Below are 144,179 nucleotides of genomic sequence, written 5' to 3'. Positions count from 1 at the left end.
CAATTCAATTTTTATAATCTAAGAATAACCAATGTTGAGGAAATGTTAAACATTAAACATAGAAATAGAGATTTTTCGTTGATTCATGCTTCATATGATTACCACAGAAAACAGATATACAGGCTCACATATCCATTGTGTGTAAAATTTGCTCCTTTAGCATGGCGAACACTTGCAGATGTCACCACAATCGACACTAGGTGCCACCACGATTCGGGTGCCGCATTCACATGAGACACAATTTTGGGTGCAACATTCTCCTCGCGTTAGATTTTTGTTTTGCTGTTGGTTAAATAGACAAGTTTGTTTTTGTTTTGTTCCGATCGAATTCTCGTGTGATTTATGCGACATGGAGAAAAGTAGTCTTTAACTCTGTCTGAAGGAAATCGTGTGATAACTGCTAAAATTTTTGTAGTTGGAATATTTCTTTAACAGGTAGGAGGATTTTGTTATCGTTCCGGAACGTAGTGGAACATTTGGAAAGATCGCGGCGAATAGTCGTATAGCAACTTTGAAATCTTCACTGGATTTTGAAGAGAACCTGTATATCTGTTATCTGTGTAATTACCAAAATCTAGACACAATACTGTCGTTTTCGCTGGACGTAGCTTTGGCGTCCTAGTTTCGATTCTAACTACTGTCAAAACGCTTGTTTGAGGTCAGTTTTGTGCCTAAATTTAACACCATTGCACTAATATTCGGATGAGCTTTGAACCTAGTTTTTATACCCATAATTGTTCGTTCGAAAAAACTAACCTATCTCTAGCAAAAACGACTAAAATATAGTTTCGGCTCAGTAATATCTCGATGGTAAATATTTGTGTTTTATTCTCATACATGTTGTTTTAAAATCAAAAACAATCACATCACTTATCTCACTCACAAAGAACACAAAAGTAAAACTGCGACATTTTCTGTGAAAAAATATATGTGTAAATAGTTAATTGGAAGAACTGGAAATGTGCAATTCTGGTTTGAAGCTTGTTGAAGTACTTTTCTGTTCAAACAACGAATAAAAACTTCTAGTTAAAGAAACGCATTTGAATTTTCTTGTTCGCTGTAAGTCAGTAACATCTTCAGAGCCAGATTCAGAAAACCCGCTCCTCTTACATCTAGTTTTCGAGCATTCAATCTTAAGTGAGTGTAGTAAGTTAGTATTTTGAAAAGCTTTTGTTCCTTAATTCCATTGTGAAGATAATTTCAAATATTTCTTGTGATAAGACTTTCTAGCCTTCAAGATAAATTGGGCCTTAATGATAGTGAAAGGTGATTTTTTACTGGTATCTTTTTGGTAACACTGTATTTGACGGACCACGCGTAAATCGTGTCTTGTGTCTTTATCAAACTTGTTTAGTTTGGTTTATAATTCAATCATGAATTGTCGTTTGGTATATAATTTAATCATGACAGCGCGCTGGAAAAGTTGGAGGAAGATCCATTTTTTATCAAAAAATTGTGTTCAGTGACGAAGTTCATTTCTGGTTGAATGGACACGTCAACAAGTAAAATTGCCGTATCTGCAGTGAACACCAGCCAGAAGCATTGCAAGAGCTACCAACACATCAAAAAAAGTTACTGTTTGGTGTGGATTATGGGCCGATGGCATTATTCGTGAAATACCGACCGATATTTTGGAGAGAGTGTGCCAAAATTGGGTCACCTAAAGCGGAACCGCGGCCAACATTTGAATGAAATCATCTTCAAACATTAAATAATATTGATCGTTCTATCGATTCCAATAAAAATTTCATCAATTTTCTCATTTTTTAAAGTTTTTTTTTTTGAAAATCAAATCAAATACCTCTTGAAAAATCACCCTTTAATAAAGAACCCAGAACATCAACTCAAATGTGTTATTTAGACCCATCGCCCAGGTAACCATAAATATTAGGTAATATTGCCTAACTTGTAACCTTAACATTGCGTTTAAGTCAAAGATTTAAAATGCAAATACATATGAGCACTTCAATTAGCTTGACACCACAGATGGTTTGATATGATTATATAGCGCAGATATAAAATTTGCAAGGATTATTAGTGATTTTATGGTGCAAATATTTATTTAGTGCTCGAATAGAACAAATAAAATGTTATTGTAATACCGATGTAATGCTGATATTTTTTTTCTGAACATCTTGACAGTTCAGTTTGCTCCAATTCATAATGATCAAAACATGACATGAACGTGAAAAAAACCGAATATGATCGAAGTGCAGCTTTCTATAATTCTAGCAGCTATAAAAGAATTGTACCATAGAATATGATGAATTGGAGAACACGAACTTTATGAAACATGATACACATATAGGTTTCCATACCTAGCTTAAGTTATTTGCAGTGACTAAGCGGAAAACTAGAGTGATAAAATGAATAAATGAAAAGTGTTTTATGGGACATATTAATAACTCCATCGAATTTCTGAAATTATATCTTCATTGCTCTGAAATATTCGGCTAATTCAACTCCACGAACAATTCAATGAAAGTAAAATAAAATTTGGAATCGAATAACCAACCAAGTAGTAGATCGATTAAACAGCACCGCTTTTATGAATTTGCTGAACAAACCAGCATGAGATTACATTTGCACATATTTCACTGTACTCAGATATATGCGGCACTTCAACGAAGAATGATGAGAGACGCATCAAAGCTAAAACAACAATCATTGGAGCTAAAAGTAGTAAAACGTGAAATTTATCGTCACATTACGGACAAACAATTACTGTTTTGAGCAGTAATTTTAATTTTTCATTTTTTTGACTATTCATATTAGTTTTTTTTAAATAATAATTCATAAAAAATGAATTCGGATGAAAGTTGTTTTCTGACAACATACTTCATATGTGCAATGGCATTAGCAAAGCTATTATAGGTAATTCTGTTTTGACCTTTCTGTATTATAATAACGTTGTTTATGCAGAAATCAAACCATTTCCGTCTAACTTATTATTGCTAAAATTTTCACCTTTCATGGTTTAATATAAGTTTCACAATAGTTTTTAGTAATGGTATTTCTATATCGGTATATAATGCAAATATACGATATCGTTTTAATTTAATCAGGATTCATGATACCCAAAATACATACTATCGAACTAAGAAAACGAATACACCAAACTGATATCAGATGCAGATAGAAAAGCATGCTTAATTTAGTTCAACAGTAACGAGACATTCCAATCGTATTTTTATTGTTCTCAATCAAAAATGTCAATCAATGAAAAAAATTAAACTATAAGCCAGATAAGAAATACTGACAGCTGCCGATAACTTTCTCAAAAGTGCAATATTAATGACATTTCATAACATGATATACAGCAATCAGCATTTTCAAGACTCAAACCAATATCATTTTTGAAAGTTATTATAAAGTACGGAAACAAAATTATTATAACATTCACAACTGCACATCAAAACAAAATCATGTAATGTTTCGTCGGAAAGTTTGCACGTAAACTAAGTTTGAAATGATGTGTAACATTTCATTACTCTAACGTTACATGAAAATGACGTCCATAATATGCAGCAAAACACGATTCATTAGCATATTTTTAGTTGGAATATTACACGAAATGGTTCCTGGAATTCTGTTTCTTCGACGTTACTATTTTAATACGTCTTTTCGCAGTAATTACGAATTTATTTGCCGTATAGCTGTCATCAAATTTGGCACAGTTCCTCTTAGAAGTGCATTGTTTACATACTGTGAATTGTGTAGTTTGTTGTAGCTAAGATGGAAGACAGTTTAGTGGAGAGGTCACTTCCGGTGAAACTCTCAACGGGTGAGCACGTTGTGTCGTGTTTGTCCGGAGAAAATTCGAGTATTTCGCAAGAAAGAATTTTTAACCGTACTTTGATGACTCGATGCATCCACGCAGCGAGATTTTCGCTTGTAGTCTAGTGAAAAAAAAGTCCATTGGACTATAAACGAAAATTAACTGGCAATATAGTTGCTAAGTTGCTGTGCCATCAAATCGGCCTCATCTCAAGGGAGGTGACGCCAACCAGAACTAGAAGAAGAATTAGAAGAAGTGGAGAGGTGTGACAAAATGTGGAGCTATCTCAAAGCATTTTGAGAAAAAACTTTCAAATCTACCATTCAGCCGTCTCAAGAATACTCCAAAAGTTCAAGGATCGGTTAACTTTTGATAACAAGTACGGGAAAAAAGAAAAAAAGGTTGAGACCAGCTTCACCCGACATCCCAACATTTCGAAACAAGATATTGCCAAATACTCCGGAGTTTCTCAAAGTTATGTCCGGAAGACAAAAACAAAAATAGTTGTCACGACCGTGGAAGCTAGGAAGCTAGCTAGGAAACAAAAAAAAAAACACTGGTGGCGTGGATTACTCTGATTTTGCACTTTCAAGTAGAAATCTCGATGAACATCCCAAGTGCAAATGACAGTTTCTCTTTGTTTACTTTACTTTCAATTATTACGGCATATTCTTATAGTTTCCAACAATTTCTTAACTACAGATCGAAAGTCGATGGGTTCAGTCGTTATTCTAAGTAAAGAGAGGGATTACCGATAGGACCGTAATAATCGAAAGAGAAAGTAAACAAAAAGAAACTCTCATTTGCACTTAGGACATTTTCTCGTGTTTGTCTTCAAATGGCAATGAAACGCCATTGGAATATTGCATTTTTGCTTGAATGTTCAAAACCACAGCAATCCCCGTCACCAGTGTTTTTCACCCACCAGATAATTGATTAAAGTTTAATAAATTAGTTTGAAAATTATACTCGATAATTGAATAATCGAGTAATTTGAAAAATCCGACATCCCTATTCTCACTGACAGCGCTATACACTCTTACCAGCCGCTGCCTAATTTTGGGTCGAAACCTCAATGTTTAGGTGAATGTAAGATTGTCCAAAGTGTTGTCATGCCAACTTTGGCAATGCTCGCTACCTATTTTTGTATGATCAAGTCAAGGTTTGAGTAGAGAACGATTCAGTTACTACCCAATATAAACTCCCTAATCGGTCATTGTAATTTACTCAAAATTTGAGTGGCAGTCAATTTTTTCTGACTAATTTTGGGTAGCTCATAGAAGAGCTCGAAAATGAGCGATTTCTTCTAAAAAAAAATAAACTCGATATTCAGTTATGCGAAATGCACAGGTATCTTTATAAATACACCTTAGGTGCATTTAAGCACCCATGTCTCCACAGAAGCTACAACTGGTCTCGCTGATAGCTCTGTTACATCATAATTACCAGAGCTAATAAAAGTCATTTTCATTGACTCAAAATAGATGAAAATGACGAGAAATTTATGTCACTCTCAGCTTCGCTTGCAAACTATGAGAACGAAATCCAAGTCCAGTCAATGACATAAGCGGAAAAGTAGTTTTTAAATTGTGTTCTTTCTTCTATTTACTCTTTCAGTCATTGGTGGTTTTCAGTGAAAATCCCATAGCATGCAGTATCGATATTCAACCGAAGCTTTGAGATTCGAAAATGACAGAAACAGGTTTCACAACGACTTTTACCTGTTGGTGCTCGTATCTGTAGTAGTTTTGGTTTTCGAAGAGGTTCTTGTCATATTTTAGTCAGTCTTTATAGCCAAGCGTTACAGATTTTCAATACATCGATGAAAGAATGGGAATTGAAATTCTGCTGATTCACAGAGAGTCATAGAGGAAAATGTGACGTTGGCAATTATACCACAGACTAACAGACAGGACACTCAAATTAGATTCTTCAATCATTTTAACGGTCATTTCGAATATTCCTTTATTTGGGACAGTACTCACATGTGTCATGATGGCGCCACATTACCCTATCAAAAACATCCTGTCTGTCATCTAGACTGTGTTTATTTTTTTCATTTACCAACAGAGTGGCCATTCATACAGAATTACCTGTAATGTATTGATTTGTATACGTCCATGCGAATTTCATGCAGGATACAGATTTAATACATATTGCCAAAACTATTTACATAATTGTGCCTACATCTCATCATCCAACGCAAGACATAATCGAACCCGTTTTGTTACATTATTTACTTGCTTCTGGTCTGCCGCCACTTAATTTCAATGAAAACTACCAACACAATAAAAAATAGTCTAGATGAACAACGTTGAGTCAAATAAATGGTTACCTTCCAACATCGCGAAAAAGTTAAATATATTATCAACGTAATCCAATAATTCATTGTGACGATTCATTTTCAAATATTTTGATGAAATCAGGCATCCCTGCAAGCAGCTGATCGGTGTTGACAAACGAGGGGAAACCAACTAGTAAAAAAACTTTTACATAACACAAGGGGTGTACAGATAGTAAATAGTTCGCGCAGTACAATATAGGTGGAGCTAGTGCATCACGAAAAATTTTTTTTATAAGAATTTACTCATACTGTCATGTCTGTTAGTCTGTGATTATACTCTCTCTTTTTTCAATAAGAAACGGAAAATGCTTCGCTTCTCTTCGTTTATTCTGGTGTCGGTCATTTACGAATGAGACTGTTGGATTAGATTCTTTCATTGAGAATGCGTGACAATTTTAAGCTCTGATTATTACACTCGGTTCTCTATGTTTATTTGCTTTCCTTTTATCTAAATTATTGGATAGTTGTAAACTAACCTCTATTAAAATTTCAGGACAGGAGTTTAACATCGGAAAAGATGAATTCTAAAAAAATCCGTTCATATTACCATTCTAACATGTAACGATTGGCTTGTTAGAACAACAACTTATGCCCTGAACCATAATCCTAGGTGGAATTGTCTCTCATTTTATTTGTTTTATTCTAAGGATCTGACAAACCATAGGAAAATTATTGAAGGTCAGTATGAATCCAATCGTAAAATTTTGAATTTACTTTTCTTTTTCGCTTTTTTTACTTTTTGCAAAAATGTTTAGCGCTTAGGTGACTTCTTCGATCCAATCGGATCTGCTGAAGTTTTCAAATAATCGGTTCAAATCAGACACACACCCATTTGTTGTTGAACACACCTTCAACCATAGAACGCTCTCGTGACTTCTTCTATTAGCAAACGATTTCATGGGGTGCATTTGAACCTCAGAATTGAAATTACTCTAAAATTACTAAATTCTAATGTATTATTTTCAAATAACCGGTACAGTTTCATTGCAAAACCTCTTGGAAAGAAGCTTATATAATAATATTCAAGCTTGGTCAATTTCACTATGAAATATTTATTTTTCATAAAATAAGTCTCTGAATTACTTTGAAATTTTCTTTTTTCTTTATTTTCTGGGGTACAGAGTATTCTAAGGTTATTACTCTGTATGACATTTCCACATGTTAAAAAAATTAAAAAAAAAACTTTAATATTAAGATTGTATGCTTGTTTTAAGATTGATTATTCTTCATCCATATTGGATAAGTTCAATTATATTATCATATAGGAAAAAACTTTTAAAATAGTATTAATGAAAAAAGTTGATACTAAGAGTTGGCGATGATGTAGACATATTGTAGCCTTGGCCAAGCTTGACTGTCTCATAATCAAAATTCGTAATTCAAGACTAGTGTAAAAATAACTATTTGAGGTGGAATATTTCCGACGGAAAATAACTCACGAAACTGTTCTCGAACTGGTGGCCTCGAGCTCAGAGTGGCTTGGGAAGCTAGAGTTCATTAGAACTCACAAACTATTTCTGATGCCAATTTTTCAATCATTAATTTAATAAAGATGCGGATGTGTTGGTTTCGCAATCCAGTGTCATTGACCCAATGACATAGACTTCATAAAAAGTCGGTAGGAATGAAAGTTCCGTTTGTATTTGTTTTATACGATTTTCGAACAAGTGAAAAAAGATAGTTTTGTGTATCTTTGTTGTTGTTACCTTCACTTCCGACATAAAATAAACTCAATCTATTATACGGCCTACACAACACTAACTGCATGTACAAAGTAGATGGCGTCATTTTCATGATTGAATAAACTGTCAGCACATGCATGCAAAGCGGTATTATCTACTTTCAATTAATGCACCAGGAAAAGCACACTTCTGAGCGGGAAAACGGGGATTTTGAAACAATCGTTTAGAAACTGAGTGTAACACCATAACAAATCGAACTTGCGAGATTAACGAGGTGTTCGTAACACTTACTCTCAACCGACCAGAACGAGAAGGCACAATGAATATCTGTTTCAATAGTACATATAATAATTATTCTTAGAATAGTAGTAATAGTACGGAGTAAACGAAATTGCAACTACGATAGTTTCATTGGCGAATGTTCTAAATGAGCATAATAATAAATGTTCGAATAGAGTACGTGAAATGCAAAACTATACAGATGAGACACTACAAGCACCATCAGTTTCAGTTTCAATGGAGACGCCCCGTAATCCAACCACCTAAGAACAACCATGCATCTGCTTAAATGAAAACAAAAGTCCCACAATAAAAATCGCAAATCAAGCCACCATCACTCACCTCTTCCTTTTCGCGCGCAATCGTAGTCATGGAATTTCGATAGATGTTCGGACAGGAGGACGCCTTCAGGCGGTAGCGGTGTGTATGCAGTAGGGCTCCTCGATAGTGAATCGAATTCTTGTGTACACGCATATCCTTCAAAAAATTGGAATACCTAGCATGGTGGTGTGAGTGCGTGTTCGAACGCTTCAGACCGCCGTTGTGTTTCGGTTCCAATCGTTTCTGTTTCGGCACTAGTAACGTGACGGCAGTATCGACATTAGGGTTGAAGATTTCGTTTTCGTACACCACATCCAGTGAGGTTTTGCGGACCGATCGACGGCTTACTTCGTCAACATCCTTTTTCGCTGGAACGGATTTCTCATCGAGTGACCACGAACTTAGACCAACCCGGGATTCTCGGAGTTCTTTCTGACGGTGTTCACTGAGATAAGCGTCTTCGAGCGAGGCCACACTCAGAGTTGCCATAGACGATCCATGATCCGGTTCACCGTTTTCAAGATAACTCGATAATTTCTCCTGAGAGTTCAATGTCTCAGAGCTAGCGAGTTTTGCATGAGCAGGTTGTTTGTCTTCGCATGGTGCCAGAACTTCCTCCAACTTTCGGAAGGTTTCTTTGGCCAGAATGGCTTGTCGAAGAGAACGGCGACTGCCAATCTGAGGATTTGGACGTGTGAGCTCGTGATCGAACTTCAAAAACGTGGGCAGTGTTAGCTCACTTGAATACTTTTTCGTCAGTGCCGGGTTGTCTGGAGCGATAACTTGGTTCGCTTCGGTATTCACGTTAGTCACCAGTGTATCCAGCAGGTGCTCTTTGGGAATGCCAGTTTCAATCATTTTCTTGATTTCATCCAGGCAAACACTAGAGTTGGAGAAGGTTTGCATACTCTGTGATCGACTTTCCAGTTTACTTTCCTCGATCATCCAGTCGGGATCACGCATGAGAGCGCCCATCACGCAAATGTTGAACAGGGTTCCGGCCAGGATCAATGTTGTGCCTCGCCAACCGAATATCTCGATCAACCACTGCGTAAACGGAGCGTACAGGAAGGTACCAATGCCTGTTCCGGAAGCACCGATTCCGGTCGCAAATGTTCGCCTTTTGTCGAACCAGAACGCGATCGCAACCACGGCCGTAACATATCCGAAACCTAGACCAATGCCAGCAAGGATACCGAACGTGAAGTACAGCTGTTCGACGGTTGTGCAGTATGCTGCAAGGACGAAACCGATCGTTGCGATGAAACCTCCCAGCATAGTCATCTTTCGGCAACCGTACCGATCCACTAGATTGGACATGATTGGTCCGGATAGCAGGGGAACGGAAATAAACAGCGAACCAACCCAAGCGGTTTTCGATTTGGACTCTCCGAAATAGTCCAACCATTCGGTGTACATCAGCCCGAAGGAAAACGAAACGCCATCCATGATCAGCGAGATCATCACCGACGAAAAGACCACCACCCAGCCATAACCTCCATCTGGAATTTTGGGTTTAGCTTTGACCGGTTCCTGGTAGGACGATAGAATCGAGTCGGCTTCCGAGTTGACGGAATTCAATCGCCTTTTCTTCTTGATATCGGCCACCGTCAGCTGAGACATCATTGGACGGTCATCCTTCTCATTATCGGACAGATCACAGAAGGTCACTTCATTGGAGTTGAGCAAGGTCGTTTTGAGTGCTTCCAGCTCCTCCTGACCGAATCGGGTATTGCCGTTGTAGTTGTTGTTATCACTAGTATAATTGTTATTACTATTATGTTGATTGTCGGTGTTGCTTCGAACCGTGACGATCTTATTGCTAGGATCGGTGATTTGAATTTCAACCACCATTTTGCTCGTTTGTGTGTGTTATTACTAGGTAATGAAATTGGTTTCGATGGGATGTGGTCCCACTAGTTGCGCGCATCAAAGGCGCTATGGTTTTCGCGGATAATTGGCGCTAACCGGAGTACCGGAGCAGTATTGTCACGTTTCGAACTAGTTTATTCAATCAATTTAAAATTCCAAACACCGGAATCCTGATGTGGAAGAGCTTCCAAATGTCGTTGGCAGTAGACGATGCACATTGATTAATTAGCTACGCACGTGATAAGATTGCAACACATAAAAAAATAGAGAGTAAGAGAGAATGATTCCGTACTGTATCGTCACAATCCTTCGCGGGAGAGATCTGTTTACATGTGCGTCTAGCGATGTGATAATAGAACTCAAAACTAATCGAACACGTCGTTCTCGGCTGGCGTGATCTACTGTGTAGCTGTTACGAGTAGCGTTAGAAAAACAACGCTGACTCGGCTAATGATCTTTCACTTTTGATATATGCGCTTACAGTAGGCTATGCTTTCGATCGGGACATACACAGATACACACACATATACCGTACTGTTTTATATGCTTTGAAGCTGTGTTCACCCGAGGGCAATCACTAATTGTTGTTGTTGTTGTGATGGGTGACTCTTTCAACTGGGCTGACGGGTGGCGATCTTATCCGGTCGTATTAACGTCGATGAAATAACTTGGCTGGATCTAAGGCGGGGATCCTTGGCGGTATAACGCTGACAATTGCTCACTGTGCTTGGAAAATCCCTGCTGCAATACATAGGTATCGCTATGAGTTGGTTCAATTCGGTTAGCACTGGTTTTCTTTTCATCAAGTCGGTTACGTTCCGGGCTGGTCAATCCTCGAAGCTGTTAATTTTATATCCTGCCGTGCTGGCGGTAAGTACGCGATAGCTCTCCTTGCCGGACAAGGAGACAAGAACAATCACTACGATTTTGTATAGCAGTTCACGATTTCACGAAACTAGTCGTGTCAGGCTTCTTTCGCCTTAGAAACGGCCCACATGGTTCTGGGATCAAACACTGGGATCGGGGATTGCTTTCAGTCGCAGCTCTGAACTGGCAATGGCAAATATTTTTTCGCTGATACTACACTTCTCGGAACGGAATACTTGTTTGATTTTGCTGCTTTCTTTTTTAAGAGAGAGAAAGAGGCAACCGATTAAGTAAGTCCCTTTTACACCTTTACGCAAGCGACGGTAGTCACGAGTGACGCGGGAGAAATCTTCGTTTCCTCTTGATTCTTGAAAGATTGTGTTTTAAACGAACGCTGTTTGCTTCCGTGCACAACAAAGCGACGAGAGCGCAAGTGTTTTGCGATGATGAGCGCGCCTGGTATTTTGTGACGTACTGCAAAATGTCTGAAAATAGAATTGAAGTAGAAAATGGAAAATCAGTCTCTAGTTTAGGTAAATTGTCGAAACCTGTATAGGAATAAAACAATTTTTTTTCAAACTGATGAAAAACATTCCATCCAGTGTCTAACCTTTCATTCATTGAGTTATTACTATGTAGTAATTTTGTGATTGAAGCGCACACTCAAAAATAATTCACGAAAAAGAAACATATGAAAACAGGATCATCGTTTGAGTATGGTTTATAAGTTCAAGATCAACAGAAGGTTGTAGAAAAAAGACATGCATGTATTGGAGACATACATAAAATTATTTGAAGTAAACAATGTGATGTATATTACAGGGGTGGAAATAAGCAAATTTTTTGATTCACAGTAAATAAAAATAGTCAGTATTATCTTTTCATATCACATATTTATTGGAGATTTTTTAAGAAATTTTGAAACAAATTATTTTTAATAAGATAAATTTTGGTTTTATTTAGAATGTAAAAATCGTTATCAGTATTACTGTCTGGTTCGGGATCAACATTTCAACAAAGTTAGGCTCGTTTTAATGCTACTCTGTGTTCATTAAACATGTTTGAAGTTAAAATACCTATCACTCCGATGGTATAATGGTATAAGTGACGTGAACGTCAAAGCTGAATATCACTCAATTTCATCGGATATGGATTATCCGGTATCAATAATTTTGGGCTCGTTGGGTAAGTTTATTTCGTCGGTCTCATCGAAATTCCATGCGTTGTGATGTATTTGAAATTTATTCAGCAATACCGTCGTAATGGAGTAATATCATCAATAAAACAGCTAATACATGCTGCGATGTATAATAATTATAATAATAAGAAAAACATATCCAATCGTTGTGCGTGCTATGCAGCTGATTAATATTACCCTATTTAGCTTGAATATCATACACAGAAGTAACAGGAGTGCAGGATTTCGCTACACCAATTCATACGCACCATTCAAACTTTGAATATAAGTTCTTGAAAATCAATGGATACCAGTTCCATTTTGGAAGTATAGCCCACTATAATTTTATTTTTTTTAATATTGATTCAAATGAGGGACAACAACAAAAAAGTTTTCTTCGGCCTAATACGCACAACATATTCAATTAACATGAATGGACATGAATGATACATTTAATTTTAAAGCTCTTTTAAAAAAAACCCTGTGTGTGATACTGTTTGAAACATAGCAGAGCGTTATATGAATAGCTAATAAGTGCAACATATCGTTAAAACCCTTCAAGTGTTTTTATATCGTGTATTAATACCCGGCTTTAACCTAATTTTGGTCGTTCACCGGATCGGCCCCTTTAAATAGTAAAAAACCGGGAAAAAACTTTGAATGGGATAACCGGATAAAATCCTAACCGGTACTTTCAGAGCAAATGTGTTGATTTTTGCATGGAAACTTTTTACGTGATTCCCTCGGCTGCGGGATTCATTGCACATTAAAATGTTATGTATTTTTTCTAACAGATTGCAACCCACTATTCAACCTACAAGTTGTTTGAGAACTAAAAGATTTTTGAATACTGGATATTGATGACGAATCTTTCATTTTTTTCTAATTGTATAAAAATTTAATATTTTTATTTTGACGAATTAAGATCGATAATATATATATATCTATTAAAATATTTTTCGGAATCAAAATTCATTCAAGTGTAAAAAATTACACCAATTATCGATATTATCAGGTTCGAAAAGTAGTTTAATATAATTAAAATTACTAACGAGATAACTATATTCAATTCTAGATAGTATTTGAATAGTTTTTATGTATGACCAGGCAAACAATTTTAAATGAATCTTAAGATGATGTTGAGATAAAAAAGCTTTAGAATGATTGAATAGTCACAGATACTTTTTCTTGCTTTTGAAAACCTAATTATTAACAATTGTGCCGTTCACCAAGGAAAGTAATTAAACAAGTTTCAGAAAACAGGGTTGGGTTTAATATTGCTACAAATTGTATAAATGTTATTAAACTGGAGCACTCGTACCTCGTTCTTGGCTAAATGCACCGAGAGCGAACGAAGCGTTGTACATTCATTTCTGCCGTGGTACACAAATGCGCGAACGAGTTTTTGTGAGAGCAGCTCTTCGTCTGCGCATGGTTGTCTTCTGAGAATGAGAACAAATTTGTCTCATTGCAATAAAAAGAGCGCATAAGGTCTGCTGCTACTCTGTGGAATAAACAATTCCCACAATTTAAAAATATAATCCCAATTTTAGTTTTGTTACCCAGTTTTTCAATTCACAGTGTTCGGTTTTTTGATTCACAATCAGAAATCTTGAATCACATTCTCGTGCGCAAAATGGGCTTATTTCCAGCTCTGGTATATTATATAATCCAATTTAATGTCAGTTGCCAGGAAATATCATGACACTATCCAATTTAATCATTGAATTTGGATCTTATATTTCTCACTTTTCACCGCATTGATCATTACCAAGGCTGCCGAAATTTCAAGTTTGTTGAAATTATTACGACCGAATGAGAAAGATCGAGCTGCCCTCGAAAAGTAATGTTGTTTTCGAATGCTTTATTCACTGACGCAAATTTCACACGATGTACAAACGTACGACCAAAGATGCTTTTACGAGGGCTACTGGTTATGTCCAGTTCATTCTGATGTTCATATGAAAATTGGGACAGGAACCAAATAAAATTATATTTTTAGTTTTAGCAAAAATACCGAGAAAATTGTGAAGGTCTTCATTGGCGATCTTATAATCTCGTTCTGTTTTATTTGTCGAAGGAGGAAGTGGCTATCTACATTTCGAGACACTCGGCGACATTGACCAGTTACTCAAGCATGCGCTGTTGGTACGTTGATGTCTCACTAGTTTGTATATTCGTTGAATTGAAGAAAGTGTTAAACAAGCACTGCAATGCAGCTTCCTATCTATGCATGAAAACAGTAAACAAAAACGTGCTTCATCTAGTATTGTTTTATTTTCAACCACAAATAACATCTTATCAATTCGTGCATGAATATTTCACATCACAGTAGGTGTGACGAGCAGACTATTTGTAACCGGTACGAAATTGAACAGTAAAAATTGTTTATACTGCAGTAGCATGTCATTATCGCATTTGCATCCTCGACCTCGAAAGTGAATCGTTTAACCTGACAGCTTTACTTGTAAAAATTCACACGTCAAATGAATCAAAAATCTATCTATGCAGTAGCATGTCATTATCGCATTTGCATCCTCGACCTCGAAAGTGAATCGTTTAACCTGACAGCTTTACTTGTAAAAATTCACACGTCAAATGAATCAAAAATCTATGAATATGTCTAACGAAATTTTTCAATTTTGTCTTCCAAATTACACATGATTAGTTAAATCTAGTATCATTTTATATCGAGTGTTAGTCATCGAAAGTACCACTTATTTTCATTTATGAAATCTTAACTAACTAACTTTTAAGTAAAAAAAATAAAAGAAACGAATACAGCTAATTTTTTATTCATTCGACTCTAAAAAACCATATTTCTGCATCGATCGATACAAGCGGCAGTCGAATGGCGCCCCTGCTGGACTACAAGGCGGATGAGGTAGAATTTCTCATCCATTATTTTTGTCACGATAATTGCTCGTGGTTAGAAATGAAGTTGCGCCAAATTTTAGTCAACAGTGACAGTTTATAATATACGATTACAATCATGCTCGCAAATATTTTCGCATTATATTTTCTCCCTAGATTTCAATCAGGAATGTTTCATTAGGAACATTACCAGCAAATTGAGTTTGAGAGTGGTTATATTATCGGTTTTAAATCAAAGCACCAGGCCAAGATAAAAGTCTCAAAATTGTAAGTGAAATGATGTAGCACAAGTTTTGAAAGTAAATAAAATAAAATTATGCAGTTAAAGCTGAACATCTCACAACAAAAACATCGACTATAGATCTGTTATCTGAATTCAATACGTCCCATCCTGGTTGCAACCAAGGTTAGCTTTTATCGTATCAAATAATGCTCTGTAGCAACTCTTCAAACGATTCAATCAGTGCCATCAAAGAGAGACGTATATCATCTCAGCAATAAAAAACCGGCACCCACCCTGGTTGCAACCAAGGTTAGCTTTTATCGTATCAAATAATGCTCTGTAGCAGGTTAGCTTTTATCGTATCAAATAATGCTCTGTAGCAACTCTTCAAACGATTCAATCAGTGCCATCAAAGAGAGACGTATATCATCTCAGCAATAAAAAACCGGTCCCACCCTGGTTGCAACCAAGGTTAGCTTTTATCGTATCAAATAATGCTCTGTAGCAACTCTTCAAACGATTCAATCAGTGCCATCAAAGAGAGACGTATATCATCTCAGCAATAAAAAACCCGGCATGGTTCATTAAAGGATCAAGAGTAAACCAAGTTAACTTGTGTAGGTAATTTGTATATTACGTACATTTTATTTGGTACGTATGTCATGGATCTATGTGTTCATATATGCAGTGCAACCAGTTTATCAAAGTGGCTTGAACGATTGACTTTCACACAATCTCTTTTAGAAATACTTTATTCTCAAATGAATGTTAAGCCTGACTTTTTGGATGAAATAACAGTTTTGATCAATTTTTCACCAACGTTTGATGGAAAATTGCTTACATTTTATGAATGTAGATTTTAATTCCCTTATAAAAAAGTCAGCAACACTGCTTCAATGCATTTGTATTAGATTGTGCTACACAAAATAAACAAAACTAAATATTTTCTTTTACAGAAGCAGTTTTCCGGAAAAATAAATAGTTTTACGACAACATTCCATATCCATTGCCTTTCGCGTGTTAAATTGAAAGTTCCTATTTTTCGGGTTTACTTATAGAATAAACGTAAATTTTTATATCGCAATAATTTCTGCAAGAGGAAATCCATATAGGAATGAGTTTGCTGCTAATCAAATGTGTTAGTGGAAGTAAGCTGAAACTGAAATAATTTTTCTCAAGCAGTTTTCAGAAGAACGGAAGATTTTTAGGCTAAGATTTTCGCTTTTCTTGAATGGAAATTTTAAGCCGAATGAACTGATTGGTTTATTTTTCAACCATATGGAAGATTTATTGATCAAAATCAGGAAAAAGAGCGCAGGAATTTGATTTTACGCACACATTGTTGACATAGCTCATACGCTTGCAAAGTGTCTTGCTCCTTAACATAGAATGGACATCAGTGCGAGAGCGAATTTCTCTCGATAACCCGTCTGAGCATCACGGGTTAGCACGCTACTGTGGGGATTCGCTCTGAAACAACAAACGAGAATGAGCGACTTCTTTTTGTGATCCTATACGGGCAGTAGATAATTGCGATAGGATCATTTTACTATTATCGCTTGTTCTAACTATGGTCATATAACTTTTCTATAAGTTGTGTGTATGAAAATGTCAGTGAATGTGCTACACAAAATAAACAAAACTAAATATTTTCTTTTACAGAAGCAGTTTTCCGGAAAAATAAATAGTTTTACGACAACATTCCATATCCATTGCCTTTCGCGTGTTAAATTGAAAGTTCCTATTTTTCGGGTTTACTTATAGAATAAACGTAAATTTTTATATCGCAATAATTTCTGCAAGAGGAAATCCATATAGGAATGAGTTTGCTGCTAATCAAATGTGTTAGTGGAAGTAAGCTGAAACTGAAATAATTTTTCTCAAGCAGTTTTCAGAAGAACGGAAGATTTTTAGGCTAAGATTTTCGCTTTTCTTGAATGGAAATTTTAAGCCGAATGAACTGATTGGTTTATTTTTCAACCATATGGAAGATTTATTGATCAAAATCAGGAAAAAGAGCGCAGGAATTTGATTTTACGCACACATTGTTGACATAGCTCATACGCTTGCAAAGTGTCTTGCTCCTTAACATAGAATGGACATCAGTGCGAGAGCGAATTTCTCTCGATAACCCGTCTGAGCATCACGGGTTAGCACGCTACTGTGGGGATTCGCTCTGAAACAACAAACGAGAATGAGCGACTTCTTTTTGTGATCCTATACGGGCAGTAGATAATTGCGATAGGATCATTTTACTATTATCGCTTGTTCTAACTATGGTCATATAACTTTTCTATAAGTTGTGTGTATGAAAATGTCAGTGAATGCTCCACACAAGGGTTTTGAAATACTGTAACCAAGTATGAGAATCATCAAGTCGAATCATCGATTCGATTTTCTGCGATAATTGTCAACTTGCGATTTTCTCTTGGTAAATTCCACCCAGCGCCGATCATTGCAAAACTGTATCAAAATGCACGATATTATCTACGTAAATATTTCGCTTTAGTATCAACTTGACTGACTAGTCCAACTTGTTGTCCATTTTGTTGAGTTTAGGATTATCGTAATGAACCCGTTTTCGAATATAATAATTTTCATCTCTTACGAGACTCTTATGGCCAATCCGAGAGTGATGCTGCTAGTGGAAATGGTGATTCCGATGTATCTTAGATTCCCCATCTGATCGCAAATCTAATAACGATAGTTACGAGTTTATTGTTTTACTAAAAATATGTACACTGGTGTGCATGTTAACAGATGTAACATTGTGTCATGACCAAAGAAATTGCGGCATACATAAATTTATGTTAAGCGTAAATTTTATTTTTTCTAAGAGTGCATGTATTGCGCACACTCCAAAAAAAATTGAATTTTACAAGTGACTTAATCCATCATACGATATAATTCATAAAGACCTAATTTGTCAAATGACGGATAATTTCATTTGTAATGACTTAATGTTAGATGAGCTTGAATTTTACTGGTTTCGAATGTAACTTGCGTTCTGCTAGCAGGTGCGACTGTATGAATTTAAATGCACCTTTTACCAGTCAAGCAGATGCATGCTTCTGTGGCTCAGTCGATTAACAGACGAACTTGCTATCCAATGATTCTTGGTTCAAGTCGCGGCGATTGCTATCAGTGTTCTTTTTTTGTCGTGAATACGACTTACTTTACTATGGGGTGCCTTTTCAAAATTTACCCTCTGAGAGAGTGATAAGTTTTTGATCGTGAATATCTCTTGTTGTATCTAACGAATCAACATAATTTTTGCTACATGCCATTGGAAATATGATCACAATTTTATGATAAAATTTTCAGTTGTGTGGCATAATCTCAAATAGTTCAAAATTCAACTTTTCTGAAATGTTTGGTATAAACGAGTATCAAAGAGGATAATTCATATGGCGCGTTTGCCTTTCTCGTATTTTGAAAGCTCATAGCTCAGTGATCTGTGGAAGGATTTATATAATCTAACTACCAATAGAATCGAAATTTTTCAACTTAAACGTGTATAGCAAAAGCATTGAAGTATTTCAATAGTACACTATTGAAAAACCTATCTCATTTGACCCATGTCAACACCAGCCAATCAGAACGCGTTCTGAGGAAGAGAACAAAATAGCTGCTGCTGTACAACAAATCGTCCGAGAAAAATGTTCCGAAAAGTGGTGAATATCGCAGTGAGTTCCTCAATTTGGTCCTTCTGAATGCTAGAAACGAATCCCTACAGCATATTGATAGTTTTTTTCAATAAATTATGCAAATCCGAAATGAAATAATCGACAATAAAATTCTGTATGCGGCCTTTTTTATAGCCGTTAGGACCGCCCATTAGTGAAAAAGCTACAACATAAAAGGAAATCTCTTAACAAAAATTGAATCAGTTTGGATTCTATCGCCACTGCGAGCAGATGTGTTTTGTGTCGTCTGCAAGCTTTCGACAAGAGCGATTACGTCACAGCTGCCAGTCATTAGCATTGGGAAAAAAACAACGGTGGAGAGCATTGCACAAGATCAGCCGTTCTAATGGCTCTAAAAGTTTTCTAAAGAACTATTAGGATTTGTTGTTTGCAAATCGTAGGGAAATATCCTCAGTTTACTGCAAATCAAGAACAGTTTGATTAGATTTGTGCACTTTTCGCTGTGTGAAATTCACAGTAATCGAGATCAAGTGAAGCTTTCTTTGTTTTTGCGAAAAATGTGAAAAAGGGGAATGCGTGCATAATTCATACAATTGATATTCGAAAGTGTTAAGGAACATGTCAGTTGTTTTCGTATTCACGGCATCCAGTTATGTCTCTGACATTACCCACCCGCCTTTTTTATTTCAATAAATTTTATGTCATGGAGTTTTGGACACAATATTAAATGTTCTTCCACGTAAATTTGCGTGAGCTGCGACGCTCCATTCATGTGCTTCTAATAAGATGTAAAATCAGAGGATTTTTTTTAAAGTTTGGAGCATTACCGATTAAAAAATCTTTGCTCCAAAGCACTATGATCGAAGGACATTAGTTGTGATTTCTTATAGATGATTCTGGGTTAAACAGTCTTTAATTTATCCTGTGGCAGCGCACTTAGTGAAAATTTAGTGGCAAATCCAGACGTACACTCTTAGAAAAAAATGAAACTTACACTTGACGTAACTTCAAGCATGCCGTAATTTCTTGAGTTATGACGGAATTAACATGTGAAAATTTATTAACATGTGAAAATTAATTTTGTGTCTGTTTCGATGTAAACTTCAGCTAAATTAGCTGTGAAGTCAATGATATGATACAGTTTTACATGCTTTGAATTGTAAAATTAAGTAAATTCTATAGATACGTGAATTTACACGATTTTTTCTAAATGTGTATATTTTCAGTAAAACAATAAATTCGTTACTATCGGTATGTTTGAGTTGTGAATTTACGTGGATTGCGACACTACTTTTATGTGCATCTATAGAGATGTAAATTTACCGGATTCTTTCTAAGTATGTAATCAATTACAAATTAATGCAGAACCGGTACCGAGCTCACAAAAGTGTAGCCTGAATGGTTCAAAGCAAACTTTGTGCTGGAACTTTGGATCTTAACAGGATCTACAGTTGAGCAATTGATTAGGATAAAGTACTGAGTGATGTTCATTGAGACATTAATTTCGTCGATTTATTATTTTTTAGTTCAGTTTTCGCAATGATTGGGTGGAAATATATATATTGGGAAACCAAATGAATGAGAAACTCACAGAAAAGATGTTTTTTTGGTAAAAGATACGCTCAGCGACAGGACTCGAACCTGCGTTCTTATGCAGCCCGTGCATACGCGTTTACCATTTCCGCCACCCTGAGCATGAGCGGAGAATAGGTATAGAGCGAGAAGACTAGTGTTTGTTGTCTGATGAACAAAGAAGATGTTTGGATATATGGTCGTGAGGTGGCAAGCATATGAACGGATTGCATAAGAATGTAGGTTCTATTCCTGTCTCTGAGCGTATCTTTTCCCGAAATATCATCTTTTCTGTGAGTTTCTCATTCATTTGGCTTTTCCAATACATGTTTCCACTTAGGCATTGTCAAAACTGATGGATTTTGTTTTTTTCCTAGGAAATTGACAAGCTTTTCATCACCAGCGAATCAATGGACTCGAAGCTGTATCAGAACGAGCGCCTGAAGAAATCGATACAAACTTTCTACATCTGGAAGAATGTGGTCACAATTCCACTTAACCTTAGTAAGTAATGAAGTTGTGAACAGATTCTTTTTCCACCGGGGTGGTATCGTGAAGATGAGGAGAAGGGCTACGTAGAAAACGGTATCTCTCCTAACCCGCAATTCGGCCGAGCATTTTATCGGCTTATTTGTGAAAAAAAGATAACAACTTTGCTACGTTTCACAATTCAGGGCGACAAAAACAAAGTTGCGAGAACGAGAACAACATTCTGATTATGCAAATTTTGTTGTGCTAGGGGATCTTCAATGTGCCATTTTCATCTCTGTATATTAATCGAACATCGCTATATGGAATATTTGTTTACATTCGTTCACTTAACATGTCTCGATGGATAAACCTAAACGATCCATGCGATCGTGAATTAAAACATCAACATTGAAATCAATCATCGGAAATCGGCTTATGGGCAAGAGCTTTCGCTTTTGATTGGATAAACATCCGCAGTTTATAGTCACTTGGGGATCCTTTCATAAGATTGACGTAGACCTCCCAGAAGTATATTAAAAGTGTTTTCAAATGCGTTCAATTTGGATAGCATACATTGTTGAGAAGTTGATTAGTTTGTAGCAATCCACGCACACATTTCTTACAAACTATCAGACCATACCCACATTATCGAAATGACGGAATGAGTAATGAATTCTTACTCGACTGCATGATTTTTCAATGCTCGATCGGTTCAGTGCTAGAATTTTTGCATGAATTAGGTTCTCGATTAACCTGATTGACAGTGACATTAGAAATGTCATTAAATATTCGCTCATTTTATGAATGTATTAGTGTAAAAGTTAGGCGACTTACGCCATTTTACTACACTCTAGCTAGAGAAATGGATGATGCTGATTAAAGTAGGCCTTTTAGTTAATTTCCACCGAATTTCAATAGTTTATGCTGGAATTATAAAAAGAACTGGTTATTTACTAGTTCTGTATATCCGAAAAACTTGAAGATTTATTTTATACTAGCGGACCCCTGCACACTTCGTAGCGCAATAATATTAGATAATATTAGATGTAGAAAATCAAAACTACTCAACAATTTTAATGATTATTGAAGAAAAATATTGTTATAATGCTCAATGATAGTGGCCCCAACCTTTTTATATCGCGGACAACAGGTATATATATAAAACTGATGGTTTACCGAAACGCAAACAGGCAGCGTACAATTTACCATCCGAAAAAAAACTCTAAATTCACGCTACAGACTCATAACGATTATTGACGATAATAGAAAAGTTAAACGGATGAGAAAATGACGTTCAAGTTCAAATGACACATCAGTGGGCATCATTGGAATGCGAGGAATGAAAACTTTCTCTTCTTCTAATTTGCCATTCATTTTACCCGTACCCGACCAAAAACCCGTCGGGTACGGGTATGGGTCGGGTTTCGGGTAAAATACCCGAGACCCGACCATCTCTTTATTTTATACTAGTATAAAACAGGGTTGCCACATATAAAGATTTTATTTCTCCTAAAAATACAGATTTAAATGTGACGAAAGGAAATAATTGTTTAACACCGCTCAAAATCCACGTTTGTTTAAAAATGGTTTTTTTTAAATCAAGTACGCCCCATTTTTTATGTTCTCTGCAAAATACGCCTCAAAACAAGATAATATTAAAATCATTGATTTCATGAGTAAGTAAGAAAGTAAGATTCCCTCCTCTCGGTGGCCCTGGTCCTATGTATAACCTAGTTTTGTTAGGGGTATTGGCAAAAAGTGAGGTTAGCTGTGACGGCAAAACTCATAGTTAAATTTAATATAAAACTCTTTATATAACTTTAGAGCTGATACCATGATCTTATGATGATCACTTGAAACTACAACCATGATCTTTTGATTTCCACTTATAACTTATAGCGACACTGTAATAAACGGAAGAGAAAATTAACAAATAGAAGCCTTCATTTGCAGTTATGCTTTTTAATCACTGTGGGCAACATATATCAAAGCCAACTATGGCAGAATATAATCCTAAAATCACATGACTTAGGGAATCAAATCACTTTTCAAATTAAACACAGTTACAATAATATTTACTCCGTTGATAGAACGATGCGACTAACCCGGATGGACTGAAATCTATAGGGTGTAAGTGTCTCGTTTTTATCGGTTGATTAGGGGTAGGCCACTGGTGAAAAATTCGAAATGTTTTATTCCTTTATAATCAGTCTGGAAGATATACTATCCGCTAATCATCATGCGAAAATAGCAAACACGTAGTTTTTTTGTATACCGGCTCATTGATAACAGAAACCATTCCAGTCGTAGCAAGCCTTCCTTCCAGTAACGTAAATGATTGCGTTCGGATTTATTCGTTTACGATGCACCTCAAATCAGTCCGTAGCGCTTGGCCTTGCAGGCGGAACACCGTAAACCGCAGTATGACGGCTGCGATAAGCCGTCCGTAGGTTGTTGTGCGACGTACGGTCGGCATTTGGTGAGAATTCGCATGGATTAGTCCCGGATCTTTGACCGGAAACTTCCAATGGTAACTAGTTATTGTTGTTTTGATTTCTCCTAATATGGGACATTCGCTGATTTTCACGTTTAATTTTTGTTAAAGGAAGAACCAGGGGCTTCACTAGCGTCAAATATCAAACGTATAAACGAGTAACTTTGATACGGGAATTACCTCGATGATATAACATAGATATAACGACGTCGTCATAACTACTCTCTTTAACCAAGAATGAGTCCCACGGTTTCTGTCTTCTTATCACTCGTTCAGTTTCACAATGCAATAAATAGTAAAATTATTTCCTTGCCTTTGTACACTTGTTTTTATTTACTATCTTCATCCTTTTACAAATTGACGATAACCTCCCGCGAGTTCATTTCAAATTTATTTGTAACCAAACCAACACTTGAAGCGCTGGCGAACACAAAAGTAGTATTGAAAAATGATTTAGTTGATAGTTGTCCTTTCTCTTCGAAAGGATTTTCCTAAATCCACACATATCTTTTTTTCTTCGTACAGAAACTTTTTGATATTCTTAAGTTCCGTCGCTATTAGAACAGAACTTATCACACGTTCAAATCCGTTTCCGAAATTATTGTAAGACAGTTACTGAAGCAGTAACTGCCCTTTACTTCCACGTAGCTTCCGTTTACATTTTTGTATCATTTCGATTATATTCACTGCGGCCAAGTCGAAAACAAGCGCCGAATCACTTCAGAAAAAAAGAACAGAAGTTCTCTAGAAAAAATCTGTAAAAACACGCCAGTTCAGGAGAGTTTTCTTTCGCACCCAAATTGTGACTGACTCTTGGCGGTTCAGATTGAGTTTTATGACTGTTTCACCCTGTCTCAATCTCTGGCAGACGAGAGTAAAAGCATGATCATTAATTGCTATTACACATCACTGAGATGCTGTTATCAATTCGCAAACACCGCCGGAGTCCGGAGCACCCCGTCTAGACAAGCGTCACATGGTCTGCGTAATAACCATTCAAAATAACGTGATAATTCCTTCCCGACGAGATTTGTGTGTATTTGTTAGTACGAGTTAATCGGTGCAAAGTTGAAAAAAAAAACACAAATAGTCTCCCAAAAATCTAGACTACCTAATGTTGTGATTGTACCTTTCTCAAGCAGTCCTAATGAAATGAAGAAGAATACTTTCAATTTTGACCCCTTTCCTTAGAAATACACGTAACTATTATACACTAAAGTATTATTTCCATTACTTGCTGCTTTTTCGAACACTTGTGAAGGTCACAAGTAGTGAGCAAATAACGCGTATGATTTGTACATTTTGCTAAATGGTTCAACAGTGGAAATTGTGACATATTTCTATACGATTTGGTTGGTAAAGGCTGGGTAACGCGCAACACAGACCCCATTGATGTCATTAGCCTCTTCCCAGTAACTCCTATCCCTACCTCCCATCGGAACCGGCTGGGCTGCGAGCAATCTTAGGGAAGATCGGGTAACCAATCCCGGTGAAAACTTCGGTCGTAGGCTGACAGGGAAGGTGGGGTTTGCTTCTGCAAGCCTGAGCGTCTGTTCTCCAGGTTAGGAGCGGCTCACAACAGCGTCTGTTCCCCATGTTAGGGGCGGCTAATCGACGTCCGAGTGCCAGTGAAGGACTCTAAGCTCAACTGTGGTCCTCCGGAAATCCTCATCGATTTTGCCGCCTCCAAGAACATGGCCATTGGTAGCACCTTCTTCCAACATAGCCTCCCTTATCGTTACACCTGGAGATCACCACAGCAGACGGAATTTCAAATCGACCAAGTTCTTATTGATGGAAGGCACTTCTCCGACAGTATTGACGTCAGGACCTAACGTGGCGCTAACGTCGACTCTGACCACTAGCTGGTGATGGTGAAACTGCGCCCAAAACTCTCCGTCATCAACAATGCACGGTACCAACTACCGCCATGGTACAAGATAGAGCGATTGAAGCAACCGGATGTCTCCTCAGCATACGCGCAGAATCTCGAGGCAGTGTTGCCAGACGAGGGCGAGCTCGATGTGGCTCCCCTGGAAGACTGCTGGAGTACAGTAAAAGCAGCCATAAACAACGCAGCCGAGTGTACCGTCGGGTACGTCGACGGAACGAATGGTTCGACGAAGAGTGCACAGTGATTTTGGAGGAGAAGAACGCAGCACGGGCGGTAATGCTGCAGCATGGAACCCGGCAGAACGTGAAACGATACGAACAGAAGCGGAAACAGCAGATCCGCATCTTTCGGGAGAAAAAACGCCACCTGGAAGAAGCGGAATGCGAGAAAATGGAACTGCTGTACCGCTCTCAAGAAACACGGAAATTCTACAAGAAGCTCAACAAATCCCGTAAGGGCCCTGTGCCGCGAGCCGAAATGTGCAGGGATAAGGACGGGAGCCTCTTAACGGATGGACGTGAGGTGATTAAAAGGTGGAAGCAGCACTTCGATGAGCACCTGAACGGTGCGGAGATCGTAGGCATGGGGGTTCAAGATGACGGGGGAAACGACTACGTCAGTGCAGCAGAAAACGGAAATGATCCAGCTCCCACACCGAGGGAAGTTAAGGATGCCATGCACCAGCTCAAAACCAACAAAGCAGCTGGTAAGGATGTCATGGCAGCTGAACTCATCAAGATGGGCCTAGAAAAGTTGGCTACGTGTTTGTACCGATTAATAGTCCGGATCTGGGAAACCGAACAGTTACCGGAGGAGTGGAAGGAAGCGGTAATTTGCCCGATTCACAAGAAAGGCGACCATTTGGATTTTTTTTTATTTAAAATAAGACAGACATTTTCAATACAATTGTTTTTGAGTGATTGAAAGATTGAATACAGTACTCTCCAGCATAGTATTTCGGCTCTATTTGTTTAAGCACGATTCATTTTTGGAAATATAATTGCTTGACAGTGCGTGTTAAACTTTATATTGGGAATTCAGCAATGTTTTCTAATTCAATGTGAACCATACATTATTATAACTAAATCATTTGTAACTGTCTTCAACTACAACCACCTAAAAAAACTAAGTTTGCATATTATTCAAATATATTCAAGAAAATACGTATTTTGACTCGATTGGTTTCTAGCACGGTTCCTTTTTAGCAACATAATTGTTACTTGTTCGACTGTTAAACCTTAATTTTAGACAAATAGTCAGCAAAAGAGACAAAGACAAAATCTCAGATCAGCGTCTGACGGCGAAGCAGAAAGTGAAGATAGACTTGCGATGCGGTGTGTATTGTTTTCTATCGGATGGGTTTCCATAGAAATAGGACTATTATTAAATGCTGTGGTGGACGAGTAGAGCGGGGCATACTCGGTTCTTCTAGTCAAGTAGACTGTCTCTTCATGTGATTTCATATCCAGAATAATTTAATTGGCAAAACAATTTCCCCGATTAGGAGCTAGCTACGGGTTCGAGTCCCGTCCCTGCCAAAACATTTTCGCGGTTTTCATTACATAATTGCATTCGCATGTAATTTTTCCCATCTGTTTTGCTTGTTAGGTACTGATAAAATTTAAATTCAGAATACTGTGTTGAGGAGCATTGTATTAAATTTGTCAATCACTCAGAAATGATTGTTTTGAAAATTGTGTGTAATTTTGACTCCAATTTCATCGTTCAAAACCCCTCGGGATATGGCGAAAAAATCGACAACACAAAAATATTTTCGATATCTCCGCGAATAGTTGACGGATTCTTTTAATCTATGGCTTGTTTGGTTGGTATTACATTAAAGTATCTAAATTTGATTTGCAATTTTTAACATAAAAGTTGGGATAACTCGAAAAGTAATCATCATATCCAAAAACAATAGTGTAGATACTTCCAGAAAAAACCTTTCATTTGCAACTAATTTGGTCAAAATTGGTTCAGCCATCTCTGAGAGACACACCTCTTTATATTACGCACACATACATAAACACCATCAGACATTTGCTCGGATCGTCATGCTGAATCGATTGATAAAGTTAGAGCCAATTCTATACCTATTTTTAATATTCATCGAAAAGGTAAAAGGTATCATCTCACTGCCAGGTGGATAAAACACCTTTTTTATATAGTTTATTCAGCCCCAGCTTTAACTGCGGACCGGGTTGGCGGCTCAATGTATAGGGCACTTGTCTTACAAACCAGTTGTCGTGTGTTCGAGCCCCGACCTGGAAGGATTCGTAGTGTCAGTAGAATCGTAGCACCAGCCATGCAATGGTTCTGTACACTCTGAATCGGCTGCGAAGTCTGTTGAACCAGAAGGTCAAATTCCATTACAGGAATGTGATACCAAGGCTTTGCTTTTTAACTGCGGAGAGTCGTAGTTGATTTCTCTTTCATCTTTCGTAGGGATAATATTTTAAAGTATATCACATCAAAGTTCTAGGATTGAGTAATTTGAACAACAACAGCATGTTATAATTATTAACAAATCTGCAATACATGTGAAAGTTACTCATTCTCTAGTGATAACATGTATCAAACTAATAATCCTTGTTCCCTAATTAAATCAGTATTCGTGTGATATGAATCGGTATTGTTTAGCTATGCATTTGGCACAACATGATTAAAGGTTTTTGTTTTTGAAGCAAGTTTCTTCAATAACATCATTTCTAGTTTGAGCATGACCTGGCCAATGTTAATGCTAATACAATTTTTACTTGAGAACATTCGGAGGCATGGAAAAGACAGATGAATGAAATAGCAGGAAAAACGTGTTTTCCTATCCATGGAAATTGTTTTATCAGCTAAATTAAGAGGTTTTAAATTACGCAAATGATCAACTTGGTGCGAACCTCCGTTTGCGAACACTTTTTTTACGTTACCTCTTTTTACGTAACTGTTTTAACGAACCAAATCCCAAATAACGTAAACTTTTTTTACGAACCAACTTCGTAAAAAGAGGATTTGGCATCCAATGAAAACAATTTCCGGCTCCATGGAAATTACTACAATATGAGTATTTTCGGGACGGGATTGATGAGTAGATGACGGAAAACGATGTTTGAAGTGGTTCGGAAATCCAAGATGGCATCTTCCGGTTCTTTGATATTGCTTAAAAACATTTACAATATGGGTATTTTCGGGACCGGTTTGATGAGTATAAACCGGGAATTTATGTTTGAAAGCGCTTCAAAAATCAAAATGGTGAGTTCAGTTGTATCGGTATTCTTTGACGATCATTACGATAAGATTATATATCGTTTAAAAAGATGTTATGCTTCTGACAAAGGTTTTATTGTTTTATTCATTATTGTTTGAATATTGTACTATATTTTCGAAATGACCATAACAAGTAGACGTCTGAACAGCTATAATAATTTTATATTGTTATAGTTATATTGTATGTTTTCAATATTTTATTGAACAACTGGAAGTCTCAATCTAATATTTGAAATCATCCACAAACATTAAAATTTGGTTTCAAATCAATGACCGTGTTCTCCATTTTTTTTTATTTTCAGTGTTACACTTATAATTTCAGTTGTTGTAGTGTACGTGATAAGGTCGAAAAAAGTACTGTTACTCTCATCACGACACATTAGTTTTTATTTAAACTTGTCAAAATCTCACGTCAACTGGCCCGTCGGAATATGATTTAACATTTTGTAAGCCATTGAGAAAAAGGGATATTATTTGGCTCAAGTGGTAAGAGTCAGTTAGACAACCACATGACACTGAATTTCTAACATTTATGAGCGATTTCAGAAATAAATAGCAGATAAACTGGCAGGATCGACTTTCTCCGAATCGGATGAAACAATGTACACCTCTTCAGTACGACAATCTCTTCTTCCTGATAAAGGAACCTTTTTGACTCAATATTAATTTTTAGAATGTCGAAATTTAAAACAGTAATTAACCACTTCAAACATCGTTTTCCGTCATCTACTCATCAATACTTTTCCGAAAATACCCACATTGTAAGGGTTTTTAAGGAATATCGACAAACCGGAAGTCGCCATCATGCATTTCCGAACTACTTCAAACATCGTTCTCCGTCATCTACTCATCAATTCCGGTTCGAAAATACCCACATTGTAAGGGTTTTTAGGAATATTGATAAACCGGAAGTCGCCATCTTGGAGTTTGAACCGATCCCAAACATCATTTTCTTGCAACCACTTATCACATCCGTTCCGAAAATGGCCATGTGATTGGGAGTTTCCACATTCATTACACAAAACTTTTTTTGCGAATCAAATCCTAAATAACGTAGACACTTTTTTCCCGAACCAAATCTCAAATAACGTAAACATTTTTTACGAACTACCTCCATTTACGAACCCCCGTTTAGTTCGTAAATGGAGGTTTCGGTGTACCATTCTTAGTCTCGCTCTTGTGACATCCCCTCACAATAGAACATACCGCACACAACCACCAGTCTAATTTACCTTCTGTCCCCCAGCTAGACACTGATATGGGAGATTTTTATAGAGACTGTTTTCGATTTTTAGTTAAATTAATTAGGAAAACGAAGTCCCATTTTTATGGTATTTTTTTTGCAAATTTTCATTTCTGCTATTTCATTCATCAGTCTTCCTCTAGTTTGTTTCCTCGTCGGTACTGCTGATAACACATGAACTAAGTTCAGGAAGACTTATACGTCGAGACAAAAAGAATTAAGAAAACGTCGCCGTTCGAAGAATGTTGATACCGGTATTGATGAATACTCTATCCAACTATACCGAACGTTGACTTTTCCTCATGGCGGATTCCGTGACTTTTCGATAAAGCTAAATTTGCACTGATTCGGATTAGGCGAAAAGGTCGACTTTCGCAGTGATTGCAGTACCTTCCTACATAAGGCAAACAGCGTGAACTGCGACAGTCGACAGTGTCCCGTACTATCTTTGGCCATTATCACAGTCTGACATTCTACGACAATGAGGTGGTACAATAACTGCTGTTGTGGTCAGTCCCAAGAAACAATCGGTGAAAACTGGTTAGCAGTAGATGTCTCGAAATATGGTATAACACGTTACTATCTGACAAACGGGGACAGTGCGAAATGAACTTCTACGTTTCGCCGTAGCTTTACCCAGGAATCGACGTTATCGCTCCGAAAGATTTGATCGACAGTCTCGGAAATAGATAATTTGTCATTCTGATAACTTTTTTTGCTCGAATGATAAATCGGACTCAAAACAATTGATTCACAATGCTGCTGTCCTCGCACAACGCAACGGTAATAAAGATCTCGTTACTTACCAGTTTAAATATCTTTCAAACTAAACGAACTAACCGTCTAAATAAATAAATAGCCCACTATTTTTGGAATGATCGCACATTTACGTGGTCGATAAAACACCGTAGAATAAATGGATCACGCCGACAGTAGCAAACGTGATAACAACTAAACAAGCTAACGTAGGCGAGCGTGAGTAAACAAGCCATGATTGTTCCGCAATTGATATTTGACAGTAGCAACACACAATTCAATTTATATAATGACCACAATAGTGCCCGTCGCTTTGCATGTCGACAGGCGTACCGCCGCTTCGATTCCGAAACCGCAGTCAAAAGCTCGCGGCATGCGCCAATTGTTGCCCTAATTGGTTTCAACTGGGCATCTTTGAACGGGAACCATCACCGTGCACTGACTGGAGTTGATTATTAATAATTGAAAAGCTGGTGTCATCAATCGTTTCGGAACTGTGCTGTTTCATGTTCATGTAACTGTACGATCGAGCTGTACTTGCGGTCCCACGGGAGGTTAACGCGTTTAGTAGAACTGCGATACGTTGGTAGTAAAATTTTCGCTTGCGATTTTTCTTTGAAGTCCGCTTCGCGAGATTTTCGGGCACTGACACAGTATATCGCTCAGTTAATATAAAAAAGAAGTACGTTATTTCCCAAAAAAGAAACCATTTGTTCTCCTGAAATTTCTCTACAATCATATCAAGGGCAAACTAACTTTTACCATTCTAATATGGAAAGGTTGCAATCGAATAGCACGAATGATGACCTTTTCGAACCGAACCGGCAAAGTGAGACTCATATACCATTCGAATTGGTTAACCGAAATCGAAAAAATACCAGTGCGCACTGGTATGAACTAGGCTATTGACTTATTACCGATTTTCTGTCAAAGCTTTACCGACTTTAAAACTGAGGCCCGGAGGGCCGAGTCTCGTATACCATTCGACTCAGTTCTTCGAGATCGCAAAATGTCGGTGTGTATGTGACAAATAATGTCACTCAATTTTCTCAGAGATGACTGAACTGATTTTCACAAATTCAGGTTCAAAGCTATTAAATTCCGTTCCGGTTCCGGAATTACAGGGTGATATGCACCGAAAAAACGAAAAAAATACATACACGTTTCTCAGAGATGGCTGAACCGATTTTCACAAACTAAGATGCAAATGAAAGGTCTTATATTTTTTTTATTCAATATTCTTTGCATTTCATTTGGATCCGACTTTCGGTTCTGAAATTTCAAGGAAATATATGCAAATTAATGATAAAATGCGCACTCAATTTTCTCGGAAATTTCTTAACCGATTTTATCAAAATAAGAAGCGGGTCTTGAAATTCTTTTAAAAGTCCTCGAAAAGTTGATCTGGATCCGACTTTCGGTTCCGGTATTACAACGCGATAAGTGAAAATTTTCAATTTAATGAGTATTTTTTCAAAAGTGATGGCGAAACAAGGCGAAATAAGTTCCACTTTAGAGTTTACGGTTATTTACGATACTATCAGAACCAGTATTCAGGAACCAGCATAACCGAAAACGAATCGTATGGCCAAAAATAATATGACGAATAAATTGCAATAGTTTTAAGGCCAACTTTGAAGCTTTTTTGGCCTCGTCTTCTATATCGGTATGAATTTTGAAAACTTATCAACTTGTAATTCCAGAATCGTATAAAATTCAATTTCCCCCTGGGACCATATATCCTTTAATTCGAATTTTTGTTTTTGAAATCCGATTTAGCCTTTTTTGAGAAAACGATTAAGCTTTGAGAAACGATTCGATACTGGAACCGGAATTCGAAAATCGGTGTAGCCGAAGTCAGTTAAATTCGCCTGAGGAGCTGAATAGTTTACATTTGATTCAAACTGTTTGAAAATCAGTGTAGACATCTTTGAGAAATCGTAGTGCGAATTAAATTTTTGGGTACCTTCCGAATCGAAAACGGAATACCGCTAAAACTGAAATAAATTTATTTGGTTATCGACTATCCAAATCTGCAAACCCGATACACCTGATTATTTTATGTGAAATAAACATTTTTCTACTAATCACCCTGTATCTCCTGAACCGGAAGTCGGATATGACTAAACGCAAGATGTTTTATAGGATCTTAAAACCTTTCATTTGATCTTAGATCGGTTCAGCCGTCTGCGAGAAAATGAGTTACAATTTCGTTTCGCATATCATCCTGTAGTTCCGGAACCAGAATTCGGGTCCAAATGTAATTTAGGAACCTTGTTTGAGAGTAGACGACTTTTCATATGAATCCGAGTTTGTAAAAACCGGTTGAACCATCTCCGAGAAAAGTGAGTGGAATTATTTGTCACACATGCATTTGCTGATCACGACGAACTAATTCGAATGGTACATAGGTGCTATGTTCTCCCAGCATTTATGGCTGTAAGTAGTTTAAATCAATATAATTATAGAATTACTTTCAACTCGAAAATGTTGCCATCATCTGATTTACACGAACGATTATTTTGCCAAAAATGAACCATGCTAAAATCGATCCGAAGCAAAAAGTCATGAAAAAAGATGCTGCAGATTGGTACTTAGAAACAATTGTGTGTTACAGTATAAAAAACCGTGTTTCACGTTGCTCCCAAGTATTGCGTTGTCATACAGTGCTTAAAATTCCTACTGATGGAATAGGGGGAAAGTCGCTTGTAAACACAAAAATATCGATATTTCCGTTGAAAATGGACGGATTTGAACAATCTATGGCTTGTTGGATAGCTATCACCGTGCGGAATCTAAGTCTGAAAACATCTTTTATTTAGGTCAATTGTGACAGATATTGTCAAAAAACTGAAAGTTTTGACATGAAACTTTGTATAACTCAAAAAGTAAACATCCAATCTCAAAACCATTCAATAGCGTTCAGGGTGACGGAGAGACCTTTCATTTGGAATTAGTTTGATCAAAATCGGTGCAGCCATCTCAGAGATCTCGACCTCTTAGTTGACAACACACATACAGACACCCACACATACACACACGAACATTTGCTCAGTTCGTCGAGCTGAATCGATTGGTATATGACACTCGGCCCTTCGAGCCTCGGAAAATTTTTCTAAAGTTTGAGCAAATTCTATACCTATTTTTTATATATCTAAAAAAAGGTAAAAATCATGGTACCGATAATAGATTTTTATCCGTGCATGTATCGAAGCTCAAATTTCCACCTTCAAAATCTCAAAAAGATAACCACAGCCTACCATGTTTTATCAGTTCCTGAACAGTTTTACTCAGTATCTGATAATCCACCAGTTTGGCACTGTATTTGCTCTGTAAGCATCAGTGCCGGTTTTATCCAGATGTGACTAAAGTCATCATGCGAAGGTCCAAGCGATTTCATCAGCACTGAATGAATGTGAGCACCAACCGTCCAATGAACCTGTATAGTGCCGGTTGAACCGGTACTGGTTGGACATAATCTGCTAGCCGGAAAATACCGGATGGAAAGCGGTATTAACTGAAAACAAGTGTGGGCCTGTTGCTCAGCAAACAAATCGCAAAACTGCAAACTTTCCAAATAATTCTTGCGAGTCGCTGCAGAACAACCAGTTACTAAATTATTCAGTTGCAAATAAAAAAACCGTTCGTTACATAAGAAACTAAGCTGCATGGGTTCAATTGGACACCTACGGATCCTAGCGGCAACGTTATCATCGGTGCAATTCCGTACGGCTGCGGAGTGTTTTGTAATCTACAAAAAAAATGCAATCATCAATTTGTTTATTTATTGTACCTAGCAGCGTAAACTAAAAATCAGCTTACTAATGGGTCAGCAAAACTTAAGTGTCCACTTCTACTTCTCCGACCGACATTGTTCTGTTGCTAGCTTATGATAGAGAACGTGATCAATACAAGAACTCGATACAGCAAAACGTGAGTATTCCTTACTTGATCACTGCAATCGTTAGTATTATCATCACCATGCAGTAAAGTACAGATACGTGTTGATAGATACTGAGCTCGCTTCTTCAAGCCGTTCGGTGTCGCTATTTTAGTTTTGATAAATGCAAATTATTCATAGGCACTTGCCAATCGAAGAATTCCCTATTACCAGTTTTCCGATCTGAGTTGTAACAAATGGGGAGGTGGGCAGTCCGAACAGTGTAACTTTCTTTTTTACATATTGATTAACTTGTAAAGTGGTCGACCTAGGTTGGTCATTCACCGTTTTAAAATCTTTGATACCCATACAACAGTAGTAGTCTTAATAGTTTGTTTTTTTTCTTCAGCTATGTGATGACAGTAAACTCGTACGAGGTCGTCGACAAGTTTATGTATCATAGAATTCTAATCGGATGTGATAAACATGGCCTTGACTTATAGAGACTTATGGCAGTTGTAGAGTTTCTGTGAAATGCGAACACATTCGAGCGATAACCCTACCGTAAATTTTCTACTACAGGTATTACTTTCATGTAGTGAATTACAAAGAAACACTATTGTCTTTTGATGAGACAAACCACTCAGAAAGATAGAACGTGTAATAATTGTACGATAGATAGGAATCCGTTCGATGAACTACAAACTCTAAACCTAACACATTCAAAGCTTGACGAGTCAGAAGACGCGTTAAGCGATAAGTCCAATGAATAGCCTAACTATGAGGATAACCGGCCTCTACTTCAGCAGCAGCATCATTAGCTAAAGCAGGACTGGTCAGCTTGGGACTGGATGTAAATCTTGTCACTATCATCGTATGATCAATATTACGACGAGTCTCAGCCACTTCAACCGGTAAGCTTTATGATTTTAACTGTTGTGGGACAAAAGAAAAAATCGAGCGCCGAAGTTTATTTTGTTGACGTTTTATAATAATAATCTAATTCGAACTTTATACAGCAAATGAATTCATTCCAAATTAGACTGAACCGAACTGACTTGTAAAATCATCATTATGAACACTTTGTTCATCATGTTTGTAAATTTTATTTATCATGTTTATTCAATTCTTCTGATTTGGTTCATTCAATTTATTCTATTTTATTTAATTTGTTTTTTCATTCATTTTTTTTTGTTTCAATTCTAAAGGATTTATTTTTTTTTTGCTTTGTTTCCTTTTTTGAATAATGTATATAATAGATTAGGGAAATTTGGATGGAATTCACGTGAAATATTTTCTGCGAGCGACATCCTTTTTCTGAGACATCTTATTTCTATCATCAATTTTTTTTTCCAATCGTTTTATTTATTATATTTTTTGTTCACTTTATCCGTCTCTTTAATTTATTAATATTATTTATTTAATCAATTCACAAGCCGATTTTCACAAACTTGAATTCAAATGAAAGGTCATAGATGGTCCCATACAAAATTCTTGAATATTATTTGGATCCGACTTCCGGTTCCGGAGTTATAGGGATTCGGAAATATAGGGTAAAGTGTGTGAAAATTTTTTACCATCACTGAAAAGGTCGAAAAACCGTAAAAAGTTTTCTAAATCGACCTCAAATCTTCTCCAATTGATAGTTTTTATCAGTAGACGGCTAATGAAACCGATTTCGGTTATTCTTATAAGAATCGAAGAAAATTATTTTGAAGAATGCCACAGTATTATATATGATAGTATGATTCATATGAGAAAGGCATCATTAAACCACTAGGTGGATTATAACAGGTTTTATATTTTATTTGATTATTCCATTTATTATATTTGTTTTTTAACTATCACATTTATTTTATACATTTTACTTATTAAAATAATTTAATCTTTTATTTTATGTAATATATTTTGTTCGTATCAATAATTTTATTTATTATTCAATTTATTTTATTTTCTTCATTTTGTTTATTAATTGAGATACATACATTTAATTATTTTGTTTATTTTGTTCGTTTCGTTTATTGCATTTATTTTATTTAATCCATTTATTTTATTCATTTGATATATTTTACTTAATTTACTTTTTTTTTTAAATTCATTGTAGTAATCATTTCAATTCTGTGAACATTGCTATGTCCAAAAATCAAATGAAATCTCAGATTTGTCGTAGAATTAATATGTAGTGTGTGAGTAAACATTGTAAACCATTTATATGTATTCTACCTTTACTTGGCGAAATAAATAAATAAATTCCATTTAATTGATTTATTTTTTTGATTATATTCCAATCGTTTATTTTATTTATTCATTTATTTGATATATTTAATTTTTTCTAGAGATTAACCTTTTTTTGCTAAAGCACATAACCAATTTCACACTCTTTACGTTTCGTCTTAGACTCTTCAGTGCATAGCAGTGTAACCTGCATGTTGGAATTGGATTCCGGAACTGAATTCAGTTTCGCAGCTAGTTCAAAAACTAAATTGCAATTGAATTCTGTGCCTGTTCTAAGTTCTGAATGTAGTTCTTGAACTCAGGTCTAGTCCCTAATTCCTAAATTCTTCGAGTCGGTTTTTTTTAGAACCATTAACATATTCCCAAAGAACTATGCGAAATTTTACTTTACTGTACTATATACGGTCCTTTTTTCAACCAGTTGGAGTTCGTAGTTGTAGGAACTTTCTGTTAATTTGCTATATAAAATGCATAGTACCGGTTCAATTTAGGTGCATCGTTTCAAATTCTAGTAGCGAAAAAGGGAAAAGCTGGCACAATTGATACAAGTGACCAACTAATTCATATTCGAAAGTAAGAAGAAAGCGTTTTAATTATATTCGTATTCACGACATCCAGTAATGTCTGTGACATTACACACCCGTACTTTTTATTCATTTTATTCATTTCCTAAATTATATTTGCTATTTAAAATTTAGTTGTTTTCTTTCTTATATTTATTTAAATGATGTTTTTTGTTTCGTTAATTTCATTAATGTATTGATTCTATTCATGTTTTTTGGTTTGTTTATTTAATGCATATTATTTATTTATTTTTTAATCTTATTAACCTAATTTATTTATTGAAATTTTTAATTTTTCGAATTTATTTAACTTGTTCTATTTATTTATATAATTTTTCTTTCATTTGCTCGTTTATTTTTTATTTATCTCATTTATTTTAATTACATAATAATTTGTTTTGCTCCGGCGAACGACCGCAACTTGGTTAAAGCCGGGTATAAATAAACGATATAAAAAAAATTGCTTTGTTCATTATGTTTATTTTAATTATTCATTTGTTTAATTTTTTTTCCAAATTATTTATTCTATTTGTTTTATTTATTCTGTTTTTTTTTTGCATTTATTTTATTATATTATTTATTTTATTTTTTCTATTCATTTTATTTTATATTTATTGAAATTAATTTGTTTTTTTTTATTCTATTTTGTTGTTCGTTTCATTTATTTAATTTATTCTATTTGTATACTTTTTACTTGTATCATACATTTTGTTGTGTTTCTATCTGTTTTATTTATTTTGTTTATTTTATTTACTTTATTCGTTTTATTTTTTTATTTGATTTGTTCTTTCCAATATTTCATAAATTTGTTCAATTTCACATATACTATGTATGTTATTTAAACTTTCACACTTACACAATTGTTTGGCTACATACTCTGTTTTTAGTGTTGATAATATGAAATAAACGGGTTTTTATACTCTTAACAATCTCTTAAATGTGAAATACATCTGCTAGAAGAGAATAAAACTTAATAAACTTGTAGTGCTGACGAAGAAATCTGCATTTATAGTCGCACAAATGTAGTATGAAAGAATAGCATATTTATCTACTCTTCTGGATTGGAGCTTCTTTAGTTTTGTTTCAGGAAGCATTTTCCCAAAAAAAAACGCTCCTGCGGAATTATCTAACGCCATCCACGTGCCGTCAACTTTTATCTGTTTGAACTTGTCCTATTCGTTAAACTACTCTGTCAATTGAGCCACTCTGGAGATGCAAGTAATCCACAAAAATTTTCTGATTGAACGTAATGTAATTTCTTTATACTATCAATATGTAAGACAACCTGAATCATATCTGAAGTTTCTGACACCACAGATAATCATTTGCATTCTCCTAATAAACCTTTTGGATAAAACAAAATTGCCTTGAACGGACTTGCCAGAGTGATTTAGGACACACATAATTGCAATTTCCGGAAAATGGGTTAACTCCATAACACGCCAGTCCTTAAAGTCATAACGTTGTATGATTGCATCGGAGAAAAATTAACATACGACCTCGGTGCAGTTCGTTCGAATTTTACTGGAATATGAAACATGCAAAACGAGTAAACCTTGACGTATGTGATTTCTGTGTGAGGGTCATCTCATACATGACCGTTGATAAGTACTATCGATAGAAAGCCCTTATTTATTTTGGGAAATAAGTTTAACATCAGTTATGTGTAATTTTAGCTAGTTTTATCAATCAGATGAAACTTAGTAAAACATTCTGGTCGGTTGGCTCAAGCATTTATACGTGTAAGTTATCGTTATCGCATAATACGTAATTTACATAAATTTTTTCGCTATAAATTGCGTCAAAGGTAGCTATTAAAAATGCTATTTGGTTTGAAATTTTACTTTGCGTGAACTGATTTAAATACAAATTTGATACTAGTGTTCCTTGGAAATTGGACAGCCGAAACATCTAATCAGTTCTATGAACAAGAGCTATCCACTGATTACTTTGCCCTCGCTAGAATTTGCATAATCAATGCCTCTTATTTACGCCTACACCGCTCGCTACCGGTGTCCACACGGCACAGAAACCATTAAAATCAATGAATGTCGTGTCCTTGGGCATACCTTGAAGCTATCCCTGGATAGGACACGGGAGAATTATTCCGTTTTTCCTATATTGTTTCAGGTTCACATGCGACTAAGGAAACCATAGGATAGAGTCACGTCACATTTTGTCCCGTCGTTGGTTTTTGTTTTGTGGATATTAAAATTCGATCGAGCGTCAGAAATTCTTAGAAATCTTTACATTACTTTCCAGACTAGTAAAATGATCATCCCTCATTTTCGATTCTATTAAGATTCAGGAACGAATCATTCTTTTTCGCTATCAAGCCGATGTTTCAAAAAATAGGAGCTTGTCGAAATTTTATGCAGATCGATTATCTGATTGTTTTAGTAAAAAGTTTAATTTTATTGACATTTATTTTCTTTTAAAGCGGTTTTGTTAATTTTTGTAGCAAAAAACACACAACAAACCGTTCCAAACAATTTTCGTATTTCGTCCAGTTAGCCGTTCAACGAACTCTCAACGTCCAACAAAATCTAACCACTTTCTCAGTGGGATGTCATTGGAAGAAATAAAAACCAAGTTCTCAAGGAACAAATTTCTTTACTTTCCCCTATGATCGGAAATGTTCCAGCACTGCTAATTATATTATGTCGTCATTTTCCCGAAATTCTAGGCTTACGAATTGGTTAGAGCCGGATACGTTGTCCTTGGTCAGGACTCAGCAGGTAGAAAGTTAGTTCCTATTTCTCCGTAAGTACATAACACACCTTGATTGGAACTAGTTTTCAGGAAGAAAACTTTAACATATTTCGATAATGCTGTTTCTGTAATGCGTCATTTGACTATCCCATGAATCGACCCCCTTCCCGAGCGGCTTATGTTGAACATATCAGGTTCCCTTGGTCCAATGGGTGGTATGGTTGTTGTTAGCTTGCCCGGTGAAGGTCTTCATGGAACAAAACTCAAACCGGCACAATCCGGTACGCTGACGCCTACAGGAATCATTGCTCCATTCAGCTCGGTTGGATGTATTTCTTCATCCTCGTTCGAAATATATTTGAATAATACTGTGGAAATGCTTCGTTCGGTTGAAACTACAATGAAAAACAATTTGCTTTCCTTCACGGTGACAGCATAGTACTAATTGATGATTTGCAAAACCAGCTATTTTATTCCACGTTCCGTTCGATAAAAAAAATGAACTAAACTCTCCTACTAACCTCTCGAATGTCCATCCTTATTTACTGCATTCTTCGAAATAGAAGAAAGTGCAGTTTGGTTAAACCCGAATCTCCGTAATGAATCACTTTCATTTAATAGATTCGATATGGATTTTAATCATTTCAAACATCAACTCAACGATATTGTTGATACACGTAGAATGACTTTTACGTGTAACATCTAATCAAGTAAAACAGCAACGAAATCGGTGGCGCCAGTAAGTATAGACGTTTTAAAAGTAGCTGCACCCCTATCTATATTAGCTCTCAATTTTATCGCATCATTCAAGTCCATTGGTTAAGGTTAATGGACTTCTAATGGCCGTAACAACGATTTTAGAGCAAATTACGGCGAAATTTGTCGATTATAGGCCGAATAAAAACTAAGACGATGCGATTACTTCGAATTGTAAGATGAATATACGTACAGTTACCCTATATCCGACAGTATTGAATGGCTAAATCGTGTCAAGACGCCCAGTAAGAAATCCAATGATAGCGTTTAAAGTCCGTTCGATATTGGTTCCGCACAAGCCTCCGCGTTGTACGATTAGATGGTTATTTGACACGTACTGAAAAATGAATTTAATGTACCATGAACCAAGGGACGAACGTGGTTTGTTACAGTATGAGACATTCTGAGAATAGAAAATATTCGTCAATTTCGTAGATTGACAGCAACATTTAGCTGTTGTAGTAGATTCAAATAGCAAGTCATATGCAATCCGAAATTAAACCGTTTCGAAGATTGAAAAACTGACTGCAAATCGATGATTATAAGTCTATATAGATTTCCGTAACTTATAAGATACAACTTTTCACGCAAACGATAAAAAAGGGAAACTCAAATATTTGAAGCCCATTTAAAAGTAATTCAGTAGACGAAGAACCTCCAGATCATAAATTTCCCTAGCATTGGGTTCATCAGATACTCTTCCAGTGATTAATGCTGATCAATTCCATCTCGAAAATTTTAATTCATCGTTGCATTTCTATATCATCTGTCAGTTCAGTATTAAAACTAGTAGCAGCTAGGAGGGCAAAATTACGTTGTTATAACGGCGTTTTTACTACAAATTTAAAGCAAAAAATGTCCCGATTGGAAAAAATTTTCTCTAACCTGAACTTCATTTTCACATTATATCACGACATGTTTCGAAGAGACTAATAGTAACAAAATATTTCCTATCATAAGCAAATTTTTTTTTTGTTTCATCAACATAATCACCTTTCAGGGTGATACAATGGTTCCAATGGATCAGAATCATCGACTCGTTGCTGTTTTCGTTCCATCGAAAGCAATCGGGGCACCCACTTGGAAAAAACCTTTTTCATGCTCAATTTTTCATGAAGGATAGTAAATACACTTCCATATGATATCTGTGTCATCTCAGCAATCTCACGGAGCTTCACTTTACGATCTTTCATTATAATTTTTGTCCCTTCACTCACATTTTCCGGTGTAACGGCTTCCACAGGTCTACCCGAGCGTTCCGCGTCATTTGTGTCGGTACGACCACGTTTAAACTCGGCGAACCACCGACAAATCGTTGCTTTTGATGGACAAGAGTCCGGATAACATTTTTCAATCCATTGTTTCGCTTGCACGGTGTTTTTACCCAATAAAAAACAATGTTTTATCAAAACACGAAACTCGGTTTTTCCATTTTTTAAACAAACTACAAAACGACTTTACTCCAACCTCGATAACTCAGCTGTTTCTGGTCGGATCGACTTAAAATTTTGACCCGTTTCAAGCAAAGGTTAGTACTCTAGAAAGACGGGGTTACTGGTTTACTACGAGCGCCATCTCTGCTTTAGTCTCGGGATTTATTGATCCATGTGTTACATTGAAAAATAAAGAATTGTGAAGTACCTTTCTATTCAATTGCCTGCTCCGAATATGTGCATGAAAATTGATGTAAATTCACAAAATATTTTTATCTGTGTGCGTCACTGCTTGTTCATTTCCCATTTTTGGTTTGTGTCATTTGTTCGATTAGTGTGGATGTCATTGGTAAGCTGCCAGCAAGATAAACAAAAAATACGTTTTGAAAAAATTGTAATCAATTAGTTATACTCAGTTTTAACCAATGAAATACAGAAAACAACTATCATTTTAATTGTTTTGCGACATAGGGCGTTTCCGTGTTGATAGACTTAAGTTATTGTTTATTCAAGTATATTGTAAGACGGTTTTTTTTCGAAATCATGATTTTAATGTAGAGAACGAATACAACAAATTTCTTCAAAAGTACTGTCCCTCACTTCCTACAACTTTTGTCCCCCTATCAAGCGATTCACTGATTCCTTTTCCAAATTAACTTGCAATTCCACATCGAGTCGATTAACGAATCATTGACAGTTCGTTGCAATCGCAAAATGTCCTAGGATGAGTGCGTATGAGATTGGGCCGATTTTTACAAACTTGGATTTTAATAAAAGGTAAAGTGGTCCTAAGCCAAATTTCTGAATTTAATAATAATTTTACTTTCAGTTACGGAATTTCATGGTGTTTAATTTTTTTCCATCATAGTTGACCGTTTAAGAAAAGTTAATTCCTTAAAATTGCATACTAAATTCTTTTAGTTAAATATATCATCAAATAAATTAATTTTGGGGTTATTCCAGCTCCCGATTACTGGTTCCGGAAGTACCGAAATTAGTGCTTAAAAATTCCTTAATGGAACACGCTTCGATTTCCCAGGGAAGGCTGAAGCATACTTCCTTAACTTAGATTTTAAAAACTAGGTGTTATAGTCCCATAGTAGGCTTTCGAATTTTATCTGGATCCGACTTCCGGTTTCAGGTTCGGCTTATCACAGTAGGATGAGTCTTAAAAATTTTAAGCATTTATTTTATGTGAAGACAAAAATATAAAAAAAAAACCTGATTCGATTCACTTAGTAGTGTAATGATGCCTTTCTCATATTGCTCATAACATCATAAAAATTACTGTGGAATTCGCAAAAAACAACTGTTTTTTTTAATAGAAATAAGAAAGTTTGTTCGGACTTTATCTAACAAAATCTTCAAATCCTGTTTACCCAGTAGTTTCGGAGCTGGAAGTAGTATCCACAACAAATTTAGGAATTCCATATGACACTCTGAATGGGCTGCGAAGTCTGTTGAAACAGAAGTTCAAATTCCACTACAGGAATGTAATACCAAGGCTTTGCTCATATGAAACTGAAGACTTTTCCTTCGAACCTGTAAGTATGTGAAAATCGATTTGGCCATCTTGAAGAAAAGTGATTGAGATCCTTTTAGCAGTTTTTGGTCACTATTTCCAATAGTTTCGAAACCGGATTCAGATGACCGGAATAGCCGAGGTTGGTTCGTTTGCCAGCAACAAATATGACTTACAAATGGGAACAGTTTTGAGTCTAGTTAGATCTAGAATAACCTAGAAATAACCTAGAATAGAAATCTCATGCTCTATTTCGATTGAACCAATTAAAGGAAATCTAACAAACTTTTGCATATGCAAGTCAAGCTAAACAGCATGAATCAGCAGCATAAAACATGTAGTAGGATTATTATTATTATTATTATTATTATTATTATTATTATTATTATTATTATTATTATTATTATTATTATTATTATTATTATTATTATTATTATTATTATTATTATTATTATTATTATTATTATTATTATTATTATTATTATTATTATTATTATTATTATTATTATTATTATTATTATCATTATTATTACCGGCGCGGTAGTACTGCACTATCGGCTATGAAAATTGCATTCACATCGTAAAGCTTTAAACTTCAATGTAAGTCAATTCATTGACATTCTTTTATTCTTTCGATCGCACTTATCATAAAATAGTTAAAAAATTTATAAGTTATTTTATCAGTTTGAGCTCCATTTTTGGAGTTATTCTTCACTATTTTTGGTGCTTCCAGAACAGGAAAAGGGGGGGGACCAATAGCGCAGAATTAAGTTTATATGCCCACAAACTAGAAGAATTTATCGGACAGTTTTATGGGACTTGTAACTGTTTTTGACCATAGTTCGGGAAATCCGGATAAAATTTTCTAGAAATTTGTAGACAACTATAAGACCTTTCATTTGAATCTCGGTTAAGCCGTTTCCAAGAATGGTTCGAAAGTCATATTGTGAATCTGGTGGGACCCAAAGGGGCGTTGTGTATTATCAAATATATTATATATCAATATGGATCACTTTAACGAATCCAATACAAATCGAAAAAAAACATCACAGTAACACCATCTCGTGACGAAAAAGGCTATTAGTTCAGTCATGTTTAATAGTTTGCGTTTAGCGTGCACTCAGAAGTGAAATGTCAAAAATAATTGAGCATGATGCTCACATAGAGGTGTGAACATTTTCATATTTTAATGTTTTTTCTGACGAAAGTAAATATCGCCTATAAATAATGTAGAATTACGCTCATTTAGACCTATCGTTTTCACTTTCAAGAGTTATAAGGCAGTATTCAAATTTGCTCGGGAATGTTATGAATAGTGTTGAAAAGACGAAACCTATAGCCTATGAGGGCGATCTTTGGCAGATCACTTCTGATATATAGAATATATCAACAAAATTAAAATGAAATGAACGGTTCCTACAAACCATGACAAATAAGTCACTTGTTGGAATAAAAACACACGTAACGCAATGGTTTAATGGCGTCCTTCAATAATTCCTGTAAAGAAGTGACTAGAGTTTATTGATTCAAGTGCATTGTAGTTTATCGTAGTTACAATCGAATGACCTCGAGTCTACTTTGTAACACGCCAGCGAAACAACCGCCAGATAATTGTTGTATAGCTTCATCGCAGATTACAGCAGTCCAACGGTATCCAGTAGTAATTGAACTCTAAATCATAACTTATATATTCTAATTAGTATACGCAGGCTTTGATTCCTGATAATTTGAAATGTGTCATTTTGTAGTTCCAGAATGAAACATATTCAAACTAAGTTCTTTAGTCAACTGCCGCATGTGGCAAAAATATCTGACCAGAAATTATAAGGATTAAGGTAAAACTGTTTTGATGTTTCCACCGGTCTTAATACATTCCATGCCAGCAAAGCGGCAACCTCAATTACCTATGTGAGAGACTGTAGGCTTACCTTGAGATACTAATCAGCCGAAATTAGATTACCCACATGTCCCCATCAATATGTTACTTGTAATGTTGTCTTGAAATTATGCTGACTCCCGCTAACCGAAAAGTTTCTAACAACTAACTAACTCCAAGAAAATTGATTTCTGCTTACTACCAGTTCCATCCGGCAATGGCTAGCACACACCGAATGAGAATGTGACAAGCACTGGTATATGCTTCCCGAAGGAAACATACCAACGTCGTAAGTCGAGTGTGTCACACAACGATGTTGACGTAATGTTCAAAAACCGATCAGTGGAAAGCGTGAGTAAACTAATAAATTGCTGGTTATTGTGAAGAATGAAAAAAATGCACGAATGAAACAATAAAAAAAATCATACATGCAATTGACTGTTATGATAATGCATTTATATTTTGGATTTATATAAATCTATATTCATATAGAATTCTATAAAGGGATGTAACTAAAATTTTGATAGCGATAAAACTTTTGTGATGGTGTCTAGTGTTTGGAAGGTAATTTTGAAAATCACCATACAGAAAAGAATTGCGAGTTTTACATTATGAGGTAACGGAATTTTACATATGATACCATTCATCAGAACGTATCTCAAATGATTTGAATTTGTGGTAAACACATTCAGTCTTTGACGCAGAGACGAAAAATTATTTTTGTCTGCACGGAAATAAAACATGTGGTAAACCAATAACAACAATATGTCGGTCCCCGAAGACGTAATTTACGATGACGAAACTTTGCGATCTTTAAACCGCTTTAATAAAGTTTAAAGCACAGACTAACAGACAGGACACTCAAATTAAATTTTTTAATAATTTTAACGGTCATTTCGAATATTCCTTCAGTTGGGACAGTACTCGCATATGTCATGATGGCGCCACGTTACTCTACCAAAAACAATCAGTTTGTCATCTAGACTGTGTTTATTTTTTTCATTTACCAACAGAGTTGCCATTCATACAGAACTATCTGTAATGTACTTATTGTTATACGTCCATGCGGATTTCATGCAGGATACAGATTTAATACATATTACCAAAACTAAATACAGATTTCTGCCTACTTCTCATCCTCCAACGCAATACAAAATCGAATCTATGTTCTGTTACGATATTCACTTGATTCTGGCCTGCCGCCAGTGTGCCGGGGGAAAATCATCAATACAATCAAAAGTAGCCTAGATGACTACAAGTTCATTTTTCATCGGGCCCGATAATGAACGTTTTAAACATTCCGTGCCAAAAACTAACTAAAAGGAATAAATATTACAGCTATCTATATACCACAAATTAATAATTAGTTTTACCTTCCTGAGTAGTCATTTTTCTGAACCACGTTGAGAAACATAAATCGTTCCTTTCAAACATCGCTAAAAAAGTTAGATATATAAACGTAATCCCATAATTTATTGCGACGATTTTTTTTTCAAATATTATACAAAGCTTGATGAAATCTGGCATCCCTGCGAGCAGCTGATCTTTGTTGATAAACGGGGGGAAGCCAACTAGTAAAAAAACGTTTACATAACACAAAGGGTATACCGATACTAAATAGTTCGCGCAGTTTAATATAAGTGGAACTAGTGTCCCACGAAAATTTATTTTTAGTAGAATTTACTCATAGTGTCATGTCTGTTAGTCTGTGCTTAAAGCGTGATTGTGCAGAACCAAAATAAAATCACTTTCAAAATCCGCTTAACCAGAACCTCACACATATCAATAGTACAAATAAAAAAAAATTAAATGTATTGTTCAAAAGAAATTCTCGGTAGTCGGTTACCCAGAGTTTAAAAATACTTGAATGCTTTGAAACATTCAAAATTTTCATCATTACATAATGAAAGTTATAGTGAAAAATGAATGAAATAGTGGAAATCATCATTGATACACTGCCGCTCTACGCATAGTTAGAACGGCAGTACAGGACTCAATTATTCTGCAATCTGCGGATAACGTTCCGGATATGGAACTCGTCTGGAATCAACTGAGATGGAAAGCTATTTGAACAGAGTAATACAAGTTCAGACATCGCACTTATGCTGTTGTTATTATGTTCAGTCTCACCACTGTGATCTTACATTGTAATCAAGCTGTCACCCACCAAATTTTGTAAGCCAGCTTGTCATACACGAAATTCGCAAATATCCTCTAATTGGTAAATATTTGTGTGATACATTGTGTCTATAATTCCAATATTTTTTTTTTCAAATAAACGTGTACTTGAAGATTAATTAAAAACTTCGTACCAAATATAACTGCTAAAAGCTAATTGAACGCTTCATATTGGTTGACATCACTAACTTCGCGACACCTACCGAATGGTCCGATAAGTCGTCGTCCTTCCGTTAAGTAGGAGAATTGTAAATATGTTCTATGTGAACGTTTGCCAAAGGGCCATCCTTTAATAGTGACTGTCATACTGTTTGAATATACGATATGAATTGGAATGGGAATGATCCCGAAGAATCATGCTCTATATAATTATTCGTACACACTTAAAAAAATTCCTGTGATTTTACATCTTATTAGATGCCCATAAATGGAGCGTCGCAGTTCACGCAAATTCACGTGGAAGAACAGTTAATATTGTGTCTAAAACTCCATGACATGAAATTAGTAGAAATAAAAATAGAATACTGATCGCAACCGCCGCGACTTGAACCGAGAATCATTGGATCGCATGTACGTCTGTTAATCGACTGACCCACAGAAGCATACATCTGCTTGGTTGGTAAAAGGTGCATTTAAATTCGTACAGTCGCAACTGCTAGCAGAATGCAAGTTACAGTCGAAACTAGTAAAATTCATGCCAATCTAACATTAAGTCATTATAAATGAAATTTTCCATCATTTGACAAATTAGGTCTTTATGAATTATATCGTATGAGGGATTAAGTCACCTGCAAAATTCAATTTTTTTTGGTGTGTAGCTCATACAAATTGAACATCAAAATGGAGCCAATTGAACGATTAAATTGTAAGCTAATAGAAGTTTGCAATGTTTCACATGTAAATACAGAAGAATTTGAAGATAGCATACTACTTTTTTTTCACTGGACAAAAATGCACTGGCTGGAAGAAAAGTGAGACAAATGATGAAATTTACAACACAGAATGCCTCCAAAAATGTTATATACCATTTTTTGTGCAATTTAATTGTAAAACTATGTTTTGGTTGGATTTGGCATGATGTCACTGTGTATTGGAATGGTATGAGGCTCATTTGGCGCATATGAATACGCCATATGGATATAACTATACAAGCTCTTTTGTATGGTGTGAAACGAAACTAACGAAACTTTTTTATCAAACAACCTTTTGGAATTGATGAGAGTTCCATTTTGGAGTGTTTTGGCCACTACATCCGGTGTTTACAAGAACCGGTATAGTAAAAGTGAGTTTGTTTTGCAAATAACTGACAAAATCTGACAGCTAGAAGAAATTACTGACTATTTTTAACGTTTGTGCTCCTTTCTATCTTCGCTGCCGTACCGAATGGGGCAGAATTCAGTTCATCATTCGTTTCTCTTTCAATCGAAACTCAGTTCAACCCCCGTCAGTCAATCTCTTGAAATAACAAAATATCTCTTTCAATTGAATGAGAGAGCAGCCTTTGAATGAGGTGCATGTAATCAATTGCATTTGCTCAAGATAATAGATAAAAGGTGAACCTGGTACCAGCAGAAATATCAATTAATGATTTGTTTTTAGTCAAGAAGTAGAGCTGCCTTGAGCTAGTTTTGCCAATTAAACAATCCTGCATATGAAAACACATGAAGAGACAGCCTAATTTACTAGAAGAACCAAGCATGCTTCGCTTTTTTTGACCGCAAAAACATCCAACAGAAAACAGCACACACCGCATTAAAAGTATATCTTCACTTTCTGCTTTACCGTCAGACGCTGATTTGAGATTTTGTTCTTGTCTCTTTTGCTGCATATGAAGTACATCAGCGTCATCATCTATTTGATGATCTCAGCTGATGTGTGACAGCAGTTGCTGGTGATAATCGGAAACTCAAATGAGAATCGCCACACTCTATTTACAATTCAGGCCGGAGAGAGTTATGGTTATCGCGTTGATGTCCATGCCTATTCATTCCAACTTGCTCACTACCAACAGTAAAGACAATGAAGCAGTTAGACTAATTGGCACTTGAAACTGAGCAAGCAAAGCTTCAAATGACTAGGTACAACTGACGCTAAATTTTGGGAGCTCCATTTGAGTATGATAGCAAAAGTAAAATGAATGAGAAGGCATATGCTGACAGTCAATGGTCATAAAATTCATTTTCCCCAAACAATACTCAATTGAAAATGAAGTTTTACCACACTGTTTTTAGCATCAAACCTTTATAACAACATTAAAAACGCTCACAAAAAAGTCATTTCGAAATGGGAAGTACGATTTGTACGAAATTCGAATGCAGTTTATGAGATTTCTGCCTTTCGTACGGTAGGCCCTTGCGAATGTTACAAAATTACGCACCCACTACATCCATTGCTCGGCTCTATAGCTTTCCAAATACACGATATTCGATAAGAACTTATAGATGGAAGCCCAACCTACGAACTTATGTACAATATTCTTGAATGCAATGCTTGAAACCCGCACCAATTTTTCATAATTTTCTTTATGGTCTATCATACTATATACCTTTTACACGATATGAGATAAAGGTCTCTGGTGCAGTGAACAAGAAAAATGTTGAAGATCATGAGCTCAACTAAAAAGTCATGAAATTTTGGTATAAAAAGGTCGTCAGAAGGTGGGATAACTAAGTGCTGACAAGTTCCTATCTAATGCCCTCCCGTGTATCTATGATGACATTTGGTCAATAGAACGGCATCGACTGAGTGTAATCGCCTTCTGCGTTAGTAGCAGAATGAGAGGGTGCGAATTGGTTTGTATGTAATAATTATTTTGAAAGGTGAAAATTATTGAAAAACCTTCAAATATGTCAAGTCAAGTTCGCCTTGACGTCCTATTGCTGAAGTGTATTCAAACTCTCAATGTGACTGTCAACTTATTTTCATGAAAAACCTTTGCAGCATTTCTTGCAATTCATAAAATAGAATTTTGCATATCATCCTTGTATAATCCTTGATTGAAGAAAAACTTTTTGTGTATAATGTAACAATGTAGGTGCGTCTATAGAAAAAATATTCAGAAGTGTGCAATCTCATACTATGTTTCAAGAGTGAACGTTTGGAAGGTTTTGATACGGTAAGAAATGAAACATTGAATGCAAACTTGAGTATTGGTAAGATTAGAAAATAATAATTATTCATACAAAACTGAAGAACATAATCTAAATACGCGTCGATTGCTTGCCAATTGCAAGGGATCGAAAGTCTTTCTGTAATGTTTGAATCCATTTAATGCAAACATTCCATTTCGGCGGGGCTGGTTGATGAAAACTCGGAGCATGATTTGCTCTGTACACGAAATGTGTCATCGTAGTTCGATTGAGTCAACACCTCCTGGACTAAAGCTATTTGCACGTATGAACAAAACACATGGAAACGTTTTTTTTCCTGTAAACTGCTGCCAGACAGTGAGAGTTCGGGATAGGTTAAATACACAAACACACTCACACAAAGATGCACATAAAAAATCAAAGAATCTGTATGTTTATACAGAAAATGCAGATGAATAGTCAGGTTTTGGACACTTACAGATTAAACGATTTTGTTAAGATTGGTAATATTATCGCACCAACTAGCCGGAAATACACATTTCTACGCGTCGATTTAAATAGATAAAACCATGTATTTTCAATAATATGAAATTGAAATTTTAATCAATAACGAGCTGTGTCTTATTTCGCCTGTTTGTGGGCTTTCTCTAAAAGAGACGACAGTATTGAGTGAGTGAGCGACGTATCCGTGGAAAAACAAAATCTTGAATCAAATGTGGAGCTGAACAGCATGGGAACGGCTGTACTATTTTGAAATACAAGTATAGTTTTTAAATATTGTTTATGTACGATTGAGCATTCATATTTAGATTTTCTTTGGCAAATATTGGTGTTGTGAAATCTTCAGGCAGATATTGGTGTTGTGGTTAGTTCAGTGCTTTTATTTTTGCTTAGAGCAGAATTGGACATAACGAACATAGTATCACAATATAACATCTCTGCTAAGAAATGCAAAATCTGTGCAATTCTTGAAACCAGTGTTTATCAAGAAGTATTGATAATACTGAGACAACTCATATTTGTTAGTAATCAATCCTTGATAGAAATTTCCAGCGCTAAATTGTTAGTTTTCATAAATTGTGAATATAGGGAGAAGTAGAAGAAAGCTAGATTTTAATTGTCTTTATTCTTTATGAACAATATGAACAACCCCACAGAGCTATCCCTTGTAATATTCCTTTTCATTTCAGTGATCAATTCAATCTATTCATATTCGCCCAAGGCATGTAAGCAGAAGACTCGGCAATCTGCTAGCTTCAAAATAATGGATTATACATATTTCAATTCTTACTCGTCATAGCATGAGCAGTTCCCGGAAAGTAGGATCAAAAATATAATTCCCTACGTGCTTCTTTCGGAGCACTCCGCGAAAACGATAAGTAAGCAAATCTTGGATGAATCGACAACGGGTGCGATCAATGCAAGTGACTTGCTAGTAACTTTAACCGAGCAGGCAAATGCTATCGGTAGCTGCTGATTTGAGAGTGGAAAATTCCATTCGGCTCGATATTTTCGTTGTTTTTTTTCTGCGTTTTCTACTTCATATCATATGTTTTATATACTCCTTCGCGTTAAACCAAACATTGGGTGTATGCGATATTGCAACTTCCATCGCAACACCGGCCGCGGTGGCGACATCGCTAAGCAACTCTCTCTAGGTCCCTCTCTCTCTCGCTTAGCGAAGGGAATATTACTTTAGCGAAACCACATACTTTTTTTGTCTGTACATTAGTGGGTTATAACATAAACCCGAAAAAAACTGGTCATGAAGGTTCTAGTCAGAGTTCAATATTTTGTTCCATTATGTAAGCACGTGCACGTGGTGAAAAGTCTCGTGACCGGTAGTTTACATTTCCTTGCATGTGTTAGACGTTTATCTCACTCGACACTCTACAAAAGTCTAGGAAACAATCTGCACAACACAAACATATACCGACCAAAGTGATTGGCACGCAGAAATATTCACGCCTTTGAGATATCACGTTTCAAAGGATTAAAAAACAAACGAAAACACCAACTTTTTCACCCAATCCCCGAATGCGAAATTGATTGATTCGCTCGTTATCTGCCGGTCATCTTTGTCATAGTGTAAACAGAAGGAGAAAAAAAAATCGTTTGTATTCGTTAGCGACTGATTAGCACTGACTCTAGAGAACTTGTCATTCACTTCAAGATAGCCAGATTACACGAAAAATGGTCCAGATGTAAGCGAGTTCGTATGACGATAAAGTTTAGAAGTACAAAGTATCAATTCGGTGATTGTTTCGGTACCTGAAAAGAGAACAAAAGACGGAAGAGAACGCACCTTATCGATTCGCCGACGAATAAATCACCGCTGTTGAGAGTGGAGAAAGAGAGCGATCAGTAGAACTCGAGAATGAATGCACCGAACGGCGTACCAATATATCTTCACTGACTGACGAACACTGCAAGACTGAGCCAAGACACAACGGGACCGATGGTGTCTACTGGCTGGGCCGACCGACAGCTATTCCCAGCATCGTTGTGCGCATACGCGTGGCGCACCAGAGCACATGCATCGCCGTGTAACTCCGTGGTTGACTGTAATGGACCCACGAACAGGACTTGAAGCAGAATGTTAGCAAAAATATTGATCTCTGTGCTGGCCGACTGAAGTGTGAATCATTCTCGAAAATGTACCACATTCGTCCTCCATGACCAGCGGAACTGGGTATATTTAATCTGCGGTAGGTACGAAGATACTAATCAACTCTAAATGATATAAACGGGTTCGCCGAAGTGTATTTTCCTGTTTGATTTGGTATCACACTTCTGATTCCTTTTTGGAACGATAGTTTGGAAAAAAGAAGAAAAATAATTGTCAATCTAATGATCAACCGTCAGTTGAAGAATTGAATTGAAATGATAGGGTCATAATATATTCAAGAAAGTTGTGTAGTTTTTGATGATGAATAACTTTGTATAACATAAAAAACTCATAAAAATTAAAAATACAAAAGTTTTCCAGCAAAAACTTGTTTTAGAAGACCCTTTTCAGAAAATACTTTTTATCATGAATGGTACTTAAGTTTCGGGAATAGTACCTTCTTTAAATTTGTTTGAAATAACGTTTTGCACAACTTTGTCGAAGTTACTTAGCCCCTATATTGACCTTCAGCTAAAATAATATTTTTATCTCGCTTTTAGAGGGATTAATCACATAAACCAAACTTTCAAAAGATGGCACCTTTCATTCTGAGTAACATTGCTGAAGATACTCTGCCTCGAAAACCACGCTTTTTGACGTGTTATCAATTAAGAGCTTAAGGGGTGAGGCCACTAGGTCGCGTAAAACCACGTGGCTCGCTGTGCGTATTCCATTTCTCTCCATGCTCTCTCGCAAATGTGTAAAATGACTCTCGATGTGGCCGGGTGGCCAAGAAAGTTTTTATATTTTCGGTTACAAGTTTGACTACAGGATCCGGCACTCGAAGTGTAACCAATTAAAAAGGCCATAAATTCAGTTTGGAAAATTACTTTTACTTAATTCAAAGTACAAAATATGTAAAAATAATACAAAATTCAGAATCAATTCACTTTTGCTCGATATGACCACCTTTTGCCTTAACTATGGCCTTGAGACGGTCAAAATACGAATCGCAAGCTGCCCGAATGTGACTTGCAGGTGTATTTTGGCCCACTCGCGGACAATAACTTTTTTCAGCGCCTCGAGACTGGTGTATCTTTTAGTTCGGACTTTGCTCTCCAAAATGGCCCAAAGAGAATAATCCATTGGATTCGCATCTGGTGAATTTGAGATCCATTGTGTGGACGTGATGAAGTTCGGAACGTTGTTTTGCAGCCATTCTTGGTTCACTCGAGCTTTGTGAGACGGTGCCGAGTCCTGCTGAAACGTCCATGGTCTGCCACCGAAATGTTTGTCTGCCCACGGCTTCAAAGCAACCTCCAGAATACTTTCCCGATAATATGTCGCATTTACCTTGACGCCAGGCTCGAAGGTCTGAAGTTGGTTACACTTCGAGTGCCGGACCCTGTACATCACACAAAATCCAAGAAAGCTGCCGCTTGTTTGGCAGCCTTTTTGAGCCGATTTTATTTCTCTCTCGTGTTTCGTTGCGTTACCAGGGAACTAAAATGGCGCCACCATAGAAATCGACTTACCTTTACAAAAATAACTTTCCCTTCACTTTTATCGCGACAACATATATATTTTATACACTAATCGCATCTAAATGAAATTATCTAGACATTGTCAAGATAGATTTTTGATCCATGCTTTTGAAGTCGAGATATCCAATGAACAAGTTGAAAGTTTCCTTTTTCAGCTATGCAATTCCTTCCTTCAGAAAAAAGACTTTCCCGACCGCTAAAGTCAAACAATCATTCTGAAATTTTCACAGAATAATCTAAACTAATTTTCTAAGAGATATTCAGTTGGATTTTTTTTATATTCGTCACCGTTTCTGAGAAAATCAGATTTGAAGTGTGGAAATAGCTCTTTAAAACGCCCTAAAACACACTGGCCTCAGCCCTTAAAATTAGGCTTTTGAATCACTGTGCAGCGTCAGGCTCTTTGGTGCGCTTACAAAGGACAATGTCAAAACTATCTGAAATGGTGCTGGATGACTGGAAAGAGAAGGTGCGCGAGCAATCAAATGCCACAAGGATTAGTATTTAGCGCACTTATCATAGTTCCAGTAGGATTCTGCAGATGGAGATGCAGATTCGGTTGGACTATTGCTGTAGGTTGGTAACTGTACAAGAATCCTGGATTCATTATTACACACCAGAAAATTTCAGAATTATTATCCAATAAAACGGGAACGAGTGTTCCGGAGTGGCCTAGGAAGGCTCAATGGGTCGGACTGGTCATGACGTCGATTCTCTGGTTATACTTACTCTTGAACTACCTTGAAAAACGAAAGCAACAGCATAGTAGTAGTGTGCATTATTGAAGAAATTGTATTTTTTAAAAAATCGACGACGCGCTAGTGCATAATCGAATCACTACCATTAGCAAAAGTACCATCAACGATTTAGAGTTCGAATTGTATCCCCATCCACTTTATTCACCCAGTTTGGCTTTTTCGAACTGTCACGATCTTCTTGCGCTTATTTGGTCTAAAATATCAAGAAATTGACGTGAGTTTCATTTTGGAGTTTCCGACAGCTTTGAAAACTTTTTCTGTTCCTCATCAGTCGAAGCAAGATAGTTATCCCGGACCCCTTATTTTCATACCATTCATAAATGAACGGCTGAAAGCAAAAATCGGATAAGTGCAACTTAGTTTGCAAAACCCGTTTAAGTATTTTTGAATGCAAAAATCCGATGAAAACATTGAGAGTAAAAACCGGACATGGATTTTGCAATGCAAGAATCGTTTAAAAATATCTTTTCTGCAAGAATCGGACAAAATAACTTTGAATGCAAAAACCGGACAAAAATTAGCCGGTTTCTCAAAACAAATTTTATATCCGGTATTTGAAGTCGAAGTTTTTACAAACTGCTTCATTATCGAGTTATATCGGAACCAGAAGTCGGATTTGGCTGAAATTGAATAAAAATCTATGAAACCATGCATGCGAAAACCATCCTAGTTTTCTCTAAGAAGTCTTCATGAGCTCTGTTTTGAAATTTTTGACCGCTCTTTCTCGTGCTTCCAGAGTCGCAGTGTTCGAATCGATTTTTTCTTTTTAACATATAGAAGATATGATTATTTACTTGAGTGTCTAATTATTTTCCTTGTGAATTTGGCATTTATTTTTAGTTTTTTAAGATATTTTTTATTCAGGCCTATTTGCGTACAAGCTTTACGTGGCCGAATTAGCCGATTTTTTTAATAAAGCATTTTTTGAAGTGGATCTCGTTGTCACTCTTTTTCTAGGAGGAGAAGAGCTTCCATTTCTCTCCTGCGAGGGTTGAAGGGCACTTTGTTCGTGATTCGTCTCATCATCCATGGCCGCATCGGTGGTTTTGTTGTTGATTTCCGTCTTCTTTTCGTTTTCCTTGTTGTTCGCAGTCTTGAGCTCGTTGATAGCTGCTGTAGATGCGCCTTGTTGTACATTGATTGCAGTTGCTGGTTGGTTTGACGGTGGAACAGGAGTACTGCGCTCACTAGTTTTCGTTGTTGAACGGTTGACCTTGTCTTTAGTTGAAGATGTTCTTTTCGCAGTTTCAGTGCAAGGTTTACCGTAGTGTGCAGGTTGTTCACAAAACTGATATGTAACCTGCTGATTTTCATAGATAATCAGCGTTTTACACGGATGTGTCCCACCTTGACCACAAATGATGTAAGATGGAATTGCCTTACGTAGTTGCATACGTACCACTCGCACGCCATTCCGGATGTCGGGGAAAAAATCCGCCAGACTTCTCTTCCGATGGAAAGAACTTCACCGTACTGCGACATGATTTCCCGAACGGACTGATCGCTGGTCTGCGGGGGGAGGTCATGCACGCGTACTTCTATGGCATTGTGCACCATGTGCACAGGGATTTTGTATGTAATGTTATCACACTCAACACTGTGCACCTCGTTGTTAACCGAAGCGAATGCAATTGCATCGCTTTCACGTTTAAACATAATGTACACACAGTTAGACGCCTTGTTGAATTGAATCTCACTTACTTTATTAGCGTCTAGATGTATTCGTTCTTTAAGTACACAGATAAAAATATTTTGTGAATTTACATCTATTTTCATGCACATATTTGGAGCAGGAAATTAAACATAAAGTTACTTTACAATTCTGTAGATTTCAATAGAATTTAATCGCAAACTAAGCGTTAATTGAAAGATACAGTTATATTACTTGAAAATTCAATGCAATCCAATTTAGTTTTGCATCGATGAAGGTTTTCAATCAAAATCTCGATTAAATCAATATCTATTCCATGTTACTATTGATTTACATGTCGTGTAAATTTCATTATTTCTTTCATTCATTTTTGATTTTTTTATTAAATGAATAATTTATTTAGTTATCTAATTTTTTCTTTTAGTTTTTTGTAATTCTGATCATTATATTTCGATATAAACCATCGGAAATCTCAAAATAAAACATCATAACTGATGTTGTTTAACAAAATAAAAACAGTTGAAACTTAAAACTTATGATAACAATATATGTTATCATAAGTTTTAAGTTTCAACTGTTTTCATTTGCTAAATATCTCAAAATAACACAAATTGTTATACATACCAATTGTTGATATACTTGTGTTATGATTTTGTTATGTGCATCTGATAGGGGAGGCATTCAATATGCTACACCCAGCAATTTATGATCTCCACGCGATAACACCATATGGATGGATCTGATGAAGAATCAGAACCGCAAAAAAAACATCGACAGCAAAACACATCGACTGCAAAACAAAATCGATTGGTCAAAAATACAATATTCTGCGTTTATTGGGATCAGCGTGGTGTTATCTACAGTGAGCTGCAGAAACCTCAAAGGTACGAATGTTTCTCGGCAAGTTCAGCAATATGGCAACACTTTTTCAAATACGCCAAATCAGGCATCGGCATCGTACAGTTAAGTATTTCACGCGTTTTTTTTAGAACGGCCAACAAGCCACCTGTAAACTTCCACTTTCGAAAGAAATTGCAAGCGAGCTATGAAAGATAGATTATTAAATTTAACACCAGACGAAAGTGAAAACTTTTCTCTGCCGTTTACTATTATGACTTACTCTCAACGAGTGCCGAGTCATTCGAAATTACTCTTCAAAGTGATTGTTGATGGATGGCTTATTGGCCGTTCTAAAAAAAAAGGCGTGATTTCAAATATTATCCATGCTCAGAAAACTTTATCATTCGAGTCTATTTGAGTCGTTTTAAGAGAGTTACAAAGCGAGGTTCGACTAAAATTGAAATTATTTCTTGAAATTTTGTAAAATGGTTAAACAAAAAAAAATACCGAAGATCATCCCGACAATGAGAGTTTTCACTCATCTCGTCAACGGAGTAAGTTTTTGAACGTTCTAAATATAAGCTATAAATAAAAAGAAATAATTTATTTTTGTGCTTGTTTTGCAAATATTTAAAATGTTCAAATCGATGAATCTTTGATAAGACAATCAAAACGCACTTTTTTCTTTAGCAAACAAGTACATGCACTGCAGCTGCAGATCACAAGAAGCGATCGAAATACGACAGTTTGGATTAGGTGTTATCATTAGAATTAGAAAAAAAATCAAGCTTAGATACGGTTTATGAGTTGTCCGTTCGACTCTTTGATTTCATCGACAATGATTGCATTATGACACTCGACGAAACTGAAACGGAAACTGAGCGTTTAGGGTCAGTCACAAGAACACTAAAGTTGAAATATTCGAAACTCGATAGACGTTGACGATATTGAAGTTCGCGTATTTGAGCCCATTCGTAACAGTCGCCAATGATGTCAGTAGACAGAGACACATGGGGTTATGAAAGTAATGCGAAATTCAACATCTAAACTCTATCAAGTTTCTATGAAAAAGTTTAGACATGGTTATCAGTCTCAAAATAATTTCAAAGATCAGAGTGTTTTGATTTCGGGAATTAAATTTTCTTAGAAAAATATTGTGACAGTTAGAAAAAATGTTCTCATATCGCAAAAAAAAATAGAATAAAATGTATCAATAAAGAAACAAAGTAAAATAATTGAAACAACAGACTATGAGATATAACAGATCGGCTGAAAAGTTCGTATCGTTTCTATGAGAGAGCGCCACTAGAATTAAATCCATACCATTTTCAGTTAGTACCAACCTTCAAAAGATACATGTATAAATTTGACAGCTGTCTGATTATTAGTTTGTGAGATATTGCATTTTGAGTATAGCTACTTTTGTTATTGTGAAAAAAATGGAAGAAAAGGAATTTCGTGTGTTGATGAAACACTACTTTTTGATGAAAAAAAGTGCCGCCGATACCAAAAAATGGCTTGATGAGTGTTATCCAGACTCTGCACCGGACGAAGCAACAATTCGTAAGTGGTTTGCAAAATTTCGTACTGGTCATATGAGCACCGAAGACGATGAACGCAGTTAACGTCCAAAAGAGGCTGTTACCGATGAAAACGTGAAAAAAATCCACAAAATGATTTTCAATGACCGTAAAGTGAAGTTGATTGAGATAGCTAACACCCTAAAGATATCAAAGGAACGTGTTGGACATATTATTCACGAATATTTGGATATGAGAAAGCTTTGTGCAAAATGGGTGCCGCGTGAGCTCACAATCGATCAAAAACAACAACGAATTGATGATTCTGAGCAGTGTTTGGAGCTGTTATATCGAAATAAAACCGATTTTTTTCGTCGATATATAACAATGGACGAAACATGGCTCCATCACTTCACTCCGGAGTCCAATCGACAGTCAGCTGAGTGGACTGCACGCGATGAACCGAACCCAAAGCGTGGAAAGACTCAACAATCGGCCGGTAAGGTTATGGCGTCTGTATTTTGGGATTCGCATGGTATAATTATCATCGACTACCTTGAAAAGGGAAAAACCATCAACAGTGACTATTATATAGCGTTATTAGAGCGTTTGAAGGACGAAATTTCAAAAAAACGGCCTCATTTGAAGAAGAAACAAGTTTTGTTTCATCAAGACAATGCACCGTGTCACAAGTCGATGAAAACCATGCTGAAATTGAACGAATTGGGCTTCGAATTGCTCCCTCATCCACCGTATTCTCCAGATTTGGCCCCCAGTGACTTTTTCCTGTTCTCAGACTTCAAGAGAATGCTTGCTGGTAAAAAATTTAGAAGCAATGAAGAGGTAATCGCTGAAACTGAGGCCTATTTTGAGGCAAAGGACAAATCGTACTACAAAAATGGTATCGGAAAGTTGGAAGATCGCTATAATCGCTGTATCGCCTCTGATGGCAATTATGTTGAATAATAAAAACGAATTTTGGCAAAAAAATGTGTGTTTCTATTAAACGATACGAACTTTTCAGCCGAACTGTTATGTAGAATCATAAACTCAAAATCAATCACTTAGGCTGTTAAAACAACTTAGCTTTACCTTTGTTATCTAATCAGAATCAGTTCAAAAAGTGACTGATTGAAGGAATGATGATTCATTCCATGAATTCATTTCAAAGTCATTGCGACCGTCGCAAAACTTCGCGAATTGCGAGAAAAATATTCGAAATCAGTCCGAACCATATGGAATGGTTCCTATAAGAAGTTTTTTTTTATTTTGTTTTGCTTTATATTTCGACCGGAGGCTATTTTTAACCTGTCATATATCCCAAGTTATGACTATCACTTCTACTAGCAGAAGAAGGAGCTGGTTAGCGTTAACTAGTTCGATCCGCTTCGATTTTGAAGACGGTACACTCTTGTTGGTCATAAATGTGTGCGTGTGATTTATGTACACATGTATATTCATCGATATCTGTTCCTTTACAGTCTCACATGTGCGCCGGGTTACAAGAAACACGCGGTCCAATCTGAAACGGAACAGTACCGCTGTGTAATATATGTTCCATGGCCGATCTGACGTCACAATGTCGGTCGCCTAGAAACAGCTGATAGATAGTCGATTGTGTGACGTTGTATGGTGCAAGGCTATCTCTGAATGGGTTCATAAAATATGTCAACGACCACTACCCGAAGAAAGTTAACCCCAAACAGTATATGATTTTCTGAAGGTCATAGAATTGATTCGCTTTGTGAAATAACATGTTACGCAAGTTATTTTCATGAGGCTGCAGTGGAGGTGAGATGAGGTAAGCTGGCTTGTATACTGATAAAGGGATTTTGGTGGATGTTGAAATTGTTCCTGAAACATATATTATTTCCCTCTTTTTTATAAGGATCGAAAATGTTATATTCAGATTGCAATTAGTTGATTACGCAAATAATATTTCTTTTCTGTTTTTTTGCCTTTCTCTATAGAAAGGTATTAGAATTGCTGAAAAAACGACTTTCGAACGGAGCCTCGGAGACCCATAGTGTTATATACCATTCGACTCAGTTCGACGAGATCGGAAAATGTTTTTAGATTAGTATCACTCTTCTCATACAAATAGGTAACACAAATGTCAAGCACTAGGTTGAAAAAAATGATGCCGACTGTGTGACATAAACACTGAAGAATGCTTTTGTGTTCTAGTCTAATCAATCTGAATCAATTGGTGTCAAAATTAGTGTCCGAAATTATTTAATAAAAGTATGAAATATATTTTCATAAGACTGTTATGAAAGAAGAGAAAGGCATTATCACACCACTAGGTGGATTAAGAAGGGTTTTTCTAATTTAAAATTAAAATCATTGTTGGGGCATGCCACTGATTTGTTGTAAGACATATTATACTGCTGAAGAGGCATTATGTAGCTGTTAAACCTCCCCAAAATAACAAACAACGAAAAGGAAAACGTTGGGGTCTGTTTTTTTTTATATGTAGAAAGTGTATGCAAAATTTGAAAAAAAAATGGTGCGGTAGTTTTTGAATGACGATGGACACGGAAAACGCGTTTAAAGGTTTTTGTCTATAAAATCAATGGAAACAATCAAGGTCTGAGGACAGAGGGTCACGTGTTGAGTTTTAAATCGACCACGTGGCTCGCTCAATTCCCTTTGCGCATTGTATTTCTCTTGTACTTTCTTGTATATGAGCAAACTGTACCGGGTTGCCAGCATACATTTTATTATTTTGATGAGAAGTTTGATCACATTAATCTATCGTATGGGTTGGACATTATATGATTCCAATGAACAATGAAAAAATATTCAACTTTCACAAAGATTGAATGTCTTTGTGTTTGGCAGCCTTGTCGAGCCAATTTTATTTCTCTCTCCTTTTTCAGAATGCTATCAGGAAACCAAAGCGAAAAAAATGGTGGATGCATTGAAACCGACTTTGTTTCACAGAAAAATATAAGACTTTATTTTTATCGCGATAACATATATGTTTTTATGTACTAATCGCATCTAAACTAAATTATCTAGACGAGCGTTCCAATTTTCAGCAGTTCTTCAGTCAGAAAAAAATACAACACGACCGCTAAACTCAATGAATCATTCTGAAAATTTCACAGAATATTCTCAAATAAATTTCGAAGACATTGTCAGGTGGGTTTTTCTATATTCTGCACCGTTTCCAAGAAAATTTTATTTGAAACGGGAAAATAGCAAAAAACCTACCACTTTACGGTACTGTCCTCAGCCCTTAATTACTCCAGGGAGCCCGTAGAATCTAACATTTTCAAAAAATCATATTTTTTCTTTTATAATTTATTATAACGAAACATTTGAAGAATGTGTTGTCAAGTTTTAAAGTCAATCGAAGTAGAAATCTTGGGCCTGTGCGCCGAGCTCTTGCTTTTTCGTAGAATGAGATAGCCATATATTTTCCATAACTTCCAGAGATTCGTTCCAATAGGCTTGAAAATTTCACAGAAAATTCTTCAAATATTTTACTATAAGAAAATATAAAGAAAATAATAAATTATTTTTCAAAAGTGTTAGTCGTGAAAACGCGAAACCTCTCTTTTTAGAGACTAAAAGCGAACACGAGTCTTTTTATAGACTAAAAAGACTCGTGTTCGCTGCTGATACTCGTCACAATGTACAACTGGCGCATTTTTCCGCTCCCGCAGATTGCCTGCAAAGTGAATATATTTTCGAAAATTGTATCATTTTCATTTATTCCTGTTTACTTAAAAACCCCTGTAAGACACTAAAAAAAACGTTCAACAGAAGTCCTCCATTGGGACAATACGTTGGACCGTGGGTCCAATGAATATCCGATGAATCGTCCAACAAACGGCCGATTCGGGACTTTCGTTTGCCGATTTTGAAACAGACCATTTATTCGTTTCATTCCCATTGTTGAGCCATTTCAAATGTGAGAGGTTGGAGCCCCGCTGGACTTGTTTTAGTTTCAGGCACTGTCTAGCGTATAATAACGGATCCAGCCAAACATGTATTCGAAGTGCGCTTGCGCTCGTATTTTTAGTCCTAAATAAGTATGTGCCGAATCCAGCGGCAGGATATCTTTCTCGTCTGCAGAATCTTTCCTACTATAGCAAGTATAGATATAGTATAGATTCGTAGGGCCTGCCATTGCGTGCTTTAACGGCATCGGAGTTACGATCATCACGTAATTCTCAAAACCTCTATCTTACGGTATATAATTTGCAGGATAGACAGCCCCATAATATTTATCAAACATTCCTTGTTGTTTTTGTCTCTGATTTTAGAAAGAGCCAGGGCACCTCGAGCCGCCCTCTGGGTACGAGCCGTGCATTTTTTTCGGGCGGTGCAAATCAATGAAACACAGTGCACCTGTTTCGATTGCTCGACTGCACGAAAAGTGCACGAATCGAGCAAACACTCCATGAGTGTTTTCAATGAAAAACGACATTAGTTTCAAATGAAATGTCTATTGGGTCCATAGTCTACTGTTGAATTTTATCGTGATCCAAAAGTACTGGAAAGACTGGACAAAAACTCCGCTTCAATTTCTCATAGATGGTCTCAGAGGCTGCCATTGATTTTTATCCAGTTCTTGCTAACTGGAAGAGTACTGATTTATCACAAAGCGAACATCATGAATACAAAACCAAAGATTAAAAACAAGTCCCTGATTTAAACTAGATAGAATATAAAACAAACACAATAGTTGTGTTTCCTCTTCTACGCTATTGAAAAGTATCGACTCCCAATCATTGACACCTATCCCAATATGGTGTCAGTTTTACTGCATACCGTCAAGGCAGGTTTCGTAATACCAAATGCATAAAGCACTTTTGCACCCGTTCAATGGTAATGCATTATGAAGTCTTGACCGATTTTGGGAAATGAAATACAATCCTCGAAAACATTGATTAATTTTAAGATAATCAGTCCAATAAATCTCCTACAACGCCGATTCCGGCATTCCTTATTACGGGAAAACCGGCAACGGGGAATCCCAGACGGGTTTAGTCTTGTTGTTATGTTATCACGCACAATTAAAAGTCACTTGACATGCGATTAGTTTAGAACTGCTCCACCATCGGCTTCGTTTTTTTATTTATTTAAACTACCGCCTTGATCGAAAAGTTCCCGGAATTTATTGAGAAAATTAAAAATACAATATTATTCATCAAAATCGGTATTGTCCCCTTCACAGTACTCCCAATCGACTGCAATACATATAGGCCAGCGCTTGCTCCAATCATCGAAACATTTTTTATATTCAGTTTTCGGTATAGCCATCAGAGCCTTCTGAAATTTTTCCATAATCTCATCTCGGGTGCTACGCGTTCCACGGAGCGGTTTCTTGAGTCGACCGAATAGGAAAAAGTCTGAGGGAGCATAATCAGGTGAATTTGGTGGTTTCTGAATGGTATTCGTTTCGTTTTTAGTCAAATGTTCACGGATAACGATGGCATTGTGGCGTTATCGCAGTTAAAGATCCACGAGTTGTTTACCCACAAATCTGGCCCTTTTCGGCGAATCGCTTCACGCAAACGTGTCATAACGACCCAATAATACTTCTTGAAGACGGTCTTGCCTCATGGAAGGAATTCGTAATACACAACGCCCTTGTAATCAATGAAAACTGTAAGCCTCGCCTTCTTTTTCACAGACTCACGGCCACTTCTGAAACGTTCGTGTCGCTGAAAAACGACTTTTTTCTTCAGAGTATCGTTGCCGAAACACTCTTCTAACATTTGCATTGTCGTCGCGCCATTGAAACCGATTTTAACGCAAATTGTAATGCAAACTCGTTGCAAATTCAATTCTATTTTGAAAGTTGTACGAAATCGAGAACACGCACAATCGAAGATGTACTCAATACCGCGTAACCTTCACAAATGTCCAGGTATCAAGCTGAAAAGTTGATAGAATATCAATGACAGATGTGGCAACCCAAAAAAATCTAATTGGGGCACTAAAAGCACCACACGCTGGTGATTCCGGAAACTTTTTGATCAAGGTAGTCATCGATCGAGTCTCCACTCGCTGCGATTACGGCCTCCGTACGCTTCCGGAACGCATGGCAGAACCATCAATGGTAATTTCAAAGGGAAAAAAGCTTACTTTTCTACCCCCAAATTTATGCTAGGTGCACATACCCATTTTCAAATTGATTTTACGTTTCGTCATTGACTCATTAGTGCTTAGCAGTTTATGTTGAACTGCTAGCGCGACCTGGCGACTCAACATAAACCGCTAGGCAGACGTAAAGTTAATGCTATTTGCAAAACACTTTTTGCTATTACATCGAAGTGTAATGTCTAAACTGACGTCTCGGACGAAACTGATTTCGGCTAGCTATAGCCGTACAGATCTCGGTAATTTCCCCTCAGTCAAAGACGAAGCGTAAAATAAATCCCCTTGTCATATATTTGGCTAAATGTTAGATCTGAACTCCGAACCGGATTTATTGAATTGACTTGAACCAGAAATCAATTCCTGAATTTAGTTTCATAATTTAATTTCTGAAATCGGGTTCAGAATTCATTTCCAGAATTTAGAACCTGCTTTTCTTAAACTAAATTCCAAAGATAGACTTTGGAGCTGAGTTCAGCTCCTTTTTTCAGGTTTGGAATTCAATGATGGAAAAAGGACTTGACAGGTAACATCGGATATATTCTCGAATTGGTTTTTGAACCATTAAAATACTCTTAGCAAAGTTAACTTCTACTGAGTATGTAATTAAAAAAAAAACAGTTTTACTCTTATATGTTCAGCATTATTTGTGTGGTACAATATGTTTATCGTCAATAAATTATACTTACGTAAAGATGCACCGTTACAATTCTGGAAACGAAGCAGCAAAAGTTGCAAAATTCACACTAACAACTAATACGAACGATTATCTATATTCGGAAGTGTGAACGAAGCATGTCAGTTTTATCCGTATTCACGTATGCCAGTTATGTATGTGATATTACCCACCCGCTTTTTGCTTTCGGGCACTCATACGTCTTATGAAGATTCTTATCTTACAAGACACAGTCTTGTTTGCAATTCCGAACTTTTTAGTTTCGACGATATGAAATATTGTTGGAATTACTATGAAACTTGACAGATGTTAATAAGCCACCGATAGCTCAAAGACGAAACGAAAAAATAAGAAGAGTAAAATGGTCAATGTGGACCGTTCTCATAATGTTAAATTTTATTAGTACGAAATATCGTAATGTAATTTTATTAGTACGAAATATCGTAAATTCTTACTAAATTATCTTCTCCACAGCTAGCCAGCTGAATGGTTTCCTCCGTAGGTCTGAAAGCTAGTCGCTTCACCGTTAAGTGATGGCCGCATCTGTGTATAAAAAAATAACAACCGATCAGTTAAATCATTGACATAATTCATTTTCCACAGAAACTACTTACGAATGATTCACGGTTGCCAACAATTTCCATTCCTGCTCGATCGCATACAGCTGTATGATGCCTTTCTCTAAACCAATTGCTATCAGATACTGGTTCTGATGTAACTTCCGGCTAGCGAATGCCACAGCCGTCACCGAGTCCCCCTTCAGATCCAGTATAGCTTTGGCGCTAAATTGTACTTCCTGTCGATCCCACAAGACCACTTTGCCATCACGGGAACCGGTCACAAAATGCTTTGAATCGTGGGACCAATTACAGCACCAAATAATTCTTGTGTGAATACTCGTTTGTTTGTTCGTGTGAGTGATTAGTATGAAATTGCAATTTTCTCCTTGATCTTTGTTTTCGAACACAGACAACGTTCGATCCCTGGAAACTGCCAACAGTAGGGTGTTACTTGGTGCAAAAGCCAATTGAGTTACCGTCAATTGATGGGCCGGCAAGCGCTGAACTATTTTCCACGTTGAGGTATTCCTTTAAAGATGAAACATAGTTGTTTGAGTAGTAAAAGCCAATAGTGTATTTGCCGTACCAGATTAAAATTTGTGCGTGTTCTGCCGAAGTAGCTCGACTAGCAGAAGCCACGAACCGACCGTCCAGCGTTGCAGCAAGTGCGTATATCTCATAGCCGTGCCCGTAGAGCTTCTGCATTTCCGGCCACAACGTATTTTGCATCAAAGTTTCTTCCGTAGGTGGACATATCATGGACGTCGGGGTGAAATAATGCTCAGGATACATGTCCTTAACGTGTCTCGTTTCTGGTGGTAGTTCTTCAGCATTCCCGTAAACTCCCTTATTCGAAAGTCCCAGAGACGGTACTGAGGCACCTTTTGGTGTAGCTAAAACAAAACCAAATATCAGTTTTATGACATTCGAGCTTGGACTTGAACAAACCAACTTTTCAAAATATTATCTCCTTCCTCATCATCTTTAACGTCGCAAAGATGCCGAAAGTTTTCAACAAAATTTCCAGGAGCTTGAAAAATTCGGACAATCTTTTCCTCTGCTGCACTTGCGAACGTGTACCTGGAAAGCATACACAGGCACTGCATATCGTATCCGTGGACTTGTGGTCGAGCGATCTCATGCCATGTCACTTCATCTGAGTGAGACCGTTTCCAGTCAGCGTGTATGCGGGAGGTTTGATCTGCTGCAACCGTCACCAGAAAATTGCCTTCAACCGGTTCCCATACCAAGTCACGAACTGCCTCAAAATGTCCTCCAACTATGGTGCCTGGTTTCCAAACCCTAGCATCCACTGGATCTTGTTGCCAAAGATGAAGGCTTCCCTGGAACCCATGACCAATGATGGATTGAGAAGTCGGCGAAAACTTTCCTCCATAAAAACCGAGTGATGAGCCTCCGACCTCACCGACGCGAACGCGCTCGAACCAGATTCCGGAACTGGTTGGTGTCCAAATTATTAACGTTTTATCAATCGAACTAGACAGAAGATGTAACTGAGAACCCTCTCTGCTGAAATGTACTCCGTAAACCCATCCTTCGTGACCTTGCAGAACCGATTCTAGTGATACGGCATAGTAATAATCTTCACCCTCATGGTTTATACTGAAAACTTTCTCTTCTAGAACGATATCTTGGTCACTAGAGAAATCATCCAATGGCTGTTGAGGTCGATTTATCTCTCTCGGGGAAATTCTCCACAGACGAATAAAACCATCTTGTGATGCACTGGCCAGTAATAGATCGTCTTTCTCAATATCTAGAATGCAATCTAGACCTCGAACCCAATCCGTGTGGCCCTTTAATTTATCCACCAAAACGAACTGCTCCTCAGTGAAAGCATACAAGTGAATCTGGTCGTTGTCCATGGCACAAGTTAGCATTAAACCGCTCGACCGAGGCAGAAGAAAAAATTTCAACGCAAAGCAGAATCCCGTTCCAAGGTTAATGGTTTGGGCACAATAAAATTTGTCTTCTTCATTCATCCGCCACAGTTTGATGCTGCTATCGGCCGAACCAGTGGCTACGATCAAATGTCCACTTTGGTAGATTGCATCTACTTGTGTTACTCCTTTCGTGTGACCTTCCAGTACATGCTGTAGCGGTTGCGACAGATTTTGCGTGTTCCATAAAATACACAAATTGTCATCGGATCCGGAAATAAGATCAATTTGTTGTTGCGAGTTTGATGTAAGTTTTTTCACCGTGTTTACTCGAGCTTTGTGATCGCATAATGTACGAACTATTTTTGAGGATCCATGGAACTAAAAGAAATATTTCATAGGTCCTGCCATGACAGAATTTTGAACTTACTTAAGCTTAACTTACATTTGGATCAAACACGGCAATTGCATGACAAGCGGCATAATAAACTAGACCATCGTGGCCCCAGTCCAAAGACTCCGGTGTTCGATTGCAAGCGATTGAAGTGTAACGATTATGGATTTCCATGATATAGTTCTAACTTGTTAGTAACACTACAATAAATGAAGATTGCCACAAAATTAGAACTCACTTTAAAAAGAATTGAAATAAAAGTTTGTTGTGGTAGAATAGATTGCAGATGATAAGAAACATGTGAACAAGTACTGCAATAGCATGCTGGCTAAAGTTGTTTGTTTACTACATTGGTTAGAAAATTATACACTGTGAACTGACAGACCTGCGCAGCGTTGCCAGGTCATTTTTCCAAAAATTTGTATTCGGCACAAAAATACTATGTCGGTACCAGGAAAATGTCACCACAAACGAATTTCCAGACATGACAGTCACGATCGTTTTTTGGCGTACATCTACGGTCCTCCGTGAAACTGGCACCAATGGTGATAAATTGGTTGCACTGCTGAGTTCCCATCATCGCATTCATAATGCAAATGTCAAACCGTGAGAACCCTTTCGATACGTTAGCTCATTTGTATATATTGAGATTTCATGGCACACTTTGGTCGAAATGATAACAATGCAATTAATCTCGCGCTCCACCAAGCGGTGAGTGCGGTCATTTCAGAAGGTACTGGGAACGGACCAGATTTTTATTTAATATTTGTAAGCACATACATGTCTTTATTATTTGTCTTTGATGTCACCAACGCTCATTTTGGAGAGCAAAAAAAAAAGGGTCCCACAGCAACCTTTTCCCATGTCTATCCAACCTCCAAACAAAAACCGGTAATATTTTGTCGCAAAGCTAAATTACCGGTAGCGACATCACAAATGAAATATGGAACCAAGAAAAGGAGGATTCTTTCGAAAATTTTCATATCCGTAGTAGTGATTTGCAACATTTTTATCGTTTATTCCATAGTACCAATAGATATCAGCAATAAAAGTACACTCGGAGTAGAAGAAAATCGATTTCAAAGTGATTACTACTATATTTTTTAGTGCAAACTACGATTAAACATGGAAAATCATCAGAAATGTGTGAAATTCTACATTTCAGTTTTGCGATAATGTGTCAATTGGCTTTCAAACGCAAAACTTAAATCAACTCCGCGCCTTCTATGTTTCACTTTATGGACCAAGAAAACGATGATGTTAGCAAATTATCACATAGAGTAATATAGGAATCGAGTATTGAATGCGGAACTAGTTACTAACATAGTAATTTTTCGTTAAAGAAACCTACGGGTAAAACTATTGCATTCATTCAACTTTGTTGAAAGAGTTTTTTGAGAAACTTTATCTTATTCTGCTCTACCCATCCCGTAAAAAAATAAACCATTGATATTACAGCGTAGACAATTGATTCACAATTACATATATGGGTCACAATACATTTTATTGTATCTTGACGAGATTTTTTTCATTTCCAACCATTCAATATATTGTTTCTACGATTCTACAATTGAATTTATTGTACACGTGGTGTTTCAAACAATATACTAACAGTACATTTGATTGTTTTCCAAGAAAACATGTATGAGAAAATTTTATGATTTCAATTGTTACGATACTTAACAACCTATACATTCTATTGTAAAAAGCAAGTTCACAATTAATTGAATAGTGTATAACAATACATTAAAATGTTTTTCAATGGTCAAAGCTAAATTGTGTCAGGTTTTGTAACAGTAAATCGTATTGTTTTCCTACAATATTTTTTATTCGGGATAAACGGGACAAATATGCGCCTTTTGGAATCTTTCTTGGAATTCACGATCAAGTTTGGCCGGAAGTTGTTAGTGTTATCGCTGGGTGTCTCTTCTCAGAAAAGATTTTTGCAAATATGTGCTGAATCGCTTGTTTTGAATGAAGCCAAGAGACTAGTCTTCTGGAATAATTCTTCAAAGTGAATGTCTATGGACAGCTTATTAACCCAACTAACGAATTCCGGCTATAGTAAATTTATAAACCAGCTGTTTTTCAAAGAAGGGTGAATCTAACATTGATAGCAATTGGAGAAAAACATTGATGAATGTTTCGAATTTGGTATCAATTCCTATTCAGAAATTACCGTTCATTCTCAGATAAATTTGTGATAGGGGATAATAGTGTTGATTCAATTCCAATTTCTAATGAAAAGTTACCCTTGAGACAAAAAATCAATCTAAAAGACTGTAAAAATGTCGAATTCATGCAAAATGCATATCACTCTCTATTAATGGAAACTAGAGATTATCAATCCACATGAATCTCTATATGAACGACACACACCTTTATTGAGAGAAATGACAGCTCAGCAACGAGCTGTTATTCATAAAAATTATTGTTTTCCTCTAGCTTAATGAGAAGCTAGATGATTGAATGAATTCTGATATAAACTACTATCACAGACTAACAGACATGACAGTATGAGTAAATTCTTATAAAAATTATTTTTCGTGATGCACTAGTTCCACCTATATTGTACTGCGCGAACTATTTACTATCTGTTCACCCCTTGTGTTGTGTAAAAGTTTTTTTACTAGTTGGTTTCCCCTCGTTTGTCCACACCGATCAGCTGCTTGCAGGGATGCCTGATTTCATCAAAATATTTGAAAATTAATCGTCACAATAAATTATTGGATTACGTTGATAATATATTAACCTTTTTTAGTGATGTTGGAAGGTAACCATTTATTTTTTTCAACGTTTTTCATCTAGACTATTTTTGATTGTGTTGGTAATTTTCACCCGAAATTAAGTGGCGGCAGCCCAGAAGTAAGTAAAACGGGTTCGATTTTGTATTGCGTTGAAGGATGAGAAGTAGGCACAATTCTGTATATAGTTTTGGCAATATGTATTAAATCTGTATCCTGCATGAAATTCACATGGACGTATACAAATCAATACATTACAGGTAATTCTGTATGAATGGCAACTCTGTTCGTAAATGAAAAAAATAAACACAGTGTAGGTGACAGACAGAATGTTTTTGATAGGGTAACGTACATCGTTTATTTTTTACTCTTCTAAATATCTACAATCGTAAGCAAACATAAAATGTAATCAAATGACATGATTCCAAACTTTCAGGCAATTTGGTAAAATGTTATCATGTTTTTAGGATAGTTCAGCTTTTGAATTACAGACATTATAATTAATGTTTTTAATTTATTTGTGCTCTCAGCCGAAGCATGTTCTTATATAACGATTTTAATGACAATACTTGGCCTACGTCATTTTTACCAATCAATATAATTCTTAATTCTAAGTCCGTGTTGAATCTCAGATCGTGATATAGCTCTTAGATTGTGATATGAGAACATTGTAAGCATCGAAAGCATTACATGATTTTCCTAGGCCTTTTAGAATTCGGATTCAATATGTCTTCATTGCTCTGGAAAAACTATATGCTGAAAATTTCTTGTTAGAACACACGTACACTAGACAGAATGCCATACCATTTTTAGTAGTTTAAAATTATATCTATAAAGGAGTTAAGCAGACGTAAAGGCACGTCAGAATAGACATTGCACATTTAGTGCAAAATAAGTGCGTTGTAAATAGCAATGACTTTACGTCTGCTTAGCGGATTATGTTGATCCGCGAGGTGGCATTAGTAGATCAACATAATCTGCTAATGCACTGATGAGCTGAATGCGAAACGTAAATAATTCAATTTAGTCATGTGCACTTTAGGCACAAACTGGAACCCAAGAGGTTCCAAACCCCCAAATGATTATTTATAATGTTATTGGGGCGTTTTTCATCGAGTACGGAGTTTAAAGCATTTTCTTAGATTTTAATAAAAATTTATGAACATGTAGACTTTGCCAGAAAAGCCAAAGTACGCAATGCAAGTATGCAATTTGTTTTTTTTTTCAGAAGTGATGAAAACTGACTTTTGAAAAGGGCCAAAATTGTTTACCAATTTATTTCAAATAAAAAAATGATAAAACCGACGGAAATGTGCAGTGCGGATGATTTTCCCAAAATCAGTCGACGAAAATTACTGAACTTTTTTAATAATTTTTTACGGAGAAACCGCTTAAGCAAATTTATTTAAACTTTTTTTTACATTATAAAGCATCAATCAAAGAATATTTACTGGAATTTCTCGATCGAACGCTAAATTTTTCGCCAATTTTGAGGTTCAAAACTACGATAATGTGAAAATGGAAAAATTTCAAAAACGTAGTGGGGAGGCATTTTATACCTAGAAAGTATGTTCTAAGTTTAAAAAAAACCGGTTCAGCAGATTTCGCAGGATCGTGTTACGGACTACGTAAAATTGGTTTTCAGAATTTTGAGTTAAACTTGTTTTTCTCAAAAAGAGAGCAAAAAAATAGTTTTGGTAACTTGCACTAAATCATCGATCTTAGGTGCATAAAGTATTGTAATGTTAAACTACAAGAAAATGTAAAAAAAAACGAATTTCCGGATCTGTTTATTCCTCAACCCCCTCTCCAACCAATAGTTTTTCTAACAAAATCTTTTTCTTCTTTTTTCCTATAAATACGTTTATTTCTTAAATTAGTTTACATAAGTTTATCTTCGCCGTAGCATCTTTTTACATAGAATTCCAGTTCGTTGTAAGTTCGTTGTGTTACTAAGATTGAGATTTTTGTAGAATCAAAATTTCTAGGGTTTGAAGCATTTATTCGTAGACGAGAGACTCGATTTGTTTACTTTTATAAGATTCACCCTCCTTTGATAAAAAATGCTGAACCAATTTTATGTGAACAGTAACAATAAACTTAGTAAATGTATATTTACGTGTATATATTTTCTAAGCATTTTCCCAACCCTGCAGCAATTTCGATGATTATTTTACAGTTGTCAATCGTCTGCTCTTTCTCTTTTTTCAGATTTATGTCGTAAACTGAGAGCTAATCAGAGTTGCCAACTAGATATCTGTAGTTTCGACTTAAAAACCTTTTTCACCTATGTGATACATAAAGTGATTAAAAACCTGTGGAAATCTTGCAAATATCAGAAAAAATATTTCTCTGGTTTTGGAATTCGTAAAAATCTTTCATTGTTTTCTATATGAAATAAATCCGTGAACTGAAGCAACATCTAGTTATATAAATGGATTAAAAATTTGTATTTTCCAGCAAAATGTTTTAATATGGTAGCCCTGGTGCTACCATCGGATTTCTCTCACCAAGGATTCCTGAAAGCGCTCACCATAGTGAGTTCAGTCCTCGACAGTCTTCGTCGGTGAATCGAAATGCGAAGTAGTTTGGTAGCAGTTGGTTGTCTTGTTCCATCGTTTCTGCTATCCCATTGATGGATAACTGTTATTCTTGTTTGGGACTTCGAGACCATAGTATTTCAGTTTAAAAGTGTTTTTTTTCTGCATTTGGCTCGAGCTTGTTCTTCACGACCAATCGCGCATTTTTCCCATTACTAATTATTTGTTCGGAACCCCCTTTCATCGGTCCTGCTGTCGTTAACGAGAGTTGGTTGATTGTGCGCAAGCAAAATAGTGGTATACGAAGCTTACATGCTGAAGCGAGATGCCATTAGTTGAAACGTGAGGAAGAGTGCAAAACGGGAGAAAGTGCTGCCTATGCGCTGGCTGGGTGTGTGGGAAGAAATTAGCTATTTTAACAAAAATATTCGAGCGATTTCGTATGGAGTTGATGGTTTCCGGATTGTAGGAAAGCCTTGGTGTACCGCAGCTGTAAACAAATTGGATTTGAACCCGTGACCGTCCTTCAGCGGATACGGTACTTCGCTGATCGTTGCAGTTTTTCTGTGTATGCGTTGAAGTGGTAAGATTTCTGTAGTCATCCTGTTGGAAATTTACGATCTGTTTGGAATTTTACGTTTAATGATTGCGTAATGAACTGCTACTGGAAACAAGTTCAATCGAATGCCGAGAGGAAAGTTTGGTCAAATCTTTCAAAATATCTAAAAACGTGATTTCTAAGTAATTTCTGAATTAGGAGTTTTTACTTTCATGTTCCTCTGCCATTTGTAGGGGTGCATGTCAAAGCAAAATCACTCAGGGTTGCCAGTATTTTGGTACAAATGTTTGGGGTGAATCAGAAAGCACGTTCTGATCCGAACTATTCTCTAATAAAAAATCATAAGTTTTGAATCGGCGTTTTCGACGATTAATTTTTACATCTTCAAGCCTGAATTTAAAAAAAAATTGTATCTCATTGTATTGGGTGCAATGCAAATCTGTATAATAGGTTTTGGTTTTTATATTCCAAGACAGATAGTCAAGCTCTGCTTCAGATTACATTATTCACTGTTGTTTTTCCTGGTTCAGGTGTATACTTGATGTAAAAGCTGGAAAAAATTCAAGGCTATTGTAAAGTGCCATGATTATTTTTATTTTTATTTGCGAATTTGTGCAATAAGGCATATTTTACGTCAGTTTTGAATGATCCTCAACGAAATGGGCAAGGGTAAGCAGAGTGAAAAGAACTGTAATGGTTAGGCTGTCAGTCGAATGCTGAAAGTGGCAAAGAATGAATCGAGGAATCGTCGAGCGCATAGCAGCGGTACATACCGCACAGCAACGCCTTTCGGGCTAATTTAGTAACTTTATTCGTAGAAACTAGCTATCTGTGGTTGCGATCAGAATACGTCACCTGCGCTGCAGTGTTTAACATAGGTTTCACTAAAAAGTGCTTCGTGGAAGACAAACATTGAATATTTGATAGTGAATTTGCAGTGATTCGTGGAATTATTCGTTTTCCGAAGATGCACCCACACACCTTCACGCGAGGGAACTACTATAGCCACATTCGGTGCTGAAGTTCGTTATTTTTGCATCAGACGTGGTGCCTGACGGTCGGGCGAAACTGTATGTGTGCACCATGGCCGCGGCAGACGAGTGAGAATCGATTAAAGTGCGCTGGTTTTCATCGACCAGTGGTAACCGCTCCGGTCGACGAAATTTGCTAGTAGTTGTGCCGTTGCCGTTGGACGTCGCGTACGTGGATGTGTGTTCGTGCATAAAATTCGTTTCATTGATTGACATCATCGTGGTATTGCTGTTATTATTGTTGCTTCAATTGATTGGATAAAAACGAGATCATACCCGGATCGTCTGTGTTATTTATTTTGCATAATCCTGATTGTTTAGAGGAATCCATTGTTTTGTTGTGGTTTTTAGTGGCAGAATTGATTGATGCCTTCAGCAACAGTGTTGTATTGGCTGGAAAAGCGACGGAAACAGGAGTGTTTTAGTTGAAGTTTTAAACCGTGGAGAGTTTGTTGATACTGAAGAAACATCGGTGGTCAAATGTACTATCGTCTATCGAACAGTTTATTTGTTTAAAGATAGAAACAACGTTCATCGCAACCCACTTGATACTTAGTTTCATGTTTTGCAAACACTAGTTTGATTATAGGATAAAGCGTGAGTATTATTTTTGTTTAGTTTATAGCAAGCACAAGGTTACGGTGTACAAACTACTGTGTTGGAAAATTTAAAATAGATTTTAATTGAACGATTTTAACAAAACACAATTTAAACTTATTTACGAGATCAAAACATCAAATGTTTATTTTTATCAAAAACTAATATCTCCTAGAAGATTTGTGAAACTGAAAATGGCGTTAGTTAGTTTGTTGTCGCTAATTTAACCCTGGTTTTAACCGTCCGCGCGGGGTAAAAGGAAACATAAAGTCTCGCATACCAGTTGTCGTACAGTTGTCATAAGTATAAGTCATTTAATTCTCCTGTATACGAAGACGACTGGGAGCTTACCAGTTTGTTGAAACAATATCCAAAATAAGGGAATTACAGGCAAATAAAATAGCACCGAACTTTTCAGGAAATATTTACTCAAATCACGAAGACTCTTTAATATATAAGGTTAGATGAAGGTATAAAACAAGTTTTAATCCACATGGAATTCTGTATACTCATTGTGTACATTCACACTGTTATTCCGGAACCAGAAATCGTATGCTGGAATCTACTATGTAAACCTTTCATTTGAACGCAAAAATCGATGAGAAAGCGATGTGAGTTTCGTTATGGAGTTTTCGAGTCCAATTTCCGATACTTCCGGAAACGATATTTTGGCTCTTTTCGTTTTGATCCATGTTTATCCAAATCGGTCATCTCTTAGAAAATGATAAGTGTTACATTTTAAAATTTTTAAAACGATAAGAGTTCCATTTCAAAGTTTTTGGCCTTCAACTAACAAAACCTGCAAAATCAAAGAATTATATGGCTCGAAGCTAATTGAAACGATCTCCATAATCTTAGATTCAAATGCAAGATCTTGTAGTCCCATACCCTACCGTTTGAACTTCAGCAGGATCCGATTTCTAAAGTTACAGAATTAAAGCCAAAAAGTGAAAAAAAATGCACTCGACCTCTCGGGGATGACTAATTTGATTTGCTCAAAATTCAAATGAAATATTTTATGGTCTCATAGCCTCCTATTGAGTTTTATTCCGATCCGAGTTCCGGTTCCAGAGTAACAGCATGAAATTGGCCAAAAGGAAAGAAAAATGCGCTCAATTTTCTCTCAAACTTTAAAATTTATTTTCCCAAATTTTGATTCAAGTGAAACATCTTATAGGGTCTTATTTCGGAATCGAAATTTATTCAGCAAACCGAAGTTTCGGTTTCGCAATTACAGCGCTATCGTGTGTTACAGATAGCAATTTAAAGAGAGTGTTTATTCCTTCGAACTGAGCAATTATTCTGTTTTGCATATTTTGTTAGTTAGACTTTTCAAAGATGGCCTTACCGATTTTCACAAAATTAAATTTAAATATAAAGGTTTTATGGTTCCATTGACTGTTTTTATCCGTATCCGACTTTTGGTTCCGGAATTATAGAATGATGACTGATCAAAATTTCCGACCTACATATAAGTGACGATGCAAAAAAATGTTCAAAATCATCAAACATGTGTTCTAAACTATTTCAAATAACAGATCTTATTAGTGAAAGGGTAAACCAACCAATTTCGGCTATACCGGTCTCCGGTTCAGGAAGTTTACTCAAGTCGTATTGTATGAAAAAAATTACTCAAAAATACGCATAAGTTGAAAAATTTGCATGAAAACCGTATAATTTGGTCAAAAAAAAAACAAGTCACATAAATAAATCACAATTATCTGGAAAACAAGTCGGATAAATAAATCCTCTTATGATGGATGCAAAGATTACATTCGGACACACCCTCGAATTTTGTGAAGTTTGTAGATTATTTTATGTATATCATTATTAAGATCGTTCAGGAAAAATTAATGAAAATTTGATTTTTCCCGTTCCAAGTTTTTTTCAAGCTCAAAATATGCCCTATCTGCATTCATGCAGCACCTGCATCGCGAATAGGATATTAAGAACTTTAACTTTACCGAGTCATAAGTTTGTTGTTAGTCAACCGATTTTCGAAATTTGTTCACCAGTGGAAAGGTACTACTTCCAGAAATAAAATGCACTAAAAAAACGAAAAATAGGGTTGTCTAACCAAAGTTATTATGAAACCTTTAGACATATGACCTCAGAAAAGGTGAGACTTTTTATAATGATCGTAAATATCTCAAAATTCAAAGCGATGACCTATATATTTTTACACATCATTCGATTGCTAGTGATACCAGCTACAATTTTTGCCCAGCAATAATTCTTGCACTATCAAAAGAAAACCTTAAAAAATCGATGAATTTATAAATATATATGAATTTTTCATTTTTTTCACATGTTTTTATATAACTCAAAAATAAAAGCGATGACATTTACATTTTTCTACTCCAAAATATTGGAATCATTACCAGAAACAATGTATTGATGAACAAAATTATATATCCGTTTAAGGAATCTCAAGAAATTTGGAGAGAATTTTTATTATTAGGAAAATTTTGCCAAACAAAATTTTTAAATTATATGACATATTTTTTCATTATTCTAGGGTGGCTCTTATTATAAAGGTGACCCAAAAATTATTTTGCGGATGTGTTGATAGAAGACTATATCCTTCGGTAAAATTGTAGATAAACTTATATCGAGCAGCTTCGCTGAAGACACCATTGTGGTATCTCCAACGGTTTTAGTGTTACAACTATTTTTAAATATCAACTTAAGGTGTTCCTAAAAAAACAAACATTTTACTGTGGCATTTTTATTTTGCACTTTTCACGTATTAGGTATTTTTGCCTTTCTCATATAGAAAGGTTATGCAATCACTGTGAAAACCGACTTTTGAACCGAGGCCCGGAGGGCCGAGTGTCATATACCATTCGACTCAGTTCGTCGCGTACGCAAAATGTCTCTGTGTGTGTGTGTGTGTGTGTGTGTGTGTGTGTGTGTGTGTGTGTGTGTGTGTGTGTGTGTGTGTGTGTGTGTGTGTGTGTGTGTGTGTGTGTGTGTGTGTGTGTGTGTGTGTGTGTGAGTGAGTGTGTGTGTGTGTGTGTGTGTGTGTGTGTGCGTGTGTGTGTGTGTGTGCGTGTGTGTGTTTGTAAAAATTTATAAAATAGACCTAAAAAAATTTCTAAATAGACCTCAAATCTTTTCCAATTGATAGTTTTTATCAGTAAACGTTCAAACAAACCGATTTCGGTTATTCTTTTAAGAATCAAAGAAAATTATTTTGAAGAATACCACACATTTTTTTGATGACTGTCGCATTCAGGTAGCGTTTACTGAACCGAAGTTATGAGCAAAACTAGTTCAAAAATGGGTTATTTTTAAAACTGCTGTAACTAATATTGAGGCAAACGAAAAAAAATCCGTTTCTTGCATTTGACAGAAAATAATGTTTATAAAAAAAGGCGGAGGAGATATATTTAAAAAAAATTTTAAACTGTGTTCAAACATTGAGTTTTTTCATTGAAAAATATTCTAGTGACTGTACTGTAAGGCATTTATTAGCTACATATGAAAATAAGGTATTTTTGTCTTCTAGAGTGTTAAAACTAATTCAGGTGCATATTCGGGAAGATGAAGTTCACTCATGTTTGTAGTTACTCTATTTGATAATGTTATTACAGAATTTATCTGACTTTGAAAGCAATCCTTTGAATACATCCTCCAGATTTACTAAACGATTGAATTTTCCTATACTTTTGTATTGATTAATTTCGGCTTTCTTGCGCTTCCTCGCCGAACGTCGAGATCATGAGTCATCTCGATTTTTTTTAATCGACTCTGGGACTTTTAATTTTGAGATTTCCGAAATCGAGCGTCGAGTTCTGGTGTTATCTCGACGTTTCATGCAATTCTAAGATATTTGACATAAAAAATAAATTTCCGATTTAGGTGAATAAAAATTATGTTATGTTTTTGGTTAAAAAGTATTACCCTATATAGTATGAATTTCATATACAAAAGTAACACAAGTGAGGGTTTCATTCAGTAAAAAGCATTCAAACGGAGAGGTTTTTCGAGACGAAGACAACTGTAAGCTGCAGGTAGATTGGTTGGTTGGTGCTAATCGCAAAGGCTGCTGCAAAGCCAATATTCGAGGCGATTCCAGTTTCATAAGTATTTGGAATAGTGGGACTCACTTCACTGAAAAAGACGGCCTAACCGATTTGAGAACTGTTTCATTCTGTAGGTCAATTACGTACCCAGAGGGTGGGCCCAAGAGGCCATGGCCCCTCCCGAAATCAAAAACATTTTATTATTTAGAATGTCTCAGACATCTGTTACAGAAATAACAAGACAGTAAACGTAATGAAATTCAATACAATATCAGTTACAGTGGAAAAGTTTAAAGTGTGTGTTAAAAACAGCCGAGAATTAGGTACATAACCTAAGTAACTATTAAAACTTGTTGTAATATGTTGCTAATGAGAATTTCGTGTTGGGTTGAAATGTTGCTGGTTTGTGTCCAGGATATTCGCCAACTAAACACATTTTTTTTTAAATTAAAAATGTTTTTCAGCCAAGTAAATTCTGAATTTCAACTAATTTAATAGTTATTTTGGAAATTTTGTTGTTAAAATCAACTTATTCAAAAACAGTAACACGAATTAGGCGCAGAGCTAATTGTGGTCGTTCCGTGCATCTATCTATATATATATAAAAATGCAGAGATCATTCTTTGTAATCGCATCACGTTAGAACAGATGGACCACCGGGTTCGTACATCAAAAAAATTAGGAAAACTTGCCGGAAAAGTGGGAAAAATCCATAAAGTTGTTTTGTATGGATAATGGAATTTTCCATTGAAAAAGTCTTCTATGCTTGCTAGATTGATTGATGTTTGGCGCGCAACAAAATGCTCAGTATTTCGCTGTTGAAGAAAAGAATACTAGATCGTTGGAAAATCGTTTGGCGCGCAACGAGCAGTTTTGGGTGGAGACTTGCATGTTTGATCCATGCGATTCGTCATTTCGAGCCACTTGCTTAATTGGATACCAAAATTATTGTTTGCCAAATGACTTAATCGTGGAACGCATATGACTGTTCTTGCTATACCGTAAGCAGGATAAAACATTCTGATATCGTTTACCAGTAGATTCATTGTGTGCAATGTAAACAGTTAGATGAATAATGTTGGCTATCGTGGGCTTGAGTTGAACAAATCATATTATACAACGATTTATTATACGAATCAATGATAGGATTCTGCCGTTGAAATAATGAGGTAAAATATAGAGATTTTTTTTTCATTTAGCATGCTACAGTTCGTTCAGTCGCTTCGGGTACATTTTCAAGGATGGATTACTTAAAAGCGGACTGCTTAGGATGCTATTCATTACATTTGTAAACTGCTTAAGCCAAATCATTCCATTTTCAGAACATTGCATTACTTGACCAATTACCAAATGTAAATGTGGAGTAGAAAGGTTTTATTCATTGGCTTGAACGATAAGAAGAATACTGGTATAATCACTTTGCTAGAACAGAAAAATTGCACATTTTTTCATACAATTTTGTCTGATATTGTTCCACAGGACCGAACTCAACCATTCGTTAATTGTAGATCGAGTACTAAGCAAAATGATGTGGTGACTCGACTAATGAGACAACTATTGATACAATCATTAAACGAATTCAGTGTTCATGTAAAAGTTAATGGACACAAGAATGGACAGAAGAATGTTTAATTTTATCGGTAAATTGTTAATTGAAAATTAATCCTGTAATTGTCATGCTACGAACATTCATCAAACACGACTGAGTAATATCATCAGACTAGCGGTGAAGCAGTTGGTGGAAAATCGCTCCAAACAATTTTATCCGATAATCCCAAGGATTTACTATTAAATTTTTAAACGTCTTCAGTCTACAATTAAGCCTTAACTTGCAATGACAAACAAGTCGCTAAGGCAGCTTTCGGAAATTTGCAGAATCATCAATTTAATGTATTAATCCTGATCAGTTCTGCTCCACGCTTCATGTCGAAACCATTAGTTTGAGAGAGATCTACCATCTCTGTTCAATGCACTGACTCAAAGGATGAGATGTCGACCGGTGCATTTGTTTCATTTTTGCGTAACAAAAGCTTTTAACATGTTCACAATAATTTTTGATGACCTTCGGGCCGAGGTTAATATGTGAAATGTGAATTTGTCGTAATTCGTTTATTGTAGGCCAAGTAATCAGTATATAAAATAATAACGTTTGACAGTTCTGCTGTTCGAAAAGATAGATTCAAAAACATAATTTCAGACGAGACGAAGTTCGACGGGTCAGCTAGTAGTAAAATAAAAATGACGAAATACGAAACCTGGCGACAGAACTGCTTCAGAGACAGTTCTTAATTTGCAATCGTCTTCGTTCCGCGGAAATCGTTCTGCCAATTGAACTACTCTGGATGTGATGAAACCCAACCCACCAATCCCCAACATTTGAATGAAACAATTTTTCATAGGCGAACCGAACGAGCCTACGGAAACTAACGACTTGCACGCAACTGAACTAATTGATGTCACCGCCCATTTATTGAGGCGTTTATTCGAGCAGTTTCACATCTTTTACCGAAACTAGACCAATCAACATGACCCAGCCGGTAATCTGATCACGTCTCGAATCCATCCGCACGCATACCACCGGGGCGGTCAACCGAACTTCCATCATCGGTTCCGTTCAATCACCTCCTCTGGCGGCGGCCACCAGCAGCGGACAAACACGAACGGTCTGTGAACTTATTTTTGAGTTCGACCAATCGGACTAATCTATCTCACAGCCGATAAAGCAGTTTTGGATGGCTCGCCGGATAGAGATGAAGAGGTTCAGTTTCGTGAAATGATCTCTAATGAGACCTTTCTCCTGAGCCGTAGCGCGTCTTCGGGTCTCCGGTCTCCGTAGCCATGGTCCGTCCGGCACACGCGGCTGTCAGGCCCAGGCGGTAATAATTACCATTAAAGCGAAATTATGAATATGGTAACAACGCGTTTTTTTCTGTGTTTCACTCTCTTCTCGACAAGCTCGGCGCGAATTGATGCTGAGTCTTTGTGGCTACTGATAGGCTGTACCCGCATTACACCACGCGAACATCGAGAGTGCGAAACGGGGACGATGATTATTTTCGTTGCTGTTGTGTTTATGTTGGTGGTGGTGGTGTAGTCTGCTACAACTTTCCATTTCGAAATTCCAACATTTCGTGGTTGTAAAAAGTTCAATCGTAAACAGCCACAAGAGAAACTTTCGCAAATGGACAAACCTTCCGGCGAAAAAGATTACAATATTTCGTTGGCTTCGGGAAGCCAACGGCCAAGGAAAGATGGATTTTGTCGCCGGCGGGGTTGGCGGTACCGTTTCCGTGGCCGAACAAAAAATCCCGGAAAACAATAGAGCCGTATTCATTCAGCGTGGGTTCCACCGCAACAATAATACTAAAGTGTCTGCTTGAGGTTGGAATTTTTTTCCGCTGCACGAAAGAAAAATGCTAAAGAAGCAAAGCGGGAACCTGATACCTACGAATGCCGGGGTAAGCCGTCGCAGCAAAAATGGTAACACCACGAGAGTCTTCAAACCTGAAATGAAGTACTGCTACAGACCCAAAGAGAGAGAATGAAAAAGAGGTCACATACACACACACACACACACACATACCGATCCGAGCGTCCTCCAGACCAGACTGGTGGTGGTGTTGATAGTTTACCAGTCATCCGAAATAGCTGACGGACGACACCCGGTGGTAATGCAAAGACTGACTCGGGGTACCGCTAGATTTGATTTAATTATTCGTCGTTGTTTTTTCCTCTCATTTTTTTTGGGTTCTACTAGCTGGTATCGGTTTCAAACGGCGAAAGCTCCCCGCACGAGCTCACGGGTTTGAAACGGAAACTGCTCGGGTGGCAGAGTCGACTCATTGCAACATTCCCTTGAAGAGCCGATCTACTACATCGCCGTTGATTACCGGAAGCTGCTCGAGCGGCACCGATGAGGTGTAATCGGAGCGGACGATGTTACGAATGACCAATGCTTTTACCGTTCAATGTTTCTTCGTGGTGGATCGGATTTTCATCTCAGGTTGGTTTGTTTGAAGAAGTGTGAACAAAGATGAATTCAACAGTCTTGACCAAACGAAATTCTGAAAACCAACTGCTAGATATTATTTTTTTTTCACGTTTACGTACGTTTATTTCTCAAGGCAGTTCAAATAAGTTTTTCTTCGCCGTAGCATCACTTTTACATAGAATTCTCATCCCAATATAATTCTAATATATCCTCTTATTTTTTAAACATCATACACGCAGAGAAATAGAATACATTAGATTCAAATATATAGAGTCTTCAAGTCAACTCCAAACAATCGCTTGAATCAAATAAAACTTTTGAATTAAAATTTGAATCAAACAAAACTCTTTTTGAATCAAATTTAGTGTGGCTATGCATATTAGATTCAAACATATTGAGATATGGATTCAAATTTCAAAATTTTATTGAATCAATTCAAAAATTTATTCGATTCAAATGATTGTTACAGTACATTAAATGCATTTGAAACAAAAATATCATTGGATAGATTCAAATAAAAATTATGTTGACTCTTGAATTAAACTGAATAAAATATACTGAGTCTTAGCTTCAAATTAATGGATGTTGATTGAAATTTTTCGTCCTTGAATCAAATTCCAGAGATTATTGTTTCAAAAATATTTTCATTGAATCAAACATTGGTACTTTTGCTAAGATTTCATTTTGTTACATCATTCAAACGGAAAACTTCGATCGAGGAAGTAATAACTTTCGAAGCAGTTAACGAATTTAAACTATCTGCACTCTTGAAATCGTTCGAATTGTGTGATACTACAGTGAGTGCTTTCATAGGCTAGGTAGGTTATGAATTATGTATGTACAGGGAACTTACATGTATATTCATTCCAGAGAACGGTTTCATAGTAGAGCTTTTGGAAATTATTGAATGAAAGGAAGCAGAGGAGTCAATACCGCAACCATAGTTAGCTGAGTGAAATGAAATTCAGGTGGAAATTGAATGTACTTGAATTCAAAGCACAATATATTTGAATTTAATGCTCATTTTTTTTTTAATTTCTCTGTGCGCAGAAATAAAAATTTTTGGTTTGAAGTAAATATCAAATGTATTTGAATCAAAGGAAAATGAAAATAAGCGCCGATTCAAAATAAAATATCTTTGAATTCAAAGTGTAATATATTAAAATTTAAAATACATTTTTCTGTGTGTATTAGGTATTTCGTCAATTATCAGGTGTACAACTTTGCTTCCGCCGTTTTCCGATAGGTGACTGTACTGGCTGAGGCTGGTTAAAATACATAGATGATAATACCTTTAAAGTGATTGTGTACAGTGCCTATCGAATTGTCATCGCCGTTTCAGTGACAGTTGTTCTTGTTTTCGTATTATTCACGCTCGAAAATGTCTGTTTATGTGCCCAATTCTCGCCATTTGCGGGAAGTTTTACTTTTCTGTTAAAATTCGAAAAAAAAATGCAACTGAAGCGCATCGAATGCTTTCAGAAACTTACGGTGATGCTGCTCTGAGTAAAAGAACGTGTCGGGAGTGGTTTCAGCGTTTTAAAAATGATGATTTCGATGTCGAAGACAAACATGATGGTGGACCTTGGGGACGGGAATAGCGTGATGGGTAAGTCGATGCCCTTTCACGCAGCCCACCTGGGTTCGATTCTCAACCCCGCACATAAGGTCAGAAATTTTTCTGGTCCGAAGAGGCGAATGACCTTAAGGTTAAAACCTTTATAATCGAAACAAAAAAAAAAGAAAAAACCTTCAAAGATGAATAACAATTTACTACGAGCTCTTAAAACCGAAACGCAACTGATGCGCGTTAGTCGCACGCTAAAAGAAAAGCGGCCTCAGTATCAAGAGCGACATGGCAAAGAAACACGACAATGCTCGGACTCACGTCGCAAAAGTGGTCAAAAAGTAACTGGAAACGCTGAAATGGGAAGTCTTGCACCACACGCCGTATTCCCCAGATGTCACCCCTTCTGACTTCCACCTATTCCGTTCGATGGCACACGGCCTGGCAGATCAATATTTTCAATCCTTCGAAGAGTTGGAAAAATGGATTGCTTCATGGATAGCGTCAATAAGGACTCCTTTTTTCGAGGTGGGATCCGGAAAAATGGGAGAAAGTTGTCGCTAGCGACGGACAATACTTTGAATCATAGATCTGTAAGCACTTTTTCGTAATAAAGCTTTAAATATTGGAAAAAAACGGCGGAAGCAAAGTTGTACACTTAATAATATAAAATCTGCTCGAAAATATTATTTGAACCAAACGATTAACTGCTATAGATTATAAAATAAGCTGTTATATTTATAAACTTGGTTGATAATTTCATAACTATTTTGAGTTTGTTTGTATCATTACATCATTTCTATTCAAATCGAGCTATTAGATAAACAAATGGACGCAGTTGGAGTCAGAACTAAGTCTTTGAAGGGTCAATTGTTAAATTGAAACTCCAATTGATTTAATGAAATGATAAAGAAGTTTTATGTAGTAAGCAAGAATGTCACAAACTGGATAGTCCACCTTGGGTACGCAAAGAATTTATTAGTTGAGACCTGACATCACGATACTCCTCGAGTAGTATGAGTAGTGGATATGAGTCTGGACATCACACGAATGAAATCCCTACTCACATCCAGCCCTCTGAACCATGCCTTTGTCGATATTTTAGGAATAATTGAGTGCATCCACCGACCCAGATTATCTCTATCCCAAGAAGCTTTTCTGCTGGCTCATAAATTTCATTCTCAATAGCACCACATTTGGCTAAAATATCGGTTCTTATATTGCCTGGAATGGAACAATGAAACACAAACGCATATTCTAATGGAAGGTTTTATGGTCCCTTAGCTTGCTATTGGATTTTATCTCTATCCGACTTCTAGTTCCGGAATTACAAGGTAATATGTGAAAATCTAAGAGAAAACGCGCACTCAATTGTCTCAGAAATTTCCTAACGGATTCGCACACACTAAGATGCAAATAAAAGGTCTTGAAATTGAAACGTTGATCCAGATCCGACTTCCGGTTTCGGTATTACAACGCGATAAGGGAAAAAAAGAGAGAGATAATGGTATATGTAACGTAAATGACAAAACTCAATACCGCTCAATTTTCTTGTATATGGAATTACCGATATCAATCATTTTAGACTCGTTCAAAAGAAAAATTTGGTTGAGGGTCGACTTCGATGATCATATGGCTGAAATTTCATATTGCGGAGATATGATCGTACAAGTGACGTAATCGATCAACTATTTTTTGTCCATCCGTATAATTATTTCCGATAGTGAAATCTATGATTACGTTCAAATATATTATTGCTGATACGCTTGGTCTGAGAAATGTTGCCGAATATGTGACACAAACGCTGAAATATGCTTTTGTGAACTACCCGAATCATTCGGAATAAATTGGTGTCCAAAACGAGCCCATATTAGTGTCAGAAATCACAGCATTAGGTGAATTAAGAATAATTTTTTTCAATGTCGTTTTATCGGGAACAAAACTAAGCTGAGGGCCATAATCATCTCAGAATGAGATGAAATCTAATTTGTGGGATGATTTTGTTCAGTTCAATAACTAGATATACTCTTTAATTAATCGAGAATTTAATTTGGAAAAATTTTAGTGATCTTTTTTATATTTTAGTGGGGAACATTTTATTCTGCGGTACAAAGCCATGTATCTAAAATGATCAGCCTGGTTTTTAACCAGGCAGATCCACAATTACTAACTTGACACAATTTTGTTCTTATTGCATTAAAAACAATGAAACTCTAACACATATAGATACAATATTGACGGACCTCAAAACTGCGTATGACCATGTAGATCATACACTCTTACTTGCGAAACTTGAACCTCTTGGAGCATCACCTAGTTTTTCTCTGTGGTTTAAATCATATCTTGTAGATCGTGTCTATCAGTGAAGCTAGGAAATGCCGAGTCAATCAACTTTATCAATAAATCAGGTGTTCCTCAAGGAAGCCACCTAGGACCGTTACTGTTTTCATTATTATTTCATAACATTTATTTTTTCATCCCACCAGGAGGCATTTATATATGCTGATGACTTAAAATTTGTTCTTGTTGTGAGATCAACAGCATTCAAGAGCACTTAAACAATTTCTGTGATTGGTGCTATCTCAAACTCTTAATCATAAGCGCGTCAAAATGATCTGTGAATTCTCTCCAACGCAATAAAAGCTCAATATTCTGGAACTACACTATCTCTGGGGAAACGCATGAAAGAGCAACGGATTTCAAAGATCCTGGTGGTGTGTTTCTTGATGAACATGAACTTAGCGAGGCACATCTTGTCGATGATAACGCAAATAGGTGAATAATTCGACCGTCCCACGACAGAAAGGCCTTGTTTACTTTTTCTTTCACGATTTACCGAACTGATTTTATATTTGACGCTTTACTCTTCGCAAAACCTTCAAGGTAAAACTACAAGCTTTCGATTTATATTGGAAATTTTAGAAAATTTGCTATAATGGCTCCGTAATAATCAAAAGAGAAAGTAAACAAAGAGAGGCTCTCATTTGCAGTTAGGCCCTTTTGTCCTGGGACTATCGAATTTGTTGCTAATTAGTAATTTTGAATTTGCTGCTAATATTTTTTTGAGTACTTGGCTAAGTTCATATGAATTTTGAATTTGTTGCTCGTTTTCATTTAATTCATTTGAGTACTTCGCCAAGCTCATATGAAGTTAACGAAGCACCCCTCCTAAATAAGCTTGAAAGCAAATCGAAACCCAGTCGATAATTTATTATTTATTAGTTGCTATAGCAGCGTAGTTATAAAGTTATCATGATCATACATATTCACTGGGTTTCGATGTGCTTTCAAGTATATTTGGGAGGGGTGCTTCGTTAACTTCATATGAACTTGGCAAAGTACACACAAAAAAAAACAAATTCTAAATTGTCGTAATTAATTACCAACTAATAAGTAACACATTATCCACAGGGTTTCGATTTGCTTTTTAACTTATTTATCCCGAAGCATCCCGTTAACTCCATTTGAATTTAGCGAAATATTCGAAAATATAAAAAAACTTATTAGCAACTAATAAACAACAAATTATCCACGGGGTAACGATTTGCTTTCAAGCTTATTTAGAAGAGGTGCTTCGTTAACTTCACGAAAAGCTGAACAAAATAAAAAAAAACATTGAACAATTAAAAACGACTGTAACTAATTAGCAACTACTAAACAACAAATTATTCATTCGGTTTCAATTTGCTTTAAAGCGTATTTGGGAGAGGTGCTTCGTTAATTTCATATAAGCTTAGCAAAGTACTCAAAAATATAAAAAGACAATGGAACAAATTCAAAACTACCGTAACTAACTAGCAATTAATAAGTAACCAATTATCCACTGGATTTCGATTGGTTTTCAAGCTTTTTTAGAAGAGGGGTTTCGTTAACTTCATATAAACTTAGCGAAGTAATTGTGCAACAAGTTAAAAATTACCGTAACTAATTAGCAACTAAATAGCAACAAATTATTCACCTATTTGCGTTATCATCGGCGAGAGACGCCTCACTAAGTTCATGTTCATTGTTTCTTGATTCGCAGCTCTGCTTTAGACATCATTACTCCCATATAATAACTCAGGCGAAAAGAAACCTAGTTTCATTAGGAGGATCGCTAAACAGCTTGCGAGCTCTATATTATTTATAAGTTCGATCTATCCTTGAAGTCTCAGTACATGAATATTTGGTGTCCTTACACTAGTGTCTGGATCAATAGAATTGGAGTATTATATGCACAATTCCTTCTATTTACTTTTAGATATCTGTTTTTGCGTAATCCGTCAGAACTTCCACCTTACACTGAGTGCTGCCGTTTGGTCGATATAGACTCTATTGAACTTTTCCTAATGCAATGCAATCCCTATTCTGTGTAATATCAAAATTCAAGTTTCAATAGATTTATGAACTTCAGTTTAGTTTAGTGTTCGATAAACAGACATTGGAAAAAAATTAATTTAGGCAAGAAAGACAATTTCGTCTATCGAAAAATCATTATGTTTCACGTTTCGTCTTCGACTCGACAATGAAATAGTAGATTAAAGTGGAACTACTAATGCCATTTTGTAGCACAATGTAAACCACTGAATAGATACTTATTTTGCACCAAAGTGTAACCGTCAAATCAAGTGGTCCGGTACGTCAGTAACGATGTTGCATCTTGGTACCAAAATGTTTGTTTTAAATGTAGAGTTAACTTTTTGTTTGCTTAGCGATAATTGTTCAACGGTGATGTGGCATTAGCAACCCCAACATAAACTGTTAATGCAGCGATGAGTCGAAGACGAAACGTAGAAAAAAAACTAGAATATTCATGTGTACTAATTCGGAAACGTTGATATGTGGGATGATGTACTTCAAAAAATTGGAATAGAAACGACTAAACTTTGCTTCAAGCTATCATAAATGCAAATTTATAATCGATAATTATTTCTTTCCATGCACAGAAAAAACAATTTGAGAAACACACACACGCACACAAACACCATACAATCGTGTTGTCGCAGCATTCCCCATTAGTTTAATAACAGAAACGGCAAACTGACAACCATTCGAGCATTCACCTTGAACACACGTCCCTCGAGAGCCCACCGAGTCTTACGTTTGGTACACTTCCTCTACTATTTTTATATATACATAGCAGCATTTCTATATGCACAACCAATCATGGCGCCCCGAAACACAATCAAGTTGAACCACTTTCGAGATGAATCATCCAAACGGGTGAGAGCCGGCACTTCTCGAGATATTGCCTGCTTTAGCTGGCGATCGGCACCAGCTCTCGAGAGTTTGAGAGGCCGGTGGCATGCAGATATTCTCACGAACCGTCTTCCACTTGAACGCAGAATACCTAGTCAGCTTAGCGGAGCCCAGGCAGGCTGGCAGGCAGGTAGCTGCGAATAAAGCAACTGAAAATCCACAACCCGTAATCTCCGCCAGATTGTTGGGAGAAAATCGTTTGCTGTGTGTTGTAACGCCCCATGGTGGGCTGCCGAGAGGGCAGTAATGATTGCGGGAAATTTTTCAATTGTTTGGTTGTTCGATATGTTGTTCGTGAAGCGGCATGATTTTTTTTCTCAGTTTTTTGGACTAGTCAGTTTTTGTTTTGTGATGTTTTTATTCGTATAAATACCGTTGTAATCGTCGGTGGTTAGGTTGTTCGGCAAGGTGCAAAATAGCTGCTTTGGCAATGCTTCGTGTCATTTATCTCGCCAGCAGATATATAAATTAAGATGCAGTACCGTGGAAAGCTGGTTGCCGTAGCTTAATCACACAGCTGTCGGTCTTTGTACTGGTTTGGAACTGTTTTTTCTCTGTTAATTCCGAGGCAAATTCTTGGCATTACATTCCTTTTGTGGAATTTAACCCTTCTGTTTCAACAAACCTCGCACCCGATTCCTGGCGTACAGAATTATTGCATGGCTAGTACTACGATCCTACTGACACTAAGAATCCTTCCAGGTCGTGACTCGAACTTACGACAACTTGTTTGTAAGACCAGCGCCCTATGTATTGAACCGCCATCCCGGGCATTCTTTGATTCAACGATATGAAATCAACTAAACTTTAGTCTTTCGTCAAAGAAGTCGAAACTAACCATCGAATCGTTCGAGTACCTAGAATGCCAAATATTATAGGTAAAGATGGTCCTTCAATTACTATTCGCACCAACAAAACAGATCACAAATGCTTCGCACTTAAAAGGGATTTCATTGTGTCATTTTAATTGATCATTGAAGTAAAAGATTTTTTTCGAAGTATGGCTTGAGTGTTTGGATTATCAGCGGGCTTGCTATTCGAGAGTAAGCGACGTTGGTCGCTCTCAATAACTTTTTGTATTGGAACATTTGTTTTGCCAGGAAGATCCGTGGCAACGAATCTGTTAACATTCACGTCAAAGTGTGTTGCCAACATGGAAGCTAAAGCTCAGATAGATGTGGTTGACACGGATCTAAAAGCAGCTTTTGACAAAAGTAACCTCACAATACTTCTCAGTAAATTATCTCACCTCGGTTTTTACGCGTCCTGATTAACCTCATCTTTCTCCGGGAGAGTTCGACGAGTAAAATTAAGCAACAGTACATCATCTCAATTCTCTAATAAATCAGGAGTTCCACAAGGCAGGAATTTAGGACCTTTGCTTTTTGTGTTACTTTTTAATGATGTCTCATTTGCTTTGGAAAATGGTTACAAACTGATAGATGCAGACGGCTTGAAATTGTATCTCGTTATTCGTACTGTTGAGGATTGTTGGCTGTTACAACATGTACTAGAATTGTTCGTACCCGAAACTAGAATTGGTGTTGCCGAAACAAACTTTTGATTAACGTCGCAAAATGACAGGTGATCACGTTTCATCGTACGCTGAGTTCTGTTAAATTTGACTATCACATTAAATGGCTCAGTTTTGACTAGCATTACTCCGGTCTGCGATTTGGGAATTCTGTTAGATGAAATATTAGAACTTGATATACAACGATCACTAATTCCTTCAAAAGTATCACGCCAATTGGGTGTTATTAGCAAAATCGCCAAAGATTTTGTAGATCCTCACTTGTTCGGCTTATTCTATAGAATGCTTCAGTAGTTTGGATTCCTTATCAACTTTCGTAGAGCATACGTATTGAAAGAGTTCAAAAACGATTCGTTCGTCTGGCATTACGAAACTTACCTTGGAAAAATCATGCAAATCAGTCGCTAAATCCAACAAACATTATTAATTGCAAAACTGATCAATGAAGAGATTTATGCTTCTGAATTACACTCTGGAATTAATTTCCGGATACCGAATAGGGCACTGTGGAGTACAACCCTACTTTAGCAGAGATTTCATAGAACTCGTTTCGGATTTAATGAACCATTTCGATGATTCCTACAGCGTTACGAGTGTTTATTTGGGCACCGAACTGTTCAACTCAAATACCTCCAAAAGCGTATCCTGTCCTTTGTAAAATTACATGGAAATCATATTCTGCATTGACTGGATTCGACATTCCGCAGTCTTAGATTTGTAGCAACATAATAATATTACGATTTATTAATTTTTGGTTGGTTTGACGTAAAGTCGCCATCAATAAATTCACTTTTGCAATAACTGAATAGAAATATATATTGAAGAAACCAAATGTATGAGAAACTCACAGAAAATATGATTTTTTGGAGAAAGATACCTGCGTTCTTATGCAATCCGTGCATACGAGTTTTACATTTTCTGCCACCCTGTATCAATTGAACATTTATCAATATACAACGAAAAACAGACTGAACTAAGACCGATGAATGAAATAGCAGAAATGAACTTAATAGAAAAAAATAGCTCTGAGACGGGACTCGAACCTGCACCTCTCGCATATCCGGGGAAATTGTTCTATCCATTGGACTATTGTGAATGTTTTTAAAACACAATTCAGAAATCAACCAAATTGTACAGAATTCAATGTTCAGTTTCGCCCTCGAACCATCATTCTGTAAGCGAAATCACTAATCTCATTCACAGACGGCAAATTAGGTTGGTGATTGTATTTGGAGTGTTCTCTTGCGTATTGATGACTCAGGAGTGAAACTGAATGTACGAATTTCTGCACGATTGAGTACCTGTCTGAGTTTGGTTTTATCACATTAACAGTAGATGCATTGGTAAAACAGTTCCTCTATAGGTTACTGTCAGAGTGAGCGTGGAACGCGAGCCAATTCAATGCGATGTAGGGGAGAGTGTTCGGTTGCCGGCACCATTTTATTTTAAGCTTATGACTTCTGACTAAATGCACATTATGGTCCGCATATACTTTAATAAATGGCTAAAGTCCCTAGCTAACAACTGAATGAGATACAAAGTTGATACATTTGATTGACAAAACTTTACTATCAATTTAGTAAAGTGATAAATTTTGGCAATTTCAAAAAAGGTGTTCAGTTACCGGCACCCCAAAAAATTTCGCTAAAAATGGAAAAATATACGTGAAGACTGCAATTATTTAAAGGAAAAATGTTAATTATTATTTTCGAAGGCGTTTTGGACAAAAGTCTTCATTGTCTGATGGTGACTTCGCCTAGGCTCTCTTGGCCGATGATTTGGATGGTGGCGCCTTTGGTGTTGATTTGGTCAGTTTTCCAAGTTTTTTCTTAGCCGGAACATCTGCTGTATGAGCATCTAGCTGTTTGGCCAAAACTTTGGCTTGCTTTGAAAAAAAAAAATGAGGTGCCAGTAACCGAACACCTTAGGGGGCCGGTATCTGAAAGCATTTCAGGACAAAGAAAAAGGCCAAATTTCAAAAAAATATTTGGTTTGGCAGGGAATATGCTGCTGGGGTCGGGTAAACCAAAACTAAATCACTACAAGAACGGTAAACAAGGAAATATATCGGAAAGAATACCTATGAAGCGGTTGTTATCATTCCTACGCAGCCATGACACTCTCGCTATTCTGGCCAGATTTGGCATGTTGTCACTACGCCAAAGATGTTTTGCAATGAAGTGCTTCCAAAAGGTTCAAAATTGGGATTGGTGCATCGTATTACCACTGTTGCCGTAAGGTGGGTTAATTATGATTATCCTAATCGCAAAAATCGCAAAGAGTAGTGAACTGATGTGCTGAGGTTCTTTGAAAAAGAGCTGTGAGCTGTCAGCTCACTTTCATGATTTCGATTGAATGGAACAACTCCGGAGCAAATTGACCATCTCTAAGTAGTACCGTAGATTAGGTCGTGCTTTGAATATGGTGGGATCTCGTTCCATGAAAGGTCCATTTTTTCAAACCCAAATATTTCGTTTAAATCTGGTGTTGAAGCTAAAACGGCCCGAATGCGAAACTTGGCACGAGTCGGGCATATCTCATCACGGCCACGCTCGGTCACATGACGCTCCTTCGGTAAAAAAAACTATTTGAATAGGGGAAGCGGGGCGCATTTTGATTTATTGAATTGTTTCACTATTTCAATTTATTGCGTATAAACATTAACATTGTCTTTAGTGACAAATAACTAAAAATCAACATCATAAAAGGAGACCTGAGTGTACGCTCTTATTCGTACACGCTTCACTTCAGTTGAAGAAATTAAAAATTGTATCGATCTCTTCTGCGCAGGTATAATTCCGGTTCTACAAAAGAACGTATTGCGTCATGATTACTTGAAAACGGTCTATTTTCATGTACAGGGTCCGGCACTCGAAGTGTAACCAATTAAAAAGGCCATAAATTCAGTTTGGAAAATTACTTTTACTTAATTCAAAGTACAAAATGTGTAAAAATAATACAAAATTCAGAATCAATTCACTTTTGCTCGATATGACCACCTTTTGTCTTGACTTGATGACTTGAGAGAGCGAAGGAGTTGCTTCGTTTGGCCGAATGTGACTTACAGGTATTTTGGCCCACTCGCGGACAATAACTTTTTTCAGCGCCTCGAGACTGGTGTATCTTTTAGTTCGGACTTTGCTCTCCAAAATGGCCCAAAGAGAATAATCCATTGGATTCGCATATGGTGAATTCGAGAGCCATTGTGTGGACGTGATGAAGTTCGGAACGTTGTTTTTCAGCCATTCTTGGTTCATTCGGTGCCGAGTCCTGCTGAAACGTCCATGGTCTGCCACCGAGATGTTTGTCTGCCCACGGCTTCAAAGCAACCTCCAGAATACTTTCCCGATAATATGTCGCATTTACCTTGACGCCAGGCTCGATGAAAACGATTGGAGAGCGCCCATCTGCGGTTACAGCGGCCCAAACCATTATCTGTTGCGGGTGCTGCCTCCTGGTGGCCAATCGATGACTCAAATTCTCGTATGAACGGTCGGTCAAGTAAACCCTATCGTTTTGAGAGTTTACGAATTGCTCAATTGGAAAAATTTTCTCGTCAGAAAATACAATGTTCGGAAATTGACCGCTTTCGGCCAAACGAAGCAACTCCTTCGCTCTCTCAAGTTATCAAGTCAAGGCAAAAGGTGGTCATATCGAGCAAAAGTGAATTGATTCTGAATTTTGTATTATTTTTACACATTTTGTACTTTGAATTAAGTAAAAGTAATTTTCCAAACTGAATTTATGGCCTTTTTAATTGGTTACACTTCGAGTGCCGGACCCTGTAATACAAAGAGAATACATCATAAATAATTGGTATGATATTTATTATTTTGTCATATATCGATGTTATTCATGTTGTATCATTGAGTATAACTTAAGACGTATTTATGAATTCTGAGCATTGAAAAATTTATGTGTGCAATATGATTTCTTTCGTTAAATATGTTTAGCTTTTATGACATGATTTTTATTAAAATTACATTTTCTTTGTCTATGATTACTTATCTTCTAAAGGTAACGGAACGTATAGCAGAAATGAAAATTTGTGAGAAAATGGCCGCAACATCAGAAAAAGTAACAAAAAAGGCGGGTGGGTAATGTCAGAGACATAACTGGATGTCGTGAATACGAAAACAATTCCTTAACACTTCCGAATATCAATTAGTTGATCAATTGTATAAATTATGCAAGCATTCTCCTTTTTCACATTTTTCGCAAAAACACTTGATCTCGATTACTGTGAATTTCACACAGCGAAAAGTGCATAAATCTAATCAAACTGTTCTAGATTTGCACTGAACTGAGTATATTTACCTTCGATTTGCGAGCAAGAAATCCTAATAGTTCTTCAGAAAACTTTTAGAGCTATTAGAATGGCTGATATTGTGTGATGTTCTCCACCGTTGTCCCCTTTTCGTTGTTTTTTCACCAATGCAAACAACTGGCAGCTGTGACGTAATCGCTCTTGTCGGAAGCGAAACTAGCTTTGCAAACGACACACAATACATCTGCTCGCAGTGGCGATAGAATCCAAACTGATCCAATTTTTGTTAAGAGGTTTCTTTTTACGTAGCTTTTTCACTAATGGGCGGTCCTAACGGCTCTTCAAATAGCCACATAGAAAATTTCAATGTCGATTATTTCATTTTGGATTGGCATTTCATTGAAAGAAACTATCAGGATGCTGTACGGGATTCATTCCTGTCTTTCAGAAGTACCAAATTGTGGAACTCACTACGATATTCAGCACTGTTTGGAACATTTTTCTCGAACGATAAACTTTGGTGTCTGCTTGGCATTTCAAGTTAAACTACTAGATGGACATGGCAGTTTAATTTGAACTGCTAATGCACTGATGATTCGAAATTGAAACGTGGATAAAAATGATGAATAAAACACTAACGTGGTGTTCGTTAACTGAAAAGTATAGCCGAAATTAACTCGTTCGTCATTTTTTACGGTGGGAATTTAGTTATCTGCTAACTATTGCAGCATTGCTTGTAATTCCTATATTTTGCTTCGAGTGATTGAATCTTGTCTGTTGTCACATAATTCGGAAGCTTCAGAATGACTTTAGGGAAGAAAACGAGAGTTACGATATTTGAATGAAATACATTTCGTAAGTAACGCATATAGCAACCATGAGAAATTTCTCATCGCATGGATAATTTTATTCATAAGATCATGAATCATAGTCACGATTCTGAAATAAGACGAAAGGATTTGTTTCATGAGTTTTTAGTCATGATAAATTTATTAATAAAATTATCTAGATTTCAACTTACAAAAAAAAAACAGTAGTTTTCGATTGGCAATATTTTGAATAACAAACATGGAAAAAAATTCACAAAAACTGCAAGTGATTTTGAGTCCGAAAAGTAAAAGTAGAAATTCGTCGAAGTCGTTTGCTCATTTCAGCGAATCAAAAAAAAAAACGCATGCCGACAATCAGGTCTACATCAGGTCGGAACTATCGATGAATCTGTGTCTCAGTTCATCAGTTTTAGTTCGATTCTGTTGATTGTTCGCGCCGATGATTGCCATATGATCGAGTGTAGAGTTTTGTTGTTAAGAGAAAAAAAAAATCCACACCACCGTAGCGAACATGAAAAACAGCGTCGTGTGTGTAACGATTAACGTGCGCCCGGAATGTCGGCCAATGGTCGTGAACTCACGGCTGAACCGGTTTTAATCTTTTCACTCTTTTTCCATTGAATCTACCGCCACCCGGTAGCGTTGCCCCGAGTAACGTAGTGAACCAAAAAGTGAATTAATGGTTGCTATGTTCGTACCCTCCTGAGACTCAATAAAAACCCGAATCTGGAACATTTTAAATATGATCACCTGGAATTTGTTTGAAAATTATAATTTCGTTAAACATCCCACGTAATTCCAAACCAATTCCTTTACTAAAATAAATCCGCCAGATTCCTCAAACTTTTCCGATCGGGTCAGGGATCCGACCGCGCGCAGCACTTGATTTGTTTTTGTTTATCTTCTTTCACTCGAATTTCGAGAAAGGCATTTTGAATGTATGTTCAAGTCTGTGTGTGTGATGCTGCGCCTTTCTTGATGCGTGTCGAATTCGCAACATTCAAATTTCTCTAAACGGAAAGAAAATTTACCGGGTGTTTAGTTATGCCAAAGTAGGTGATCAGCGTGTGGTGTTTTTTTTCTTCTGTTGTTGGAAGTAACGGAATCAAAACGGAAAATCGTACGAAATCAATGACAGTTAAAAAACAAACTATTTCGGCCATGCAGCAATCATCAGATCAAGTAATTGGTACCCTTCCAGAGCGCTCACTAATGACTTCTTGCGGCATAGCACGCGTTTGATCATTTAGTGAGCATCTGAGCACATCTCTGGTGGGGGGGAACATACGAGTTAGGTTTGGAATTCGGTGCTAAAGACATTTTAAGCCTGTCGAAAACAAAAATAATGAAAATAAAAAACTCGTGCCATCAGTTTGTGTAGCACCAGCATTAAACGCTAGCAGTAAGCTGAAAAACAAGTAGTGTGCACACATTTTCCCGCATCATTGCGTGACCGAGTGACTGGCAGAGTGACGAGATATACGATATGCCTTCAATGGATCTCGTTTCCATCACCTATTTTTTCACTCGAATTCATACGAACTGGGCTAGTACGGTGCTGCTGGCATCAGACCGAGCGAACCGGTGTGTTGAATGATCGGGAAATCGTGTCTAGTTTAATGATGGAAATGCCCACAACCTAATTTGTCAAAAGTTGTCGATAATGCCAACCAGACGACGATATAATCGAACAAACACAAACACCTCCCTCCCTCCCACCCACTTCACTTTCGTGCGCTTCCGTGATCCGATTCGAGAGTTTCATCCTTTTCCTGGAGTAAATCGTTCATCCATGAGTGATTGACGTCTCCGGGTGTCCGGAAAACGATGGCTTTTATTTAACATCAACTTCAGCACGATGTGTGCCGTTTCGGGAAAATTGTTTTGTCTTAACTTGTATCAGGCAATACAAAAACAGGAAATTTTGTCTGTTGTTCTGTCATCGAGCGAGGAAATTTCCCGTCGATCGCTACGTTGAATGCGTGCGTTTGGTCATCAGCTAAAACGGGTTCGACATTCATTTCACGAATCTATTACTGAGCAAGTCCCAATGCGTAATGTAAATCTCTGTCAATCACAAAAATTAGCTAAAAGTCGGATGCGCTAATGCTCTGGTCTGTTTGGCCAAGGTTAGATTGGTTGAATACGAAGATGAAAACATAAATTTGATTTATTTTATGAGCTTTGTTTACTGACACGGAGTAAAATTTTAAAAATTGACAAAATATAGAAAGCGAAAAAAGTCCTGTTTAAATCCATCCATTCAGCGGTGCTAATTAGTTTTTAGATCGTTTTTTTTTGCCTCGTTATCTATATGAAATGTTGAAATTTTTCGCACTCATGGCCCCTACAATTTCGTAACAAGAAGTCGGATTCGAATTATACTAGATGGCGACCCTCTAGACCAGGGGTTTCCAAACTATTTTGGGCCATGGACCCCTTTACTGAAATTAACTTAGGCCTCAGACCCCCATTAACAAAGTTCAATTTCCTGCTTTTTTAATATTGATGTAAAATACTTACGAATTTCTGCGGATGGTCAAATAAACATAACTTTTTTAGCGTAAATATTTCAAATAACAACATATATCAAACAATAGGGGGTCGATTTCTAGACCTCGTCGACCCCCATAGTCAGTCTTCGTTTACGTACCTTGCCTTACCTAACAGCTATAGGCCTGGGGTGTCCTTTGCTGTATCAAGCATACGTTTCCACATAACTCGGTCCATGGCTGCTCGTCGCCAGCCACTCAAGGCTCGGATGCTTCTGAGATCACCCTCCACTTGATCGATCCACCTTGCTCGCTGCGCTCCTCTTCTTCTTGTACCAGTCGGATTAGATTCAAGAACCATTTTCACTGGGCTGTCGCCCGACATCCTTAGGAGATGCCCAGCCCATCGTAGACGTCCGATTTTAGCTGTCCGTACGATAGGTGGTTCTCCTAGCAGCTGTTGAAGTTCGTGATTCATACGCCGTCTCCACGTTCCATCTTCCATCTGAACTCCGCCATAGATGGTACTCAGTACCCTTCTTTCGAAAACACTGAGGGCGCGTTGGTCCTCTGCCAACATAGTCCAGGGGTGGCATTATGTATCTCGATTCGACTGAAATTTTATCGAATCGACCACGTTTCGTATTATGGTTCTCGATTCGAAGTCGATCATCGAGCTTCGTTCGACTTTACTCGAAGAAGTATTAGATTATCGAGAAGTTTTGGCATTATGGAACCAAAACAATCGAGCTCGTGAACGACTGAACTCGATAAGAAATGGTCGAAAGCCTTATTACTATCGACTATGAGTTTTCGAATACGTTTCTTTTTTATTTAGGTAGTTATCGATAACATCTTAGATTTTCATAAACATATTAGTATTGATAATCTTTATTTTAATGCATTGTTTTGTATATTGTTATATATATTTTGTGTGTTTTGCATATTATGTACAAGTCGAACTGTTTAGAAAGCATATTAATTGAAAGCTGCGTGGTGTTTACTAAAAATAACAAAAGTAAGTCGAAACTAACCTATGCCCAGTAACTGTAATTTGTAATAAAATTTCTGAATCCTGTGGAATGAAAACGTCGCTCAAACGGATTGTAGGAAAAAGCTTATTCGCTCGATAACAATGAGCAAATAATGTTTTTACCCATATATCTAACTGTCCAAACACCTTGAAAGTATTTAGAATATGCCAAAAGCATCACAATCTCGTGCTATTAGCGTGTATTTGACTCTTCAATAGTACCTAAATAGATAATGGAGACTACAAAGAATGGGTTGCTCCTGGTATATTAGCTAAAGCAATATCTCCTCATAAATATGATAAAATACTACAAAGAAAGCTGCAAAACCTAAAAGCCTTTGATTAAAACTACACATATGGATGACGTAAATACAGAATTTTTTTAATTATAATTTCAAAAGTTCATCGATAAATTGTGTACAAGAACACGCTTGAAAAAATTCTTCACGTTTTCAAATGGAGTGGAAACGAATCTGCTTCTTGATTTAAATTTCAGAAATGTGTTCATGTTAATTTCGTGCGGCAACTTAAAACCGCAGTATTACAAACAGTTTGCTTCTTTTCAGTACTTGAACTGAATAAATGTAATCGAAAATACTCGAACAATAATTCAGTTTAATTTTTTTCATGATTGCAATGTATATGGGTTTGTTTACCTATGTATGTTATGACCAGAGATGCCAGATATTTTTATAGAAAATCTGTATTGATTCGTATAAAATATCTGTATTTATCTGTATTCGCTAATAAAATGAAATTTCTGCAATACAATTATGTTAAAAGGTGTTATTCCAATAGATTATGGTTATAGAGTGGTATATTAAATTTCATATCTTATATTATATTCATCGACGAAATTTTATAGTTTTTTCCTATCAACAACAATTGAATTCATAAGTTGAGATGGATTTCCAAAACTTAACATGCAACGTCGAGTCAGGTAATACAACTGTCAGTCTGGCAATAATGTTTCACGATGCCAAGACTTGTCTAACTTTTAAGTTCAATTTAGTTACAAATTTTAATATAAGTGGATTTCAGTGTTCTTCATTAAATATCTGCTCAAAAACTATATATTTTAAAAAGTGATTTGTACGTTGATTCCTAAACATTTATCTCGTCATTGCAATCAAATACTAATAGATAGCTCAAATACTAATAGATAGTTTAATTTTTTCCTTCATACTTTTGGTGAAATCTGTATTAAATTTAAGAAATCTGTAAGAAATTTGTACTCTGTATTAAATCTGTATGCGCATGTAAAAATGTGTATAATACAGATAAATCTGTATAAATGGCATCTCTGGTTATGACAGTTCGAGCAGCGTCAGTCGAAATCTAGTACCACATTGTTAGGATCTCGATCACGAGGTCGAAAGCGATACGTAATGCCTCCGTTCAGTCGAATCGACTTCAAAAATAATCGTTTCGAGCAACTCGATTCGAGATGCATAATGTCAGCCCAGGTCTCGTGGCCATAGAGAACAACCGGTCTAATGAGCGTTTTGTAGATGGTCAATTTCATGCGTTGGCGTACTTTTCTCGATTGAAGGGTTTTTCTGAGTACAAAGTACGCACGATTCCCTGCCAAAATACGTCTATGAATTTCTCTTCTGGTGTCATCGGCGGTCACCAGTGAGCCCAAATACACGAACTCGTCAACCACCTCGATATCGTCACCGTCTATCAATATTCGTGGTGGGAGGCGTTGTCTTCTTCTCTAGAGCCTCTTCCTCTCATGTATTTTGTTTTTGACGCCTTTATGGCCAGTCCGATACGCCTAGTTTCAGCTTTCAGTTCGATGTAGATTTCCGTCATCTTCTCAAGGTTACACACTTAAATTTTTTAGCTGAGTCTCGGAAAAAAAATGCCGAGATTCGCACAGCCGAGTAATCAGCAATCATCTCGGCAAAAATAAAATTACTGAGCGTCTCGGCACCCTCAAATTTGACAAACGTCGAATATTGCCGAAGTCGCCAGCATAAGATTTACTGTTTGCTTAGTGAAACGTTCACTGAATATTCGGCAATCCAATAAAACGAAAAAATGAAAAAATAAATTACCTAATCATCAGTAATTAAAAGCTAGTCAATTAATTTTGTTTGTAATTTCTCAACATTATAAACACGCCATTCAGGATCAAAAATTCATTTTATTAACACTTAAAGGAGGCTTACAAATTTGTTGCCAGTAGTGCTTAAAGCCTGAAAACATGCAGCATAAAAAAAAATTTAAAAAAGTTTGTCGGAAGGCTCGCATTTGATACCGAATACTGTAAAAACCATGCAAAGAGTTTTAAATGCTGACAGTATTTCCGGTCCTATGGGAATTATTACATCTCTCTAAACTAATGAGCAGTCTTCTTCGCCAAATTCCTCAGACATCACTACCAACAGCGGCGTTTACGGATGCGGCCACCTTGAGTCGAACTGGAAATATGAAAATAAAATTTAAATTTTTGGCTTACAAAAATTTTCAATATTTAATTATGCATATACGGTATTGTTCAAATAAACTTACATTGATCTATTGAATTATTCCATGCTTTGGGTTATTTTTTCGCATATCCCCTAAAATTTTGTCTCGAGGACGCTTTGAGCCCCGTGTTGGGTGTTTTTCCCTTATAATCGCGAGTGCTCTGATAAAGTCGCTTTTTATAAAGCGAAGCATGTCACTATATTCATTCAATATTTTTACTTGCAAGTGGTTCCACGCTTCTTCGAAGTTTATCCATTTTTTCACTAGAGATTTCATTAGAAAATAATCGCGCAATGCGAAGCGAAAATATAACGCGGCAATAAATGACAGCTGTCGTGCTGAATCTCGGCAACAGCTAGCGCATATTCCGAAATCTCGGCAAACGTCTCTGCTGATGTCGGTATATCTGTTGTTTACTAATAAATTCAGCAAGCAATTATGCCAAATTTCGGCAAAGTAAAGAATTTTACCGATATATCAGTGAATGCATTTAACGAAGTTCTGAAACATGCGTATTGATTACTGAGCAATCAGCAAATTTACGTGTTGCTGATCAGTTTCGGCATTTTATTATGCCGAGCTCAAGAAATGGTTTTAAGTGTGTACGTGTCACAATATCAATATCGTCAGCGAAGCCAAAAAGTTGTATGGACTTTCGGAAGATCGTGCCACTCGTGTCGTCACTTCGTTTACGTCGACCCTCGCAAAAAGGATATCGACCACTTTGAGAACCCCTGCTCTAGACCATAAGACCTTCAATGGCAATCTGAGTTTGTTTGCAAATCGGTCTTCCCATCTCTGTGGAATCGAGGTGAATTCTTTTCCGGAGTCTTTTGACCACTACTTCCTACTACGGAACTACGGAACTAGAGATCAAGAAACGGTATACTACATGGAATGGGAAGTTCCGGGCCCAACAAAGAAAATGTCGATTTTTAACCATGAAAACTGTTCTATTCTGCAGTATAATCTCCATCTAGAGCGATACAGTTGACCGATGGGTCCTCCAACATTTTGAAGCCTTTTGAAAAAGGTACTCCCTCCGCATGTAACTAATATGCCTCTAGTGTCGAAAGTCTTTGAGTATGGTTCGTTTACACTTGTATAGAGAACAATTGGTGCAAGTTTGATCAAAGTAGTCGATCGCGTTCAGAAATAACGTCAAATGATCTCGGAACAAGGCAAAATATTTTTCACAGACACCTGCAAAATCCGCAATGGTCCGATTTCAAGTTGACTAAAGTACTGGCTAATTACTGATGCCAAAACCAACAGTTGTTCGAGTCATATTTTGGCACGATTTGGCTAACTGCCATTGCTCCAAGGTGGTTCTGGAGTGGTATGCTGCCAACAGGATCGATTTTATCCCCAAGCTAATGAATCCTCCGAATTGTGCGAAATTTAAATTCGGAACTAAATATGAACAAATAATCCTGGGAAATTTGAAAGCATGTGTTTTTTTCACGAATGACCGTGTAAAGAACTGTAATTTCCTTGTTAATTGTTCATTAGTTTACAGATCACATGACCGAAAAATCTCCTTCAGTTTTACTGGTCCTCAGCATCTGTTTCCGTAAGTATCGATAATAATGGTTGAAATCTCAAAAATGGAACTCTCCCAAATTTCGAAGAGATGGTTAAACTGATTTGCACAAGCTTAGCCGCTAACAATGTTTTAAGTGCGGTTCAAATTTTATACAGTTCCGACTTCCGGTTCCGGAATTAAAAAGCGATGAATGCTGAAAAGTACGATGCTAAGAACTTCAAAACTCAAAAGTCTTCAAAGCTGTGCTTAACAACCATTCCAGTTCTTAGACCCTGTTAGTTGATGTCTTATCCAACCTACTTTGGCTATACCGGTCCCAAGTTTCCGGTTTCGCAAATACCGGAAATAGTAGTCCAATATTCCCTAACGGAGCTCACTCCGATTTCTAGGAGATGGCTGAGATGATTTTCATACTTAGACTGAAATGAAAACTTTCAAGGTCCCATACCAAATTTTTAAATTTTAAACCGGTCCGATGCAAAAAATGTGACAAAATTCTTCTGAATTGGGCTCAAAACTAATCCAATATATAAATCATTCTAGTTCTTGGTCATTGGAACTATTTTTCGGCTGTACCGGTTCAAGGACTCTGGTTCCATGGAACTAGAACTTTTACAATCGTTGATTCAAACTAAAGGTTTTATGATCTCTAACAAAACTCCTGAAAAGTTTCCGGAACCGACTTCCAGTTCCGGAGTTATACGGTAATGAGTGTTTGAAATTTCAAACTGTCGCACAGTGGTCCAAAACTGGAAAAAGACCGTCAAAAGTCTGTACTGAATTTCACTGATTTTTAAGAGCTAACGTGTCTTCGAAGAAGTTTTACAAGATTATATTACGCTTCTTTTGAAAGTGGCACCTCACTTTTTGTTAAGGGGGTAGCACCAATTTCGAATAAGAATTTTTTTTTTTTCACAAAAAAAATTCCTATCTCAAGAAAAAAACATTTGAAGTATTTTTGTTAAAGATATAAATAGTGTAAAAATTTATTTTTTTAAATATATTCACTTTATTTTAAAAACAATTTTTTGGATCTACGTAGAATCTAGCTCTATTATCTAAGTATCTACTACAAAGTGCGCGTAAACACGCATAAACATGCTTATGCTTGCACACGCAACTTAAGTAAATTGTTAGGATTTTTATTTTGTTTACTTTTTGACAATTAACAATATTATAAAAAATCTAAGTAGAACTCGATGCAATTTTTTAGGCCTTTTCAAAGTAGGTTTTAAATATTGAAAATCCGAAAAATTATCAAAAGTTCAACACATATTAAAAAAACCTGTTTTAATCCACCTAGTGGTGTAATGATGCCTTTCTCATGTACATATAATATTGTGGTATTCTATTCAAAAATTTTCTCTTCGATTTTTGAAAGAAACCAAGTGATTGTTTATGCAACATACAGAATAAAACAGTGCTTTGATTGAGTAAGTCATCCTTAAGAAAACTAAATGGGTTCACTGTTATATGCACGTCCGGCATCGGAACCCAAGAACCGGTATAATTAAAGTCGGTTCGTACACCCACCAACTAACATGACACACAAACTCTTCTAGTACGCACCCTATAACTCAAACCATCTGAGATCCATTTTGGTATATATGACCACTATTTCCGGTACTTCCGGAACCGGATACCGGGAACCAGGATAGCCCGAATCAGTTTGTTTAGTTGCCTACTGATAATGACTATCGATTTGTGTAGTTTTGAGACCAGTTTAGAAAATTTTTTACGTTTTTTGTTTCGCCGGTTTAAGTGACGGTTTACAATATTGAACACACTTTACCCTATAATTCCGGAACCGGAAGTCGGATCCGGATGAAATTCAGGAATTCCGTATGGGACCGGTGGACCTTTCTTTTGAATCCTAGTTTGTCAAAATCGGTTCAGCCATCTCCGAGAAAACCTAGTGAGATTATTTGACACACACACACACATACATACATACATACACACACACACACACACACACACACACACACACACACACACACACACACACACACACACACACACACACACACACACACACACACAGACATTGCTCAGCTCGATGAACTGAGTCGAATGGTATATGACACTTGACCAATTTTCACTGGTCGGTTTTTCAAGTGATTGCATAACCTTTCTATATGAGAAAGGCAAAAATGGAAAAAATGTTTTCCAATCAAAATATGAAATATTTTTTAAGATGATATATTGATCGTGCGACGCTCACTTAGAGATGTGGGAAGCAGCTCATACCGGTGAGCAGCTCCGAACCGATCAGCTCACTAAAGGGAATCGATCCAATGTGTCAGCTTATTTAAATTGAACTGAAGGTTTGTTTTGAGCGCCGTTTTTTTGCGCCGTTTTTCTTTCATATGCATGATCGAAATCATTGATGCACAAAGAACAATGCTATGCGAACTAACTTGTTTGCGAATTATTATTATGTCACATTTGAGAATATCTGCAAAAGTGACATCCCTGAATGTACCTTAGCCTACTGAGTGAGAGGTAGGATTTCTTATTGACAACGACTCATTCGATCTGTTAAAGAAGGATAAATACACATTTGGAAAAACGAACAAAAACTCATGCACACATTTCTTCTCATTTATAACTCGCTCTTCAAGAGCCGAAAATCCGTTCAACTTGTAGCTTGTTTCCATCTTACCAGCAGGGATGCGAGGTCATTTTAAAAAAAATCTATGATCAAGCCAAAAATTTGTTTGTGCAAAATCAGTGCACGTTTCCCCGTTTCCATAATAACTAATCGGACTCATTTTGGCAAGCAAAAAAAGGTCTCACTATTTCCTAACGCTCTGTAATTTTTGGTGCTAAACTGTGATCAATTTCAGAAATTTGTGATCGATTTCAGAATCTGTGCAAATCTGTGACCATTTTCAGAAATCTGTGCCATTTTTTTAATCTATGCAAAAGGTTGAAAATCTGTGGAACACAGATTAATCTGTGAACCTGGCGTCCCTGCTTACCAGTGCGTATTAAATCTCCTATCCTGTGATACTCGCGGAGCTACAGTGGTACCCGTGGTCTCTAGAAACAACGAGTATCGGACTAACATTCCTTTGCTTCTTAAGTAGCACAGCCTCTGGTCGTGGCCAGCGTCGTAATCTAATTTTTAATGAAATGTTTTGTGTTTGAGATGCATGACAATGATTAGCTGCATTGTGTATTGTTTTCCGGTTCCGTCAATCACGAAGTGCAACTACGAACTATGTACTTTATTTCGATCAGCTATTTTGGTGAGATTGTTGAATTAGTGTTTCCAGTTATTCACTGTTTGAAAAACCGGTTTAGAATTATGTTGCCCATAGAGTGAAGTAATAACCGCCGTTTCTTGGTAAAAGTGACTCATTTCTATTGCCAATTAAGAATTTTGCCAATGCAGAAAAAATTTGCCGATGAAAATATTCGAAGCCAAAATCACGACCATTTGATGGCCCATCCGAAAACGTTACTGTCAAACACCAACTAAATTATTCATGAACGGCCAATCAAAGTTATTTCCTTTCTTGGGCTAACAGGTGCGAAGGCAAATGATTATTTATAGAATCACAAACACACATCACACGCACACCGTTTTGGGTTGGAATTCGAAGTTTAATTCGCTCTGGTTTATCATTTTTGCATTTGTGCTCTGTGACCAGCATAGGAAAAAAGCCAAGTATTTCTAGACCAGATAATCTACTGGCCGTCAGTGAGTTTCCTGTTGAAAATACTGAAATACAATCATTCGGCATTTCTTATCAGTGTTTAAATATGTGCCTGCTATGGCGAACAAAACGGTAGCAGTGTTATTGATATGCGCTTCCACTACCAACACCACCACCATCTCAACCAGAAGCGGAATCGCATGGGCATGAAAAACTCTACTACGGCTTGTGCAAAATTATGGTACAGAAATGTACGATTACATCAGCCAACAGCCGCCCGCTAATATAGCTCATATATACGCATCTAATGTTGAGCATACCATCAGGTGCTCTTGCTGTAGCTGCCTGTAATACGCACCTGTATCACGTGTAGACGCTATCGGTGCGTATTCGTTACGTCACACGGTAACAAGTCATACATCGAACACATGTGTCGACTCGCCAACTGAAGCATGTTTGCACAATCGAAAAAATTCTTGACTAGCTATGCTTGATTACATTTATGTTTAATTGGTGGAAGTCTAGTAACGTTGTTCTTATTCTCATATGATTATGATTGAATAATCACCAAGAGCAGCAAAACATGTTGAGAGTAAGAACGTTGGTTTTAATAGAATCATGCATAAGTAATAGACATGCCCGGGTTCACAGAGGATCGCATCGTACCTTCGTACCCTCCCTGCCCCGTTCGGCATTCCGCGGTGCCATGTCGATTCCGGCTTGTTGTTTCTCATCGTAGTAACAACAAGCGCAAAACAAACCGAACTCCGGTCAGTACAACCGCCTTGACTCTGCCTGCCTGCTCTGAATGTTGTCTCGCTTCACTTCACGCTGCTTTGTTATGTCAATCAAAGAAAATAATCAAATTTCCGCTGAGTTATTGCGCCCGCTCGAATCGCCACACTTGCGAGCACCGATAAACGAATTCCCTTATGTTTCCAAGTTTAAGTATGTTTGTATATAAGAACAACCGTCGTCTGACTGTGACACGAAAGTCGATTAGCCGAGGAATGGAGCGAAATGACATGTTACCAAATTTCGAGACAGAGACTACGCGGCGGTATGCGTGCATGATCCGAAAACATAGCGGTTCATTTCCTCCCCCCTGAACATCTTTATTGTTGTTGAATGAGTTTTTTTCTTTCAAAGGTGTGGCGGAATGTTGGGAATGTTTCGATTTGAGTTATTCTTTCGGTCGAAAACGGAATCGGAATCGGATTCTAGCCTAGTAGTTGTTGACTGAAAAGGTTATAATTCCTTAATTGATGAAAATTGAGACCGATATTTTTCTCATTGAGCGATCGAATGAAAAGGAAATAGCGTATTGATTGTAGATGTCTCTAATGTTTTTCATTCAAAATAATTTTAAGAAGCATGGTTTTTTCCCATAAATACGTTTATTTCATAGGCAATATACATAAGTTTTTCTTCGTCGTGGCATCTACAATACATAGTACGTTAAACCTAATACATTTCGAATATCATATTAGTATGTTGGTATTTATTAGTTCATCTAAACGCTGTTTTTATCAAGCGAGTTGCTATTATAAGTTACATTGAATAAAATACATTTAATTTGTTCATGTTCTTATAACTATTTCAAGTTTGTTTGAATCAGTTAATCACTTTTATTCAATATAATATAGCTGGCTATTGGTTGAACTCATGGAAGAGAAAGGGGTCCAACATAAAATAAAATTTAAATTAGAACTCCAATGGACTTAATGAAATGATAAAGAAGTTTCATGTAACGAAGGTCACGACAAGCAAAAATGTCGCGAACTGAGACATTTTATAGTCTACCTTGATGTACTCAATTATTCCGAAAATATCGACAAAGGCATGGTTCAGGGGACTGGATGTGAGTAGAGATTTCATTCGTGCGATGTCCAGACTCATGTCCAATCACTACACGTTAGATGCACATCTACTTCGAATTGGACTTTTCGAGACTAATCATTGTGCTTGTGGCGAAGATTATCGCGAATTGATCATGTCGTTTGAACATGCGTGGAGTATCGTGATGACAGATCTCAATTAATAAATTCCTTGCGTACATTTATTAGTTGAGATCTGACATCACGATACTCCACGCATGTTCAAACGACATGATCAATTCGCGATAATCTTCGCCACAAGCACAATGATTAGTCTCGGAAAGTCCAATTCGAAGGAGATGTGCATCTAACGTGTAGTGATTGGACATGAGTCTGGACATCACACGAATGAAATCTCTACTCACATCCAGTCCCCTGAACCATACCTTTGTCGATATTTTAGGAATAATTGAGTACATCCACCGACACAGATCATCTTTATCTCAAGAAGTTTGCCAGCTGGCAAGTGTTCTTTGGCGAGACGCGCTATAGAATTCGTTGAAAGCAATCGATCGCTCATAAATTTCACCTTCAATAGCCCACGTTTGGCTAAAATATCGGCTCTTTCATTGCCTGGAATGGAGCAATGAGCCGGGACCCAAACTTGATAATTGTTATTCAACGACGGACACTGTTTTATTTTGCCCAAGGAAAATGGTTCATTTTTGCCAGCAGCGTTTGAGCGAATGGCTTCAATTGCACTCAGGCTATCTGTGAAGAGAAAATAGTGGTTTGGAGATAATGTGACGATTACACTCAAACTATAATGAACTGCTGCTAACTCTGCTATATAAACAGATGCTGGTTCTGGAAGCTAAAACATTATTGTTGAACATACCAAACCCAGTAGTCTCTTCAATTCGTGATCCGTCTGTGTAAAATATTTTCTCAGAGTCAATATGCCTGAACTTACTTGTAAATATTTTTGGGATTTCCATCGAGCGTAGGTGATCCGGGATTACACGTACTTTGCGCTGCATGGATGTGTCGAAAAATAGAGTTGAGCCAGGGACATTTAGGAGGCTATCACGGATAGGAATATATCTTGAAGGGTCGATTTCCTGTGACATTACTGTCATGAATGTTGTTTGAGATTGAAGCTCAACTAGCATTTCGAAGTTATTAATAACCAGAGGATTCAGTACCTCACATCTTATTAGCCGTCGCGATGAAAAGCTCCCAAAAACGATCTTTCAATGGAAGAACTTACGCCAGAACTTCAACTATGTGTCGAGTGCATGCAGCCTAAAGCAATTCGCAAACAAGTTTTATAATATGAGAGTTTGCAGCGGAACGAAAGCAAACGCATCCATATTCCATCACTGAAAGTATTGTTGTCTGATACAATTTTATTAGATCTTCCGACATCGGGTTTATAACCTGTTGGGTCATTCTTCCCATCATATGAAGCTGAAGCTGCGTGGGATCATGTTTTCTTGAAAAGACGACCAGCTCTGTTTTCTCCGCAGAGAATTCGATACCCAGATGAACAGCCCAAACGGACAAGTTATCTAAGGTTGGTTTTTGCAGATCAATAGCTTTGGGTCCAGTAACTGAAACCACGCCATCATCTGTCAATTGTCTTAGTGTACATGGGGTTACTAGACAGCTGTCAATGTCATTTACGTAAACATTATAGAGGAGCGGACTGAGGCATGAGCCTTGCGGGAGACCCATGTAACTAATTCTGAATGTTGCCAAATCGCCATGTGAAAAATACATGCATTTCTCTGACAAAAGGTTGTGCAAATAATTATTTATAATCGCTGGAAGTCCATTTTGATGGAGCTTGTCTGAAAGAACATCAATGGAAACTGAATCAAATGCTCCTTTAATGTCTAAAAATACAGATGCCATTTGTTGCTTTTGAGCGAGGGCAATTTGGACCCAAGTGTCGAGACGTCGAAGAATAATCTTTTCGAACAATTTTCTGATGTAGGACAACATTGCAATTGGTCTATATGAGTTGTGATTGGAAGCTGGTTTCCCCGGCTTTTGAATGGCGATAACTTTCACTTGTCTCCAGTCAGGTGGAACAATATTTTGCTCAAGAAACATGTTGAACAATTCCAACAAACGTCTTTTTGCAAGGTTCGGCAGACTCTTCACCGAGTTGAACTTAATTCTGTCCAACCCAGGAGCGTTATTGTTACATGACATGAGTGCTATGGAAAATTCCATCATTGAAAAGGGGCTATCAATGGAACCATTATTTGAAGAAGACTCCCCAATAATGCTATGCGTAGGAATAGAATCTGGAAAAACTTTCCTCGCAAAATCAACTATCCATCGGTTCGAGTATTCCTTACTCTCATTTCCTACGTTACGATTCCTCATTCGTCTGGCCGTGTTCCAAAGAGTGCTCATTGAGGTTTCTTTTGACAAACCTTCGACAAAATGTCTCCAATAGCTACATTTCTTGGTCCGAAGTATGCTCTTGTACTTGGTTTCTAAAGTTCAGAATTTTTCGAAATTCTGAGGAGTTCTTCCTCCTCGTTTTAAAAACGTATCGTGTTTAGCATCTGAGCATTCTTTGTCCCACCAAGGCCTCCAAGCCTTCTGTTAGACGATGGACCAAGAAATCGTTTGGTTTGGGCTTGTTCTGCGGCCTCCACAATTGAACAAAGAAGCATGGTGAAAAATAATAAAAGTAAAAATTATAAAAGTAAATCAATCCGTAAATGTTTTTATTGTATGTACTCTAAAACCGAGAACCCCTCTGCATTTCCCCATGCATCATAAGAAGGGGTGGTTGGGTAGAAAACTTCCGAATAATGGTAGTATCATGTTTTGTACAGTCTCGTGCTTTGAAATGCAGCTGACTGACAACAGTGTGTTTCTTTTTTCTAAGTTTGCGCTTGACAATGTCCCAATATGTAGTTCTTTTTGGAGGAACTATAGTGTCTTGGGAGGGTTTATATCCTAGAGCACTTGTACTGCTTACGAAAAGTAAAAAGAAATTTTTGGTTGATGTTCACGGTCCAAGCTTAAATGTCGCTTTTTAAGTCGTTGTAAGGAATGGCTTTTGCAGTAATTATAAAATATTCTTATTCAGGAAACTGTTTGAAATCTGAAAATCGGAATGTATATTTTATTACCCTGCAATCAAACTTTATTAGCTGTTGGTGTGAACGACCGACTTGACTTCCTTATCAATTATCAAAGTCAAACAGTACGCACGAACCTTCTTAGGTCGAATGCGAAGTATTCAGCAAATACTTAAATTCCAATAAAGCCAGCTTGCAATTGCAATAAATTCAATTGAGTAAAAAAATACTTAGCCTAAAATGCAAACTTTAGACGCAATATGAGACGCAAAAAGTTTTCATATTCTGCGTATCTCGCCCAACGACAGACTAAAGATCTTCAGGAATACTGCGTTCGAATTATGTTGAAAATTATAGGTTTTCGATGCTTATTTTTTATCACTATTAAACAAGTTGATTATCGAAACGGCTTTTTTAAATTTTACAAATATGAATATCAGCATATTTTTTTTAAGGCAGACACAGTTCAGTTAAACAGATATGAAATATCAGTCAATCTAACTGCTGCTACCATCAACAAGCAATAGAGCGTTGTCGTTGTCGTTGATGAACAGTACAAATAAAGGTGGTCTCACATTATCTCTTTGAGTGAATATATTAAATATGGTCTCTTTTTCATATTTACTGGATCAGGAGCATGTGTTCTACACATTTATTTATTTTTTATCATAAAAAATGCCTTATTATTTACTATACGGCGTTGAGAGTCAATGTAAACTTCAAAACTTGCGGCGTCAGATTCCGGATGGAAAATCCGGAATGGTTCGGTACCAAGCTGGCTAGAGTGCTGATTATGCCTGAAACAACAGTTTGTCATGTGATCTAGACCTACGAGGAATCCCTGTGTGGGAGGGAATCAACAGCGGGTGTATGAAAAAACTGGAACCAGAGATCGACAGTTGCCCATTTTTTGTTAAGATAATATCTAACACGAATTTCGGTTCATTTTTTATACAAATTCATTCAGATTTATTCGGGTAGATAACAAATCGACCGTCCCACGACAAAAGGGCCTAACTGCAAATGACAGTTTCTTCTTGTTTACTTTTTCTTTCACGATTTACCGAACAGATTTTATATTTGACGCTTCTCTTTTCGCAAAACTTCCAAGGTGAAACTACAAGCTTTCGATTTATATTGGAAACTTTAGAGAATTTGCAATAATGGCTTCGTAATAATCTAAAGAGAAAGTAAACAAAGAGAGGCTCTCATTTGCAGTTAGGCCCTTTTGTCGTGGGACTATCGAAATGTATGTTTCAGCGCTTACGAAACACATTTGCGCCAACATTTCTCGAACCAAATATATTGAAAAAAAAAACATTTAAACTTGTTCATTGGTCAAATCTAATATAATTGTGCGGATAGAAAAAGGCGCTATTTGTCGGTTACGTCACTTATACGATTATATCGCCAGAACCGAAAAAGTCACTCAAACGACCATCGAACTCAATAATTTAACAAGTAGTTTTCAAATGAGCCTGTGCTTGTTGCAATAGGTTCAGCCAACTGCGGTTCGTCGGTTATGTCACTTAAGCCAATTGATCTTTGAACTTGATCCATAATCCAATAGTAGCTTTCAAACGAACCTGAGCTTGTTGAAATCGGTTAAGGAATCATCGAGAACATCGCGGCAGGAATAAACATGAACTTAGCGAAGCTCCAAAGATACTGCACATATGTGAATAATTCCGATAGTCCCACGACAAAAGGTCCTAACTACAAATGAGAGTATCTCTTTGTTTACTTTATCTTTTGATTATTACGGGCCATTATTGCAAATTCTCTAAAGTTTCCAATACAAATCGAAAGCTTGTAGTTTTACCTTGAAAGTTTTGCGAAGAGTAAAGCGTCAAATATAAAATCAGTTCGGTAAATCATGAAAGAAGAAGTAAACAAAGAGAAACTGTCATTTGCAGTTAGGCCCTTTTGTCGTGGGACGGTCGATTTGTTGCTTATTAGTTGCTAATTAGTTGCGGTGGTTTTGAATTTGTTGCTCGATTTTTTTTCAAGTACATTGCAAAGTTCATAAAAAGTTGCTGAATAAGCTTGAACACAAATTGTAACCTAGTGGATAATTTGTTGCTGATTAGTAATTATCAACTAATCAGCAACAAGTTATCCACTAGGTTACAATTTGTTGTTACGGAGTTACGGTGGTTTTGAATCCAACAACAACAACAGTTGAGTTCAATTGATTTTTTTTTTGTCAAGTATTACGCTTAGTTCATATGAAGTTACTTTATAAGCTTGAAAATAAATCGAAACCCAATGGATAATTTGTACCTGATTGGTTTCTAATTAGTTCCGGTAGTTTTGAATTTGTTGCTTGATTTTTATCGAGTACTTCTCTAAGTTCATATAAAGTCAACGAAGTACCCCTCCTAAATAAGCTTGAAAACAAATCGAGACCCTCGGTGTCTCGTTAATTTCATATGAACTTAGCGAAGCACTCGAAAAAAAATTGACATCTAACTCAAAACCACCGTAACTAATTTGCAACAGGTTAGTAACTTAGCGAAGTATTGTAAAAAATAGAGAAAAGCAACAAATTCCAAACCACCGTAACTGATTAGCAATTGATTAGTAACAAATTTTTCACTTATTTGCGTTATCATCGGCGATAGGTGTTTCGTTTTGTGCATACTCATGCGGTAGGATATGTAGATATGCCTGGAAGAATCAAGCTGGTTAATCAATATACACATATATTTAATCAAGCTCGTGTTTGTCGATATGTTCGTGAGGAAAGTCATGATTTGGTAAGCGATTTGAAGTTGTGGTCGGAAAACGGAACCATTCGTCACATCCTCGACGATGACATCCCAAGTTTTCATCGAAGAATACCTGAAAAAGAAAAGGTAATTCGCAAATCATCTTTTGACACGATTTAGCTAGCTGCCACTGCTTCAAGGGGGTTCTGGAGAGGTATGCTGTCAATAATATCGATTTTGTCTCCAAACTAATGAATCCTCCGAATTGCTCGAAATTTATAGTCAGGGCTAAACATGATGAAAACAAACACTGGGCAGTTTGAAAGTAGCGATTCCGACGAAGCAGCAGGGCAGTCAAGGACGTCCAGAATACGCGGACGAAATAGAAGAAACAGACTGGTTCCGTGTTCTTTTCCACTGTGCAAATGATGATGGGCTCTATCAAGAGGAAAGATTGAGATTTCGTTTGAACTGGAGAAATGTAACCAAATGAAATGTAAACAAATGAATGAGAAACTCACTGAAAAGATGATTTTTCGAAGAAGAAAAAATACACTCAGAGCCAGGACTCGAACCTGCGTTCTTATGCAGTGCTAATCATTTAAATCCTAGCCGCCTCACGACCGGTACCTTATATACAAACATTCTCTCTGTTCATCATTCTCTGATAGTGATAGTTTAGTAGTTTTCTGGGTAATCGTTGCAGTAAGGTAGCAAAAAGTGGTTTCGAGCGAAACTGTAACAGGCTTTCATAAATCAACATTTTTATATCATTCAGTAATAGCCGTTCAACCGAGAAGGTTGTGTATAGAAGCGTACAGTTTAACAACGCTGGTTAGTTTACACGCGTTAAATACGACAACGGTTGAACTACAGGTAGAGACCTGTTGGCAGCAGCCGTTAAAACGTATAGTCGTGCTGCATAAGAGAGCCCTAGTGCTGGGCCAAGCTGGTGAAGGAAACAACAAAGGGCGTTTCCCAAGCTCTACCCAGGCCACAATACACAGCCACAAGTGCTGAGCAAGAGAGTGCAAAGGCACATCGAAGAAGGAGAGTGCAAAGGCACACAGAAGCAGGAGAGTGCAAAGGCACACCGGTGCGAAGGCACTTCGGTGCAGAAGCATATCGGTGCGGAGCACAAGGAAGAAGGAGACAAGACAACTCGGTCTTTCCACTGCCATACAACACGCAGGTATACACCGGTGACCTGCGCTGGTTGCAGCTGGCGAAGACAAAAGTAAATCGGAAATCGAGTGGTGCTGGATGTCAGGTAGCAGTAGCATCACATCCAACAATCAGCATCCAACAAGAACATCTAGAGCAACGAGGATCTACACGGCAGTGCAACGGAGATAGACAACAATTTCAAGGTAGAAGTTTTTTCTTTTCCTTTTGATTGAGTACTGTGTAGTGTTGGTTTCATTTTTTACTTTAAAGTTTGATTAAAAATTTTAATGTGATGGATGAATCCATGGACGTAAATCCTAGCATGAATCCGATACCCCCACGAACGAAAAAATATCAGGAGAGCTCTTCTGGGCCTTGGATAGTCTTTTTTAGACGTATATCAAAGCCATTGAACATTTTACAAATTAATAAAGGTTTGACATCACGATACTCTTCAATCAAAGAGATCATAAAAGTAATAACGATAAAATTCGTGTTGTGGTAAATAATTTGAAACACGCGAATGATATTGTCTCTTCGGAACATTTCATTAAAGAGTATAAAGTTTACATACCCTCCAAAGATGTCGAAATTGACGGTGTTGTTACCGAAGCGAGTCTTTCGGTAGATGATTTACTCAAGCATGGTGTTGGTCGTTTCAAGAACTCTATGCTTGAGGGTGTGAAAATACTGGAGTGCAAACAACTGTACTCAGTAGTTCATGAAGAGGGAAAGAAAGTTTATCGCCCATCAGACTCGTTTCGAGTGACATTTGCCGGGTCTGCGTTGCCGTCCCATGTCTATGTCGATAAAATTCGCCTCCCTGTTCGGCTTTTTGTTCCAAATGTAATGAATTGTACGAACTGCAAAAAATTCGGCCACACAGCTACTTACTGTAGTAATAAACCAAAATGTATTAAGTGTGAAGGGCCTCATAAAGATAATGATTGCAACAAGGAAATTGAAAAATGTATTTATTGTGGAGAAAGTCCTCATGAGGATATTTCAGTATGCACTGCATTTAAAGTACACAAAGACAAAATTAAGCTTTTTTAAAAGCACGGTCTAAGCGCACATATGCAGAAATGCTTAAAACGGTCATTGATGTCCCCCCTTTGGAAACCGAAAACGGGTTTTCAAATCTAGAGGAACCAGAGGACTCTGACTCTGACGAAAATAGTGAAGGTAATTCGTTTATCACTACCCAAGGGTCAGTTAAGAGAAAGAAGTCTTCTTCCAAATTACCAAAAAAGACACCTAAAATTTCATCTTCAAAAAAAGATCCCCGTGTTAAACAAAAAAAGTCAAAACCAAAGACTGTGCCTCCTGGTTTGTCAAATTCACAAACCAATCCAGGATCTAGCACAGAAAAAGGTAATAATCCTGCGGGCTCTATTTCACAGCCACCAACAGGATTACTGAAGTTTTCGGAAATTGTTGAATGGATTTTCTCAGCATTCAATATATCTGAACCCTTAAAGACCCTCATAATGGCATTCCTTCCAATAGCTAGAAATTTTTTGAAGCAGTTATCAGCTCAATGGCCAATTGTCTCAGGTTTTGTATCTTTTGATGGATAATTTATCACCCGCCGCAAATGATACAATCACTGTCCTGCAGTGGAATTGTCGAAGTATAATGCCAAAACTTGATTCATTTAAAATTTTATTGCATAGCCAAAAATGTGATGTATTTGCTTTATGCGAAACATGGCTTACTTCAAACATAGCTTTAAATTTTAATGATTTTAACATTATACGTCTCGATAGAGACTCTCCGTATGGTGGAGTGCTTTTGGGAATTAAGAAATGCTATTCCTTTTATAGATTAAACATCCCTTCAACTTCTAGTATAGAAGTTATTGCTTGCCAAATAAACATTAAAGGCAAAGATATTTGCATAGCTTCGGTTTATATTCCTCCAAAAGCACAAGTTGGACAGCGACAGCTTAATGAAATGGTTGAAGCCCTTCCTGCTCCACGATTGATTCTGGGGGATTTAAATTCGCACGGAATGATGTGGGGTTCCGTTTACAATGATAGCAGATCATCTTTAATACAAAACATTTGTGACAATTTTAGCATGACGGTATTAAATATGGGTAGCATGACACGGATCCCAAGACCTCCTGCACGCCCAAGTGCATTAGATCTATCTCTTTGCTCAACATCAATTCGACTAGATTGCACCTGGAAAATATTGTCTGATTTACACGGTAGCGATCATTTACCAATCATCATCTCAATTAGCAATAGCAATTGCATTGCTACTTCAGCTAGTATTCCATATGATTTGACAAAAAATATCGACTGGATTAAATACCAAAGTAGTATCTCTAGTATTTTGAATTCAATGGAAGAGCTCCCTCCACTTGAAGAATATGACTTCCTCATTTGTTCGATTCTGGAGGCAGCAGAACAATCCCAAACTAAACGCTTTCCTGGGCCAACGACTAACAGAAGGCCTCCCAACCCCTGGTGGGACAAAGAGTGCTCAGAGGCTAAACTCGCAAAACAAAATGCTTGCAAGACGTTTCTAAAACGGGGAGGAGGAACTCCTCAGAATTTTGAAAAACTTATGGCTTTAGAAACCAAGTACAAGAGCATACTTCGAGCCAAAAAATGTAGCTATTGGAGACATTTTGTCGAAGGTTTGTCAAGAGAAACCTCAATGAGCACTCTTTGGAACACGGCCAGACGAATGAGGAATCGTAACGTGGGCAATGAGAGTGATGAATACTCGAACCGATGGATATTTGACTTTGCTAGGAAAGTTTGCCCAGATTCTGTTCCTACGCAGAGCATTATAAGGGAATCTCCTCCAAATAATGGTTTTATTAATAACCCATTTTCAATGATGGAATTTTCTATAGCACTCTTGTCTTGTAACAATAACGCTCCTGGGTTGGACAGAATTAAATTCAACTTGGTGAAGAATCTGCCCGACCTCGCAAAAAGACGTTTGTTGGAATTGTTCAACAAGTTTCTTGAGCAAAATATTGTTCCACCTGACTGGAGACAAGTGAAAGTTATCGCCATTCAAAAGCCGGGGAAACCAGCTTCCAATCACAACTTATATAGACCCATTGCGATGTTGTCCTGCATCAGAAAATTGTTCGAAAAAATTATTCTACGACGTCTCGACACTTGGGTCGAGACGAACGGTTTGTTGTCAGATACTCAGTTTGGCTTCCGTAGAAATAAAGGGACGAATGATTGCCTTGCATTACTTTCGCCTGACATCCAAATTGCCTTCGCTCAAAAGCAACAAATGGCATCTGTATTTTTAGACATTAAAGGAGCATTTGATTCAGTTTCCATTGATGTTCTTTCAGACAAGCTCCACCAACATGGACTCCCAGCGGTTATAAATAATTATTTGCACAACCTTTTGTCAGAGAAACGCATGCATTTTTCATATGGCGATTTGACAACATTCAGAATTAGCTACATGGGTCTACCGCAAGGCTCATGCCTCAGTCCGCTCCTTTATAATTTTTACGTGAATGACATTGACAGCTGTCTTGTAACCCCATGTACACTAAGACAATTGGCAGATGATGGCGTGGTTTCAGTTACTGGACCCAAAGCTATTGATCTGCATAAACCATTGCAAGATACCTTAGATAACTTGTCCGTTTGGGCTGTTCATCTTGGTATCGAATTCTCTGCGGAGAAAACAGAGTTAGTAGTCTTTTCAAGAAAGCATGATCCCGCGCAGCTTCAGCTCCATATGATGGGAAGAATGATCCAACAGGTTTTAACTTTTAAATACCTCGGGGTGTGGTTCGATTCCAAATGCAAGTGGGGAGGACACATTAGGTATCTGATAACGAAATGCCAACAAAGAGTAAATTTTCTTCGAACAATAACAGGATCTTGGTGGGGTGCTCATCCGCAAGATCTAATAAAATTGTATCAAACAACGATACTTTCAGTGATGGAATATGGATACGTTTGTTTTCGTTCCGCTGCAAACTCTCATATTATCAAACTTGAGCGAATTCAGTACCGTTGTTTGCGAATTGCCTTAGGCTGCATGCATTCAACACATACAATGAGTCTTGAAGTTCTGGCGGGAGTTCTTCCATTAAAAGATCGATTTTGGGAGCTTTCATCACGCCTGCTAATAAGATGTGAGGTGCTGAATTCCATGGTAATTAATAATTTCGAACGACTAGTCGAGCTTCGATCTCAAACAAAATTCATGACAGTATATTTTAACCATATGTCACAGGAAATCAACCCTTCAAGATATATTCCTATCCATGTCAGCCTCCTAAATGTCCCTGACTCAACTTTATTTTTCGACACATCCATGCAGCGCGAAGTGCGTGGAATCCCGGATCACCTACGCTCGACGGAAATCCCAAAAATATTTTCAAGTAAGTACAGGCATATTGACTCTGAGAAAATGTTTTACACGGACGGATCGCGAATTGAAGAAGCGACAGGGTTTGGTATGTTCAACAATAATGTTTCGGCCTCATTTAGGCTTCAAGAACCTGCATCTGTTTATATAGCAGAGCTAGCAGCAGTTCATTATAGTTTGAGTGTAATCGTCACATTATCTCCAAACCATTATTTCCTCTTCACAGATAGTCTGAGTGCAATTGAAACCATTCGCTCAAACATGACTGGCAAGACTGAACCGTTTTTCCTGGGCAAAATAAAACAGTGCCTGAACGACATATTGAACAATAATTATCTAATCACTATAGTCTGGGTCCCGGCTCATTGCTCCATTCCTGGCAATGAAAGAGCCGATATTTTAGCCAAACGTGGTGCTATTGAGGGTGAAATTTATGAGCGACCGATTGCTTTCAACGAATTCTATAGCTCGTCTCGCCAAAGAACACTTGCCAGCTGGCAAGCTTCTTGGGATAGAGATGATCTGGGTCGGTGGATGCACTCAATTATTCCGAATATATCGACAAAGGCATGGTTCAGGGGACTGGATGTGAGTAGGGATTTCATTCGTGTGATGTCCAGACTCATGTCCAATCACTACACGTTAGATGCACATCTCCTTCGAATTGGGCTCTCCGAGACTAATCATTGTGCTTGCGGAGAAGGTTATCGGGATATTGATCATGTCGTTTGGACATGCGTGGAGTATCGTGATGTCAGATCTCAACTAATAAATTCTTTGCGTACCCAAGGTAGACTATCCAATATCCCAGTTCGAGACATTCTTGCTTGTCGTGACCTTTCATACATGAAACTTATTTATCATTTCATAAAGAAAATTGGAGTTTCAATTTAATAAAGGCCCCTTTTAAGACTTAGCTCTGATCCCAGCTGCGTCCATGAGTTCAACCAATAGCTAAATTAGAATAAAAATAATGTAATGATACAAACAAACTCGAAACAGTGTATGAAATTATCAACAAAAGTTCTGAAAATAACAGCTTATTTTATAATTTATAGGAGTTAATCATTTGGTTCAAATAATATTTCCGAGTAGATTTCATAATTAATGACGAGTTACCTAAGATGATATTTAAGCTATAAGAGAATATGTTTTAATAAATTCAAAACGTTGTGACTATGTTAGAATTAAATTAGGATAAGAATATTATGTAAAAGTGATGCTACGGCGAAGAAAAACTTATGTAAACTGCCTTAAGAAATAAACGTATTTATGAAAAAAAAAAACATTTTTATATGACCGACCAAGATATGCAAGACCACCGAATTGCAAGTACAGATATAGTTTCAATTATTGTTTGCGCATTTATTTATTTTACTGCATTGTTTTCCTTCAGCTTGTATGTTGAAATGATGTTCGAAATAGAGTCTTTGATTGGATGATAAACTGGCAACATATTGGTTAAGAATTCTACTGAGGCTTACTGAGGCTCAATTTGAGTGTCTGTATGTGACGAGTAATATCACTCACTTTTATCGGTGATGGCGTGATTTTCACAAGCTTAGATTCAAACGAAACGGTTTTATGGTCCCAATACTCGCTATTGAATTTTATCTTTATCCTACTTCCGGTTCCGGAATTACAAGGCAATATGTACAAATCTATGAGCAAATGCGCACTCAAATTATTCGGAAATTTAAAATTAAAATTCTTTAAAAAGTCCCCGAGTAGTTTGTTTTAAAGATATTTTTATTCAGGCCTATTTGCGTACAAGCTTTACGTGGCCGATTGAGCCGATTTTTTAAATGAATTTTTTTTTTGCGTTGGATCTCGTTGTCACCCTTTTTCTAGGGGGAGAGGAGCTTCCATTTCATTCCTGCGAGGATTGAGGGGCACTTCGTTCGTGGTTCGTCTCGTCATCCATTGCCGCATCGATGGTATTGTTGTCGATTTCCGTCTTCTTTTCTTTGCTAGTTGCTGTAGGCGCACCTTGTTGTACATTGGTTGCAATTTCTGGTTGGTTGTAGGGTAAGTTGTTTACTGCAGCTGGTGTACTTTGTTCTATAGGGGATGATGATGGATTCGTTGAAGGGGATGCTTCATTGTTGTTGGTGTCTGTCACAGGTGTACTGGGGTTGCTTAGGTTTGTGTGAAGAGAGCACCGTTGTCCTTTGGTGTAGTTGTCTCCTTGTCCAGTTTATCACATGGCTTACCGTAGTGAACAGCTTTTTGGCAATGTTGACATGTGGCCATCTGATTGTCATAGGTAACAAGTGATTTGCACGGAATTCTTGTATCTTGACCGAAAATCACATAAGAAGGTATAGCCTTCTTCAAGTGTATGCGTAATGAATGTACGCCAATTAGAATACTGGGGAAAAATTCTTCCACTTTTCTTTTTCGATAGAGAGAATCTCTCCGTATTGGGACATAGTTTTGCGAATATAAGGATCGATGACCCTTGAGGGAAGATCATGCACACGCACTTCTATAGCACTATCTTCCATACATACTGGAATGTTGTACTTGATATTTTCATGCTCCACATAGTGCACATTATTATTGTCTTTAGCGAATTGAATTGCATCCAACTCTTTATAGAACTGGATATAAACAACATTATTCGTCTTATTGCATTGAAGTAAATGCACACGTTTAATGTCAAGATGCATTTGCTCCTTAAGCAAACCTTCAAGTTCTCGTATTGAAGGTCGAATTTTGCACTACCTGAAGTCAAAAACAATTGTATTCTTTCGTGTCGGCGGTAGCTTTTGTTCGTTTGGTTCACTTGTTTCGAGGTCGTTCTATTGTTCACTACACAATACTGTACTTGGTTTCTTCTGTCCCGAACGTAAGCGGTTTTGTTTTATCGACTGACTTGGATGAGATGTGAAACCGAACTGTCCCCGAATAGTTGATCCAGATCCGACTTTCTGTTTCGATATTACAGCGTAATAAGTGAAAAATGTTCGATTTCATGAGAATTTTTTCAAAAATGATGGCGGAACGAGATACAAATTTTTCTAAAATTTACTGGTAAATTTTTCTAGTTGGCAGACCTTGTTAGTTAGTATATATAAAAATCTAATTAGAGACTACTTGTTTCCGGTTTCCGCATCCGAAAGCTACGGTAACAGTGGATAAAAGCTCCATAAACGGAACTAATTTTGATTTCTCAGCAACGGTTAAACCGATTTTCACAAATGATGTTTCAAATTAAAGCTCTTAGAAGATATTGTGCAATTTCATCCAGATCAGTCTTCCGGATCCGAAATTAAGTGGCAATTAGTATCAAAACTTTCAAAACTGGTACGGAAGAAAAAAACGCCAGCGCCTAGCACACAGCGTGCTTTGTTAAATTTTGTATAGCGTGCAGAATTGCTACATTTAAATCTATATTGACTTGACATAACTGTTTACAAATTGAAAAGGTAGTTTATACCCAAAGAAAGTTTTTGATTTTATTCTAGTTTGAAAGAAAAAAATCTTTGCAGAATCTTCAAGTGATTTTTTTGAAAATATAAGTGATATAAGAAAGGCATCATTACACTACTAGATGGATTAAAAACACCTCATTCGTTTGTTTTATTGAAATAATAAAAGAAAGCCATTTAAGTATTTATTCTTCTGATTATGAATCATTTTGCATCACCGAAAATGGTTGACATTTTTGGAAGGTTCTGGCGTACGAGTACTCTCCACTACCAAATTGGTGTGTGCTTAGCAATAAATCGTTCTGTTTTATAATTTTGTTTACCAATCGGTCACCAACGACATTGACTAGATAGAGACCTCGATATTATCTGTCAAATGAACGATGAGCTCAGCTGTTCATAGATTGTCATATCACGTGACTGGTCGTCGCGTATCGATTCGACAATTCGACCCTTGCGCAAATAGCACCGTGATAAGAGCGGTTCGTACTGGATAGATATTTGTTTGCTAATGCCGTTCAATTGAAGAAGTGTGTGATGTTCGACGGAACAACTAACAGCCGATAGAGCAAAAGTGTACAAACTTGTCCGTCAGTGTTTAACTGTTCAAACTTTTTTCAAATAACCTACTTAGATTGCAGTGAACTTGATCACAGTCGTCATTGCCACTATCAATGCCAGAAATAATCGTCACACTGGCGAGCACGTGTTGAAACGTTTCCATCCACCTAGCAGCTAGTGATCGCAGATGATTAGATGATCTAACAAAATAATTGGCCGACAATCGGCCGTGCGTCTCCATAGAAGCAATTCCAGTGGAGACGCCGAGCGCTTTGGTTGAGTACGATACAATTGAGCGGGTTAAATCTGCGAACAATAAACAGTACCGGTGAGCTCATATCATGTGAGTTCTGCGATGTCGAAGCACGATACGGACGGGATGAAAAATGAATTATTCATCGTTTGAAATCGTTATCAATCCGGCTTATTCGTGTGTTCTTCTATATAACAAGTTTCAACTTAGTCAATCACAGACCGATTTCTAGCTATTGGCAGAGTTGTGCTTGGTTATTGATGTGAGAATCCAATCAATACTATTATCATCCCCAGCTACCATCCGAATTATTCAGATTCAAAGTGGCAAACTATCACCAAACGATTAAGTGAACGTTTTCATAGTTGACAGTTCTGTTATCAGATAATGATGGTATCAGATAGTGGTTTATTGATTGGAAAACTTCTAAATTTGACTTTGTGTTGAATGAATAGAGCAATGAAAAACTCTTCTTTATTTTCTGTTTTTTTTTTCAGCAGCCCCTGTTGAAGGGGTACCACCAACTGCAACCGATTCATCATGGGGAAACTATTGTCCAAAATCTTCGGCAATAAGGAGATGAGAATACTGATGCTCGGGCTGGATGCTGCAGGGAAAACCAGTAAGTACAACAAAACACCCGGCCGGCAGACACTCGGCTTCACCGAAAGATGGTGTTGTGGTTTTTCCAGCATTTAGCTAACAATGGATTTCCGTTTTTTTCTTTTTTTTCTCTGTTTTCGTTCCATTACCTCATCCCAACCGCCCGCCAGCTATTCTATATAAGTTAAAATTAGGTCAATCGGTAACGACAATTCCAACAGTCGGTTTCAATGTGGAAACCGTAACGTATAAAAATGTTAAATTCAACGTGTGGGACGTTGGTGGACAGGACAAAATTAGGCCACTGTGGAGGCACTATTACACAGGTTCGTACTGGCCGTGATTTGATGGACGATGTCTGTATATCTGTCGGTCTGTATGCTATTGACTGAACGATAATGGTCTCATTTCGATACTATTTTAGGCACACAAGGACTCATATTTGTAGTGGATTGTGCAGACCGTGACCGGATAGACGAAGCGCGGCAAGAACTGCATAGGATAATAAATGACCGGGAGATGCGGGACGCCATCATACTGATATTTGCCAACAAGCAAGATCTACCAGAAGGTAAGTGGAGAACGCCCCCACCCCACCCTCTTTGTATGTTCGTACGAACATGTTGTGGTTGAACTTTTTTCGAATAATCTCTTGTTGTCGTGCATTGTTGTTATTTTGCGGGCAACGAAAGCCTTTCGAGCTTAGTATTCAAACTTAGGTACCGGTATACTTTCCTAATCTGAAAACATTCCTTCCGATGCATTTTGGTTGGAATAGAACTGTTTTTTATTTCGCTTATATTAAAACCTCTACGAATTCATTTTCCCTTAGTAAGTATCAGATAGCAAAACCGATTTATATCGGAATGGTGTTAACGACATTACATTGTTGGACTCTTAAAATAAAAGTAATTTATTTAACTTTAAAAGAAAAATTCTTCCAATTGTTCCAATTTGTTTTTGATGAAATCTCAAATTTTCCTTCAAATACCACTCACCATATTTTGAACACTCCGTATGTGAATCTAAGCCGTCATTATGTTTCACCGTCTTGCGAAATCAGGCCAAAACTTTACTGGTCCGCTGTGAGCGGAAGAAAACGCCTTTTCGGGTACTCTTGCGGAGCAGTTCTAATTGAACTGTTTAGTGCAAAACTCGGCAGTTCAATTCGAACCGCTAAGCAGTCATAAAGTTTCTGCTATTTGCAGAACACTTTTCATTTGGCACCAATTTTTTTTATCTGCAGCTTCAAATACCTTGTCAGACCATGGGCTTCTTGGAGAATTGATGTACAGAAAAACCTTTTCTTAATATTCCCAATGGTGTGATATATCTTTTTTTTCTTTCAAACAGTCTCATTGGAACATATTTTATCGTTACGATAATCTCTGATTCGAATTGGGACTGATTTTAAACAGTGGCGCAGCTACTTGGTTTCGCTGATGATATTGACATTATAGCACGCAACTTTGAGAAGAAGGAAGACAGGTACATCGGACCAAAAGCTGAGGCCAAGCGGATCGGACTAGGCATCAATGTGTCAAAGACAAAGTACATGAAAGGCAGGGGCTCAAGAGAAGATAATATCAGCCACCCATTACGAGTTCTGATTGACGGTGATAAAATCGAAACGGTCGTCGAGTTCGTGTACTTGGACTTACTGGTGACTGCCGATAATGACACCAGCAGAGAAATTCAGAGACGCATATTGTCAGGAAATCGTGCTTACTTTGGACTGCGCAGGACGCTTCGATCGAGCAAAATTCGCCGTCGTACGAAGTTAACTATCTACAAAACGCTGATTAGACCGGTTATCCTCTACGGGCACGAGTCCTGGACAATGCTTGCGGAGGATCAATGCGCACTAGGTGTTTTTGAACGGAAGGTGTTGCGAACCATCTTCGGCGGAGTGCGGATGGAAGACGGTACGTGGAGAAGGCGAATGAACCATGAACTGCACCAGTTGCTGGGAGGACCAACCCTCGTCCAAACGGCCAAGGTCGGGCGGCTACGGTGGGCCGGGCATGTTGTTAGAATGTCGGAGAACAACCCGGTTAAAATTATCCTCGATGACGATCTGACCGGTATAAGAAGAGGCGCGCAGCGGGCAAGATGGATCGATCAAATTGAGGACGACCTGCGGACCCTTCGCAGCTACCGAGGCTGGCGGCGAACAGCCATGAACCAAAGACATCATATTAACAAGATATCCAGCTCTCACATTTCTCGAACAAATCATTGGCAACATCCTTTTTTGCGAGCATGTCGCCCTCAGGTGAGTTCGCATCGAATCTCATACATAGAAGTAGGGGAGAGAAATGTCAAATTCGTGCGCGCCAAAATAGCAGGGCTGCACACCCATACAATTGACATGATATGTTGAATGTGATGCCGTGCGATGGCGTTGCTGAACTGAAGATTGATGTCGCTCCAAGCTGACAGGGTCTGCATGAACCGAGTTGAATGGAGACGCCTCCTGTACACAGTAGAGACCCGCATGGTCTACGACTGAAAGAGTAAGAGTAAGTTTTAAACAGTGGCGTCTCGTGACAAAATCGACTAGTTGTGCACTGCTTATGTGGTATGATAGCAATTGTAACAGTTCGTTGTAAGTGAAAACTAAAGATTGAGGAATGGATACTCGCTTGTGTTTTTCAATACAGTGAGATAACGATATACTTTCGGATGGGATTTTTCATTAAACAAACAAATCTCAGACCTGAGATGAATAATTCTTTCTCTTCTTGAATCTGTGCAGTAACTCGTGCCCACGGAAAAGACACTAACACTGCGGCAACAGATACTTGAAATTTTATGTCTGATGTATATGAGATCATCGAATAACTAGATTCCAAAAAAAAAATCATTGTTCTTGGGGATGGGTATAGTGAGATGGGTAAGTCGATGCTTTTCACGCAGCCCGCCTGGGTTCGATTCCCAACCCCGCACATAAGGTCAGAAAGTTTTTCTGGCCCGAAGAGGCGAATAATCGAAACAAAAAAAAATAATTGAATTAGGATGGGGTCGGGGACGCAGTTTATTCCTTCAATTCGACCGATTGTGCAGTGCGCGAGGTGCACATGAGGACGAGACGCCACTGGTTTAAAACACTAATTGTTTCGGTAACGTGACTCAACGCTTCCGTATTCGACAACATTCTCGAAACTAAAATTATCAGCAGTAATACATTTAAGTTTGATGATTGGTTAATTTCTGAGAAAAAGTGCTTGAGCTTGAGCTTGAGCTTGAGCGACCACCCCTGGTTGCTACTCCGTTACTGATCGGGATTAGCTGAAATTGTACAGGGAGTTTCTAGATGATCCGACCTGGGACTGGTAAATCATCCTTCAATGTACATCTGGAAATCCCAGAAATCATTGATCAGTACCGGTGCCGGCCAGGCCCGAACGTAGATCGTCTAAAGAATGGGAAGGGATGTTAGTCCAACACTTGTTGTTACTAGAGGCCGTATATACTACTGCGCACTCCACAAGTGTCACGGGAGAAGGATATTTGTTAGTAAAAATTTCAGTATTGGTTTCGCGCGCGACTCAGTATGTTCCGGTTTCAAGATGCTCGGATGCACCACTAAACTCACTGACTTCCCGAGTGAACGTTTCAACAATATCCGATATTGAAGTCCCGGGAAGTCTTGATTCACAGATCTTATTCGAGGAAACTAAAGAAAAATTTGCAATACTATCGCGTAAAGAATAAAAACTTCCCTATTTTATTTAAATGAAATTACGTGATACAAAATAAACGAGTGAATAGGATTTAGACAAAATAGTTGATTCATTGCATTGACATGTTCAAAACAGTTGTTATTAAGTCATTTTAAATCACCAAATAAAGGTAAAAAGATTTCACGCGCGTCTTTATTATTTCAGCTTTATTATTTGAATTATTTAATAAAATTATTAATTGGTTATATTGGTTGATCTGGGCAGCCGGCTACCGAGAAAAATATTAATTTGTTGTTTGAAATATTAATATCAAGTGTTTTTTACTATGTATTCAATATACCGATATATGTTATCTCTATTATCAACTTCGTAATATCAACGGATTTGCGCAATAGTTATCAATTCAATTTATAATCCTGAAAGACAATCAATAACATGGAAGAAGAAAACATTCCAAATAAAACTAGACGGAAATTGATAGATTGAAACGAACGAAGCTAGACGGAAATTGATAGATTGAATGAAGAGATAATTTAGTAAAATAGAGTAATCAGAAGTGAAACATTGAAAATTTCTGATAACTGAAAGGAAAAAGAAACTCCAGCAATTGTCGCCTTTTACGACATGGAAGCAGGAACCCAGTGGATCTATTCTTGGTTCATTTTTTTCCGCCGGATTCCACACGGCATCTAGGCTGGTACTGTCCGGAGAGAGCTAATAGGTAATATCAATCTCCTAGTGGACCCCAGCCCCCTGTTAATTTCTGAGAAAAAGTGCGTATAAAAAACGCGTTTTGTCGGTTACGTCACTTATATCAATATATCTTCGGAACAAGAAGAGACAGTCGTTTGATCTTCGAACATGATCCACAATGCGATGGTGGCTTTCAAACGAACCTAAGTTTGTTAAAATCGGTCAGCCATCGTTGAGAAAAATTGAGAAGATCTTTAAAAATTTAGGGAAGTTTGGGATCCTTAGAAAGGTCCACATACGTATACGCAAACATACATTTTCTGATCTCGTCGAACTGAGTTGAATAGTCCATCAAAAGTCGGTTTCTCCAGCAATTCTATTACCTTTCTATAGAGAAAGACAAAACTAATTTTAACTTGTTAAGGACATCACATCGGCCAAAGGGTTTATATAATTTTTGTCCGGTAAGCTGCCCATAATCCATCTTCACGTACGTTTCGACGTCCATTAGGATACATCGTTCGTGTTACGTTAGAATTTCATTGGCTAACACGATACTTTAAGCATGAAGGTTATGTTTTACGTAATCATTGTGTTCAGATAAAAAAACTACAGGAGAACCCTGAAACGTTGCCAAGCAAATTATTTAAAGGATATACAACGTAGGATGAAGTCTAACCCAAATGCTTTCTGAAAGCACGTAAATGAGCAAAGAAAAGAACTTAGTTCTTATTGTTAATGCGATTCGGTGAGCGTACCGGATCGAGAACTCTATAAATTTGCCAGTTTTTTTGGAACAGTTCGCTCGTGTTTTCTCCACCTAAACATTATGCCCGCCACAAATCGAACGAGCGGCGATCACTCTATCGATATAGATAGGGTACATACGGTTTTCGTTAGATTGAAGCCTTCGAACTCTTCAGTACCGGATGGCATATCGGCCGTTATTCTGGAGTAATATTACCCAATTTAGAATGCCATTTAGCTACAGTTCCGATTTATGGAAAGCTTCGTTCTTCGTGTTCTTCACATCTTACGTAACAACCGTTATGCCATTCGGGGAGAATTAGTTGCAACGTCTCAGATTCTACAGGAAAGTCATCTCGGACGAATCTTCCGTAATGGTAATTCAACGGAATAAATTTTTCTCTGAATAAACCAAGGGGACCTTTTGTAGCTGACCTCGTCGCAACACTGAAGATGCGATACTTCTTCAACGACGAATGGCAATCTTTGTGGATTGGTACAAAACCAATCAAATGATAGTGAATGCTCAACTATTACGATCACAAGAAAAAAAAGTGCCTTCCAAATTCAAATACAGGGTGTCCCACGAAAAATTTCGAACTTTAATTGCAATAATAAAAAACACAATATGATAGATTTCAATGATTATACATTTGTTTGAAAGGTTGATTCATGAAAGTTTTATGAAAAATAATTTCGTTCAAATGACTGGCTTGGCAGTAGCCTATTCAATCCACCCAATTTTTGAGTACATATTCAATTGTTTCTGGTCTTATGCCATCAATAGAAACTTGAATTTCGTGCTTGAGGTCTTCGATTGTTTCTGGATGGTTGGCGTAACATTAATTTTCAACCAAAAGAAAATAATTCTCGGAGGTCAATTCACATCACCATTTCTGCTGATTGTTCGATTTTCAAAGACTGTTCGCAAAAACATCGATTGTTTCGTTGGCTGTGTGGCATGTAGCGCCATTCTGTTGAAACCAAACATTTTTCATAAATAAATTTCATGAATCAAACTTTCAATTATATGTATAATCATTTAAATCTATTAAACCGTTTTTTTTATTGTGGCTTTTTTAACGGATTCGGGATAAGAATGGTTAAGCACTTTACTGATATATATTACCTAAGATCCTTGTATCGTTCAATAGTTCAATTTTTCAGTAGTTTAGAACCCTCTTTACCTCAATGGAGCTCATAAAGTAGAATCGATAAGAACAGTTCGATACAATAATATTAACTTTTCCCACCAAGGGATAGATAATAAAATTCTTTGGAATTCAGGCTTTTTGCAAGAATTTCATTTGATTTTACAATGCAAAATAGAGCAACATAGAGAAAAAAAGAGACTAAAACGAAAAGTAACCCGTTATATTTATAGCATTGGGGTAGAAACATAGACAGTGAAAGGTGGCTAAACCGTTTTGCATAGGGTCGTTTGACATAAAACCATTTGACATAATGATTGGCTGTTTGGCATAATGGTCATTTGGCATAACAGTCATTTGTCATAAAATTTGCAAATCTTTTTTTTTTTGTCGTTTGGCATAACAGATAAACATGCTGCTTAATACAATGTATAGTTTTCTAAGATGCATGCAAGCTATCCTAATTTTTTTTATATAAGACATAGATTAAAAAAGCCTATTAGCGAGCAAAACATGGTATAAGCCCGCTGCGCTCATTCACTAAAAATATTCCGTATTTCTATGCGTCGGTTTTGTACGATTCGCTTTGTGCGATGATTCGTTCACCTCATGCGGATGAAATTTTGCGCACCTTAGTTTGACACTGAATTTCACCCTGCTCGTTTATACCAAACATTATAGGAAACCACAATGTTGATTTGTTTGTGGGTATTTCATGCTATTGAACATTGAACTATTTACCCCAAAATCTCTGAATTACGAAAGGAATGTGTTATAATTACGTTGATATGGTATTAGTTGGTTAGTTATCCAAATTCCAAAACGTTGCTGTTCAAAAAACTACATTTTATTTCCAAAACCTGCTTTGAATCAACCAATAACCTTAGGCTTTGGTTGATGAGCTACAGGGCGCGTACCCTCGCTTGGCGGATGGAGATGGGAGTCAATTTACACTTTTCACAAGGTAAAGAAGTTGGACACAGTCAAACCATACCGAGATAAATGTAAACATTGAGAATTGTTTTGTTTTCTAGATCGATCACGGACTGGATATGACTAATAGTGCTTGAAATAGACAATAAGTCATTAGGTGGTTTAAAGCATTCTTATGCCTGGATTTGGTCACCAATTTGGGCTAACTTGATGCAGTTGGGACGAATATTAATATATCACATTTGTCCTGAGGTGGTGAATTTAATTCGAAAAGAAGAACTATTATTATCAGGAATAAGAGTAAATTCGGCTGTAGTTTTGTGTGTGTCATTTCTCGAATGGACAATGTATTGAACACTTGTAGGGCTAATTTGATGCTATTATTCTGCTGAAGGAAGTATGTTGATATGTTAAGGCGTTTAAGAGTTATGCAATGTTTTTGAGTTTTTAATGTGGAACACATTTTTGTTTTCTCTATAGCGGTGCAAACTAGAAACTCAAGAAAAATACACGTAGAAATGTGATCAGGTTTTGAACAATTACAGCTCAGTCAATTTTGTATCAATGATTAAAATTATGTCACCATTTGATTGGAAATATTTCTACGTATTGATTTTAATGTTCATAGCCATGTATTTTTAATTTTATATCATTGAAATGTTGATTAATAGCTAGCAGTGTCCTATTTTGGCTGCAAAAAATCTCCGGCATACCGGATTTCCCTGCCATAGTCGACGGTTTTGAAGGAGTAAGCGATATATCAAAAAGAAAGCAGCGCTCTGATTGGTCAATCGAAGCAAAAGCGAAGCTGCTGGAAGCACGCGAATCTATAAACAGAAGCGAAATTATAGCTAACGTTTCAGTTCTACATGTAACATGCCAGACGTAGGTTGTTGCTAGACGTTAAGACAAAAAGTGCCATAAAACGATTCGAAGCTTTAATTGGTATGCTCTGATCTTAAGCTCGGGAGAAATTGCATGTTACTTCGTTTCGCCTGAGAAATTGACAACTACCCCAGGGTAAATTTTGAGTGCATAAGACCAATTTCTAATTTATATAAGATGAACTCGATTGATAATGAGAAATATTATATCGCTTCAACCGAAATCGCAAAATGGTAGTAATGGTAGAGAAACGCTATAAAAATAACTGCTTGCATACAAAACTTGAGCACAAGCTTGGTGAAGAGAAGCTTAAATATCGATATCCGTATCGCAAGTATGTACAAACATTTAATTGTATACATTTGGGCTATTGATGTTATTTCGTCGGCTACGAAACAAATACAAATCACGATAAATAGAGTCTATATTCTGGGTTCGCGTGTTCGGTGTTGATTCCTAATAAGGATCAATCTAAGCAGACTCTTGTGCATTAGCGGATTCAAAAGTGTGACGATTAATTGAAAATATCGATCATTAGAAATTTTGGTTGCCTTGTTCCACATCAATGGCTCGAACAACCCTAGGGGCTGATCCTTGTAGTTTTTGAAGGTATTTAAAAAAAATAACACCCTGCCATTTTTCTCTAAAATTTTTACTAATATTTTCACCTTTTAGGAACCGCATAGGATACATTTTTATAGATCTGGCATCTAATGAATATTGATATTTGAAGCTTGACTAGTTTTTGATGAAAAAATAATCATAACTTTTTACTGGTAGTTCATATGAAAAAGTTTGGTTGAGCAAAATTGTGCGCAATGATTAGTACAACAACTCTTCTGAAGACAACTTCTCCGTAGAACGTTCCACAAAAAAGTTAGAACAAAAAAAGTGAATTTTCAGGAGCCACCCTACTTTTATTCGGGAAAATTGATGTAACTCGTTCAAATGAAAAGCTAAAGAGGTGCTTTTTTCAGCAAAGTTGCTCAAAATAAAATTTCTTACAACTTTATTGTACGATAAAATCATTTTTGAGTTCAATTAAGAAAGTTAGATTTCAGATTTAAATCTAAATGTGGACCACCCTAGTAACATTTTTCATCAAAAGGAGCGCCATTTGACTACAAACAACTTTTGTGAAGACACCAACACCAAAAAACTAATATTTAATAGTGAAAATATTTTTGTCACGCTAATTTCCCGTTTCGGACCATAGTGCGTTGTAGACTGCTATTGTATCTCCTTCCTAGTAGATCATAGAATGCTTCCTTGGGTATGCTTGTTGATGATGCTATAATTGAAATAAGGCACTCTAAAGACTGTCCCAGAAAGTATGGACGCACTTTGACGCAGTGTTAGATATTCAAATTTTATTCGATATACTGATAATATTACACGGAACCACCCGCGATCCCATTTCAACCAGAATATTAGTTGATTTTCTGAATTCGATTGGTTAAAATTTGGTACAACTAATCGATTGTTGTTTTAACTAAACTGTCATTTTTGTTTTTCGATCAGCAGAAACGATGGTTGAAACAACTAATTTAACTGTTTGAAAAAATGCTGTCAATTAGTGAGGACACATACCTTCCAAATTCAACAAATATTTTAGTTGAAATAATTGGTGTTGTTATTGAAACAAAATTCTGTTAGTTGAAAAATAAAACAGTTTTATTTGTTTTAGACATTGCAAATAGTTGAATCAACTCGAACAATGTTATTGATTTGCGAAAATAATCAAAATATACTTACTGATACACGTCATGATCTATTTGAAATAAGTTCGGTATGTTGAGATTCATGAAATAAATATCGTTGTTAAATTATAAATAGTATTTTATATTGACATGTAATATCATTAGGGCTGGGAAAACCACTGATCACTGCTGATTTCAAGTGATGTTAACCAAGGAATAAATTATCATTACGAAATCTGAACTGATCTGATCTCTAAGTGATTTTGATTTTTGTATGATCATGATCATGTCAAATCGAGATCAGTAAAGATCTAAATTCTAAAAAAATACTTCTGATTCGATCGGAAATAATTGATGTAATAAAACGTTTTTAATCAGCAAAAGTGCCCGGAGGGGCGAGTAAATTGGCGAAATTATTAAATTTTCCTAAAATGAGTATTGAAAGATGATGCCTTCAAACGGTTGAACTAAAGTTATGCACTAATAATTTTAGTCAATTTATATGAGCTTGGGGTGTATCAACCGCTGGGGATTGGAATTTTGCAACGGCAATTCAAACGCGCCATTCAATCGCAGCGCGTTCTGTGTGTTTGAAACCCTTCGCTCCTGTTACTTTTATAAATTAAATTCCTGTCAAAAAGCGTTTTATTGCTAATGCATGAACATCATCATCGGTATCAAACAGCTGGAAGTAAAGCAGTCTGCTGCAAGTAAATCAATGATCGAATTTGAAGCATAAAATTTTTGCGCATACCTGAAAGATTACGAGATGATCATTCATTACCATTTTCTAATTCGTCACTAAATCTTTTTCATTTTAAACAAGGTTAACTTTATCACAACACCGCTGTTAGATAAACACATAAATTTCTCAAATCGAATGAACACAATTTCACCAAACGCTTTAAACATCGATGTTGTTTTCATTGACATTTTGAAGCGACGCGAACAGATTTCAACTAAAAAAGTTGTTGATTTTGCATTGCGATTATTGTTTTGCTTTCAACTGTCTCCAGCATTTGACAGCATTCAAAACAACATATTTTTCAACTACTTGAATATATGCAATTCAAAAACCACATTGGTTGAATCAAAAAGAAATTAGTTAAATCAACTATCGCAAAAATCAAAAACTGCGATATCGCAATTTTATGATCGAAGGGTTCTCCGTGTAGACTACAACAACAGAATATTATTCTCAACATTTGCTACTTAGCCATTGTAGATTAGCCGGCGCACTTTCTTGCGAACGTTCCCCATTAAATTCCGTACATACTTCTTGGCGACAAATTTTGACACTTTTTTCCAATCTTCTTCGAACTGTTGAATGGATTCGGCTGCCGAGACATGTTTCCTAAAATGTGTCTTCGTTAATGCCCAAAATTCCTCAATTGGTTGAAGTTGTGGGCAATTTGGTGGATTCAAGTCTTTTGGGACGAAGTGACATTTTTGGTAGTATACCATTCTACCGTTGATTTCGAGTAGTGGCAAGAAGCAAGATCTGGTCAGAAAGCAACAGGATTCTTGTGGCTTCGAATCATGGGTAGAAGTCGTTTTTGTAAACATTCCTTGATGTATATTTCACTGTTCATTGAAGCAGTGATGATGAAGGGTTTCGAAATCTTACCGCAGCTACAAATTGCTTGCCAGACCATAGCTTTCTTACCAGTTTTTTCGACTTCAATCGATGTCTCGGACTGGTTTTACACTTGCCCTTCTCGCACCGTATAATATTGTGGTCCCGGCAAGGATTTGTAATCCAGTTTCACGTAGGTTTCGTTATTGTTTTTATGCAGTTCAAATTTCCAGCAAGAATCGTATTGTACAGCTTTTGAACCCTCGGCTTGATCGATGCTTCTTGTTTCGGATTACGTTTTAGTTGTTTCTGCTTCTTATAGGTTCGAAGAATCAAACGTTCTTTAGCACGAAGAACATTTGACTTCGAAGTGCCCACTTTTTTGGCCACATCGCGAACTGAAACCTCCTTTTTTTGCTCGAACGCCTTCAGTATACGTTTATCCAACTGAGGGTTAGCAGGACCTTTTTTTCGACCCGTTTTCGGTTTATCCTCAAAGGTGTTATCCTCACCGAACTTCCTGATTGCATTTCGCACGGTTTTTCACTTACTCCTTCCATTTTTGCTATCTTTCTCAGTGACAGTCAGTCCGCGAAGAGTGTAAACAACAGGACGCAGCCATAAAAATTGACAGATTATGAACCATTGCGAAATGACAGCGGTTTTTGGTTGCGTCCATACTTTCTGGGACAGTCTTTAATGTTCAACAACACTCAGTCACTGATTGGTTGCCAACCAATTACGCATAGGCGCAGCTTGCTTACCCCTATAAAATCCGTTAGTAAAATACTAGAAACGCCATAGATCTGGTAGAAGGTACCTAGCCCACAATAGCATAAAAATAAAATGTTCCCACTCGTGGTACAAGAAATGTTGCCCACACGAAAAAAATATACTGTCGACTTCGAGCATACTTATAATAACAGTGATCCGAAAAATATTACACTAGGTTTTGACACCAAAGACTTACCAAGTCGCAATATCGCAGTTCCAAGATATAGAACTAGTACACTGGTGATACTTGATTTGTTATCCTGAAATCGCACAATGTTGTTTTTAGTTAATATCATACGAATTTAAGAAAACGTTAAAGAAAAGTACAACAGTTCCATTTTCCCATATAAACATAACTAATCAATATGCCTTCATTTTCATTCCAGCAATGAAGCCCCACGAGATCCAGGAGAAGCTCGGTCTGACGCGGATACGCGACCGCAACTGGTACGTGCAGCCGTCGTGTGCAACAACCGGTGACGGTCTGTACGAGGGTCTAACGTGGCTCACATCCAATCACAAATTATGAGAGTAGATGGTGGAACAACAACCAGCAACCAATTTGTGAGAACAACAGTCAGATAGCGAATTCTGTGTGCGTGTCAGCGAACGGTCGTCACAAGGAATGCAGTAGCGGCTGGCGGGGCGTGATCGAGTGCACGTGTTATGTTGCCAACCCAATTCCTATATTCCTATGATACATCATAAGCAGCAACTATCCCTTATTATCCCTAAAAGGCTTCCCCTTCCGATCTTCAATTGTTCTGCCCTCGTGAACTTCTGCTATTATGAGTATACTAGTGTTTCGATTTATCGGTTTTACCATTCTATTTACATATAATAAAAGGAAAGTACATTTCTGATACTCTCTCGAATAGCCAGAGAGGAAAGAAATTGCGTCAATGTGATCGAGTAAACAAGCAAAAATTGTAAGCATAGTTCGTTTAGTTCATCAAACGATAGCCGTTCTACTGTATCTGAATAGTCCTTAAAATCCAGGAAAGTTGACCAGAAGATTCATGATAGTACGAATATAGTAAACATGTTCACTCCACTAATCGAATTAACCAATCCGAACGAATAACGTCAGGGGTGCAAACACGTTTTTTTCGTGCTTATTCCAATCTTCCTATATAATGAAACATCATTATATAGCTTAACGTTAAAATTAAAGATAAAAACAAAAAAAAAAACAAAGAAACAGCTTTAGTGGAGAGCACATCGATCGAACTCAAATTAACTGCAAAGAGAATGTCAACATCAGAGAAATTACGCTATTAGGCTTTCAACTTTTGAATGCTCCTGCCAAGCAAAACAAAACAACAGACGGTGACGGTTTTGGATCAATCATAAGAAAAGTCGTCTATAACACAAACTGTAACACTCTTAGTAGACAAACGGGGGAGAATCTTTTATTTGTATATATAACATTGGATTACTACCATAACAACAACAACAACAATGCTTGGGAAATTATTCATAAAATAGCGAAATAATCGATTCCTAATTCGAAAAGATCGTAGTAAATATACAAATAAAACGAACAACATCCAAGGATTCTTTGTAAATATTATATAATGGTAAAACATACAAAACAAAATCATACGCTAAATTCTGAAGCTACATAAAATAGTAAACAAGTAGGTAAAATATCAATGAAACAACACAAATTCTTGTTCAATAGACGAAAAGCTAAGTTCGACTTGTAAAAACAACACACACACACAGTAAAAGTAACAGTAACAATAGACAGAAAGCCTCACATCCACTTTCCCGAAGCATTCGATTGAAAATGCGAAGTAAACATGAATGTGTAGCAAACGAAAAAGCAGGAGATGATGAAACACGAGAAATTGCAAGTAATTTGCAAAAAGAGAAAAAAAAAACAAAAATCAAGCGAAACGCGTAAGGTGCGAGCCAAAACAAAAACGTGTGAATGTGTTTTTTTTGTGATTGTGTGGTTGTACGTGCACGACTGAATCTGCGTGTGGGATGGAGATTGAGTTTGCATTAGGGTAGTTTGCGTTAATTTTAATAGCATTGATAGAAAAAAAAACAGTAACTATCTTTTACCGCCTTATTTATGTTTAAATCGATTGCCTCAACATTTTAAGATAAGATTTTGTTTTTCGGTTTGGATCGTCCGCACGCTTGTCATCAACCCATGCAAATTTATGTTTATTTGCTATTTAATGTGCGCGCAAGAGTAAGTTGAATTAATTTCCTTGTCACTGTCGTGTACTAGTTGTTTATATTATTTCTAATAACTGCGTAAGAGAATGATAGACCGACCGAGAGAAGGAAAAGTAACAAAACTGTTTTCAAAAAAAGAAAAAAAGACGCGTCCGAACTAGTTGAAGAAATCACAAATACAAGGTGAAACAAATTGATGGAAAATAAGCGTATAGTGCTACTCCGAATTTGAATAGAAAGCAGCAAACGGGATGCAAATGTGAAAACACGGTAAAGAATATATTATTAGAAATGTATTTTAGCATTTATAGTGAGCAGAGAAAACAAGTGGAAGCATTAAATAAAAACTGAAATCTACATCTCAACATGGTTTTTTTTTTAATAATCACGAACGGCGAAAATTTTGCAGCACTCGGGATTTTAGTCTACTTAACCTACCTTTTTTTCAGCAAATCTTATTTCGATTATTGATATCATTGAACCTAGATATCGTTATTTTTTTCGATTTAATCAAAATATGTTAGCCAAATCAAATGGAAATCTAGTGTTGGATTGGGCACATACGACATAATTAAAGGAATGAATAATTCTATTTGAATAACTGACAATCGAAGATTTCCAATCTAAACTCCTCCATCCATCTAATAAATTAAACCCATTAGTTAAAAGGAGATCTGCTATGTCTGCTCATTGAAATTTCTCAAAGAAAAAGATGAAAATTTAGGCACAGACTAACAGACAGGACACTCAAATTAGATTCTTCAATCATTTTAACGGTCATTTCGAATATTCCTTTATTTGGGACAGTACTCACATGTGTCATGATGGCGCCACGTTACCCTATCAAAAACATCCTGTCTGTCATCTAGACTGTGTTTATTTTTTTCATTTATCAGCAGAGTTGCCATTCATACAGAATTACCTGTATTGTATACGTCCATGCGAATTTCATGCAGGATACAGATTTAATACATAATTGTGCCTACTTCTCATCCTTCAACGCAATACAAAATCGAACCCATTTTGTTACAATATTTACTTGCTTCTGGTCTGCCCAACCCATACACAACCTGACAGAAATAAGCCTGTTTCATATGTGTTCCACTAAATTCAGGACGGCACTAGTGTACCTAAACAATACGGGTGCAATGAATTACGAAACAAAAAGATTACAAGAGAAAAAAGTACTTCATTACGTTATTTACGTTCACTGTGTATGCGTCCAGCAATATATTTAAAAGGAGTTTAATTTTCATATTGTGACTCACGCAAGAACTCCTGAATGAAATGAAAATATTGCGATTTTTTCTAACAGCGCTGCATTACACCAAACTCATTAATAACACACGTCATAAATCTCCAAACATGCGTATTTTCTAATCTTTCTATCTTTTAATTTACTCTGCGCAACATCTTCCCTTTGGTCTAAAAAGATAACTATTAATAGTAATTGATAGAGTTAGAAATGAACTGTTTTTTGAAATGTGGTGTGTGGCTAAAGAGTATCTAACGTATTTAGTCTTGTCAATTAAAACGCAAGGAATTAGTAGCCATTTGTAGGAGTATTTGTTATCATTGGATGATCTTCTAACGACTCGAATGAAGATAAGGGAACCATAGATTTAAGCTTGGTTTGCAAAATAGTAGTATTGTTCCTCAGGATTCAGTAGAATACATTACTTTATGTTCATTGTTCATTGAAATGTGATGAACTACTGTTAAACCTTCTATTGATGAAAAGAGAAAAATTATACTTATGCTAAACCATAGTAACTTATCATCATAATTATTTTATTGGTATCAAGAAATGCTAGCAAAATTTATTTTACTTATTTAAATATTAAAATTATTATACTCGAAAAAACAGATACGTTATTTCCAAATATTATTCTATTTACGACGTCATTGTGGAACCAGAGAACCAAAAGTTTTACTTATATTCTCGATGTATGGGAGCTGTCAAGTTGTCCACTGGTTGGGTCTGCCGCCACTTAATTTCGGGTGAAACTACCAACACAATGAAAAATAGTCTAGATGAACAACGTTGAGTCAAATAAATGGTTACCTTCCAACATCGCGAAAATGTTAAATATATTATCAACGTAATCCAAT

At 36.9% G+C, this 144,179-nt stretch overlaps 3 protein-coding genes across 13 annotated transcripts in view; 1 reads left to right on the top strand and 2 right to left on the bottom strand.

Annotated features, from left to right (window-relative positions):
- Positions 1 to 53,451, bottom strand: part of LOC131439041 (monocarboxylate transporter 14) — a 67,153-nt gene extending 13,702 nt beyond the window's left edge. For 2 of the 6 annotated variants that reach the window (XM_058609564.1, XM_058609563.1), the window contains exons 1-2: positions 53,302 to 53,451; positions 8,426 to 11,628 (exon numbers count right to left, since the gene is read on the bottom strand). In XM_058609564.1, the coding sequence (XP_058465547.1) occupies positions 8,426 to 10,258 (1,833 nt within the window). In that variant the 5' untranslated portion in view covers positions 10,259 to 11,628; positions 53,302 to 53,451. Of the gene's footprint in view, positions 1 to 8,095; positions 8,132 to 8,425; positions 11,629 to 23,186; positions 23,205 to 23,382; positions 23,403 to 42,539; positions 42,559 to 53,301 lie in introns of those variants that run through there. The other 4 variants (XM_058609559.1, XM_058609562.1, XM_058609560.1 and 1 more) reach the window with 4 other exon arrangements.
- Positions 53,452 to 67,074: 13,623 nt separating this feature from the next.
- LOC131437581 (elongator complex protein 2) lies at positions 67,075 to 69,922 on the bottom strand. Its single transcript, XM_058607036.1, has 5 exons — positions 69,617 to 69,922; positions 68,223 to 69,552; positions 67,857 to 68,163; positions 67,325 to 67,798; positions 67,075 to 67,253 (listed from the first exon to the last, which is right to left on the bottom strand). Exons 1-5 carry the CDS (start codon positions 69,737 to 69,739, stop codon positions 67,139 to 67,141), a joined length of 2,349 nt encoding a protein of 782 aa, XP_058463019.1. The 5' UTR covers positions 69,740 to 69,922; the 3' UTR covers positions 67,075 to 67,138.
- A 4,937-nt stretch (positions 69,923 to 74,859) lies between these two features.
- Positions 74,860 to 142,432, top strand: LOC131433716 (ADP-ribosylation factor 6). Of its 6 annotated transcripts, none has more exons than XM_058600269.1 (6): positions 74,860 to 75,432; positions 76,791 to 77,036; positions 127,624 to 127,748; positions 127,900 to 128,055; positions 128,154 to 128,300; positions 140,261 to 142,432. In XM_058600269.1, the coding sequence occupies exons 3-6, from the start codon at positions 127,667 to 127,669 to the stop codon at positions 140,401 to 140,403; spliced, it is 528 nt and encodes a 175-aa protein (XP_058456252.1). In that variant the 5' UTR covers positions 74,860 to 75,432; positions 76,791 to 77,036; positions 127,624 to 127,666; the 3' UTR covers positions 140,404 to 142,432. The 6 variants fall into 6 exon arrangements, with proteins under 6 accessions (XP_058456252.1, XP_058456251.1, XP_058456253.1 ...); XM_058600268.1 differs by having other exon boundaries at positions 76,227 to 77,036; XM_058600271.1 differs by lacking the exon at positions 74,860 to 75,432 and adding an exon at positions 76,193 to 76,210.
- Positions 142,433 to 144,179: the final 1,747 nt, after the last annotated feature.

The sequence above is a fragment of the Malaya genurostris genome, chromosome 3 (genome assembly GCF_030247185.1).
Source record: "Malaya genurostris strain Urasoe2022 chromosome 3, Malgen_1.1, whole genome shotgun sequence".
In the NCBI taxonomy this organism is placed as follows: Eukaryota; Metazoa; Arthropoda; class Insecta; order Diptera; family Culicidae; genus Malaya; species Malaya genurostris.
This window is presented reverse-complemented; position numbering and strand designations above follow the sequence as displayed.

What these genes read in the sequence shown, in the direction of transcription:
- LOC131433716 (XM_058600270.1), top strand. Translation starts at nt 127,667, where the DNA reads ATGGGGAAACTATTGTCCAAAATCTTCGGCAATAAGGAGATGAGAATA. An exon ending in GTGGAGGCACTATTACACAG is followed by an intron (nt 128,056 to 128,153) that starts GTTCGTACTGGC and finishes ATACTATTTTAG; the next exon opens with GCACACAAGGACTCATATTT. An exon ending in CAAGCAAGATCTACCAGAAG is followed by an intron (nt 128,301 to 140,260) that starts GTAAGTGGAGAA and finishes TTTTCATTCCAG; the next exon opens with CAATGAAGCCCCACGAGATC.
- LOC131437581 (XM_058607036.1), bottom strand. Translation starts at nt 69,739, where the DNA reads ATGGAAATCCATAATCGTTACACTTCAATCGCTTGCAATCGAACACCG. An exon ending in AGGAGATAATATTTTGAAAA is followed by an intron (nt 68,164 to 68,222) that starts GTTGGTTTGTTC and finishes GTTTTGTTTTAG; the next exon opens with CTACACCAAAAGGTGCCTCA. An exon ending in CACGCACAAATTTTAATCTG is followed by an intron (nt 67,799 to 67,856) that starts GTACGGCAAATA and finishes TCATCTTTAAAG; the next exon opens with GAATACCTCAACGTGGAAAA.